At 34.7% G+C, this 144,179-nt stretch overlaps 1 protein-coding gene across 1 annotated transcript; it reads left to right on the top strand.

The window, feature by feature from the left end:
* Positions 1-52,575: 52,575 nt before the first annotated feature.
* On the top strand, positions 52,576-126,728 carry LOC139854411 (uncharacterized). The gene is made up of 12 exons (XM_071843716.1): positions 52,576-52,645; positions 106,796-107,019; positions 107,111-107,136; positions 116,790-116,842; positions 117,079-117,173; positions 122,955-123,056; positions 125,482-125,564; positions 125,636-125,726; positions 125,818-125,925; positions 126,014-126,100; positions 126,420-126,488; positions 126,579-126,728. Exons 1-12 carry the CDS (start codon positions 52,576-52,578, stop codon positions 126,726-126,728), a joined length of 1,158 nt encoding a protein of 385 aa, XP_071699817.1.
* Positions 126,729-144,179: the final 17,451 nt, after the last annotated feature.

Below are 144,179 nucleotides of genomic sequence, written 5' to 3'. Positions count from 1 at the left end.
CAAAGGATTCAAACGATTCAGTGCTTGCTGAAACCATTAGTAAAAAAAAAAAAACCTACCCCTTATCCTAAACCTTTCCCGATGATATTCTTCATCATCATCTTATCTTAGATATTATAAGATATCTTCATATCTTTTGTTATACATATCCTCCATATTTCTGGAGATATTCTCACAACTGTTCTTATCCAAAATCATGTATTTCTCCGTAATATCTGCGTTACAATATAAAAGAAACTGTGTTAGTTTCTAAGTTCTAAAACCTTCAAGTTTAAAATAGGAATGTTTTGAAGTAGTGTTGGGAACTGATACATGAATTAGTATAATATAATGAAACTTGATCAACTTCATTATATTACAGTAAGTCATGTTAAGTTTCTAATGGAATGTGATGATTCACAGTACCGTCATCATGTGCCATGTTACACGGCTCTTACATTCTATCAAGTCTCCAAACATATTAGAACGTATCACCTTGATAGTTCTATTTTTCCGGAATATTCGAGTAATTTAACGAATCAAGATCGTGCCATTACAATTTTATTCTAAAACCAATAGCTAGGTTCATTCCAAATTTTATACCTACGAATTCCGAACTATTGATCGCTTGACTCAAGGACGGGAAGAAGAAACGAAGGGACAAAGTCCCAAAATAGAAATTGGGGTATAGATCACAGCAAATAGGAGAGAATATTAACTATGGATGACAATGATTATGGAAAACAGAAGCAGGAGCATCGAAGTATAAGGAAAGATATCAAACCCAACAACCACCCAGAAACTACAAACCATGTATATCAATACGTATGGCGACGTAAAGACACGGGAGAATTAGAAACATTATAATTCCAAGAAAATCATAAAAGTGAATAGATTCTTCTGGCGGTAGATGGAAGAGAAGAATGAAAGATATAAAAGTTAGAAGTATAACAAAAATCAGAACGGGATGAAGCATTTCAAAGGATACCTTAAAGTAGGAATTAAGGAGAAAGAGTAGAAGATGCGAGTTGTGAAAAATAAGGAAACGAAGGGGTGGATTTATAGTGAAATATCCGACAAAGAAATCGAAACAGATTACCGCATTAAATCAAAGAAGATTCTGATCGCCGAATAACCAAATCTTATTACGTAAGATTTTTCCTAAATCCCTTAAATCCCGGAAATCAATTCTAAACCACGTCATCGATTAAAAACGATTCCATATTTACTCATTTCATTTTTTTTTTTGTGATAGCTTCGCTCGTGCGTCTCACATAACCAAATCGTTTTATCTAAATCTTTCAATAATGATAAAATTTCATTATTACCTCATATTCGTCATGAAAACATTCCTATGGTTATTTATGACAACCTCTACCAAATTTCGAGGACGAAATTTCTTTAACGGATGGGTACTGTAACGACCCGGAAATTTCCGACCAAATTTAAACTCTAATCTCTATATGGTTCCGACACGATAAGCAAAAACCCTAAAGTTGACCCGCATTTTTTTTCGATCGTTCTATACTTATAAGATTAATATTTACATAAATTAAAACTTACCAACATGATAAGTAATCCAAATTGTCGAGATTTATATTTCCGAAAAGAGTTTTACACAACGTTTGACCGTCTAGTTTGACCGACGATATCACGAACTATACAATATATGATAATTATACGTTTGCGTATATATATATGTATATATACATATTTAACATGATTAATGAATGTTTTAATATCTTATTTTGTATCAAAAACTATAAGTTATAAGTATATTTTGAAACTACTAACTTAAGTTTTCAAAACGATAACTATACGTAACGTTATTTGACATAAATACTTAAGACTTATAATGTTTATACATATATCGTATAAGTAATGTATTTACTCACTTTTAAGACTTAAATACATAAAATCATATAAGTGTATTCACAAAAGATAGCTATATTTGAATCCTCATTCCATTTTTCACAAAATTTCTATACGTATATCTAGAGTATTTGTACTCGTATCATACCTAGCTTCTATACGTATTTACTATTGGTATATACACATCAAATCACCACCTAACCAGCCCTTGTTACTACCCTAGGTATAAGGTAATTGCTTTTGTATTATTGTTTGACAAATACATAAGATTACAAACTAAAATTTTGTCATGTTATCCTTAAAGATCACATTTTTAGGAGTATATATGTATCATCATTTTGATTCATTTACTACTTCAATCTCCTAGCTAAAACACACACACTTATAACCCTTAAACACCTTCAACAATTCAGTAAAGTTCTAAGAAGATCTAGCTTCAAAAACCTTACATAAACACCATAAGAAAACCATACAAAAACACTTCAAGAAAACCTTCCAAGAACACCAACTTACTTCCAATCTTTCATCCACTTCTATCACCCTTTTGATTCTAGCTTCTTACTCCTCTTTTACAGCAAACTTATCCAAGGAACTTGAGGTAGAATCTATGTTCATAACCCTGTTCGATTCATATATATATAGCTATCTTATTTTGTGGTACAAAAGTTTAACAACAAGAACATAGTTTGAATGTTTTCAAACTTGTTTGCAAACTAAATAGATCCTTCTAACTTAACTTTTAAAATACTTCAAGACCTGTAATATAACTTAAATATATGCTAATTTAATAAGGTAAAACTTGGTTTTTCAAAGTATAAGTATTTTTAGAAAAATGGTCATTAAATGATTTTTTTTTTGTAACAAAATGTTTAACTTCATATGTTTCACTAATGTTTCACTTATGCCGTATGATTTTGAATACAAACCAAGGTATTTACAGTTCATAGTCTTAAAGAAGAACTCGATCCAAGAAGATGGCAATTTGAATCAACGAAAACGGACTTGTAACGAAGAAACTATGACCGAAACAAAATTGGTTATCCTAGATCATTTCAACTACGGGATCAATTGGAAAAAAAGATATAAATCACATATTTCTAAGATAACATGATATTTTATATATATGTACTCATAATTCAATTTCATATGGTTCAGGATCACCCGTAAACAACACGAGAAGATTAATCATAAGATCCCATGATTGTACGCAACACGTCATTTGACAACACCGGTACTTTATGTACGCAACACGTCATTTGACAACACCGGTACCATGGGTCAAGATTAATCTCGACCAACACATATACGATGGGGTTTTATGGGAGTTTTATTTATTTCGTTGGGGGTTTATTTATTGCGGGTATATTAAACATCTAAAAATGAACCATTAAAATTGAATTACTAACATCGAAACGCTAACTACGGACTAAGGAATTATTCAAAGTATTAAAAGTATTATAAATATATATACGAGATGTTTGTTTAAAATGAAAATATATTGATATATTATATATGGATAGGTTCGTGATATCAACCGGAAGACCAAGTCAAAAATATATATATCTTCGAGACAACAGTGAGTATATAGTCCCACTTTTAAACTCTAAATATTTCGGGATGAGAATACATGTATTTTATGTTTTACATTATGGACACAAGTAACTGAAAAATATATTCTACGTTGAGTTGTACCACTGGCATACTTCCCTGTAGCTTGGTAACTAATATTTACAGCGGTATTGTAAACGCGAATCCTGTTGATAGATCTATCGGGCCTGACAACCCCAACCGGACTGGACGACCAGTATTCAACGGTTGCACAGTACTTCGTTTCGTGACTACACCTTGGTACGGTGTAGTAAGATTTCATAATAAAGGGAATATGCGACGTGATTAAATGTTAAGTATGGTTACCAAGTGCTCAACCACTTAGAATATTTTTATTAAAATGTTTATATATGAAATCTTGTGTTCCATTGTTATAACGCTGCTAGCATCAAACCTATATATCTCACCAACTTTATGTTGACATTTTAAAGCATGTTATTCTCAGGTATGAATTAAGTCTTCCGCTGTGCATTAGCTCATGTTAAGGATACTACTTGGGACCTTTTAAGCCATGATACAAAGACGTTGCATTCGAGTCATTGGAGTTCAATAGAGAATATAAATAAGTAAATGACAGATTAGGTCATTTGGATATTATGAAATGTTAGACGAAAATGTCAAATATTGATGTAATGATAGTTTGCCTTTTAAGAATAAATGCAACGTTTGTAAAATGTATCATATAGAGGTCAAGTACCTCGCAATGTTATCATATGTTATTGTATTCGTCCCTATGGATTGGGTCGGGTCGTCTCAATATAAGAATATCCCCATCATTCCGGGATCCTCCTTCGGACATGATATAAATTTCGAAGTACTAAAGCATCCGGTACTTTGGATGGGGCTTGTTGGACCTGATAGATCTATCTTTAGGATTCGCGTCAATTAGGGTGTCTGTTCCCTAATTCTTAGATTACCAGACTAAAAAGGGGCATATTCGATTCGATAATCCAACCATAGAATGTAGTTTCGATTACTTGTGTCTATTTCGTAAAACATTTATAAAAGCATTTCATGTATTCGCAGTTCAAAATGTATTTCAAAAGCATTTAATAAAGCAGTTGTAAAAGTAGCGCATGTATTCTCAGTCCCAAAAATGTAAAGAGTAAAAGGGAATCAAATGAACTCACCATACTGTATTTTGTAGTAAAAATACATATAACAATATTGAACAACTGAACAATGCAAGGTTGGCCTCGGATTCACGAACCTATATCATTTATATATATATTAACACATATAATTTGTAATCGAACAAAATTATTATATCTTATATATATTTAATTTGTATGTATCTTTAAAAATGACTAATATTTATATAGTTATATTAATATTTATATATGATTAATATTATATTAAAATACATCATTTTTTATATATGAATGTTTATAAAAAAATATGTTTATTATATGTATTATTATTATAAGTATAATTTTATATGCATAATATTTATTTGTTGTAAAAATAATAGTAATGATAATACTAGTAATAAAAATAATGATAATAATAATAATGATAATAATTTTTAATAATAATAATACTTATAAATATAATAATATTGAAAACTACCTTTAAAGCTTTTCTAAAAATAAATGCCCGTGCCCGGGCTCGAACCCGTGACCTCCCGAATAAGCACCAACACCCCTAACCATTGAACCGTCAGTTATTTTCTGTTTGTAACTCTCATGATTATATACTTAACATGTAAAACGTTGTTTAATCATCTTCATCACATCATAACTATATCATCTATCATCATCACCATATACATCATATATAGCATCATCTTAATCAATGGATCGTCATCATCATTATCGTCAATATTATTATCACAGTACATCATCGACTTATGATCCTATGATCTAACTAAGTTGGGCTTCGGTCCAATAACAATATATCCATATTGTAACCACTTAAATGGCCCAACAACAAACTTACAGTCCAATAACCCATATGAATTGTTGGTCCAGTGTAACGTTTTTAGATTTATACAGAAAATAATAAGCCATCTATATCATCTTATATTATTCCTTTTATAAAAACAAGTGGTTACCTTTATAGTGTTTGTTGTCCAAAAGAAGAAAGGGAACACGCCTTAGTGGTACAGCTCATCAACTTTATTATCTATTAGTTCAAAGTAACAAACAAAAGTTTCAGGGTTGCAGGTGGGTATTGATGTGTTCAAGAAAAGAAAAAAAAAACAAGTTCCATGGTGGGTTTTATTGAATCTCGGACATAACAGAAAGAAGAACATAAATATATAGTAGGTAGAGGTGAATGGGTTCTTGGGCGGTTCAAAAAGAAATAGATGAAGATCATGAGCCGGTGGTTAAATGGGTTTTGTTGGTTCTCGTCAAACAACAACGTAAGTAGTAAGATGATGTGGGTTGTCGGGTAGAAGAATAAGTCTAGTAGTAATACCAGTGAGCATCAATAGTGTGATAGGTTTGGTTGATGGTTTGAACTCAAATCGAAACAGAAATAGAAGCTTGGTTTGATGGTGATGAAGTGGTGATGATGAATTCCCAAAGAAGAATAGAGAGAGAGGAGAGAGAGAGGAAAAATGACTGTATCAAAAATGGAGTTGCAGATTGCAGCACTAAAATAATGATTTTTAATGGATGGTGTGGTGTCGGTTTGAGCAGTTTTTGGGTTGGTTTAACGTAAAGGATTATCAACAGCAGTAGCAGTCCTTGTGACGTGTTGTAGTGGTGGTGACAGTTCATCATTGATGGTGATAGTAGGTGACAGATCAAGATGGTGGTCGATTTGAGATGGTGGTTGTTTGAAACGGAAACATACTCACAATGATGGGGTTCGATGATGTTGGAGATGGGGGTGTGATGTTCTTCGCTTATGTTCTGTTTAAACTTCGAATTTGAGATAATGTATAATAGTAATTGGTGATAAGTTGAGTGATTTTTATAATAGCATTCAAAAAACGTTGGTCGTATGTCTCAATTGTATCAACAGTATCAATCAGTAATAGTATGAAATAAGGAAAACTTAAAAAAAAACTGTTATTGATTTGTACTGGGTTTGATATTTGTTGAGATTCGATCGATCTTGTCATTAGTCTTAGAGACACAAAACAAAAATATGATGGTAACATGAAACTGCTTTCTGAATTTTTTTTTTTCTGTATTTTATATATAAATGATAATAATTAATATTAATAATAATTAACTAATATTAATAAATATCAATAAATATTAATAATCAATAAATAATATTAATGATATTAACTAAAAATATGATAATACTAATATTATTATTTATAACATTAAGTATAATAAATTATATATTACAAATAAAAATTACAAATAATAATTTTTAATAATATTGATATTAATATTAATATTAATATTAATATTAATATTAATATTAATATTAATATTAATAATAATACTTATTATAATAATACTAATATTATTAAAGATAATAATAACAATATTTTTATAACAATAATAATTATGTTTGTATTATATACATGTATTATCTTATGTAATATTCATTATTCCTATAATATATCATATAATAACTTTCATTGATTATTTATTATTTTTAAGAGTTATATATATTTTACAATATATTTAAAATTATATATATTTATATATAGGTTCATTTTAAATTATAATTAATTATTTTGTATCTTGTTTTCATATTTTATTCTAATATTTAAATTATATTTTTAAAATTTCAAGTTATTATATGTATTGCATTTATATATATATATATATATATACACACACACAATATGTATTTACAAACAATTGTTCGTGAATCGTCGGGAATAGTCAAAGGTTAGTTTAATATATGAAAACAGTTTCGAAGTTTTGAGACTCAACATTACAGACTTTGTTTATCGTGTCCGATCCATGTAAAGATTAAGTTTAAATTTGGTCAGAAATTGTCGGGTCGTCACAGTACCTACCCGTTAAAGAAATTTCGTCCCGAAATTTAAGTGAGGTCGTCATGGCTAACAATAAATATGTTTTTTTTTTCTTGACGAATATGAGCTGATAAATAGAGTTTTCATCATTACAGAATAATACAGATAAAATAATTCGATTATTCGAAGAGCACAAATGAAATTATTATGAGAGAGGTCCCAATGGGCATCGTCCACCTTCGTCCAAAAACTTGCCCAAATTTTTAGCTGTTAGTAAAAAAAATTCCAACGGCTATCCCAACGGTCACTTTTACACTATAAAAACACCAACCATATACTTCATTTTATACACTCAAACATATATTTCTTTTATATTTCCACCTTTCTCAAAATCTAAATCAAACACTCCCCAAACTGCAAAATGTTAACACTTCCCTCAATGATTGTTTCATTCGATGTTCATTACGGAGGTGATTTCCCTAATCAAATGAAGGAATATGAGTGGGGCGACAGTATTTCGTTTGAAGATATCGACATTCATGATGTTGATTTACAAGATTTGCTATCCCTTCTGAAGGAAAAAGTTCCGTGTGAATTCACGTCTGTGTTCTTTTATAAAGACGATTATGATGCGGATTGTAGGGCAAGTTTTCTGTGTACCGATGATCAATGGTACTTTATAAAAGATACCATTGAAGATCGCGGTAAACGCATTTCTTTGTATGTGGTTCTTGAAGATGAAGAGACATTGGGTTATCGTTACCTCGATGAATCAGCTGAAGCAGCAGTTGAGGCATCAAGAGAAATACCGATGTCTCCAGAGTACCTCACGGATGGTGAAATGACTGGTGAACGCTACTTTGCAGATGACAATTGACGACGACGAGTAGTTTGATTGTAATCTTTTAATTTTTAATTATCGTGATGTTTTAATTTTAATTATTGTAATTTCAGTGTTGTTGTCGAGTTTTATATCTTCCTTTATGTTTCGGAGTTCTTCGTCTTTTTAATCTCCTCTCAATCTCTAGTAAAACGAGTAATGGTCTAGAATTCGTAAGTATGGAGTTTTGAATGAATTTAATATTATAATCAAGAAAGAATGTAATAGCACGATTTGATTTGTCAAATTACCAAAATCACTTATAATAGAACTATCAAGAATATGTTTTCTTGATATGTTTAGAGGTTAATTAGAGTAAAAGAGTTATGTAACATGGTACATGGTGACGTTATGATCTGTTAATCATCACGTTCTATTTAGAAACTCAGCATGACTTACTGTAATATAATCACGTTGATCAAGTGTCATTAAATTATACTAACTCATGCATCAGTTCCTAACATTACTTCAATAACATTTATATTTTAAGCTCGAAAGTTTATAGAATATAGAAACTAACAGTTTCTATATGATGTAACACTAATAGCACGAAGAGATAAATAATTTCGGATGAGAATATTTATGAAAATATCCTCAGAAATATCGAAGATATTGATGATGATATTTTGGAATTTCTAAGTTTGAGGGTTGATGAAGAAAAATTTTCCGTAAGATTTTATCATGACTTCGGAGCAAGATATTCTCTAAAGATTTCAACGGATCCAGAATTACCCGGATTCTTTGAATATATGGTATGGTCCTTGTATTTGTCTTTGGTCTCCTTTGTGGTTAGCTCAATCCGTTGTTCAGTTTTAATTTTTCTGAGCTTTTCCATCATACTATTCTTTATCATCAAACTTTCAATGATTAAAGTCGTTTACGGTTGTCTATGGTTTCTGCTGCTTCATTCAACTCTTTCAACATTCAGGGTACTGGTTTGTGACGGAGTGCTTTTCAGAATTTCAGAATGAGAGGTCATAATTATAAGAGATAAATGTCATACATATAATTGTTGATGTAGATATGCTGTGAGTTTTCAAAGTACTGATTGCTGATTCCCGGTAATTGGTATGGCAGTTCCCGTTATAAGATGCGGATGAGTATATGATAGGGTTTCAATGAATAAATATAATGATTTGTCAGAGAGATTTAAGCCAAGAAGTAACGAGGTTGCTGGTACGTCTGCTGGTAATATGGTGGAATATAAAAAAATTTCTTCGGTCAAAAGGGTAATCGTATATATCAGGATTATAGTAAGGCTACTTCGAATGAAAAGTTGAAGTTGACTTGCTGGAGCTGTGACAAAATTGGCTACTTTGAAAAGGGATCGCAAAGTTATTTTCGGTAATAACAACGCCAAAGGAATTAGCACAGCTATGTTTTAAACGTTTACTCAGGTTCCTAGATTTTTCAGGTGCATAACTATATGTTTCAATCTTTTCTTCCGTAGATGAAGTGCGGTTGTTTCAGCCTATCGATTGAGGTGTTTTCAAGAATCATGAAAGGTTTGAACGCAGATTGTAATTGTGATGATACGAATGGGGTTTAAAATGAAATCAAGTGGCAACTAGAAGAATTGTTTAGTTTCATATGTTATAATCAATATTTTAATTCATTTTAATTGTCCAGTGTTGGTATTCCACAGTTGATAGTGTACAAATAATAATTCATATATAGTTTACTATATAATACTCGAATTAATTAATACGTTTCGTGACCCGTATACGTCTCAGACTCGATCACAACTCAAAGTATATATATTATTATAGAATCAACCTCAACCCTGTATAGAGAACTCGATCATTACTGCATATAGAGTGTCTATGGTTATTCCAAACAATATATATAGATGAGTCGATATGATATGTCAAAACCTTGTACAAGTGTCCCGATATTTAAAGTGCATAAAATAAATAACAGAATTTAAATAACGATAAATAAAGTGCGTAAAGTAAATAACAGAAATTAAATGACGATAAATAAAATTACGAGAATGTAAATTGTGATAATTAAATTGCGATAAATAAAATGTAATCAGTTAGCTAGGAACAATTAGTTAGGAACAGTTAGCTTGGATTCTTAACAAAATTTCTCATAGTTAATTCGTTTGTTTCTAACAAATTTTATCTTGTCCAATGTTTTCTTCATTATGCCACTTGTTGGATTCTGATAGGTAAAAATCCAATTATGAATTTGAATGAAAATAGTTATTCTGCGGTGAACGGATACGTATATCTGTGGATGTAAGTAGGATAGTAAATGACTGTTGGATTAGATTCGAAGAACGTACAATGTAACTTATTAATGTAAAATCTGAATATTCCTCGGGTATTACCTACCCGTTAAAATATTTTCACCATTAACCGTTTGTACAATAAAAATTTTAATTACAATCTTTATGAAAACATATATACATATATATTTTCTTCAGACGTAATTATGGATTTAATGAGTCAATGTGATATTAAACTCATCAGATTTACGGCTAGAACTAGAGTACATAATCTCTAAAATATTAGAGATTACATAATAACCATGAAGGACGAAGATAGTTTATGTAGAACGATTCGTAAAACGATTCGTAGAACGATGATTATGCTTGAGGTATAGATTGCGAGGTTGAGACGTGTGATGATGTTGTTATTGTTGGTACTGGTGTTGCAGGTGATGTTGCTGAAGCTGGTACGTTTTGCACCATACTTTCCAGGGCTACAACTCGAGCGCGAAGCTCATTGACTTCTTTTATTATACCGGGATGATTGTCGATCGGAACAAGCGAATGAATAAGGTTTAGAATTTTGAGATATTATATAATCATGGCGAGATATTCGGGAAATGATGGTGAAATTGGTGTTTCGGACTGGTTCGCCAGTAAGTGTTTCAGGTTCTTCGCCAATAGGTGAATTCGGTTGGTGGAAGAGATCGCCTTCTTCGCATCTCTATTGATTAAGTTGACTACGAACCCATTAGATGAATTGGGGATGGATGATTGGTTGATTCATTCTGGTTATACTGCTTTCGGAGTTCGAGTGGAAATCCATATCGGAATAGCTGTCGGAATAACTATCGGAATAACTATCGGAATCTGAGGGACTCGAACTGGTTGAGGGATTCATCTCGTACGATCAGATGAAAGATTTTCGATAAGAATTAGATTACAGTATGTAGATTAGTACCCTGTAATACATAATTTACATATGCATATATAATACTAAACCCCATAAGTTACGGAGGAATCTACGGAATACAACAGGCAAGGTTACAGTAACAGATATGCTAAAATATGAAGTAGCAGATACGCTAAGATATGAATTTTGTCTATACACTATTCATGCAGTCAATGCAGTAAAACGTGTCTAGACTAAGAATGATAAGCAAGTGATTTCCTAAGGATGATAATCGAATGATTTCCGACTAGAAATGATAAGCAAAAGTTTTGACATGCAGACACGGTCGAAGTCCAGACTCACTGATGCATCCTAACGACTTATCATTTAGACACACTAATGCAGACCTGGTTCGCTAAGACCTCTGCTCTGATACCAACTGTAAAGACCCGTCCTAATCCATCCGGACGAAGTCCGTATCGATTATAAATGATTCACAACAGTTGATTACATGGCGAGGTACTTGACCTCTATATGATACATTTTACAAACATTGCATCCTTTTTTTGAAAACACAATCTTTCATTACATCGAAAGTTGACAGACAAGCATAACATTTCATAAAATATCCAACTATAATTGACTTATTAATAATCTTGATGAACTCGATGACTCGAATGCAACGTCTTTTGAAATATGCCATGAATGAATCCAAGTAATATCTATAAAATGAGCAAATGCACAGCGGAAGATTTCTTTCATACCTGAGAATAAACATGCTTTCAAGTGTCAACCAAAAGGTTGGTGAGTTCATTATTTTAGCATAAATAATCATTTCATAATTTTAATAGACCACAAGATTTCATATTTCCAATTCTCATAAACATACGTCCCATACATAGAGACAAAAATATCATTCATATGGATTGAACACCTGGTAACCGACATTAACAATATGCATATAAGAATATCCCCATCATTCCGGGATCCTCCTTCGGACATGATATAAATTTCGAAGTACTAAAGCATTCGGTACTTTGGATGGGGCTTGTTGGACCCGATAGATCTATCTTTAGGATTCGCGTCAATTAGGGTGTCTGTTCCCTAATTCTTAGATTACCAGACTAAAAAGGGGCATATTCGATTCGATAATCCAACCATAGAATGTAGTTTCGATTACTTGTGTCTATTTCGTAAAACATTTATAAAAGCATTTCATGTATTCGCAGTTCAAAATGTATTTCAAAAGCATTTAATAAAGCAGTTGTAAAAGTAGCGCATGTATTCTCAGTCCCAAAAATGTAAAGAGTAAAAGGGAATCAAATGAACTCACCATACTGTATTTTGTAGTAAAAATACATATAACAATATTGAACAACTGAACAATGCAAGGTTGGCCTCGGATTCACGAACCTATATCATTTATATATATATTAACACATATAATTTGTAATCGAACAAAATTATTATATCTTATATATATTTAATTTGTATGTATCTTTAAAAATGACTAATATTTATATAGTTATATTAATATTTATATATGATTAATATTTTATTAAAATACATCATTTTTTATATATGAATGTTTATAAAAAAATATGTTTATTATATGTATTATTATTATAAGTATAATTTTATATGCATAATATTTATTTGTTGTAAAAATAATAGTAATGATAATACTAGTAATAAAAATAATGATAATAATAATAATGATAATAATTTTTAATAATAATAATACTTATAAATATAATAATATTGAAAACTACCTTTAAAGCTTTTCTAAAAATAAATGCCCGTGCCCGGGCTCGAACCCGTGACCTCCCGAATAAGCACCAACACCCCTAACCATTGAACCGTCAGTTATTTTCTGTTTGTAACTCTCATGATTATATACTTAACATGTAAAACGTTGTTTAATCATCTTCATCACATCATAACTATATCATCTATCATCATCACCATATACATCATGTATAGCATCATCTTAATCAATGGATCGTCATCATCATTATCGTCAATATTATTATCACAGTACATCATCGACTTATGATCCTATGATCTAACTAAGTTGGGCTTCAATCCAATAACAATATATCCATATTGTAACCACTTAAATGTCCCAACAACAAACTTACAGTCCAATAACCCATATGAATTGTTGGTCCAGTGTAACGTTTTTAGATTTATACAGAAAATAATAAGCCATCTATATCATCTTATATTATTCCTTTTATAAAAACAAGTGGTTACCTTTATAGTGTTTGTTGTCCAAAAGAAGAAAGGGAACACGCCTTAGTGGTACAGCTCATCAACTTTATTATCTATTAGTTCAAAGTAACAAACAAAAGTTTCAGGGTTGCAGGTGGGTATTGATGTGTTCAAGAAAAGAAAAAAAAAACAAGTTCCATGGTGGGTTTTATTGAATCTCGGACATAACAGAAAGAAGAACATAAATATATAGTAGGTAGAGGTGAATGGGTTCTTGGGCGGTTCAAAAAGAAATAGATGAAGATCATGAGCCGGTGGTTAAATGGGTTTTGTTGGTTCTCGTCAAACAACAACGTAAGTAGTAAGATGATGTGGGTTGTCGGGTAGAAGAATAAGTCTAGTAGTAATACCAGTGAGCATCAATAGTGTGATAGGTTTGGTTGATGGTTTGAACTCAAATCGAAACAGAAATAGAAGCTTGGTTTGATGGTGATGAAGTGGTGATGATGAATTCCCAAAGAAGAATAGAGAGAGAGGAGAGATAGAGGAAAAATGACTGTATCAAAAATGGAGTTGCAGATTGCAGCACTAAAATAATGATTTTTAATGGATGGTGTGGTGTCGGTTTGAGCAGTTTTTGGGTTGGTTTAACGTAAAGGATTATCAACAGCAGTAGCAGTCCTTGTGACGTGTTGTAGTGGTGGTGACAGTTCATCATTGATGGTGATAGTAGGTGACAGATCAAGATGGTGGTCGATTTGAGATGGTGGTTGTTTGAAACGGAAACATACTCACAATGATGGGGTTCGATGATGTTGGAGATGGGGGTGTGATGTTCTTCGCTTATGTTCTGTTTAAACTTCGAATTTGAGATAATGTATAATAGTAATTGGTGATAAGTTGAGTGATTTTGATAATAGCATTCAGAAAACGTTGGTCGTATGTCTCAATTGTATCAACAGTATCAATCAGTAATAGTATGAAATAAGGAAAACTTAAAAAAAAACTGTTATTGATTTGTACTGGGTTTGATATTTGTTGAGATTCGATCGATCTTTTCATTAGTCTTAGAGACACAAAACAAAAATATGATGGTAACATGAAACTGCTTTCTGAATTTTTTTTTTCCTGTATTTTATATATAAATGATAATAATTAATATTAATAATAATTAACTAATATTAATAAATATCAATAAATATTAATAATCAATAAATAATATTAATGATATTAACTAAAAATATGATAATACTAATATTATTATTTATAACATTAAGTATAATAAATTATATATTACAAATAATAATTTTTAATAATATTGATATTAATATTAATATTAATATTAATATTAATATTAATATTAATATTAATATTAATATTAATATTAATAATAATACTTATTATAATAATACTAATATTATTAAAGATAATAATAAGAATATTTTTATAACAATAATAATTATGTTTGTATTATATACATGTATTATCTTATGTAATATTCATTATTCCTATAATATATCATATAATAACTTTCATTGATTATTTATTATTTTTAAGAGTTATATATATTTTACAATATATTTAAAATTATATATATTTATATATAGGTTCATTTTAAATTATAATTAATTATTTTGTATCTTGTTTTCATATTTTATTCTAATATTTAAATTATATTTTTAAAATTTCAAGTTATTATATGTATTGCATTTATATATATATATATATATATATATATATATATATATATATATATATATATATATATATATAATATATATATATATATATATATATATATATGTATATATATATATATATATATATATATATATATATATATATATATATATATATATATACACAATATGTATTTACAAACAATTGTTCGTGAATCGTCGGGAATAGTCAAAGGTTAGTTTAATATATGAAAACAGTTTCGAAGTTTTGAGACTCAACATTACAGACTTTGTTTATCGTGTCCGATCCATGTAAAGATTAAGTTTAAATTTGGTCAGAAATTGCCGCGTCGTCACAGAACATAACCGTTGTGACCGATAGTAAGATAATGTGTTGTAACGTCGTCAAAAGAATGAAGGTTACGTAATGACCAACAGTCTCGTAATAACCTAAAAACCTCATTTCTTACCCCAATTACCGACTCCGTCACTTGTGGGAACGTTTTGTTTAATAGTTGTAGCCCGATGTTCTTATTCTCACTTTGGTGAGAAGCGAACATTACTAAACCGTAAGCATAACATGCTTCTTTATGTTGCATGTTAGCCGCTTTTTCTAAATCACGAAGTCCTATATACGGATATATTGAGTCAAAATAATTTCTTAACACGTTGCGTAAAATAGCATTTGGGTTCCCCGCAATATATGCGTCAAAGTAAACACATCGTAACTTATGGATTTCCCAATGTGATATCCCCCATCTTTCGAACTAAAGCCTTTTATAAATCAAGGCATTCTTGGAACGTTCTTCGAATATCTTACAAACTGATCTCGCCTTAAATAGTGGTGCCGAGGAATTCTGACCGACTCTAGACAAGATTTCATCAATCATGTCTCCGGGTAGGTGATAATGCTAAAAACGAACATATATTTCATAGCATTATTCCTCAAGAAAGACAAGCTTTTAGTTGCAATTGTTCTATTTACAAGTGATATTCGTTTAAATAATAAAAGGTGAAGACAAAAGACAGATTCGACGATTTGAAGACGCAAACGACCAAAAAGCTCAAAAGAACAAAAGACAATCAAAAAGGTTCCAATTATTGATAAGAAACGTCTCGAAATCACAAGAGTACAAGATTCAAAACGCAAAGTACAAGATATTAAATTGTACGCGAGGACGTTCGAAAATCCGGAACCGGGACTAGAGCCAACTCTTAACGCTCGACGCAACGGACTAAAAATTACAAGTTAACTATGTATATAAATATAATATAATATATAATTAATTATATTAATTATATATATATTATATATATATATTTAAAACCGTCGGCAGCAGGAAACTCCAAGGGTGTAAACTGAAAATACCTCTCCGCGACTCGCGGAGTTTGAAGGCTATTTGGCCGCGAGTCGCGGAGCCCCAAAAATCATTCCTGGCTATAAATCAACCCGAATTCTGATCAAAATCATCATCATTTTTTCTTCTCATTCATACGAAGTAATATATTTATATTTATAATTTATATTTTAATTTTAATTATAATTCTAATAATAAGGGTATGTTAGCGAATGTTGTAAGGGTGTAAGTCGAAATTCTGTCCGTGTAACGCTACGCTATTTTTAATCATTGTAAGTTATGTTCAACCTTTTTATATTAATGTCTCGTAGCTAAGTTATTATTATGCTTGTTTAAAACGAAGTAATCATGATGTTGGGCTAATTACTAAAATTGGGTAATTGGGCTTTGTACCATAATTGGGGTTTGGACAAAAGAACGACACTTGTGGAAACTAGACTATGGGCTATTAATGGGCTTTATATTTGTTTAACTAAATGAAAGTTTGTTAATGTTAATATAAAGATTTACAATTGGGCGTCCCTATAAATTACCATATACACTCGATCGGACACGATGGGCGGGGTATTTATATGTACGAATAATCGTTCATTTAACCGGACACGGGAATGGATTAATAGCCACTAGAATAATTAAAACAGGGGTGAAATTACATTCAAGGGTAATTGGTGTAATTGTTAACAAAGTAGTAAAACCTTGGTTTACACGCAGTCGATAACCTGGTGTATTCATTAAACAAAGTATTAAAACCTTGTTACAATTCGAATCCCCAATTAGTTGGAATATTTATCTTCGGGTATAATAATAATTTGACAAGGACACTTGCAATTTATATTTATGACTGATGGACTGTTATGGACAAAAACCAGACGGACATATTGAATAATCCAGGACAAAGGACAATTAACCCATGGGCATAAAACTAAAATCAACACGTCAAACATCATGATTACGGAAGTTTAAATAAGCATAATTCTTTTATTTTATATTTAATTTCCTTTATTTTATATTTAATTGCACTTCTAATTATCGCACTTTTATTTATTGTTATTTTATTTAATCGCACTTTTAATTATCGCACTTTTAATTATCGTACTTTTAATTATCGCAATTTAATTTTATCGCATTTTTATTATTCACAATTTCATTATCATTATTTACTTTACGCTTTAATTTAAAGTCTTGTATTTATTTTATATTTTACATTAGGTTTTAACTGCGACTAAAGTTTTAAAATCGACAAACCGGTCATTAAACGGTAAAAAACCCCCTTTATAATAATAATATTACTTATATATATATTTGTATTTTTATAAAAGTAAACTAATATAGCGTTGAGCTTTGCTTAAAGATCTCCCTGTGGAACGAACCGGACTTACTAAAAACTACACTACTGTACGATTAGGTACACTGCCTATAAGTGTTGTAGCAAGGTTTAAGTATATCCATTCTATAAATAAATAAATATCTTGTGTAAAATTGTATCGTATTTAATAGTATTTTCTGCTAAAATTTAATAGTATTTTATACCCCTCTGCTTTGACATCAAGTATTTTTGGCGCCGCTGCCGGGGACAACTCTTAAAAGCCGGAAGCGCAACGCTAATATAAAAAAAAAAAAAAAAAAGATTTTTATCTACTTTTATTAAAAGTCGTTTTTGTAAAAATTACGTTTTAATTATTCAAAAATATAAAAAGAAAAACAAAAATATAAGTATTTTTAGGATTTTGTTAAATATTTAAGTTTTATAAGTTTCTTTATCTTTATTTTAATTTATAAAAATATAAATTTTATTAAAAATCGTTTATTTAAACTAAAAACAGAAAAAATAAAAAAAAAAAAAAATAAAGAAAAACGCGTAAAAACAAAACCTGTCAACTGAATTCCTGAACCCCGCGACTCGCGGGGTTTTCCTCTTTAATTGCCGCGACTCGCGGAGGTCTTCTGACACACGGACAAAACCCTAAAGTTGCATTAATTACGGAGTTTTAATTTATTATTATTATTATTTAAACATTATTATTATTATTATTATTATTAGTTTTAAGTTTTATTTTTATTTATATTTATGTATTTAGTTTTAATAAGTTTTTATTAAATTGTAAAATTAATAGTTTAGTAAAATAATAATATAAAAATAATATTTTTATAAAAATTGTACTTTTTACAACTTTTTGTATATTTTTATATTTTGTACCTTTTTAATCGTTGTAGCGTAACTTTTGTATTTTTAGCTCATAATTAATTTTAAACTTAGTTTTTGCTATAGTTATTTTTACTCCTAGATTTTTAGGCTTTGCCGTAGAATTCCTTAAGTGCTTTTTCTTTAGACTAAGATTTAGGTGCTTTAGAATTTTGCAACGCCTTTTTAAGTTTTAGTTTCTTTTTAAGTTATTTTCATTTGAGATTTAGTTTTTCCTGTAAGCTTTAATATTTTTAGACCTTTTACTATGTATCAATTATCATTCCAATTAGTAATTTCAATTTGCGATTATAATTTTAAGTTAGTTGTAGTAATAAGGTTAAATTAGTTAAGTATTTTTAAGTTTTGATAAGTTTCTTTTATTTCCGTCACCTTTTATTTTTCAACCATTTTTCTTTTTCGACATTTTTCGACGCGCAATCTTTTTCTCTCTTATTTCTCGCCATTCTAGTTTTTAGGACTTAGAATTTTATTCTACTTCTTATCTAAATTTCTTAAAATTACGAAAATTTATTTTGAGTGGTTAAATTGATAGACATCAAAATTTTCTGGTTCGTAGTAATAGTTGGATTTGTACGTGGACCGGGTTATTGGAGCCAAACAGTCCTCAATTATATTGAGACCAAACGAATCCTGCCCCTCTGCTGCATCTTTTGGCTATTCGAAACGTGGGCAAAATCAGAAAAGTCTATTGATTGGATAACTTATTATAATTTTTCTTTCCTTTTAAAAACTAATAGGATATTCTGTGAATGCACCGAGCAAGACGTTCATCACCTTTTGTACGTTCACCACCTGTAACTCGATCAAGACATCGTTTAACAAATATAACCGCCGTTGATTTTTCTTTAGAATCGTCATCCAGTCGACCAAGTACTTCAGTTCAAATTTCCGATAATCCATTTTTTGAAACAAACCTCACAATTGAGAATCCAGAAAATATTCAGGAACGGTTCATAGATCCTGAACCATTAAACTTTCCTCCGGAACCACCAATCATTCAAACAGAGATTGTTGAGGAACGAACTATTAAATCAGAATCATCTAGTGATACCGATTCAACAAATTCAATTATGGAGAATCTGGAACCTTTAAGTATGGAAGACCGAATGAGAGCTAAACGCACTGGCCAAGGTCACGCAATTACTCATCCAGACATTAATGCGCCAGATTATGAAATCAAAGGACAAATTCTACACATGGTGACTAATCAATGCCAATTTAGTGGTGCGCCGAAGGAAGATCCAAATGAACATCTACGTACCTTTAATAGGATCTGCACACTATTTAAAATCCGAGAAGTGGAGGATGAACAGATATATCTCATGTTATTTCCCTGGACTTTAAAGGGAGAAGCCAAAGATTGGTTGGAATCGTTACCCGAAGGGGCGATTGATACATGGGATGTTTTAATTGACAAATTTCTTAAACAATTCTTTCCTGCATCTAAAGCCGTAAGACTTCAAGCAGAAATTGTTACGTTCACACAGAAGCCAAATGAAACTCTATATGAGGCGTGGACAAGATATGGGAAGTTATTAAGAGGATGTCCGCAACATGGTTTAGACACCTGTCAAATAGTACAAATATTCTACCAAGGATGCGACATCACTACAAGGAAAGATATAGATATAGCAGCTGGTGGTTCTATTATGAAGAAAACCGAAACTGATGCTTACAAAATTATTGATAACACTGCTTCCCACTCACATGAGTGGCACCAAGAAAAAGACATCATTAGATCATCTAAAGCAGCTAGAGCCGATTCTAGCCATGACTTAGATTCCATATCGGCAAAGATAGATGCTTTCGAGAGACGAATGGAAAAGATGACTAAGGATATTCATGCTATACGAATTAGTTGTGAGCAGTGTGGAGGACCACATTTGACAAAAGATTGTCTCAATATTGAATTAACAATGGAACAAAGAGAGAATATTTCATACATAAACCAAAGGCCTGGAAATAATTATCAGAATAATTATCAACCGCCAAGACCGATTTACAATCAAAACCAGAATTATAACCGAAATATTCCATACAATAACCAACAAGGTCCTAGCAATCAACAAGTATCCAATAATACTTACAATCAGCAAAGACCGAATTTTCAAAACAAACCACCACAACAAACCGATGATAAAAAGCCGAATTTAGAAGATATGATGACGAAGCTAGTTGAAACTCAAACGCAGTTTTTCACATCTCAAAAACAAACCAATGAACAAAATGCTCAAGCATTTAGAAATCAACAAGCTTCTATTCAAAATCTGGAACAAGAAGTAAGTAACCTAGCAAGGTTAATAGGTGAAAGAAAACCGGGAAGTTTACCTAGTGATACAAATGCTAACCCCCGGAATGAAACAGCTAAAGCTATTACCACAAGAAGTGGTACAACACTTAAACCACCTGAAATACCTGTAACTTCTGATGAAACTATTCCTACTTCACAAGAACCACAACCTGATCAAGATAAGGAAAAAGAACCGGTAGTTGAAAAGGTTAATGAAGATAACACAGTTAAGGCTAAACCTTATGTTAAACCATACCAACCACCACTTCCTTACCCGAGTAAAATGAAGAAGGAAAAACTTGAAGCCGAGCAATCCAAATTCTTGGATATGTTTAAACAGATAAATGTAAATCTTCCTTTCATTGATGTGATTTCAGGAATGCCAAGATATGCTAAATTCTTGAAAGATCTAATCACGAATAGAAAGAAAATGGAAGAACTCTCGGCTGTTACTATGAATGCTAATTGTTCAGCAGTGCTGTTGAATAAGATACCAGAAAAACTATCTGATCCAGGAAGTTTCACAATTCCATGTTTTCTGGGTAGTCTTAGTTCAATAGAAGCATTGGCAGACTTAGGTGCTAGTATAAATCTAATGCCGTATTCACTATACGCTAAACTAGACCTTGGAGAATTGAAACCAACCAGAATAAGCATACAACTAGCCGATAGATCAATAAAATATCCTAGAGGGATAATGGAGAACATGCTAGTTAAAGTTGGTACTTTAGTATTTCCAGTAGATTTTGTTGTTTTGGACATGGAAGAAGATTCTCAAGTTCCTCTCATATTAGGAAGACCATTCTTAAACACGGCTAAAGCAATGATAGACGTGTTCGGTAAGAAACTGACCCTAAGTATAGAGGATGAGAGTGTTACCTTTTCAGTTGATAGAGCAATGCAACAACCACAATCTGCAGATGATACATGTTATTATATTCAAACTATAGATGCACATGCAGAATTATTAGAAGAATTTCCAGAATTACAAGGAACAGGAGAATGTTCTTTAGGAGAAGGAAATGAACCAATTGATGAAGCTGAAATGTTAGCTACACTTATAGCTAATGGATATGAACCAACAACAGAAGAAATTCAAATGCTAAAAGAAGAAGACAGATATCGATATAAATCATCGATAGAAGAACCTCCGAAATTAGAGTTAAAGCCACTTCCAAACCATTTGGAATACGCTTATTTACATGGTGAATCTGAATTACCTGTAATAATATCGTCTTCTCTTACTGAAAATGAGAAATCACAACTCATTTCTGTGTTGAAAGCTCATAAACCAGCCATTGCATGGAAGATTCATGATATTAAAGGAATAAGTCCTTCGTATTGCACACATAAAATCCTTATGGAAGAAGGTCATAAAACGTATGTGCAACGCCAACGAAGACTAAATCCTAATATGCAAGATGTAGTTAAGAAAGAGATTATTAAACTGCTAGATGCAGGTTTGATATATCCAATCTCTGATAGTCCATGGGTAAGCCCAGTTCAATGCGTGCCTAAGAAGGGTGGCATGACTGTCATTACAAATGAGAAAAATGAGCTTATTCCTACTAGGACTGTAACAGGATGGCGTGTATGTATTGATTATAGAAAATTAAATGACGCCACCAGAAAAGATCACTTTCCCTTACCTTTCATAGATCAAATGTTGGAAAGATTAGCCGGAAATAGTTACTATTGTTTTCTAGATGGATTTTCCGGATATTTTCAAATTCCAATAGCACCCGAGGACCAAGAGAAAACAACATTCACGTGCCCTTATGGTACTTTTGCTTACAAAAGAATGCCATTTGGACTTTGCAACGCCCCTGTAACCTTTCAAAGGTGTATGATGGCGATTTTTCATGACATGATAGAAGAATGCATGGAAGTATTCATGGATGACTTTTCAGTCTTCGGTGATACATTTAAATCATGTCTAGTAAATCTGGAACGAATGCTAATTAGATGCGAAAAATCAAATCTAGTGCTTAATTGGGAGAAATGCCATTTTATGGTTAAAGAAGGCATCGTTCTTGGACATAAAATTTCAAAAGAAGGAATTGAAGTGGATAGAGCTAAAGTAGATGTAATTGCTAAACTTCCACATCCCACCAATGTTAGAGGAGTTAGGAGTTTTCTAGGGCATGCCGGTTTTTACCGACGTTTCATAAAAGATTTTTCTAAAATTGCCACTCCTATGAATAAACTCCTAGAAAAGGATGCGCCATTCATCTTTTCAGATGAATGTATCAAATCTTTTAATATTCTTAAAGAAAAACTCACTAATGCACCGATCATGATAACACCAAATTGGAGTCTACCATTTGAACTAATGTGCGATGCAAGTGATTTTGCAATGGGAGCCGTTTTAGGACAAAGGATTGAAAAACGATTTCAACCTATATATTATGCTAGTAAGACATTACAAGGAGCACAAACGAACTATACAACTACTGAAAAAGAACTCCTTGCTATTGTCTTTGCTTTTGACAAATTTTGATCATATCTCGTTCTAGCAAAAACGGTGGTCTATACCGACCATTCTGCTCTTAGATACCTATTTTCAAAACAAGATGCTAAACCAAGATTAATCCGTTGGATCTTACTCTTACAAGAGTTTGATATTGAAATCCGAGATAAAAAAGGAGCAGAAAATCTCGCCGCTGATCATCTTTCTCGTCTTGAAAATCCCGAATTAGAAGTTCTGAATGAATCAGCCATACAAGACAACTTTCCTGATGAATATCTATTGAAGATAGATTATAAAGAAATCCCATGGTTTGCAGACTATGCAAACTACTTAGTTTGTGGATTCCTTGAAAAAGGATTATCGTACCAAAGACGAAAGAAATTCTTCAGTGATATAAAACACTATTTCTGGGAAGATCCACATCTGTTTAAAAGTTGTCCCGATGGAATAATACGCCGATGTGTATTTGGAGATGAAGCTAGTAAAATATTAAACCATTGTCACACAGGACCAACAGGAGGGCATTATGGGCCTCAACTAACAGCAAGAAAAGTTTATGAAGCTGGATTCTATTGGCCTACAATTTACAAAGACGCACACCTTCTTTGCAAATCCTGTGATGCATGTCAAAGGGCCGGAAAAATAAGTCAACGTGATGAAATGCCACAAAATGTCATCCAAGTATGTGAAGTATTTGACATTTGGGGTATTGACTTTATGGGTCCATTTCCAAAATCTCATAATAATCTATATATACTCGTATCCATTGACTATGTATCTAAATGGGCGGAAGCACAAGCTCTCCCAACTAACGATGCACGAGTTGTAGTAAACTTTTTGAAACGTCTTTTTGCAAGGTTTGGAACACCGAAAGCTTTAATAAGTGATCGGGGTACTCATTTCTGTAATAATCAACTTGAGAAAGTTCTTAAAAGATATGGAGTAACTCATAAAATCTCCACCGCATATCATCCACAAACAAGTGGACAAGTTGAAAATACAAACCGAGCTTTAAAACGTATTCTAGAGAAAACCGTAGGATCAAATCCGAAGGAATGGTCCATTAAATTGGAGGATGCACTCTGGGCTTTTAGAACAGCCTACAAAACTCCAATTGGAACCACACCTTTTAGACTTGTGTATGGAAAAGCATGTCATCTTCCAGTAGAAATTGAACACAAAGCATTTTGGGCTTTGAAGACATGTAATCTTGATTTACATGAAGCCGGACGTCTACGATTAAGTCAACTAAACGAATTAGAAGAATTAAGACATGAAGCATACGAAAATTCGTTAATCTACAAAGAAAGAACGAAGAAATGGCATGATAAAAGAATCAGAAGTTCAAAAGAATTTAAAGAAGGAGACAGAGTTCTTCTTTTCAATTCACGATTCAAGCTATTTCCTGGAAAATTGAAATCAAGATGGTCTGGACCATTCATAGTCAAAAGAGTTTTCCCATACGGAACGATAGAATTGATAAATTCAAATGGGATTGAATTTAAAGTTAATGGTCACAGAGTTAAACATTACATACATGGTCCGATGGAGGTCAACAACGAAGTTAATCACAATTTCGACACCACAGCTAACTAAGTGTGGGGAGAATCAAGTCTTTAAAGGATAATATATATTTCTGTTAGAGTTAGATTGTCTGTTTTCGTATAGTTCTCGAAAATGGAACACGTATGGTCTTTCCCTAGCAGACCCTAAAGAACTAGTCTTCTCCCCCCATTCTGAATTTTTATTTTTTTAGGTTTTTACAAAATGAAGACTGCCTGTGAATTAAACCATGGTCTAATGCTACACGCTTTGATCACTAAACGTAATAATGACATACTCCCGAGTGAATTAGTATCAGTAATCAGAGAAAGAATGGACGGAGTTAGAAAAGGATCCAGATGCGAAGATAATAAGTTACAATTTGGTAAAGGAAAATCAAAATCCGCAGCGAAAAGAAGAGCACGACACCTAGAAAAATGTCACAAATGCGGAAAATGGTCACATGGAGGTAAATGTTCAAATAATCAAACCTATTCAAATACCGAATTTGTTACTTTATGCAGAGACGGACCGTTCATATGTTTAGAAGAAAAGACAATGAATGCTCGAGGTTACGCCTATGCAGCCATGGAAGACCAATTAAACCGACTATCTTATGAATATAATAGATCATATAACTAAGAAATCTATTTCACAGGTATGTCTGTACAGTTTTTATTTTTATTTTTATTTTTAACCTTTTGATAATAAACGCTAATTTGTTCGCTAAAAAGTATTAAATTGGTATTAAATAAAATTAGGTTTGGCGACCGAAATTATTGATATCGTTCAAAAATTTATTACATCACTGCGAAATTTAACGTTTATTCTTAAGGTATAAATATCTTTAAACAATCAACCCAAAATATTTCAAAAATTCGTCATGAGTTAAATTAGGTCTTGGAACCGAAATTACTTTACCGAAAAGAGGGGCGCATATTTTTGATAATATTTGATTGATTAAAGTGGGATAAAAAGACAAAAAGATTTTTAATTTTACCATGTTTTTAATCTTAATATTTAAATCTTAAATTAATATTGTAAACTTTGTAAAAACAATATATTTAAAATTGTAAATATTTGAATTTTTAAATTAAGTTTGGTGTGAATTTTTAATTTTTAAAATATGAAATTTTAATTTTATGCATTTCAAATTTTGAGTTTGGTGTGAATTTTTAATATTAATTTTGAATTTTATATTTAAGTTGTGTGAATTTAAAAACAAAAATTTACTTTATCTCATTAAGTTAAGAATATGATTTTTAAAATTCGTCGTAAGTTGAAGACTAGGTCTTTGAACCGAAATTGCTTTACCCGAGGGAGGGACGAGAACTTTTATTATCATTATTTTTAATCTTATTGATTTAAAGTATGCCAAAAACATTAAAAAACCCAAAAATCTTAGCTTTTAAAACAATCGCTACAAAAAGACAAATTTTAAAAATTTTGTCGAGGGACGGACTAGGACATCGATCCGAAACGACCTCGTCCTAAATAACAAGGGAAACAAAATTTTAAAATTAATTTCTTAATTGTTTTATAAGTTAAAGATTATAAAAAAAAAAAAAAAAAAAAAAAAAAAAAAAAATAACTCCGCGACTCGCGGAGTTTTCAGTGAAAACCTCCGCGACTCGCGGAGGGACAAAATTACAGAAAAAAAAATAAAACTAGCTGCTCGATCAGATAACTCACACACACACATAAACACCCGAAATAGCTGCGAAAAAACCCGAGAAAACCCACGAAAATCATCCCAAAAACTCGATTTTTCACCGTTAATCTTCAAATTTTTCACTACAATCATGTTGAGAAGGATGATATCTAGGAACTACTCAAGAAAACAGGTACAATTACACCCCAAATCACCTTTAAATCCGAATTTTAGTGTGTTCTTGAGCATATTTTCATAATTTGAATTTTGTTAATTTTTAGTGTAATTAGTGTTAAATTGTTAGTATATTATGCATGTATAACCTAGATTGATGCTTGTTAACATGATTTGAAGCCAAAAACTTCAAAATCTTTAGAATCTAGGGTTTGTGTTCTTGAGCAAATTTGGGGCTTTTTGATATAAACAGGTTATGGCCGATTTTTGTCATGAATTGTTGCTAAATTGAGTAGTGTAACATGTCTAGGTAGTTAAATGATCCAAACTTTGAGCCTAAACATGATTTTGAGAATTAAAGTGGACTTTTTCAAGTCCAAAATTCATGAACTTGATTTTTGAAAGATAATGCCATTTGAGACTTGTTTATTTGCTAATAATGATTATTTTGACATGTTATTTGAGTTGAATGCTTATGAACTTGGCGAAAATTTTCGTATATGCTTATTTGAAAAAGTGTAGATTTGATAAAAATGTGAAAATAAGCTTAAGTTTGATGTAAATTGATAATGTCATTGTAATTATTTTGATTGATGATTTAGCTGACACTAATGCATATTTGGATGCACAAAATTTGTGTTTGATGTGTTTTGCAGAATGAAAGGGGTGAATCTTCATCCCAAGCCCGCCATGCTCCTACTGAGAACTTGGAACAACAGGAGGTAGATAACTACTACAGGCAGGATGTACCTCATCCAGTCATGACCTTTTCAGATATGCATTTGGAACAGTTGCACCCGAACCTGCGATTTGACAGACTTTGGATAGATTATCCAAAATATCAACGGGGTTTGCATACTCTTCACTCAAAGGTTGTTGAGGTACCAAGGGTCATAGAATGGGGACCCTTGGAAGCTGTAGAATTGGCCGGGCCAATTAGGGAATTACTGGTACAGAGGTATGGTAATTCTTCTTTTAATGACTGGATATGTTTATTCACCATACGCAGACCTGTATATAAAGTATGGTGTGAAGAGTTGTTATGTAGTATAGAGTTGAATGATCGGGTAGCTAGTTTAACCGATCGTTCTTTTATTAGATTTTTGTTAGGCGGTTCGATGCGCCACATGTCTTTACTGGACATGGCTCAGGCTTTACGTATATATACGCCTGAGGAGTTAGCGTCTACCGATTGTAGAGGATTGATACTAAACGGTAGGAAAATAGATGAAAATTTTGATACACACGGTGTGTGGAGTCAAATGACAAGCCATCACCGTTTTAAAGGGGGAAACTACTCTTATTTGGATATAGATAGAGCCGAATTAAGAGTAATACATAGGTTTTTAGCTAATTCGATTACACAAAGGGGTAAAAACAAAGAAAAGGTAAATGAACAAGATTTGTTTTACCATATGTGTATTCGAGACCCACACAGCGCTGTAAGTATACCATATTGTGTGGGTTATTATTTATCAGCTATGGTTCGAGGGATGCGTCCACATAGCATAATAGGAGGTGGTATTTTTATTACTTTGATTGGTGAATATCTCGGTGTGGATATAAGTCGGGGGGGATTATTAGTAGAAGAGCCGGAACCCCGCGACACTATAGGTTTAAATGTATACCATGGTGCGAAAGTGTTGAAGCGGCGAAATAACGCCGCAGTACGATACAATGGTAGACATCCACAGGTAGAGAGAAACCAGGAACAAGGTAATGTAGGAGGGGGGCAAGAAATTCATAGGTTTATAGCTTCTCAGGAATACGAAAATGCTAGACAGAGAGCATTCGAAGATTGGCAAGTTCATCAGAACCAGATCATAGCGCATTGCCAACATATAGGTAGAAACTATATTCCTACACCGAAGCCCGTCTTCCCTCCTTGGTCGATAGAGATGCAGCCACCATATCCTACGTATGACCCTGCCGAGGCATTCTATAGCACTTATGGTTATGCGTGGAACCCCTATTGGTACCAATATCATCCTTAGTTTACTTATTTTTATTTTTATTTTGTAATTTGTAATTATTGATATGTTTAATATTTTTGTTAATATTGTAATCATTTTTATAATTATCTAACTTTTATTCTTAGATTTTAATAATTTTTGAATGTGGGGTAATATTCCAAACTTCAAAAATATGTATATATGTTTGCAGTTTATCTTATGTACACAACAGGGTAAAACAACGCATTTTCAAAGACTGGCATTAAGTTCAGCAAAAGCAACTAATTTTGACGACAATGATGCAAAATATATGTGAAATAACAACAAGACGGAATGAACAAATGACGTGCACCATTTATCATTCAGCAAACAAACGCCAATATATTTGGAAACTTTGGTAAAAATTTAATCATTTTCACACAAATCACCCTCAATAATTTAAATTGTTACTGATTTCTTGCAAATGAGGGCATTGCAAGATCTTAAGTGTGGGAAGGGGTTAAATTCTTTCGGATTTTAAAAATTTTTATTAAACACTTGGTTACCATTAAAAATACTAGTAAAGCAGTAGTTGTATTAGAATCTAGTGCTCTCTGATAAAAAAAGAACAGCCCTAGTCTTATATACTGACTACCCAATTCTAGTAAAATTTTTCAAAATTTTCAATTAAATGAATTCAAATCATGTTTATACATATTTATGAACGATAAAACTAGGTTTTAACACCGAAATTATTGTTACCTCGGAAAGGACATAAATTGAGAAACAAACTAAAATGTTAAAATTCATTTAAAATGGAATAGAGGACGATAAAAAGAAAAATAAAAAGCCAAGTGTGGGAAAATTTACCAAGTTATTTTAAACATATGTCACATATATTTGTAACAAATAACTGAAAATACTTTTGCTTTGGACTAAACTAAACTGTTTTACCCGATGAAAGAAAAGAAGAGATGGATCTACACGATGAATCAATTCCATCATTAAAAGGAAGTAAAGTCTTCCGAAAAAGACACGCGCTTCTTGATTTAGGTCATGAAGTTGTCGTTCAGACCAGCTGTAGGTTGACGAAAAATCTAGAAAAGTCATCACTAAAATCAGCTGGAAATCCACGGACCTCAGCATTAAACAGGGTCGCCAAGTGGTCAGATTTATCCTAACCATGAGAAGGATTTATCAAGTACAATGGGGGGGCACCGTGCAAATTAGCTGGATAAGACTAATGAATCAGATCCCCAGAAAGGATAATCTCCTTAAAGATTAAAAATCAGCTTTTAAGACTGATATTACTCAATCCTTGAGATTGACCTTAAAGATTGAGAATTACAAACTCATGGAATTCAATGATATCTAAACTCGAGCTTAAACGAGAAAATATTTTGATCAAAATTACAAACCGATTTGTTTTCTGAAAACCCTATTTTCAATGCGTTCATTACCATTGAACGTAAAATCCTAGGAATTCACCTGGAATTCATTAGGTCACCTGAACTAAATCGGGTGTCAACCGTAAGAACGGTGGTTGCATAACATGGTCAAAGACAGGACTTTGTGCCAGACCGAAAAATTATAAGGGTGAGCTTTACTATTGCTCCTACCAAGAATAGTAATTGCGTCCGACACGTTATAGACCATAATCAAAAGCATGTCACGGGACATTGTGTAGTGACCCGAAATTTTCCATGTTTATATATATTAATTGAGATTGATGTTTACATGATTAAATGTTTCCAACATGTTAAGCAATCAAACTTGTTAAGACTTGATTAATTGAAATAGGTTTCATATAGACAATTGACCACCCAAGTTGACCGGTGATTCACGAACGTTAAAACTTGTAAAAACGACATGATGACATATATATGGTTATATATATAGTTAACATGATATTATGATAAGTAAACATATCATTAATTATATTAACAATGAACTACATATGTAAAAACAAGACTACTAACTTAATGATTTTGAAACGAGACATATATGTAACGTTTATCGTTGTAACGACATTTAATGTATATATATCATATTAAGAGATATTCGTACATCATAATATCATGATAATATAATAATTTAAAATCTCTTTTGATATTATTAACATTGGGTTAACAACATTTAACAAGATCGTTAACCTAAAGGTTTCAAAACAACACTTACATGTAACGACTAACGATGACTTAACGACTCAGTTAAAATGTATATACATGTAGTGTTTTAATATGTATTTATACACTTTTGAAAGACTTCAATACACTTATCAAAATACTTCTACTTAACAAAAATGCTTACAATTACATTCTCGTTCAGTTTCATCAACAATTCTACTCGTATGCACCCGTATTCGTACTCGTACAATACACAGCTTTTAGATGTATGTACTATTGGTATATACACTCCAATGATCAGCTCTTAGCAGCCCATGTGAGTCACCTAACACATGTGGGAACCATCATTTGGCAACTAGCATGAAATATCTCATAAGATTACAAAAATATGAGTAATCATTCATGACTTATTTACATGAAAACAAAATTACATATCCTTTATATCTAATCCATACACCAACGACCAAAAACACCTACAAACACTTTCATTCTTCAATTTTCTTCATCTAATTGAACTCTCTCAAGTTCTATCTTCAAGTTCTAAGTGTTCTTCATAAATTCCAAAAGTTCTAGTTTCATAAAATCAAGAATACTTTCAAGTTTGCTAGCTCACTTCCAATCTTGTAAGGTGATCATCCAACCTCAATAAATCTTTGTTTCTTACAGTAGGTTATCATTCTAATACAAGGTAATAATCATATTCAAACTTTGGTTCAATTTCTATAACTATAACAATCTTATTTCAAGTGATGATCTTACTTGAACTTGTTTTCGTGTCATGATTTTGCTTCAAGAACTTTGAGCCATCCAAGGATCCATTGAAGCTAGATCCATTTTTCTCTTTTCCAGTAGGTTCATCCAAGGAACTTAAGGTAGTAATGATGTTCATAACATCATTCGATTCATACATATAAAGCTATCTTATTCGAAGGTTTAAACTTGTAATCACTAGAACATAGTTTAGTTAATTCTAAACTTGTTCGCAAACAAAAGTTAATCCTTCTAACTTGACTTTTAAAATCAACTAAACACATGTTCTATATCTATATGATATGCTAACTTAATGATTTAAAACCTGGAAACACGAAAAACACCGTAAAACCGGATTTACGCCGTCGTAGTAACACCGCGGGCTGTTTTGGGTTAGTTAATTAAAAACTATGATAAACTTTGATTTAAAAGTTGTTATTCTGAGAAAATGATTTTTATTATGAACATGAAACTATATCCAAAAATTATGGTTAAACTCAAAGTGGAAGTATGTTTTCTAAAATGGTCATCTAGACGTCGTTCTTTCGACTGAAATGACTACCTTTACAAAAACGACTTGTAACTTATTTTTCCGACTAGAAACCTATAATTTTTTTGTTTAGATTCATAAAATAGAGTTCAATATGAAACCATAGCAATTTGATTCACTCAAAACGGATTTAAAATGAAGAAGTTATGGGTAAAGCAAGATTGGATAATTTTTCTCATTTTAGCTACGTGAAAATTGGTAACAAATCTATTCCAACCATAACTTAATCAACTTGTATTATATATTATGTAATCTTGAGATACCATAGACACGTATACAATGTTTCGACCTATCATGTCGACACATCTATATATATTTCGGAACAACCATAGACACTCTATATGTAAATGTTGGAGTTAGCTATACAGGGTTGAGGTTGATTCCAAAATATATATAGTTTGAGTTGTGATCAATACTGAGATACGTATACACTGGGTCGTGGATTGATTCAAGATAATATTTATCGATTTATTTCTGTACATCTAACTGTGGACAACTAGTTGTAGGTTACTAACGAGGACAGCTGACTTAATAAACTTAAAACATCAAAATATATTAAAAGTGTTGTAAATATATTTTGAACATACTTTGATATATATGTATATATTGTTATAGGTTCGTGAATCAACCAGTGGCCAAGTCTTACTTCCCGACGAAGTAAAAATCTGTGAAAGTGAGTTATAGTCCCACTTTTAAAATCTAATATTTTGGGATGAGAATACATGCAGGTTTTATAAATGATTTACAAAATAGACACAAGTACGTGAAACTACATTCTATGGTTGAATTATCGAAATCGAATATGCCCCTTTTTATTAAGTCTGGTAATCTAAGAATTAGGGAACAGACACCCTAATTGACGCGAATCCTAAAGATAGATCTATTGGGCCTAACAAACCCCATCCAAAGTACCGGATGCTTTAGTACTTCGAAATTTATATCATATCCGAAGGGTGTCCCGGAGTGATGGGGATATTCTTATATATGCATCTTGTTATTGTCGGTTACCAGGTGTTCACCATATGAATGATTTTTATCTCTATGTATGGGATGTGTATTGAAATATGAAATCTTGTGGTCTATTGTTACGATTTGATATATATAGGTTAAACCTATAACTCACCAACATTTTTGTTGACGTTTTAAGCATGTTTATTCTCAGGTGATTATTAAGAGCTTCCGCTGTCGCATACTTAAATAAGGACAAGATTTGGAGTCCATGCTTGTATGTTATTGTGTAAAAACTGCATTCAAGAAACTTATTTTGTTGTAACATATTTGTATTGTAAACCATTATGTAATGGTCGTGTGTAAACAGGATATTTTAGATTATCATTATTTGATAATCTACGTAAAGCTTTTTAAACCTTCATTGATGAAATAAAGGTTATGGTTTGTTTAAAAATGAATGCAGTCTTTGAAAAACGTCTCATATAGAGGTCAAAACCTCGCAACGAAATCAATTAATATGGAACGTTTTTAATCAATAAGAACGGGACATTTCAGTTGGTATCAGAGCGTTGGTCTTAGAGAACCAGAATTTTGCATTAGTGTGTCTTATCTAGTTTGTTAGGATGCATTAGTGAGTCTGGACTTCGACCGTGTTTACTTGAAAAATGATTGCTTAACAAATTTTGTTGGAAACTATATATTTTTAACATGTGAATATTATGTGATATATTAATCTCTTAACGCGTTTGATATTATGTGATAGATGTCTACCTCTAGAACAAGTCTCATTGACTCACCTAATAATAATGAAGAGTCAAATGTAAATTGGAATGATTCGTGGACTGATTCACAAGTTCCCGAAGAGGAACCGGAAGAAGAGTCGGTACCAGAAGAAGAATCGGAACCGGAAGAAGAATCGGAACCGGATGAAGAAATAGAACCGGTGGGGGAAATAATAAAACGGTTAAGTAAAAGAAAATCCTCAACCAACCGACCAAGGTTAATTATGGTCAATGGTGTTTCCGCTAAGGAAGCAAAATATTGGGAGGATTACCAATTCTCCGATGAATCGGATTCCGACGAGAATTCCGATGATGTTATAGAAATTACCCCAACTGAATTTAAAAAGGCAAAAGAAAATAATAAGGGAAAGGGCATAAAAATAGAGAAATCTAATTCCAACCCCGATGAACTTTATATGTATCGTCAACCCCCGAAGTCCTTAAGTTGTAACAATGACCCGGGAACCTCTAAACCACCAGGTTTTTCTAAACCAATGTGGACAACGACGGCTCGTATTAGGGGAACATCATATATCCCTAGAAACTTGGCAAAACGAACCAAAACCGAAGAAGAAGAAACGAGCGAGTCGGAATAAGATAGTTGTATTCGTGTGGTGTAATATATGGAATATAGTGTTCTTATGCTTTATGATATATGTAAAAATTGCTTGTATTAATAAGTATTTTTTTTTATGAATCTAACTCTTGTCTATTTTACAGTTTAAAAACACAAAATGGATAGACAACCCAATATTTTAAGAGACCTACCCGGAGACATGATTGATGAAATCTTGTCTAGAGTCGGCCAGAATTCTTCGGCACAACTATTTAAGGCGAGATCAGTTTGTAAGACATTCGAAGAACGTTCCAAGAATGTCTTGGTTTATAAGAGACTTTCGTTTGAAAGATGGGGGATATCACATTGGGAAACCCATAAGTTACGATGTGTTTACTTTGACGCATATATTGCGGGGAACCCAAATGCTATTTTACGCAACGGGTTAAGAAATTATTTTGACTCAATATATCCGAATATTGGACTTCGTGATTTAGAAAAAGCGGCTAACATGCAACATAAAGAAGCATGTTATGCTTACGGATTAGTAATGTTCGCTTCTCACCAAAGTGAGAACAAGAACATCGGGCTACAACTATTAAACAAAACGTTTCCACAAGTGACGGAGTCGGTAATTGGGGTAAGAAATGAGGTTTTTAGATTATTACGGGACTGTTGGACATTACGTAACCCTCGTCCCTTTGATGACGTTACAACACGCTGTCTTATCAACGGCCATAACGGTTATGTTGCACAAGACCAAGGATGGGAAGTAGTCCTAGTAAAACCAGAATGCATGACTTGTTTCTGGACGTATGAATTACGTGTCTTTATTGCCTTTACCGAACGACTTGTGTACTAGCTAGAATTGTCTTCACAACTATCTTGTATCAAAGTTATTGTGTGCTATATTTCATGCTTTATGTAAAATAAGCGGTATTGTAAGTTTGTAAAATATTGTATAAAAGTTTGAACGCGAAATATTATTACAATCAGTTTTTCATATAGAATTGTAGTAGTTGAATTGTATATTAGCTACTAAGTATGAACTTAACGGGTAGGTACTACCCGAATTTAAACTTATAAAACGCTAATATGAAGAAAAAGCTTTTATAAATGAGTTCATATTATGCTACGAAATACTATTAACTACTCTTAATATTCTGTATGATTAACTTGTTCCATTTAACTATTTTGAAGGAAATGGCACCGACTACTCGACACACCGTAAATATGAATGAAGAGGAATTCCGTACTTTTCTAGCTTCAAACATAGCCGCAGTACAGGCTGCGCTACATACCAACAATAACCTTGGATCTAGCAGTACAGGAAATCGTGTAGGATGCACCTACAAAGAATTCACTGCCTGCAAACCTTTGGAATTTGATGGAACCGAAGGACCGATCGGATTGAAACGGTGGACCGAGAAGGTTGAATCGGTGTTTGCCATAAGTAAGTGTACTGAAGAGGACAAAGTGAAGTACGCTACGCATACCTTCACAGGTTCTGCGTTAACATGGTGGAATACCTATCTAGAGCAAGTGGGACAAGATGATGCGTACGCACTACCGTGGTCAGCATTCAAGCACTTGATGAACGAGAAGTACCGTCCCAGAACCGAGGTCAATAAGCTCAAGACAGAACTTAGAGGGTTACGAACCCAAGGATTTGATATTACCACGTACGAAAGACGATTCACAGAATTGTGCCTATTGTGTCCGGGAGCATTCGAAGATGAGGAAGAGAAGATCGACGCGTTTGTGAAAGGATTACCGGAAAGAATCCAAGAAGATATAAGTTCACACGAGCCCGCCTCCATACAACAGGCATGTAGAATGGCTCACAAACTAGTGAACCAGATTGAAGAAAGAATTAAAGAACAGACTGCTGAAGAGGCCAATGTGAAGCAAGTCAAAAGAAAGTGGGAGGAAAACGGTGATAAGAATCACCAATACAACAACAACAGCAATTACAACAATAATCGCAACAATTATCCCAACAATCGCAACATCAATCGCAACTACAACAAACGGCCCAACAACAACAAAAACAACAACAACAACAACAGCAACTACAACAATCATCCCAACAACAATAATAACCGCAACAACAACAACAATCAGAAGCAACTATGCCAAAGGTGTGAAAAGAATCACTCGGGGTTCTGCACCAAATTTTGCAACAAGTGTAAAAGAAATGGTCATAGCGCGGCGAAGTGTGAGGTCTACGGACCAGGGGTTAATAGAACGAAAGGAACAAATGGTGTCGGAACGAGTAATGGCGGAGCAAGTAGTGTCGGAGCAAGTTATGCCAATGTAGTTTGTTATAAATGTGGAAAACCAGGCCACATTATTAGAAATTGCCCGAACCAGGAGAACACGAATGGACAAGGCCGTGGAAGAGTTTTCAATATTAATGCGGTAGAGGCACAGGAAGACCCGGAGCTTGTTACGGGTACGTTTCTTATTGACAATAAATCTGCTTACGTTTTATTTGATTCGGGTGCGGATAGAAGCTATATGAGTAGAGATTTTTGTGCTAAATTAAGTTGTCCATTGACGCCTTTGGATAGTAAATTTTTACTCGAATTAGCAAATGGTAAATTAATTTCAGCAGATAATATATGTCGGAATCGAGAAATTAAACTGGTTAGCGAAACATTTAAGATTGATTTGATACCAGTAGAGTTAGGGAGTTTTGATGTGATAATCGGTATGGACTGGTTGAAAGAAGTGAAAGCGGAGATCGTTTGTTACAAAAATGCAATTCGCATTATACGAGAAAAAGGAAAACCCTTAATGGTGTACGGAGAAAAGGGCAACACGAAGCTACATCTTATTAGTAATTTGAAGGCACAAAAACTAATAAGAAAAGGTTGCTATGCTGTTCTAGCACACGTCGAGAAAGTACAAACTGAAGAAAAGAGCATCAATGATGTTCCCATTGCAAAAGAATTTCCCGATGTATTTCCGAAAGAATTACCGGGATTACCCCCACATCGATCTGTTGAATTTCAAATAGATCTTGTACCAGGAGCTGCACCAATAGCTCGTGCTCCTTACAGACTCGCACCCAGCGAGATGAAAGAACTGCAAAGCCAATTACAAGAACTTTTAGAGCGTGGTTTCATTCGACCAAGCACATCACCGTGGGGAGCTCCTGTTTTGTTTGTCAAGAAGAAAGATGGTACATTCAGGTTGTGTATCGACTACCGAGAGTTGAACAAACTTACCATCAAGAACCGCTACCCACTACCGAGAATCGACGACTTATTTGATCAACTACAAGGCTCGTCTGTTTATTCAAAGATTGACTTACGTTCCGGGTATCATCAAATGCGGGTGAAAGAAGATGATATTCCAAAGACTGCTTTCAGAACACGTTACGGTCATTACGAGTTTATGGTCATGCCGTTTGGTTTAACTAATGCACCAGCTGTGTTCATGGACCTTATGAACCGAGTGTGTGGACCATACCTTGACAAGTTTGTCATTGTTTTCATTGATGACATACTTATTTACTCAAAGAATGACCAAGAACACGGTGAACATTTGAGAAAGGTGTTAGAAGTATTGAGGAAGGAAGAATTGTACGCTAAGTTTTCAAAGTGTGCATTTTGGTTGGAAGAAGTTCAATTCCTCGGTCACATAGTGAACAAAGAAGGTATTAAGGTGGATCCGGCAAAGATAGAAACTGTTGAAAAGTGGGAAACCCCGAAAACTCCGAAACACATACGCCAGTTTTTAGGACTAGCTGGTTACTACAGAAGGTTCATCCAAGACTTTTCCAGAATAGCAAAACCCTTGACTGCATTAACGCATAAAGGGAAGAAATTTGAATGGAATGATGAACAAGAGAAAGCGTTTCAGTTATTGAAGAAAAAGCTAACTACGGCACCTATATTGTCATTGCCTGAAGGGAATGATGATTTTGTGATTTATTGTGACGCATCAAAGCAAGGTCTCGGTTGTGTATTAATGCAACGAACGAAGGTGATTGCTTATGCGTCTAGACAATTGAAGATTCACGAACAAAATTATACGACGCATGATTTGGAATTAGGCGCGGTTGTTTTTGCATTAAAGACTTGGAGGCACTACTTATATGGGGTCAAAAGTATTATATATACCGACCACAAAAGTCTTCAACACATATTTAATCAGAAACAACTGAATATGAGGCAGCGTAGGTGGATTGAATTATTGAATGATTACGATTTTGAGATTCGTTACCACCCGGGGAAGGCAAATGTGGTAGCCGATGCCTTGAGCAGGAAGGATAGAGAACCCATTCGAGTAAAATCTATGAATATAATGATTCATAATAACATTACTACTCAAATAAAGGAGGCGCAACAAGGAGTTTTAAAAGAGGGAAATTTAAAGGATGAAATACCCAAAGGATCGGAGAAGCATCTTAATATTCAGGAAGACGGAACCCGGTATAGGGCTGAAAGGATTTGGGTACCAAAATTTGGAGATATGAGAGAAATGGTACTTAGAGAAGCTCATAAAACCAGATACTCAATACATCCTGGAACGGGGAAGATGTACAAGGATCTCAAGAAACATTTTTGGTGGCCGGGTATGAAAGCCGATGTTGCTAAATACGTAGGAGAATGTTTGACGTGTTCTAAGGTCAAAGCTGAGCATCAGAAACCATCAGGTCTACTTCAACAACCCGAAATCCCGGAATGGAAATGGGAAAACATTACCATGGATTTCATCACTAAATTGCCAAGGACTGCAAGTGGTTTTGATACTATTTGGGTAATAGTTGATCGTCTCACCAAATCAGCACACTTCCTACCAATAAGAGAAGATGACAAGATGGAGAAGTTAGCACGACTGTATTTGAAGGAAGTCGTCTCTAGACATGGAATACCAATCTCTATTATCTCTGATAGGGATGGCAGATTTATTTCAAGATTCTGGCAGACATTACAGCAAGCATTAGGAACTCGTCTAGACATGAGTACTTCCTATCATCCACAAACTGATGGGCAGAGCGAAAGGACGATACAAACGCTTGAAGACATGCTACGAGCATGTGTTATTGATTTCGGAAACAGTTGGGATCGACATCTACCGTTAGCAGAATTTTCCTACAACAACAGCTACCATTCAAGCATTGAGATGGCGCCGTTTGAAGCACTTTATGGTAGAAAGTGCAGGTCTCCGATTTGTTGGAGTGAGGTGGGGGATAGACAGATTACGGGTCCGGAGATTATACAAGAAACTACCGAGAAGATCATCCAAATTCAACAACGGTTGAAAATCGCCCAAAGTCGACAAAAGAGCTACGCTGACATTAAAAGAAAAGATATAGAATTTGAAATTGGAGAGATGGTCATGCTTAAAGTTTCACCTTGGAAAGGCATTGTTCGATTTGGTAAACGAGGGAAATTAAATCCAAGGTATATTGGACCATTCAAGATTATTGATCGTGTCGGACCAGTAGCTTACCGACTTGAGTTACCTCAACAACTCGCGGCTGTACATAACACTTTCCACGTCTCAAATTTGAAGAAATGTTTTGCTAAAGAAGATCTCACTATTCCGTTAGATGAAATCCAAATCAACGAAAAACTTCAATTCATCGAAGAACCCGTCGAAATAATGGATCGTGAGGTTAAAAGACTTAAGCAAAACAAAATACCAATTGTTAAGGTTCGATGGAATGCTCGTAGAGGACCCGAGTTCACCTGGGAGCGTGAAGATCAGATGAAGAAGAAATACCCGCATCTATTTCCAGAAGATTCGTCAACACCTTCAACAGCTTAAAATTTCGGGACGAAATTTATTTAACGGGTAGGTACTGTAGTGACCCGAAATTTTCCATGTTTATATATATTAATTGAGATTGATGTTTACATGATTAAATGTTTCCAACATGTTAAGCAATCAAACTTGTTAAGACTTGATTAATTGAAATAGGTTTCATATAGACAATTGACCACCCAAGTTGACCGGTGATTCACGAACGTTAAAACTTGTAAAAACGACATGATGACATATATATGGTTATATATATAGTTAACATGATATTATGATAAGTAAACATATCATTAATTATATTAACAATGAACTACATATGTAAAAACAAGACTACTAACTTAATGATTTTGAAACGAGACATATATGTAACGTTTATCGTTGTAACGACATTTAATGTATATATATCATATTAAGAGATATTCGTACATCATAATATCATGATAATATAATAATTTAAAATCTCTTTTGATATTATTAACATTGGGTTAACAACATTTAACAAGATCGTTAACCTAAAGGTTTCAAAACAACACTTACATGTAACGACTAACGATGACTTAACGACTCAGTTAAAATGTATATACATGTAGTGTTTTAATATGTATTTATACACTTTTGAAAGACTTCAATACACTTATCAAAATACTTCTACTTAACAAAAATGCTTACAATTACATTCTCGTTCAGTTTCATCAACAATTCTACTCGTATGCACCCGTATTCGTACTCGTACAATACACAGCTTTTAGATGTATGTACTATTGGTATATACACTCCAATGATCAGCTCTTAGCAGCCCATGTGAGTCACCTAACACATGTGGGAACCATCATTTGGCAACTAGCATGAAATATCTCATAAGATTACAAAAATATGAGTAATCATTCATGACTTATTTACATGAAAACAAAATTACATATCCTTTATATCTAATCCATACACCAACGACCAAAAACACCTACAAACACTTTCATTCTTCAATTTTCTTCATCTAATTGAACTCTCTCAAGTTCTATCTTCAAGTTCTAAGTGTTCTTCATAAATTCCAAAAGTTCTAGTTTCATAAAATCAAGAATACTTTCAAGTTTGCTAGCTCACTTCCAATCTTGTAAGGTGATCATCCAACCTCAAGAAATCTTTGTTTCTTACAGTAGGTTATCATTCTAATACAAGGTAATAATCATATTCAAACTTTGGTTCAATTTCTATAACTATAACAATCTTATTTCAAGTGATGATCTTACTTGAACTTGTTTTCGTGTCATGATTTTGCTTCAAGAACTTTGAGCCATCCAAGGATCCATTGAAGCTAGATCCATTTTTCTCTTTTCCAGTAGGTTCATCCAAGGAACTTAAGGTAGTAATGATGTTCATAACATCATTCGATTCATACATATAAAGCTATCTTATTCGAAGGTTTAAACTTGTAATCACTAGAACATAGTTTAGTTAATTCTAAACTTGTTCGCAAACAAAAGTTAATCCTTCTAACTTGACTTTTAAAATCAACTAAACACATGTTCTATATCTATATGATATGCTAACTTAATGATTTAAAACCTGGAAACACGAAAAACACCGTAAAACCGGATTTACGCCGTCGTAGTAACACCGCGGGCTGTTTTGGGTTAGTTAATTAAAAACTATGATAAACTTTGATTTAAAAGTTGTTATTCTGAGAAAATGATTTTTATTATGAACATGAAACTATATCCAAAAATTATGGTTAAACTCAAAGTGGAAGTATGTTTTCTAAAATGGTCATCTAGACGTCGTTCTTTCGACTGAAATGACTACCTTTACAAAAACGACTTGTAACTTATTTTTCCGACTAGAAACCTATAATTTTTTTGTTTAGATTCATAAAATAGAGTTCAATATGAAACCATAGCAATTTGATTCACTCAAAACGGATTTAAAATAAAGAAGTTATGGGTAAAGCAAGATTGGATAATTTTTCTCATTTTAGCTACGTGAAAATTGGTAACAAATCTATTCCAACCATAACTTAATCAACTTGTATTATATATTATGTAATCTTGAGATACCATAGACACGTATACAATGTTTCGACCTATCATGTCGACACATCTATATATATTTCGGAACAACCATAGACACTCTATATGTAAATGTTGGAGTTAGCTATACAGGGTTGAGGTTGATTCCAAAATATATATAGTTTGAGTTGTGATCAATACTGAGATACGTATACACTGGGTCGTGGATTGATTCAAGATAATATTTATCGATTTATTTCTGTACATCTAACTGTGGACAACTAGTTGTAGGTTACTAACGAGGACAGCTGACTTAATAAACTTAAAACATCAAAATATATTAAAAGTGTTGTAAATATATTTTGAACATACTTTGATATATATGTATATATTGTTATAGGTTCGTGAATCAACCAGTGGCCAAGTCTTACTTCCCGACGAAGTAAAAATCTGTGAAAGTGAGTTATAGTCCCACTTTTAAAATCTAATATTTTGGGATGAGAATACATGCAGGTTTTATAAATGATTTACAAAATAGACACAAGTACGTGAAACTACATTCTATGGTTGAATTATCGAAATCGAATATGCCCCTTTTTATTAAGTCTGGTAATCTAAGAATTAGGGAACAGACACCCTAATTGACGCGAATCCTAAAGATAGATCTATTGGGCCTAACAAACCCCATCCAAAGTACCGGATGCTTTAGTACTTCGAAATTTATATCATATCCGAAGGGTGTCCCGGAGTGATGGGGATATTCTTATATATGCATCTTGTTATTGTCGGTTACCAGGTGTTCACCATATGAATGATTTTTATCTCTATGTATGGGATGTGTATTGAAATATGAAATCTTGTGGTCTATTGTTACGATTTGATATATATAGGTTAAACCTATAACTCACCAACATTTTTGTTGACGTTTTAAGCATGTTTATTCTCAGGTGATTATTAAGAGCTTCCGCTGTCGCATACTTAAATAAGGACAAGATTTGGAGTCCATGCTTGTATGTTATTGTGTAAAAACTGCATTCAAGAAACTTATTTTGTTGTAACATATTTGTATTGTAAACCATTATGTAATGGTCGTGTGTAAACAGGATATTTTAGATTATCATTATTTGATAATCTACGTAAAGCTTTTTAAACCTTCATTGATGAAATAAAGGTTATGGTTTGTTTAAAAATGAATGCAGTCTTTGAAAAACGTCTCATATAGAGGTCAAAACCTCGCAACGAAATCAATTAATATGGAACGTTTTTAATCAATAAGAACGGGACATTTCACATTGCCTTAACAGTTGCTTGTTCAACGCTTTCCTTTACAACCGGACGGTAGTTTGCCGAAAGGTAATATACGGAACAAGTAAACTGGACGTGTTGCTTTCCAAATACAAGGTTAGCAAGTGGGTGACACAAAACCGCAAGTTTTGAGCTAAAATTTTCAAATCTGAAACCCACCAAACCCACAAAAATATTTTGCAAACACCGGTAAAGGGTTATTCCGGAAAACTTATCTAGGGTAAAAACTAGATTTAATTTTCAAAAGATCAAATGTTTTCATAAAGATCCAATTTCCTTAATGGATCTAAATTTTTATAGTCATGTGGGACTGTAAACCATATCGTTACTACCATTGTTTATACCGCCGTATAGAAATCACTGATGTACAAAGTGTGAAGAATAAAGAAGTGATTCTAGTATTTCAAGACAATATTGCTTGAGGACAAGCAACGCTCAAGTGTGGGAATATTTATTAATGCTAAAAACGAACATATATTTCATAGCATTATTCCTCAAGAAAGACAAGCTTTTAGTTGCAATTGTTCTATTTACAAGTGATATTCGTTTAAATAATAAAAGGTGAAGACAAAAGACAGATTCGACGATTTGAAGACGCAAACGACCAAAAAGCTCAAAAGAACAAAAGACAATCAAAAAGGTTCCAATTATTGATAAGAAACGTCTCGAAATCACAAGAGTACAAGATTCAAAACGCAAAGTACAAGATATTAAATTGTACGCGAGGACGTTCGAAAATCCGGAACCGGGACTAGAGCCAACTCTTAACGCTCGACGCAACGGACTAAAAATTACAAGTTAACTATGTATATAAATATAATATAATATATAATTAATTATATTAATTATATATATATTATATATATATATTTAAAACCGTCGGCAGCAGGAAACTCCAAGGGTGTAAACTGAAAATACCTCTCCGCGACTCGCGGAGTTTGAAGGCTATTTGGCCGCGAGTCGCGGAGCCCCAAAAATCATTCCTGGCTATAAATCAACCCGAATTCTGATCAAAATCATCATCATTTTTTCTTCTCATTCATACGAAGTAATATATTTATATTTATAATTTATATTTTAATTTTAATTATAATTCTAATAATAAGGGTATGTTAGCGAATGTTGTAAGGGTGTAAGTCGAAATTCTGTCCGTGTAACGCTACGCTATTTTTAATCATTGTAAGTTATGTTCAACCTTTTTATATTAATGTCTCGTAGCTAAGTTATTATTATGCTTGTTTAAAACGAAGTAATCATGATGTTGGGCTAATTACTAAAATTGGGTAATTGGGCTTTGTACCATAATTGGGGTTTGGACAAAAGAACGACACTTGTGGAAACTAGACTATGGGCTATTAATGGGCTTTATATTTGTTTAACTAAATGAAAGTTTGTTAATGTTAATATAAAGATTTACAATTGGGCGTCCCTATAAATTACCATATACACTCGATCGGACACGATGGGCGGGGTATTTATATGTACGAATAATCGTTCATTTAACCGGACACGGGAATGGATTAATAGCCACTAGAATAATTAAAACAGGGGTGAAATTACATTCAAGGGTAATTGGTGTAATTGTTAACAAAGTAGTAAAACCTTGGTTTACACGCAGTCGATAACCTGGTGTATTCATTAAACAAAGTATTAAAACCTTGTTACAATTCGAATCCCCAATTAGTTGGAATATTTATCTTCGGGTATAATAATAATTTGACAAGGACACTTGCAATTTATATTTATGACTGATGGACTGTTATGGACAAAAACCAGACGGACATATTGAATAATCCAGGACAAAGGACAATTAACCCATGGGCATAAAACTAAAATCAACACGTCAAACATCATGATTACGGAAGTTTAAATAAGCATAATTCTTTTATTTTATATTTAATTTCCTTTATTTTATATTTAATTGCACTTCTAATTATCGCACTTTTATTTATTGTTATTTTATTTAATCGCACTTTTAATTATCGCACTTTTAATTATCGTACTTTTAATTATCGCAATTTAATTTTATCGCATTTTTATTATTCACAATTTCATTATCATTATTTACTTTACGCTTTAATTTAAAGTCTTGTATTTATTTTATATTTTACATTAGGTTTTAACTGCGACTAAAGTTTTAAAATCGACAAACCGGTCATTAAACGGTAAAAAACCCCCTTTATAATAATAATATTACTTATATATATATTTGTATTTTTATAAAAGTAAACTAATATAGCGTTGAGCTTTGCTTAAAGATCTCCCTGTGGAACGAACCGGACTTACTAAAAACTACACTACTGTACGATTAGGTACACTGCCTATAAGTGTTGTAGCAAGGTTTAAGTATATCCATTCTATAAATAAATAAATATCTTGTGTAAAATTGTATCGTATTTAATAGTATTTTCTGCTAAAATTTAATAGTATTTTATACCCCTCTGCTTTGACATCAGTAGGTCTTTTAAAATATTGGGTTGTCTATCCATTTTGTGTTTTTATACTGTAAAATAGACAAGAGTTAGATTCATAAAAAAAAATACTTATTAATACAAGCAATTTTTACATATATCATAAAGCATAAGCACACTATATTACATATATTACACCACACGAATACAACTATCTTATTCTGACTCGCTCGTGTCTTCGTCTTCGGTTTTGGTTCATTTTGCCAAGTTTCTAGGGATATATGATGTTCCCCTAATACAAGCCGTCGTTTTCCACCTTGGTTTAGAAAAACCTGGTGGTTTAGAGGTTCCCGGGTTATTGTCACAACTTAAGAAATACGGGTGTTGATGATACATATAAAGTTCATCGGGTTTGGAATCAAATTTCTCTATTTTTATGCCCTTTCCCTTATTGTTCTCTTTTGCCTTATTAAATTGTGTTGGGGTAATTTCTATAACATCATCGGAATCCTTGTCGGGATCCGATTCATCGGAGAATTGGTAATCCTCCCAATACTTTGCTTCCTTGGCGGAAACACCATTGACCATAATTAACTTTGGTCGGTTGATTGAGGATTTTCTTCTACTTAACCGTTTTATTATTTCCCCCACTGGTTCTATTTCTTCTTCCGGTTCCGATTCTTCTTCCGGTTCCGATTCTTTTTCCGGTTCCGACTCTTCTTCCAGTTCCTCTTCGGGAACTTGTGAATCAGTCCACGAATCATTCCAATTTACATTTGACTCTTCATTATTATTAGGTGAGTCAATGGAACTTGTTCTAGAGGTAGACATCTATCACATAATATCAAACGCGTTAAGAGATTAATATATCACATAATATTCACATGTTAAAAATATATAGTTTCCAACAAAATTTGTTAAGCAATCATTTTTCAAGTAAACACGGTCGAAGTCCAGACTCACTAATGCATCCTAACAAACTCGATAAGACACACTAATGCAAAATTCTGGTTCTCTAAGACCAACGCTCGGATACCAACTGAAATGTCCCGTTCTTATTGATTAACAACGTTCTATATTAATTGATTTCGTTGCGAGGTTTTGACCTCTATATGAGACGTTTTTCAAAGACTGCATTCATTTTAAAACAAACCATAACCTTTATTTCATCAATAAAGGTTTAAAAAGCTTTACGTAGATTATCAAATAATGATAATCTAAAATATCCTGTTTACACACGACCATTACATAATGGTTTACAATACAAATATGTTACAACAAAATAAGTTTCTTGAATGCAGTTTTTACACAATATCATACAAGCATGGACTCTAAATCTCGTCCTTATTTAAGTATGCGACAGCAGAAGCTCTTAATAATCACCTGAGAATAAACATGCTTAAAACGTCAACAAAAATGTTGGTCAGTTATAGGTTTAACCTATATATATCAAATCATAATAATAGACCACAAGATGCATATATAAGAATATCCCCATCATTCCGGGACACCCTTCGGATATGATATAAATTTCGAAGTACTAAAGTATTCGGTACTTTGGATGGGGTTTGTTAGGCCCAATAGATCTATCTTTAGGATTCGCGTCAATTAGGGTGTCTGTTCCCTAATTCTTAGATTACCAGACTTAATAAAAAGGAGCATATTCGATTTCAATAATTCAACCATAGAATGTAGTTTCACGTACTTGTGTCTATTTTGTAAATCATTTATAAAACCTGCATGTATTCTCATCCCAGATTTTTACTTTCACAGATTTTTACTTCGTCGGGAAGTAAGACTTGGCCACTGGTTGATTCACGAACCTATAACAATATATACATATATATCAAAGTATGTTCAAAATATATTTACAACACTTTTAATATATTTTGATGTTTTAAGTTTATTAAGTCAGCTGTCCTCGTAAGTAACCTACAACTAGTTGTCCACAGTTAGATGTACAGAAATAAATCGATAAATATTATCTTGAATCAATCCACGACCCAGTGTATACGTATCTCAGTATTGATCACAACTCAAACTATATATTTTTTGGAATCAACCTCAACCCTGTATAGCTAACTCCAGCATTCACATATAGAGTGTCTATGTTTGTTCCGAAATATATATAGATGTATCGACATGATAGGTCGAAACATTGTATACGTGTCTATGGTATCTCAAGATTACATAATATACAATACAAGTTGATTAAGTTATGGTTGGAATAGATTTGTTACCAATTTTCACGTAACTAAAATGAGAAAAATTATCCAATCTTGTTTTACCCATAACTTCTTCATTTTAAATCCGTTTTGAGTGAATCAAATTGCTATGATTTCATATTGAACTATATTTTATGAATCTAAACAGAAAAAGTATAGGTTTATAGTCGGAAAAATAAGTTACAAGTCATTTTTGTAAAGGTAGTCATTTCAGTCGAAAGAACGACGTCTAGATGACCATTTTAGAAAACATACTTCCACTTTGAGTTTAACCATAATTTTTGGATATAGTTTCATGTTCATAATAAAAATCATTTTCTCATAATAACAACTTTTAAATCAAAGTTTATCATAGTTTTTAATTAACTAACCCAAAACAGCCCGCGGTGTTACTACGACGGCGTAAATCCGGTTTTACGGTGTGTTTCGTGTTTCCAGGTTTTAAATCATTAAGTTAGCATATCATATAGATATAGAACATGTGTTTAGTTGATTTTAAAAGTCAATTTAGAAGGATTAACTTTTGTTTGCGAACAAGTTTAGAATTAACTAAACTATGTTCTAGTGATTACAAGTTTAAACCTTCGAATAAGATAGCTTTATATGTATGAATCGAATGATGTTATGAACATCATTACTACTTTAAGTTCCTTGGATAAACCTACTGGAAAAGAGAAAAATGGATCTAGATTCAACGGATCCTTGGATGGCTCGAAGTTCTTGAAGCAGAATCATGACACGCAAACAAGTTCAAGTAAGATCATCACTTGAAATAAGATTGTTATAGTTATAGAAATTGAACCAAAGTTTGAATATGATTATTACCTTGTATTAGAATGATAACCTACTGTAAGAAACAAAGATTTCTTAAGGTTGGATGATCACCTTACAAGATTGGAAGTGAGCTAGCAAACTTGAAAGTATTTTTGATTTTATGTAACTAGAACTTGTAGAATTTATGAAGAACACTTAGAACTTGAAGATAGAACTTGAGAGAGATCAATTAGAAGAAGAAAATTGAAGAATGAAAGTATTTGTAGGTGTTTTTGGTCGTTGGTGTATGGATTAGATATAAAGGATATGTAAGTTTGTTTTCATGTAAATAAGTCATGAATGATTACTCATATTTTTGTAATTTTATGAGATATTTCATGCTAGTTGCCAAATGATGGTTCCCACATGTGTTAGGTAACTTACATGGGCTGCTAAGAGCTGATCATTGGAGTGTATATACCAATAGTACATACATCTAAAAGCTGTGTAATGTACGAGTACGAATATGGGTGCATACGAGTAGAATTGTTGATGAAACTGAACGAGGATGTAATTGTAAGCATTTTTGTTAATTAGAAGTATTTTGATAAGTGTATTGAAGTCTTTCAAAAGTGTATAAATACATATTAAAACATTACATGTATATACATTTTAACTGAGTCATTAAGTCATCGTTAGTCGTTACATGTAAATGTTGTTTTGAAACCTTTAGGTTAACGATCTTGTTAAATGTTGTTAACCCAATATTTATAATATCAAATGAGATTTTAAATTATTATATTATCATGATATTATCATGTATGAATATCTCTTAATATGATATATATACATTAAATGTCTTTACAACGATAATCGTTACATATATGTCTCGTTTAAAAATCATTAAGTTAGTAGTCTTGTTTTTACATATGTAGTTCATTGTTAATATACTTAATGATATGTTTACTTATCATAGTATCATGTTAACTATATATATATCCATATATATGTCATCATATAGTTTTTACAAGTTTTAACGTTCATGAATCACCGGTCAACTTGGGTGGTCAATTGTCTATATGAAACATATTTCAATTAATCAAGTCTTAACAAGTTTGATTGCTTAACATGTTGGAAACATTTAATCATGTAAATATCAATCTCAATTAATATATATAAACATGGAAAAGTTCGAGTCACTACAGTTATCCTTCACAAAAGACTTTGAGGTGAGTGGAATAATTATATGCGTAGGTATATAATGTATTTATTTGTTGTAGCATGAGATGTGAAGTGTCGATGTGCTAAGACACCACATTTCACGTGACAAGTGAAGTGTCGATGTACTAAGACACCACTCAAAGTAATATGTCGGGTGAAGTGTCGATGTGTTACGACGCCATCCGGGGTGAAGTGTCGATGTGTTAAGACACCACCCGGAGTGAAGTATCGATGTGCTAAGATGCCACTTCAAGAGATTAACGGGTGAAGTGCAGATGTGTTAAGGCGCCACTCGAGGTGAAGTATCGACGTGTTAAGATGCCACCTCAAATAAAATGAAGAGTGAAGTGTCGAAGTGTTAAGACACCACACGGGGTGAAGTGTCGACGTGTTAAGATGCCACCTAGGGTGAAGTATCGATATGTTAAGATGCCACCCGTGGGGTTAGTGTATGACGTGTTAAGTGCACTAATGGTTGTTATGAACTCCGACGGTCTTTAAACACCGTTCCCTTATTCAATTGGTTAACCATGGTTAATGTGTTGTAGTGTAACATATATGCCTTTGTTGTTGTTAGCTTACGGTATTGGAGGTTACTAGCTTTATACTTGAAATTGTAAGCTAATTGTGTTGCTAGCATGTATGCGGTATGTGTGTAAGTGGTTGCAAGTAGGTATATTATATATGTATGTGTATAATTATTGCATTCACTAAGCGTTTTGCTTACCCTCTCGCTGTTTATCTTTTTATAGGCTCCGGCATTGATAAGGGTAAGGGAATTCGATTGGATTACAGATACCACTTGTTGTTTAGGGGACGCTTTTGGGATTTGATAGCTTTTGGAGTTTGACCGAGACTTGGGTAGTTTAACCCCCAAACACCATGCTCATAGTGTCGTTTGGTAATTAAACTAATGTGGTCGAAACTCATGATTTGTACGAAACTCGTAAAACGGTCGTTGTGGGCCCCATTTTGTAAAACTCGTTTTGATGATGGAAATCTATTAGCTTTACTTATTTTGATATGTTGTGATAATTGGGTTCGTTGGAAATTGTCGGGAAACGGGTTTTTCGTTCAAGCGTAAGGTAAAACTGAACAGAACTTTTTAGCCTAATTGGACGCCGTCCAAAAAGGCTGGACGCCGTCCAGGTCTTCAGTACTGGACGCCGTCCAGTTGTACAGGCCCAGAATTTTTTTTGGGTCGTGTTTTTGTTATAACGAGGGTTGGGTCGTTACAAGTGGTATCAAAGCATGGTCTAAGGGATTTAGGTGACTTGAGATATGTGCCTAGACTTAGATTTAATTGTGTATGCGTTGTTATGCGGGACTTGTAGGAGACAGGTCAGACCGGGTGTGGATTAGTGATTAGGTTTATGTGAACTAACCTTGCGCTAATTGTTTTGTGTTGTGTTAACAATCATCAAGTGAGGTAGGAGTTGTACTAGCAAGTTCGTGCGACATGCTCGCGTAACAATGATTAGCTACCATTGTTACGGGTTCAAATCGTGTCAAACGAGCGATGTACGACGAATGTTAAGCAAGATGGGGTAGTGTGGTGTATATGTATATACATATGTGTTAAGTCCTTTCGTTTCATTGTTTAATCTTTTCCGTTTTATAGAATGAAGATGAGAAATGGACACGACACCAATGACGAAAGTACGAGTGAGGACGTTGAGTTCATGACCAAAGTTGAGGCCATCTTTAAACGTCAAAAGGCGGAGTTCCTCGAGGATGTTAAGAAAATGTTTTTAGATACGATTGACGAACAATTAGTCAATGTAGTAAAGGAGCAAGTTAAGGCCGTTCTTCACGATGATAATGTGAGAAGACGGGACTTTCTCTATAAGAACTTCAAGGATTCTCAACCTCCCACCTTTGAAGGTGAACGAGACCCTCTAAAGAGTGCCCGTTGGATCTCCGACATAGAGGGGGCCTTCCGTACTTGTGAATGTCCTCCAGAGAAGAAGACAAGATACGGGTGTGGTATGTTGAGGGGCGATACTAAGTTGTGGTGGGACGCAAAGCTCCAAGTTTATGGTGAAGAGCAATGCGTGGAATTCACTTGGGATGAATTCAAGTCCGAATTTTTTAAAGAATACTGAACTTCGGCCGATCTTACTAGGCTTAAGGACGAGTTACGTTCCTTGAGGCAAGGGTCGATGTATTTGAACACTCTCAAATTCGTGTTTTTGTCCAAGACCCAACGTGCAACAATAAAATGTTGAAGGAAGACTTCTATCGAATTTTAAATGACAACTATTAAGAGAAGATTAGTGTAACGACGGTAAAGACTTTTGATGAGTTGCTTGATATGGCCAAAGGCTTCGAGGCACTCGTGTTAAGGAAGAGTGGCTTTACTTTTGGCAAGAAAAAGAATGGAGGTTCGAGCCATTCGAACTTTTCAAACAAAAAGAACAAGAAGGGTTCCGGTAATGTTAGTAGTGGGAAGAAGGGTGCTTCTGGGGATTTTTCTTACTCGTGCTACAATTGTGGACAAAAGGGTCACATGGCTCGTGAATGTCCGATTCTATCATCCGCAAATAAAATCACTTGTTTTAATTGTGGTAAAGAAGGGCACAAGAGGCCGGAATGTCCCGATTTACGCAATGATAATGTTAAGAGGTTGGAGAAGGTGGCGGGTACGGCTAGGGGTCCCAATTATTTGATGACCAATGATGAAGCCAAACTATCCAACGAAGTTGTCTTAGGTACTTTCATGGTTAATTCTAATCCGATAAGGATTCTATTTGATAGCGGTGCAAATCTGTCATTTGTGTCTCCAAAATTTGTGCCTAAACTTAATAGACCGTTAGCTAAGTTAAGTCGTCCGGTAGAAGTCAAAATAGCGGACGGCAAGACGGTGCTAGTGGTTGATGTGTGTAAAAATTGTGATGTCGTTTTTGGTGCCGAAAACTTTAAGATTGATCTTATCCCGATGACTTTGGGTGATTTTGATATCGTGGTTGGTATGGATTGGATCGATCGTAATAGAGCCGATATTGCATGCCATGAAAAATATATTCGAGTGAAGACCCCTAGTGGGGGAGAGTTAATTATTCACGGTGATAAACGAAGAAGATTTGTGCCGATATGCACATTTGCGCGGGCACATCGTTTTCTTGTTAGTGGTGGCATGGCTTTTCTTGCCCATGTTGTTGATACTCATGATGAGCCACCACCCATTCGTGAAATTCCTGTGGTTAGTGAATTCGAAGACGTTTTTCCGGATGAATTACCGGGTGTTCTGGGGGAAAGACAAGTTGAATTTCGCATTGAGTTGGTTCCGGGGGCTACCCCCATTGCTAAAACTCCTTATCATTTAGCGCCAACGGAAATGCAAGAGTTGTTAAATCAAACCCAAGAGTTGCTTGAGAAGGGTTTCATTCGACCGAGTGCTCCGCCATGGGGCGCTCCGGTTTTATTTGTGAAGAAGAAGGATGGTAGTATGCGGATGTGCATCGATTATCGGGAGTTGAACAAAGTGACGATCAAGAATCATTATCCATTGCCTAGGATTAACGATTTGTTTAACCAACTCCAAGGTGTAACGTATTTCTCTAAAATCGTCCTAATGTCCGGCTATCACCAAATGCGGGTCCGCGAGGAAGATATTGAGAAAATGGCTTTTCGAACTCGTTACGGGAATTTTGAATTCGTAGTAATGCCTTTTGGTCTTACGAATGCACTGGCGGCATTCATTCATCTTATGAACCGAGCGTGCCAACCTATGTTGGACAAGTTGGTAATTGTGTTCATTGACGACATACTTGTCTATTCAAAGAGTATGAAAGAACATGAACTTCATATGCGGTGTGTGTTAAAGACGTTGCAGAAGGAGAAGTTGTATGCTAAATTCTCCAAATGTGAATTTTGGCTAAGGGAAGTTCAATTCCTTGGCCATATTGTAAACGAAAATGGTATTCAAGTAGATCCGGGGAAGATAGAGACGGTGAAGAGTTGGAGACGACCGACTACGCCTACGGAAATCCGAAGTTTTCTCGAATTGGCCTATTATTATCGTCGGTTTATTCAAGACTTTTCTAAGATCGCTTCTTCGTTGACAAAATTGACGAGGAAGAACGCGAGGTTTATTTGGGAGAACGAGCAAGAAATTGCTTTTCAATTGCTAAAATAGAAATTGTGTCAAGCTCCGGTGTTAGTGTTTCCGGAAGGTTTGGAAGACATGACGGTGTATTGTGATGCCTCTCTAAATGGGCTCAGGTGTGTTCTAATGCAAAGAGGTAAAGTCATTTCTTACGCCTCTCGACAATTAAAGGAGCACGAAACGAGATATCTGACTCATGATCTTGAGTTGGCGGCGGTTATGCATGAGTTGAAAATTTGGCGCCATTACTTGTATGGTGTCAAGAGTACGATTTATTCGGATCATAAGAGTTTGAAAAATCTCTTTAATCAACGAGATTTGAATTATCATCAACGTAGGTGGATGGATGTAGTAAAAGACTATGATTGTGAGATACTTTATCATCCAGGCAAGGCGAATATGGTCACGGATGCGTTAAGTCGAAAGAGTCATCACCCGGCGTTACGATTGGGATTGTTACATATGATTAGTACTAACAATTTTCTTGAAAAACTTGGTGTGATCCAAATAGAGGCTTACGTTCACAACAAGCATGCGGAACGAATTGTGGGGCAATTGAAATTCATTACTATGGGTTCGCGTTTTTTGTTGTCTTTTCAAGGAAGGGTGTGGGTGCCTAAGATGGGTGATTATCGACAAGTGCTACTTGATGAAGCACATAAGTCAAAGTATTCCATTCATCCGGGCGCGACGAAAATGTATCTTGATTTAAGAAAAGAGTATTGGTGGCCGGGCATGAAACGTGATGTTGTAAAGTATGTTGAGAAATGCGTCACGTGCTTGCAAGTTAAAGTCGGGCATCAAAAGCCGTATGGTAAGTTGCAACCGTTAAAAATCCTGAAGTGGAAATGGGAGCACATTACCATGGATTTCATCACAAAGTTACCTAAAACGGCGAGAACCCAATTTGATTCAATTTGGGTGATAGTTGACCGATTGACAAAAAGTTTGTTTCTTCCCATTCGGGAAACGATATCGTCGGAGACCTTGGCTAAATTGTTTATCAAGGAAGTAGTCGCTCGATATGGGGTTCCTATATCTATTATTCAGATCGAGATACCCGTTTTACATCTCGGTTTTGGGAAAAGTTTCATGACGATATGGGTACACAATTAAAATTGAGCACGGCGTATCATCCTCAAACAGACTGTCAAACCAAACGTACGAATCAAACATTAGAGGATATGTTACGGGCGTGTATTATTAATTTCGGTGGTAGTTGGGACGAGCACTTACCTTTGGTGGAATTCTCGTACAATAATAGTTATCATACTAGTATCAGTATGCCACCGTATGAGATGCTTTATGGGCGAAGATGTCGAACTCCAATTTGTTGGGGTGAAGTGGGACAAAAGGAAATCGGGAGTACCGATTTGGTTTTAGAGACGAATAGCAAGATTGATGTGATTCGGGATCATTTGAAAAAGGCGCAAGATAGACAAAAGTCGTATGCCGATAAACGTAGGTGAATGATCGAATTCCAAGAGGGCAACATGGTGATGCTTAAGGATTCGCCATGGAAAGGTATTATTCGGTTTCAAAAACGGGGAAAGTTAGCTCCTCGGTTTATTGGCCCATTTAAAGTTTTTGCTCGGGTTGGTGAAGTTGCGTATCGTTTGGAATTACCCGAAGAACTTGCGGGGATCCATAATACATTCCATGTTTCCCATCTCCGTAAGTGTCTTGCAGATGATTCATCATGGGTACCATTAGATGAGATTGAGCTAAATAAAAAGACGGAGTATGTTGAGGAGCCGATTGCTATACTCGACGAGAAGTTCAAAAGATTGAGAAATAAAGTGGTTCGGACTTTTAAAGTTCAATGGCGTCATAGTAAAGGTTCCGAGTTTACTTGGGAGCCCGAAGCGTTTGTTCTTGTGTATCTTCCTGCTTGTCTTGCGGCTTGGATTGCGAGGTCGCAATCCGGTTCAAGTGGGGGAGAGTTGTAAGAACCAGTTTTTCCCTGTTATGTTGGACGACGTCCAATAGGGTGGGACGCCATCCCAGATTGAAGGGCTGGACGCCGTCCAGAATTCCGAACGCCGTTCAGATTGCCTGGCAAGCCTGCTTTTGTGTTTTTAAATATTTAAAGTGGGTATTTTGGTAATTTCACTTGGGGGCCAAATTTAAAGCCCTATATCAGTTTTTGGAGCTTCATTTACTCCATTTACAACCACCAAACTTCATCCACTTCAATTCTAGAGAGAGGGAGTGTGTTTCAAGTGTGATAAAGCTCAAATAGAAGAGGAAGAAGCTTGTTTCGGGTTAGAGCTCGAGCATTAAAGTTGTTCATCTCCTCACTAGCTACGTTTTGATTGTGGTGGTAAGTCCTAAACTTGATTTCCTTAGTTTAATGTGTTTAAGGGTTAGGGTTTGGGCTAGTGATGAACATAAAACCCATTTGTTAGTGATTTGGGGATTTTTAGGCGAGTTTGGGTCTTGAAGGCTCAAAGGATGACTAACCTAGGGTTTTGAAATGTTAAATGTGTTTATGAGTCTTGAATTGGGTAGTTAACCACTAGCATGCCTAGATGTTATGTAAATGGGTGCTATTTGAGCATGTGGTGACCCGAATGGGTGTGGAAACCTCGAATGGGTAAAACGGGTCTTTGATGACCTAAGTTGTCTTGTTAGTGTGAAAATGAGTTAACATCGTGATTATATGTGTGTTAAGATCATAAATGGCTAGGGTTAGGGTTTTTGGCGAAGTTAACCCAATATTAGGGTTAAGTGTGCAAATGGGTCGAAATTGCACCATGGGCCAAAACGACACTAGAATGGTAAGTGAGTTGGTTGACCAACTTGATCTTGTGATTGATTATGTGCATAATGTAATAGGTACGTTACATTGAAGTTTGCAAGCTCGGTTATCCTTCACAAAAGACTTTGAGGTGAGTGGAATAATTATATGCTTAGGTATATAATGTATTTATTTATTGTAGCGTGAGATGTGAAGTGTCGATGTGCTAAGACACCACATTTCACATGATGAGTGAAGTGTCGATGTGCTAAGACGCCACTCAAAGTAATATGACGGGTGAAGTGTCGATGTGTTAAGACGCCATCCGGGGTGAAGTGTCGATGTGTTAAGACACCACCCGAAGTGAAGTATCGATGTGCTAAGATGCCACTCCAAGAGATTAATGGGTGAAGTGCCGATGTGTTAAGGCGCCACTCGAGGTGAAGTATCAACGTGTTAAGATGCCACCTCAAATAAAATGAAGAGTGAAGTGTCGAAGTGTTAAGACACCACTCGGGGTGAAGTGTCGACGTGTTAAGACTCCACCTAGGGTGAAGTATCGATGTGTTAAGATGCCATCCGTGGGGTTATTGTACGACGTGTTAAGTGCATTAATGGTTGTTATGAACTCCGACAGTCTTTAAACACCGTTCCCTTGTTCAATTGGTTAACCATGGTTAATGTGTTGTAGTGTAGCATATATATATATATATATATATATATATATATATATATATATATATATTCCTTTGTTGTTGTTAGCTTGCGGTATTGGTGGTTACTAGCTTTATACTTGAAATTGTAAGCTAATTGTGTTGCTAGCATGTATGCGGTATGTGTGTAAGTGGTTGCAAGTAGGTATATTATATATGTATGTGTATAATTATTGCATTCACTAAGCGTTTTGCTTACCCTCTCGTTGTTTATCTTTTCATAGGCTCCGGTGTTGATAAGGGTAAGGGCATTCGATTGGATTAGAGATCTCGCTTGTTGTTTAGGGGACGCTTTTGGGATTTGATAGCTTTTGGAGTTTGACCGAGACTTGGGTAGTTTAACCCCCAAACACCATGCTCATAGTGTCCTTTGGTAATTAAACTAATGTGGTCGAAACTCATGATTTGTACAAAACTCGTAAAATGGCCGTTTGTGGGCCCCATTTTGTAAAACTCGTTTTCGATGTTGGAAATATATTAGCTTTACTTATTTTGATATGTTGTGATAATTGGGTTCGTTGGAAATTGTCGGGAAACGGGTTTTTCATTCAAGCGTAAGGTAAAACTGATCAGAACTTTTTAGCCTAATTGGCGCCGTCCAAAAAGGCTGGACGCCGTCCAGGTCTTCAGTACTGGACGCCGTCCAGAAATCTGGACGCCGTCCAGTTGTACAGGCCCATAATTTTTTTTGGGTTGTGTTTTTGTTATAACGAGGGTTGGGTCGTTACATGGAAAATGAAACTTAACATGATATGTGACTTATTGTTAGTTTATGTCAATCTCTGAAACCTTATGCATTGGGCACAATAGAGCCATACTTTATGTGAAATTTTGATTTGAGCTGAAAACTGAACGTTCAACTTGCACGAATAAACTGTACAAATTGGCTAAACAAAAGTTGCTAGATTTTTTATATGTGTTACTTTGATTTGTCTTTGAACTATGGCTACTGGTCTTGTATCAATTGCATGTTCCTAACTCCGGTTATAACCAAAATGAAATCAGTGCGCGGTCAGAAACTGACTTGGAAAACCCCAAATGTATCCCTTCTGATTCCTGACTTTTAATTGTCGTATGAGTCCCTGGCCAGACTTTTTGGAATCTATTTTAAGTATATTTATGATCTGGAGTTTTTCATATTTACTTGAATTTTGTACTATGAGATAATGTGCTAAGTATGCTACGTGTTCATGAACTTTGTGCATAACGATAAACTGAAATTGTGAAAATGATCATTCATGACCTGAAGCGTATTGTTTGACTTAGGTTTGACATGTTGACCAACATTTGACATGAACCTACTGATGTTGACTTTAGTTGACCATATTGACCAAGTTTGACTTTCGGTTTGACTTCGGTTGACTTTGTTTAACTTGCATGATATAGTTGACTTTTACTTTGAAACGCGTCGAGTCGAGCAATAAGACAACGAACACTATGAAATCACACTTATTTAAGATACATATATTGACTAACCTAAATATGTATACTTAGGTTGCATTACTCGGCTATAAACCGTACAAGTTAATTGTTCACTTTTCAATCCGAGCTTATTTCAAAGGTGAGTCTACAGTCTCGCTTTTTACATGTTTTCAGGGATGAGAATACACGCTGTTATATTTACAATTTCAAATACCTTTATATTGACATGAGTACTACACATATGCATAATGAGTTTGTTCAAAAAGCCTCTAGCTTGAATACTTTTAATACCATTGGTGTAAGCACAATTTAGATGGACGGATCCGTTAGGTTGACAACCTCACCCGCTATAAAAACTGTGGTGCATTTACTTTGAACATTAAATACATTTGAACAAGTGTATAACATTTTACGAGGTAAGGTCGGGTATAGTGGCTTCTATACTCGGGTCATTGCTAGTATTCAGGTGCTCGGTTTATGCAAACAATAGAATCTCGTGGTCAAGGAAACTAAACTATTTTTCTGATAACTGTTTTTCAGATACTGTTACATTATTTTAAACCTGTAGATTCACCAACATTATTTGTTGACCTGTTTTTGCGTGTTGTTATTCTCAGGTATTAATTGCTTCCGCTGTAGAATATTGTTGTTACGTAGAAGTCAAGCCAAGCACTGGGACCAGAGTTAACATTCCGTTAAAGGGATTTTTGACGGGGTGTTACATTTGGTATCAGAGTTGTGGCTATAGGGAACTAGGATACATTAGTGTGTCTAACCGTAGGGCGCATTAGTGAAGTCTAGTCTATAGCCGTGTGTCTTGGACGACTTTTATACACCATACCTGCACTATTTGCTTCACAATGCTACATGTAGGGCTACACATTACACCACATATATATACGCCTTATACCATGCAACATGGACTTGGACTAAATATACTATATCACAAAACACATACGTACACCCGAAGCCATATTTAACTAAATTAAGTTGACTACGCCATCTTGAACTTATGGAGTGATGTCGAATGGAAATGTGAGCTAGCGTAATGTAATGACCGGGATTACATTACAATAACTCATATAGAAGTTCTGACATCACGAAATAAGGAATTGAGGCTGAGTCAAGTAGGTTACCTGGATAGACAACGTTTAAAACACAAACCGTATAACCCCGAATGTGAGAAGAAACTTACCATGTGAAAATTAATTATTAATATAGCTTGTAAGTAACTTGTGATCTTGACCCAACTCATCACTGCTCGACACTATCTGTCACCACCAATCACTACTTGTCACTACTAAGACACTACTTGAACACACTCGTCATCTCATACCACTACTCAGTACTATTTATCACTGATAACTACTACTCAACGCCGCCTCTCACTGCTAGTCACAACTGAACACTACTTCTCACTGCTTGTCATTACTAAATACTACTTACTACTACCCCTTGCTACTTGCTACTACACAATACTACTCATTACTGCTTACCACTACTATGTAATACTCGACACTACCAACACCTCCGCGTTTTACTACTCGCTAATGTGCATCACAAATCATTTCTGATACGTCTTTAGAGGAGCAATTCCTGATAACCGCCCGCACAATACGTAGTAGATATTGTCCACTCGATTACCAACTTACCTATCATTCAACCATCCGCCGTCCATGATTTTGTTTTCCAACACGAGCCTACCGACTGAAGACCATTATGCCTTATTGGGTGCATTAGAGTACATGTGCATATACTTATGATGTGAGCATGCTATCTAACAACTTATACGTCATTACTATTATCACTGCTTATCACAAACCATCGCTACTTATCGCTAACGCCACCACTCATTGCTACTAGTAATACTACCCTTTACCATATCCCTCATCATTTTGTTCCAACATACTATTCTTAAGCGACAATCATTTTCATTATACCCACAAACATTACCAACCAACTTTGAACACATCGACGTGAACTACACTTCATTTGTTCCTGTGAGACACACCCGTCTGGGAGTTTGTACCAACCCTTTTCGATTAAATATCAGATTTTGTTTGAGTTGCCATTATACATTGTTCATTTTCGTTTTCCATGAAAATCATCACGTTCTCGCTCATCAACCATAATGTTTATATATGCTGTCAACACCGGTGCTGAGAGAAGCTTTAACGCTAGAGAAATTGGTCACGACGTTTATAAACATATACCTTATTTAGACAACGTGTACTCTATAAAACTATTAAACTGGGAAGTTTTAACTTAGTGGTTGAAACAAACTGGTTATCTGACGATACAACCAAGGCAGCTACGACCAGAAGACTATTCAAATTTCTTTCACCGACAATAATAGTGTACGAAGAAGAGATCAGTACACCATCATGTTACACTAATTACTCGAAGGTCCAGAAGTACAGGAGATGAGAATGTCTCGCAATTCTGGCACATGTGAGTAAAGATGAGCCGACATTTAAGAGACCCGAATGTTTCTCAACTATTAGAGATTTTCCTGAGGTTACACGTCCACCCCACCGTGAAGTCAAATTTCGGATTGATTTGGTGCCAGCAACTGCACCCGTTACGCGTACAATATACTCAATTGCACCTTTAGAACTACAAGAGCTTCCCATAGTGAAGAACATGAGGGTTGTAATGCCCTAAATTGTGACATGTACTAGAAGGTGTGTCACATAACCACGAATTCCCAAGTTGGAGCTCCGGTCTTGTTTGTTAAGAAGAAGGATGGGTCGATGAGATTGTGTATCGGCTACAGAGAATTGAACAAGTTGACAATCAAGAATCTGTATCCGCTACCGAGGATTGATGACTTATTTGATCAGCTACAGGGATCCAGTTGTTATTCGAAGATTGAATTGAGATCCGGGTATCATCAATTGAGAGTCAAAGAAGCTGATGACCTGAAGACAGCGTTTAGAACACGTTATGGACATTATGAGTTTACAGTGATGTCATCTGGTTTGACGAACGCACCAGCAGTGTTCATGGACCTCATGAGCCGTGTGTGTAAGCCATACCTAGATAAATTCGTCATTGTGTTTATTGATGATACATTGGTGTACTCCAAGAACATAGCAGAGCACGAGCAGCATCTACGTTCGATATTGACTATGCTTAGAGTAGAGCAGTTATATGCAAAGTTCTCTAAGTGTGACTTTTGGTTACCAGAAGTACAATTTCTTGGCCATGTTGTAGGGGCCAATGGAATACAGGTCGATCCAGCAAAGATTGAGTCGGTTAAGATTTGGGAAACTCCAAAGACGCCAACGCAGATTAGGCAATTTTTGGGTCTAGCTGGTTACTACCGGGGATTCATTGAAGGATTCTCTAAGATCGCCCGACCATTAACTGCGTTGACTCATAAGGGCAAGAAGTTTGAGTGGTCAGAACCGCAAGAGACTGCCTTTAAGTTGTTGAAAGAGAAGTTAACAACTGCACCAGTATTGTCTCTACCCGAAGGAAGTGAAGATTTTGTTATTTATTGTGATGCCTCACGTCAAGGAATGGGTTGCGTGCTTATGCAACAAAATAAAGTTATTGCTTATGGATTGCGTTAGTTAAAGATACACGAGCAGAACTACACTACGCACGATCTTGAGTTAGGAGTTGTTGTCTTTGCACTTAAAATGTGGAGACACTACCTGTTTGGAACCAAGTTCACTATCTTCACTGACCATAAGAGTTTACAGTACATATTCGATCAGAAATAGCTTAACATGAGACAACGACGTTGGATGGAACTACTTAACGATTATAACTGCGAACTTCAATACCATCCGGGCAAGGCGAATGTTGTGGCAGATGCCTTAAGCAGAAAGGAGCGAGAGAAACCTCTTAGGGTTAAAGCGCTTAACATAGTTGTCCGTATGAATCTCACATCACAAATCCGCGAAGCACAACAAGAAGCCATGAAATAAGAGAATGTTGATGTTAAATTTCTCAAAGGGATGGATAAGAAGTTTGACATCAAGGAGGATGGAACATGGTATTTTGCTAACCGAATTTGGGTACCAAAGTTTGGTGGATTGAGAGAACTAGTGTTTGAAGAAACACACAAGTCGAGGTACTCAATTCATCCAAGAGCAGATAAGATATACCAGGATTTGAAGGTGTTTTATTGGTGGCCAAATTTGAAAGCTGACATTGCTACCTATGTCGGGAAGTGCTTGACTTGCGCTAAAGTCAAGGCTGAGCATCAGAAGCCATTAGGATTATTAACTCAACCAGAGATTCCCCAGTGGAAGTGGGAAGGAATTTCCATGGACTTCATTACGAAACTGCCGAGAACGGCGGGAGGTCACGATACTATTTGGGTTATCGTGGATCGTCTCACTAAGTCCGCACACTTCTTACCGATAAGGGAAACTGATAAAATGGAGAAGTTGGCTAAGATCTACATTAAGGAAGTCGTCTCTAGGCATGGAGTGCCTATATCTATTATATCCGACCGCGACAGGAGATTTACTTCCAGGTTTTGGCAATCATTACAGAAAGCAATGGGGACCCATTTAGATATGAGTACAGCATATCACCCCAGACGGATGGCCAGAGCGAACGAACTATTCAGACTTTTGAGGACATGTTGAGTGTGTCATTGATTTCAGAAACGGATGGGATAAGTATTTACCACTGACTGAGTTCTCATACAATAACAGCTACCATGCGAGCATTAAAGCTGCACCTTTCGAAGCGTTGTATAGAAGGAAATGTAGATCTCCCGTTGGTTGGACCGGATTGGGAGATAGTGTGACGACCCGGAAATTTCCGACTAAATTTAAACTTTATCTTTATATTATTCTGACACGATAAGCAATGTTTGTTAAGTTAAATCTCAAGGATTTTAAACTATGTTTATACATTCATTTAAACCTCGATCAAATTCCAATGATTCACGAACCATTAAATGAACATATATGAATATGTATGTATATGTGTATATGTTATAAATTGAAAATATCAACAAAGTATTTAAACGTATAATGCTTTATATGAACGTATTTGTTTCAATATGATTATCGACGAAATTAAAAAAAATATATTAAATGATTAAATTATCAGAAACTTTGAATTATGATTACAAGTCTCTGTTGAGAGGTCCACTATGATTTGAGAAAATCTATTCCTCTTAACGATATTCGGAATAATTTGTAAAGCTATTTATAAATAAAAATAAAAAGTGTCATTTACGAAAGTTAGACAAAAGCTAGTGGAGAATTGGTTTTCATAATATTCTATTAATCTATTTTCAAACGTACAAAAACGTTTTCAGTTTAAAAAGAACATTATTATTAAAACGTATATAACTTTTATAAATATCTAGAATCACTTTTGACAACTCATTACTTAACCAGTATAATAAATATAACGATATTTATATTTTATTTCATTAAATATATATAACGATTTAAATTAATATTATATATATACGCGTATTATACATACATAGTTTTTATACTTTTACTATACTTTAACTTTACCTTTACTTTACTTTTACTTTACTTTAACTTTAATAATTCACTTTAATAATTCATACTTTAATAATTCACTTTAATAATTCATACTTTAATAATTCACTTTAATAATTCATACTTTAATAATTCACTTTAATAATTCAAACTTTAATAATTCACTTTAATAATTCAAACTTTAATAATTCACTTTAATAATTCATACTTTAATAATTCACTTTAATAATTTATACTTTAATAATTCACTTTAATAATTCAAAAATCTATTATAAATAGAATTCAATAGGTTTCATTATTTCATAGAAACTTGAAAATATATTTCTCTAAACTCTCTCAATCGAATTACATATATATATTTACTTAGTATTATTTCAAGATATTATTAGTATACATAAAATACTACGACGGAGTTATATTCAGACGATTTCAAAATAAGTTTTCAAACGGGATAGAGCTAAGGAAATTATGGGTTATAGCTATGGAGGTTATGGGTATTGTTCGAGGGTATTGCTCGTGAGGTCAACCTAACGTTTATCATTTTCGTTGCGTCTACGTACTTTCCTGCAATATTGAATCACAATATTGATACGTGAGCATTCATATCTTATTTTTTTTATATTCATAGTGTATCCCTGACTAGTGCTCGAGTATATATGATTATGCATGTTTGTATGCTTAGTTTCGTCGTTAAATAGTTTATGATAAATCACGAATTTGATACATATGCTACTGAGATAAGGTATATGATATGCATGTCGTTAAAAAGCTAAAGAAAAATTAATAACTTTTCATTTAGAAATCGTGTGGGTTCGATGAACGGATTAAAAGATATGGCCAACTGAATTATTATTAATTTTAATATTATTATTAAAACTATTATTATAATTGTTATCAGTTGATGTTATTACTAAAATTATCTTTATTACTAAAAATTAATATTTTTATTGAAACTATCATTTTATTATTTGTATCATTATTATTATTATCAATATTATTTAATCAAATAAATATGCGTACAAAGATATTTTTACCACACGTAATATAATTACATTAATAATACATACCACTATATTTTTATGATATCAAGTGAATTTTATAAATTTTATTACTTGAGATATATAAAAGTATATTTTTATCATATATGAATTTAAATATAAATTTTTATTTATTGATAAATGACTTGTATTATTTAGTATAATAAGATCTGATAAATATATTTAAATATATAAAACGACTATACATAAGTTATATAATAAACATGTATAGATTTTGGAAGTCATTTTGGGCCAAGTTGACTTTTGTTGACTTTTGCATGTCGGTCTCGAGCATTAGGATTGTGATACACTACGACTTGACCTAAATTGTTAGACAGATATTGACCAACATATAAATATATATACTTAATATAGGTTCGTGAATCCGAAACAAACCCTGCACTTGTTCAGTTCCGTCATATACATAATTGCTACGAAATACAGTATTGTGAGTTTCATTTGTTCCCTTTTTAATTGCTTTTGCAATATATATTTTTGGGCTGAGAATACATGCGTTGTTTTATAAATGTTTTACGAAATAGACACAAGTACTAAAACTAATTCTACGTGGGTTTAAACCAGAAATATACCCTTAGCTTGGTAACATTAAACTACTTGTCTATGTACGGTAGGCGCGAATCCTAAAGATAGATCTATTGGGCATGACAAACCCCATCCTGACTATGGGATGCTTTAGTACTTCGAGGTTATATTAAACACACCTGATCTGGTGTACTTCAGAGGGTAAAACATGAACGTTAAGGCTTGTTACCGGGTGCCTACAACTTATAGAATACTTTTATACACTTGCGAGTGTACATATATTTATAAACAGAAATCTTGTGGTCTATTACTATTACGAAAATGATTGATTATGATAAACTAATGAACTCACCAACCTTTTGGTTGACACTTTAAAGCATGTTTATTCTCAGGTATTAAAGAAATCTTCCGCTGTGCATTAGCTCATTTTAAGGATATTACTTGGAGTCATTCATGACATACTTTGAAAGACGTTGCATTCGAGTCGTTGAGTTCATCAAGATTAATATTAAGTCAATTATAGTTGGATGTAATATGAAATGGTATGCATGCCGTCAATTTTAGATGTAAATAAAGTTTGTCTTTTAAAAACGAATGCAATGTTTGTAAAACGTATCATATAGAGGTCAAATACCTCGCGATGTAATCAACTATTGTGAATCGTTTATAATGTATATGAACGGGTCCTTTCAGTTGGTATCAGAGCAGTGGTCTTAGCGAACCAGGTCTGCATTAGTGTGTCTAACTGATAGTCGTTAGGATGCATTAGTGAGTCTGGACTTCGACCGTGTCTGCATGTCAAAAGTTTTGCTCATCATTTTTGTCGGAAATTACCTGCTTATCATTCTTAGTCTAGACACATCTTATTGCATTGATTGCATGAATAGTGTATAGACAAAATTCATATCTTAGCGTATCTGCTAATTCATATCTTAGCGTATCTGTTACTGTAAACTTTGCCTGACATATTCCGTAAATATCTCCGTAATCTACGAAACCTTTTGCTCTATATAATTAGAATACCACCCGATAGCCAGAAAATCATTTCATATCGAAAAATTCTTTATTCAATCGTACGAAATGGAATTCGTCATTAGTTCAAGTACCTCGGATTCCGAAATGGAATCCCACTCAAGTTCCGAAAGCAGTGTGACCGGAATGGATCAACCAATTAGTCATCATCTATTCTGGATGAATTGGGGATGGGTTCGTAGCCTCCTTAATCATTGGAGACAAGAAGAAGGTGATCCCTTCCATCCACCACATTGCCCTCTTGGCGAAGAACCTGAAGCACTTACCGGCGAACCTATCCGAAACACCATTTTCTCTCTTATTTCTAGAGTATCTCGTCACGATAACATACTACACCAAATTCTAGATTTTATTTATCCGCTCGTTCGAACCGACAATCACCCCGGTGTAATAGAAGAAGTCAACGAGCTTTGCGCTCGGGTAGTGGCTTTGGAGAATATGGTGCAAAGGTTACAAACACCAGCAGCAGCACCAGCATCATAACCAGTACCACCATCAAAAACATCAACAGTACCATTACCACCACCAACAACAACCGCATCACAAACCTCAACTTCACAATCTGTCCCACAAGCATCGACGTCATACGCCATGTAGATACCAAGGAATACCACAACGATGAAGTATTGATTCATAACTTCATTGGGGAAACATTCTACGACGATTATGTAATTTCTAAAGTTTAGAAATTATCTATCCTAGCCTTAACCATAAATCAAATGAGTTTAATTTAATATTAACTCATTAAAACTATATTACATCTGAAGAAATATACACATATATATTTCCATAAAGACTGTAATAAAATTCTTTTGTACAAAATATTAATTGTGAAATTTTTTTAACGGGTAGGTAATACCCGAGAGATATATAAATTCACAATTAATATGTTACATTCTTCGAATCTGATTCAGCCAATCATCCATTATACTCCCTACTTTCAAAACGATATACATTCTTTTATAGAAATCAAAACAACCATACTCATTCAAAATCTAATTACATATTCTGATTTTGAAATCTAAGAATTCGATTCAAGATATAACCGAAATCATCACTCTTAGATTCCTACATCTTTCAAACTATACTTTGACTTCAAAACTGTCCTAGAACCTCATTTCTATTCATGGAACTCACAAAAATATTTGTATCATTCAAAATCTTAGAACATCATATGTATATTAACAATTACAATATATGTTCAAACACTTCGAAATTCTTAAAGACATGCGAGATGATGATCCAACCACACATTACCCACTGTCATGCACCTGAAAAGCTTTCGAAACCAAAGTTATAGTTTAACACGTATCCGTGTCAGATCCTTTGATATTTATTACCAAATATAATTTTTCAATCTCTTTCCAAAATAGACAGTTTTGTCACAGCTTCAGCAAATCACCTTCATTTGTTTATACGAATAAACCTTATTATAACAATTACCCCTTCATCATTGTTACCGGAGAACCTTTCATATCTCGCCACATTAGCAGTAAACTTATCAACAACTTCATTAACCTTCGACTTAAGCCTCTCCGAAAAGCCACTATACTTATTCATTAAAACCTCATCATGTACTCACCTACATCATGTAACAATAATCGTCACACCAACTATTGGGAATTAGCAATCAGTATTTTGAATTTCGCGACAATTTTACGTCAAAAGTTATATGTATACATATAACGTCTATCTCCTAAACTTACACACTTCGAATGTGAAGTTTCTGAAAAACATCTCAAACTGTGAATTAGTTCTCGAAATGCTAATGAAGCAGCAGAAACTGTAAACGACTTTAACAGTCAAAAGTTTGATGACAAAGAATAATGTGTTGGTAATGCCCAGAAAAAGAGAAGAGTTGGTACTGAACAATGGATTGAGCAGACCGTAAAGGAGACCAAGGACAAATACAAGGACCAAAGTCTGTATTTAAAGAATCTTGAAGATTCTGTTTCTGACGAAGTCATTAACGAATACTTTGCTCCCGACTCTAAACCTTTGCGGACCTTATTCTTCATCATCATCTTATCTTAAATATTATAAGATATCTTCGTATCTCTCATTATACATATTCTCCATATTTCTGGAGATATTTTCACAACTATTCTTATCTGAGATCATTTATCTCTCCATAATATCTGCAACATAAAAGAAACTGTGTTGGTTTCTAAATTCTGAAAAAAATTCAAATATGAATGTTTTGAAGTAGTGTTGGGAACTGAAGCATGAGTTAGTATAATATAATGACACTTGATCAACGTGATTATATTACAGTAAGTCATACTGAGTTTCTAATGGAACGTGATGATTCACAGAACATACCGTCATCATGTACTATTTACACGACTCTTACATTCTACCCAATTTCCAAACATATTAAGAACATATCATCTTGAGAGCTCTATAGTTTTGGATATTCTGGTAATTAGTCAAATCAAGATCGTGCCATTACCATTTTCTTCTTAGAACATTAACTATGTTCATTCTAAAATTCATATCTGCGAATACTGGACCATTACAAACGTTGCTTAATCGCAAGAAGAAGAAACGAAAGGACAAAACTCCAAAATAGAAATTGGAGTATAAATTGCAGCAACTAGGAGGGAGCATTAACTGTGGATGTCAATGATTATAGAAGACAAAAGCAGGGGCTTTGAAATATAAGGGAAGATATAAAACCCAACAACCACCCAAAAATTATAAACCGTATATATCGATGCATATAGCAATATAAAGACACGAAAGAACTAAAAACACTATAAAATCGAGAGTATAGTAGAAGTAAATAGATTCTTCCGGAGGCAGATGAAAAAGAAGAACGACAGATATGAAAGTGAGGAGTATATCGAGAATCAGTACTGGATGAAGCATATTGACAAATACTTTAAAATATGAGTTGAGGGAGAAAGAATAGAAGGTGTGAGTTGTAAGGAAATGAAGGAGGTGGATTTATAGTGAAATACCCGACAGAGAAATCAAGATGGATTATCGTATTAATTCGAAGAGAATCATAATCTCCTTAATCACCGAAGCATCAAATCCAACATAGATTACAAAGATTTTCTTTAAATTCGAAGATTAATTGTGATGACGTCAAAAGATATGACGAATCACTATAATCTTATTTCCTTCATTTACGATAACTTCCCTCATACGCTTCGAGTAATCGAATTATTTTATCCATACTTCTTAGACATGATAAAACTTCATAATCGTCATAATAACATTCTCATTGTTTGCCATAACGACCTCTATCAAATTTCGAGGACGAAATTTCTTTAACGGGTAGGTACTGTGACGACCCAGAAATTTCCGACTAAATTTAAACTTTATCTTTATATTATTCTGACACGATAAGCAATGTTTGTTAAGTTAAATCTCAAGGATTTTAAACTATGTTTATACATTCATTTAAACCTCGATCAAATTCCAATGATTCACGAACCATTAAATGAACATATATGAATATGTATGTATATGTGTATATGTTATAAATTGAAAATGTCAACAAAGTATTTAAACGTATAATGCTTTATATGAACGTATTTGTTTCAATATGATTATCGACGAAATTAAAAAAAATATATTAAATGATTAAATTATCAGAAACTTTGAATTATGATTACAAGTCTCTGTTGAGAGGTCCACTATGATTTGAGAAAATCTATTCCTCTTAACGATATTCGGAATAATTTGTAAAGCTATTTATAAATAAAAATAAAAAGTGTCATTTACGAAAGTTAGACAAAAGCTAGTGGAGAATTGGTTTTCATAATATTCTATTAATCTATTTTCAAACGTACAAAAACGTTTTCAGTTTAAAAAGAACATTATTATTAAAACGTATATAACTTTTATAAATATCTAGAATCACTTTTGACAACTCATTACTTAACCAGTATAATAAATATAACGATATTTATATTTTATTTCATTAAATATATATAACGATTTAAATTAATATTATATATATACGCGTATTATACATACATAGTTTTTATACTTTTACTATACTTTAACTTTACCTTTACTTTACTTTTACTTTACTTTAACTTTAATAATTCACTTTAATAATTCATACTTTAATAATTCACTTTAATAATTCATACTTTAATAATTCACTTTAATAATTCATACTTTAATAATTCACTTTAATAATTCAAACTTTAATAATTCACTTTAATAATTCAAACTTTAATAATTCACTTTAATAATTCATACTTTAATAATTCACTTTAATAATTTATACTTTAATAATTCACTTTAATAATTCAAAAATCTATTATAAATAGAATTCAATAGGTTTCATTATTTCATAGAAACTTGAAAATATATTTCTCTAAACTCTCTCAATCGAATTACATATATATATTTACTTAGTATTATTTCAAGATATTATTAGTATACATAAAATACTACGACGGAGTTATATTCAGACGATTTCAAAATAAGTTTTCAAACGGGATAGAGCTAAGGAAATTATGGGTTATAGCTATGGAGGTTATGGGTATTGTTCGAGGGTATTGCTCGTGAGGTCAACCTAACGTTTATCATTTTCGTTGCGTCTACGTACTTTCCTGCAATATTGAATCACAATATTGATACGTGAGCATTCATATCTTATTTTTTTTTATATTCATAGTGTATCCCTGACTAGTGCTCGAGTATATATGATTATGCATGTTTGTATGCTTAGTTTCGTCGTTAAATAGTTTATGATAAATCACGAATTTGATACATATGCTACTGAGATAAGGTATATGATATGCATGTCGTTAAAAAGCTAAAGAAAAATTAATAACTTTTCATTTAGAAATCGTGTGGGTTCGATGAACGGATTAAAAGATATGGCCAACTGAATTATTATTAATTTTAATATTATTATTAAAACTATTATTATAATTGTTATCAGTTGATGTTATTACTAAAATTATCTTTATTACTAAAAATTAATATTTTTATTGAAACTATCATTTTATTATTTGTATCATTATTATTATTATCAATATTATTTAATCAAATAAATATGCGTACAAAGATATTTTTACCACACGTAATATAATTACATTAATAATACATACCACTATATTTTTATGATATCAAGTGAATTTTATAAATTTTATTACTTGAGATATATAAAAGTATATTTTTATCATATATGAATTTAAATATAAATTTTTATTTATTGATAAATGACTTGTATTATTTAGTATAATAAGATCTGATAAATATATTTAAATATATAAAACGACTATACATAAGTTATATAATAAACATGTATAGATTTTGGAAGTCATTTTGGGCCAAGTTGACTTTTGTTGACTTTTGCATGTCGGTCTCGAGCATTAGGATTGTGATACACTACGACTTGACCTAAATTGTTAGACAGATATTGACCAACATATAAATATATATACTTAATATAGGTTCGTGAATCCGAGACAAACCCTGCACTTGTTCAGTTCCGTCATATACATAATTGCTACGAAATACAGTATTGTGAGTTTCATTTGCTCCCTTTTTAATTGCTTTTGCAATATATATTTTTGGGCTGAGAATACATGCGTTGTTTTATAAATGTTTTACGAAATAGACACAAGTACTAAAACTAATTCTACGTGGGTTTAAACCAGAAATATACCCTTAGCTTGGTAACATTAAACTACTTGTCTATGTACGGTAGGCGCGAATCCTAAAGATAGATCTATTGGGCATGACAAACCCCATCCTGACTATGGGATGCTTTAGTACTTCGAGGTTATATTAAACACACCTGATCTGGTGTACTTCAGAGGGTAAAACATGAACGTTAAGGCTTGTTACCGGGTGCCTACAACTTATAGAATACTTTTATACACTTGCGAGTGTACATATATTTATAAACAGAAATCTTGTGGTCTATTACTATTACGAAAATGATTGATTATGATAAACTAATGAACTCACCAACCTTTTGGTTGACACTTTAAAGCATGTTTATTCTCAGGTATTAAAGAAATCTTCCGCTGTGCATTAGCTCATTTTAAGGATATTACTTGGAGTCATTCATGACATACTTTGAAAGACGTTGCATTCGAGTCGTTGAGTTCATCAAGATTAATATTAAGTCAATTATAGTTGGATGTAATATGAAATGGTATGCATGCCGTCAATTTTAGATGTAAAGAAAGTTTGTCTTTTAAAAACGAATGCAATGTTTGTAAAACGTATCATATAGAGGTCAAATACCTCGCGATGTAATCAACTATTGTGAATCGTTTATAATGTATATGAACGGGTCCTTTCAGATAGTCAGTTGACAGGTCCTGAGATTATTCAGGAGACAACTGAGAAAGTTCTACAGATTCAGGAATTTTTGAGAACGGCTCGAAGTCGTCAAAAGAGTTATTTCGATGTTAGACGGAAAGACATAGAGTTCCAAGTTGGTGATAAGGTTATACTTAAGGTATCACCTTGAAAGGGCGTTGTACGATTTGGGAAACGAGGTAAACTGAGTCCTAGATATGTTGGACCATTTGAGATAACTGAAAGAGTTGGACTGATAGCTTACAGATTGGAACTGTCACAAGCACTCAACGGTATTCATGACGTTTTCCATGTATCCAATCTAAAGAAGTGCCTAGCCGATGATAATTTGATAATTCCTTTAGAGGAACTACGTATCGATGACAAACTTCATTTCATTGAGGAACGTGTTGAAATCTTGGGTCGTGAGGTCAAACAGTTGAAGCAAAGCAGAATTCCTATCGTTAAAGTTCGGTGGAACGCGAGAAGAGGACTAGAGTTCACGTGGCAGCGTGAAGACCAGATGAGGCTGAAATATCCGCAACTGTTTTCCAAGGAAACTACTTCAGCGGACGATCACTAAAATTTCAGGATGAAATTTTCAATAACAGGTGGGTAATGTAACAACCCTGATCTTTCCGTTACTTCCGTTAACCTTCCGTTAGTTTATTTAACAGCGATTATTTAACTTTTATACGTTTGCGTGTATTAAATGCATACTTGATCTTTGGAGGGTGATAGTAATTAATATGGGTTGATATTAATTCAAATAAATATTTCGGATAATGAAATACGATAAAAACGATACAATTTTGATAATAGCTTTTTGAGCAACGAAACTCTCGGGTTTATTTTAATAATTAATTTTATTAATTATTAACTTTTTAAAATATTTAATTTATTGGGTTTTTAATAAATTAAGCGATTGGTTGCGTTTAACGATCGGGTTAGCATTCCGGGCCTTCGGTACGACTAAATGACACTTAAAACGGACCACGATTACACGGAATTGCAAAACGAGAGCCCGGGAGACACCCCATGGGCCCATTCGGCCGACCCCTATGCTTCCCCTTTTATTTTTAGTCTTGGGCTTAATTGTTACTAGTGAGGAGATTAAGTTTAGGCCCTAAGTTAAATTAAAGTAGCATGCAATTACTGGAAACCCTCACAAACACATACCAGTCGACTTTTTGGCTCCTCCCTCTCCCTTCTTGGCCATCGAATTTCACCACCAATACCACCATCAAAAATTCAATTTTTGCTCAAGCCTTGAACATCAAACTTGCAATTCTCGATCTCCTCTACGCGTTGATATAAATCTTTTAGGGATCTAAGGTATAATTACATGAACCCTAATTCATAAAATCTGATTTTTATAAGAGTTTCATAGTTATGTTGTCAATTGCTCAAATCTATACGCGTGCGTGTTAATCGTTATCGTTATTTTGATTGTTTGATGCGCTAGGGTTTAAAAACGAATTTGCTATTGCTTGATCAGAAAAAGTAAGTTTTTCAAATGTTAATTATTATATTATAATCAGATTCCTTACGAAAAACTATTGAGTTTAGGCTTTGGATTCTCTTGATTTCGTTTCCGTATGATTAAGTTATGTCAATTTGAATTATCGTTGTGTTTTTGTTGCTTGATCAGAAATCTGGTATTGATAGACAACGAATTGGCATGTGAGACTTATACCAATGGAAATATAATTTAAAAACACTCAAGTTAGACTAGGATATCATGTCATTTGCTTATGTATAGCCCGAGATATGCTAGAATTAATGTAAATGTAGTTTTATACAGCACTTGCATGAAAATAACCTTGTATGATAAAATGTGTTAACTTCTATGATTAAACCTTTGCATATTTGAAAAGTAGACAAAAATTAATTCATCTTTCATGTGGATATCATAGGCTAATTGTATCTAGATCTTCGGATAATCGCGTGCGAATGTGACTAACTAAATGAGAATTGAATCTGTAAATTGCACACGGTTTTATACTCTGTGGATTGTGTTTATTGATTGAGTATGTATGCTTCTGGAAAATGAAACTTAACATGATATGAGACTTATTGTTAGTTTATTTCAATCTCTGAAATGTAGTGACCCGAACTTTTCCATGTTTATATATATTAATTGAGATTGATGTTTACATGATTAAATGTTTCCAACATGTTAAGCAATCAAACTTGTTAAGACTTGATTAATTGAAATAGGTTTCATATAGACAATTGACCACCCAAGTTGACCGGTGATTCACGAACGTTAAAACTTGTAAAAAAAAAACTATATGATGACATATATATGGTTATATATATATAGTTAACATGATATTATGATAAGTAAACATATCATTAATTATATTAACAATGAACTACATATGTAAAAACAAGACTACTAACTTAATGATTTTGAAACGAGACATATATGTAACGTTTATCGTTGTAACGACATTTAATGTATATATATCATATTAAGAGATATTCGTACATCATAATATCATGATAATATAATAATTTAAAATCTCTTTTGATATTATAAACATTGGGTTAACAACATTTAACAAGATCGTTAACCTAAAGGTTTCAAAACAACACTTACATGTAACGACTAACGATGACTTAACGACTCAGTTAAAATGTATATACATGTAGTGTTTTAATATGTATTTATACACTTTTGAAAGACTTCAATACACTTATCAAAATACTTCTACTTAACAAAAATGCTTACAATTACATTCTCGTTCAGTTTCATCAACAATTCTACTCGTATGCACCCGTATTCGTACTCGTACAATACACAGCTTTTAGATGTATGTACTATTGGTATATACACTCCAATGATCAGCTCTTAGCAGCCCATGTGAGTCACCTAACACATGTGGGAACCATCATTTGGCAACTAGCATGAAATATCTCATAAGATTACAAAAATATGAGTAATCATTCATGACTTATTTACATGAAAACAAAATTACATATCCTTTATATCTAATCCATACACCAACGACCAAAAACACCTACAAACACTTTAATTCTTCAATTTTCTTCATCTAATTGAACTCTCTCAAGTTCTATCTTCAAGTTCTAAGTGTTCTTCATAAATTCCAAAAGTTCTAGTTTCATAAAATCAAGAATACTTTCAAGTTTGCTAGCTCACTTCCAATCTTGTAAGGTGATCATCCAACCTCAAGAAATCTTTGTTTCTTACAGTAGGTTATCATTCTAATACAAGGTAATAATCATATTCAAACTTTGGTTCAATTTCTATAACTATAACAATCTTATTTCAAGTGATGATCTTACTTGAACTTGTTTTCGTGTCATGATTCTGCTTCAAGAACTTCGAGCCATCCAAGGATCCATTGAAGCTAGATCCATTTTTCTCTTTTCCAGTAGGTTTATCCAAGGAAATTAAGGTAGTAATGATGTTCATAACATCATTCGATTCATACATATAAAGCTATCTTATTCGAATGTTTAAACTTGTACTCACTAGAACATAGTTTAGTTAATTCTAAACTTGTTCGCAAACAAAAGTTAATCCTTCTAAATTGACTTTTAAAATCAACTAAACACATGTTCTATATCTATATGATATGCTAACTTAATGATTTAAAACCTGGAAACACGAAAAACACCGTAAAACCGGATTTACGCCGTCGTAGTAACACATCGGGCTGTTTTGGGTTAGTTAATTAAAAACTATGATAAACTTTGATTTAAAAGTTGTTATTCTGAGAAAATGATTTTTATTATGAACATGAAACTATATCCAAAAATTATGGTTAAACTCAAAGTGGAAGTATGTTTTCTAAAATGGTCATCTAGACGTCGTTCTTTCGACTGAAATGACTACCTTTACAAAAACGACTTGTAACTTATTTTTCCGACTATAAACCTGTACTTTTTCTGTTTAGATTCATAAAATAGAGTTCAATATGAAACCATAGCAATTTGATTCACTCAAAACGGATTTAAAATGAAGAAGTTATGGGTAAAACAAGATTGGATAATTTTTCTCATTTTAGCTACGTGAAAATTGGTAACAAATCTATTCCAACCATAACTTAATCAACTTGTATTGTATATTATGTAATCTTGAGATACCATAGACACGTATACAATGTTTCGACCTATCATGTCGACACATCTATATATATTTCGGAACAACCATAGACACTCTATATGTGAATGTTGGAGTTAGCTATACAGGGTTGAGGTTGATTCCAAAATATATATAGTTTGAGTTGTGATCAATACTGAGATACGTATACACTGGGTCGTGGATTGATTCAAGATAATATTTATCGATTTATTTCTGTACATCTAACTGTGGACAACTAGTTGTAGGTCACTAACGAGGACAGCTGACTTAATAAACTTAAAACATCAAAATATATTAAAAGTGTTGTAAATATATTTTGAACATACTTTGATATATATGTATATATTGTTATAGGTTCGTGAATCAACCAGTGGCCAAGTCTTACTTCCCGACGAAGTAAAAATCTGTGAAAGTGAGTTATAGTCCCACTTTTAAAATCTAATATTTTTGGGATGAGAATACATGCAGGTTTTATAAATGATTTACAAAATAGACACAAGTACGTGAAACTACATTCTATGGTTGAATTATCGAAATCGAATATGCCCCTTTTTATTAAGTCTGGTAATCTAAGAATTAGGGAACAGACACCCTAATTGACGCGAATCCTAAAGATAGATCTATTGGGCCTAACAAACCCCATCCAAAGTACCGGATGCTTTAGTACTTCGAAATTTATATCATATCCGAAGGGTGTCCCGGAATGATGGGGATATTCTTATATATGCATCTTGTTATTGTCGGTTACCAGGTGTTCACCATATGAATGATTTTTATCTCTATGTATGGGATGTGTATTGAAATATGAAATCTTGTGGTCTATTGTCATGATTTGATATATATAGGTTAAACCTATAACTCACCAACATTTTTGTTGACGTTTAAAGCATGTTTATTCTCAGGTGAATATTAAGAGCTTCCGCTGTTGCATACTAAAATAAGGACAAGATTTGGAGTCCATGTTTGTATGATATTGTGTAAAAACTGCATTCAAGAAACTGATTTCGATGTAACATATTTGTATTGTAAACCATTATGTAATGGTCGTGTGTAAACAGGATATTTTAGATTATCATTATTTGATAATCTACGTAAAGCTTTTTAAACCTTTATTTATGAAATAAAGGTTATGGTTTGTTTTAAAAATGAATGCAGTCTTTGAAAAACGTCTCATATAGAGGTCAAAACCTCGCAACGAAATCAATTAATATGGAACGTTTTTAATCAATAAGAACGGGACATTTCAGTTGGTATCCGAGCGTTGGTCTTAGAGAACCAGAAAATTTGCATTAGTGTATCTTATCGAGTTTGTTAGGATGCATTAGTGAGTCTGGACTTCGACCGTGTTTTCTTTAAAAATGATTGCTTAACATTTTTGTTGGAAACTATATATTTTTAACATATGAATATTATGTGATATATTAATCTCTTAACGTGTTTGATATTATGTGATAGATGTCTACCTCTAGAACAAGTCCCATTGACTCACCTAATAATAATGAAGAGTCAAATGTAAATTGGAATGATTTGTGGACTGATTCACAAGTTCCCGAAGAGGAACCAGAAGAAGAGTCGGAACCGGAAGAAGAATCGGAACCGGAAGAAGAATCGGAACCGGATGAAGAAATAGAACCGGTGGGGGAAATAATAAAACGGTTAAGTAAAAGAAAATCCTCAACCAACCGACCAAAGTTAATTATGGTCAATGGTGTTTCCGCCAAGGAAGCAAAATATTGGGAGGATTACCAATTCTCCGATGAATCGGATTCCGACGAGAATTCCGAGGATGTTATAGAAATTACCCCAACTGAATTTAAAAAGGCAAAAGAAAATAATAAGGGAAAGGGCATAAAAATAGAGAAATCTAATTCCAACCCCGATGAACTTTATATGTATCGTCAACCCCCGAAGTCCTTAAGTTGTAACAATGACCCGGGAACCTCTAAACCACCAGGTTTTTCTAAACCAATGTGGACAACGACGGCTCGTATTAGGGGAACATCATATATCTCTAGAAACTTGGCAAAACGAACCAAAACTGAAGAAGAAGAAACGAGCGAGTCGGAATAAGATAGTTGTATTCGTGTGGTGTAATATATGTAATATAGTGTTCTTATGCTTTATGATATATGTAAAAATTGCTTGTATTAATAAGTATTTTTTTTATGAATCTAACTCTTGTCTATTTTACAGTTTAAAAACACAAAATGGATAGACAACCCAATATTTTAAGAGACCTACCCGGAGACATGATTGATGAAATCTTGTCTAGAGTCGGCCAGAATTCTTCGGCACAACTATTTAAGGCGAGATCAGTTTGTAAGACATTCGAAGAACGTTCCAAGAATGTCTTGGTTTATAAGAGACTTTCGTTTGAAAGATGGGGGATATCACATTGGGAAACCCATAAGTTACGATGTGTTTACTTTGACGCATATATTGCGGGGAACCCAAATGCTATTTTACGCAACGGGTTAAGAAATTATTTTGACTCAATATATCCGAATATTGGACTTCGTGATTTAGAAAAAGTGGCTAACATGCAACATAAAGAAGCATGTTATGCTTACGGATTAGTAATGTTCGCTTCTCACCAAAGTGAGAACAAGAACATCGGGCTACAACTATTAAACAAAACGTTTCCACAAGTGACGGAGTCGGTAATTGGGGTAAGAAATGAGGTTTTTAGATTATTACGGGACTGTTGGACATTACGTAACCCTCGTCCCTTTGATGACGTTACAACACGCTGTCTTATCAACGGCCATAACGGTTATGTTGCACAAGACCAAGGATGGGAAGTAGTCCTAGTAAAACCAGAATGCATGACTTGTTTCTGGACGTATGAATTACGTGTCTTTATTGCCTTTGCTGAACGACTTGTGTACTAGCTAGAATTGTCTTCACAACTATCTTGTATCAAAGTTATTGTGTGCTATATTTCATGCTTTATGTAAAATAAGCGGTATTGTAAGTTTGTAAAATATTGTATAAAAGTTTGAACGCGAAATCTTATTATAATCAGTTTTTCATATAGAATTGTAGTAGTTGAATTGTATATTAGCTACTAAGTATGAACTTAACGGGTAGGTACTACCCGAATTTAAACTTATAAAACGCTAATATGAAGAAAAAGCTTTTATAAATGAGTTCATATTATGCTACGAAATACTATTAACTACTCTTAATATTCTGTATGATTAACTTGTTCCATTTAACTATTTTGAAGGAAATGGCACCGACTACTCGACACACCGTGAATATGAATGAAGAGGAATTCTGTACTTTTCTAGCTTCAAACATAGCCGCAGTACAGGCTGCGCTACATACCAACAATAACCTTGGATCTAGCAGTACAGGAAATCGTGTAGGATGCACCTACAAAGAATTCACTGCCTGCAAACCTTTGGAATTTGATGGAACCGAAGGACCGATCGGATTGAAACGGTGGACCGAGAAGGTTGAATCGGTGTTTGCCATAAGTAAGTGTACTGAAGAGGACAAAGTGAAGTACGCTACGCATACCTTCACAGGTTCTGCGTTAACATGGTGGAATACCTATCTAGAGCAAGTGGGACAAGACGATGCGTACGCACTACCGTGGTCAGCATTCAAGCACTTGATGAACGAGAAGTACCGTCCCAGGACCGAGGTCAATAAGCTCAAGACAGAACTTAGAGGGTTACGAACCCAAGGATTTGATATTACCACGTACGAAAGACGATTCACAGAATTGTGCCTATTGTGTCCGGGAGCATTCGAAGATGAGGAAGAGAAGATCGACGCATTTGTGAAAGGATTACCGGAAAGAATCCAAGAAGATATAAGTTCACACGAGCCCGCCTCCATACAACAGGCATGTAGAATGGCTCACAAACTAGTGAACCAAATTGAAGAAAGAATTAAAGAACAGATTGCTGAAGAGACCAATGTGAAGCAAGTCAAAAAAAAGTGGGAGGAAAATGGTGATAAGAATCACCAATACAACAACAACAGCAATTACAACAATAATCGCAACAATTACCCCAACAATCGCAACATCAATCGCAACTACAACAAACGGCCCAACAACAACAACAACAACAACAACAACAACAGCAACTACAACAATCATCCCAACAACAATAATAACCGCAACAACAACAACAATCAGAAGCAGCTATGCCAAAGGTGTGAAAAGTATCACTCGGGGTTCTGCACCAAATTTTGCAACAAGTGTAAAAGAAATGGTCATAGCGCGGCGAAGTGTGAGGTCTACGGACCAGGGGTTAATAGAACGAAAGGAACAAATGGTGTCAGAACGAGTAATGGCGGAGCAAGTAGTGTCGGAGCAAGTTATGCCAATGTAGTTTGTTATAAATGTGGAAAACCAGGCCACATTATTAGAAATTGCCCGAACCAGGAGAACACGAATGGACAAGGCCGTGGAAGAGTTTTCAATATTAATGCGGTAGAGGCACAGGAAGACCCGGAGCTTGTTACGGGTACGTTTCTTATTGACAATAAATCTGCTTACGTTTTATTTGATTCGGGTGCGGATAGAAGCTATATGAGTAGAGATTTTTGTGCTAAATTAAGTTGTCCATTGACGCCTTTGGATAGTAAATTTTTACTCGAATTAGCAAATGGTAAATTAATTTCAGCAGATAATATATGTCGGAATCGAGAAATTAAACTGGTTAGCAAAACATTTAAGATTGATTTGATACCAGTAGAGTTAGGGAGTTTTGATGTGATAATCGGTATGGACTGGTTGAAAGAAGTGAAAGCGGAGATCGTTTGTTACAAAAATGCAATTCGCATTATACGAGAAAAAGGAAAACCCTTAATGGTGTACGGAGAAAAGGGCAACACGAAGCTACATCTTATTAGTAATTTGAAGGCACAAAAACTAATAAGAAAAGGTTGCTATGCTGTTCTAGCACACGTCGAGAAAGTACAAACTGAAGAAAAGAGCATCAATGATGTTCCCATTGCAAAAGAATTTCCCGATGTATTTCCGAAAGAATTACAGGGATTACCCCCACATCGATCCGTTGAATTTCAAATAGATCTTGTACCAGGAGCTGCACCAATAGCTCGTGCTCCTTACAGACTCGCACCCAGCGAGATGAAAGAACTGCAAAGCCAATTACAAGAACTTTTAGAGCGTGGTTTCATTCGACCAAGCACATCACCGTGGGGAGCTCCTGTTTTGTTTGTCAAGAAGAAAGATGGTACATTCAGGTTGTGTATCGACTACCGAGAGTTGAACAAACTTACCATCAAGAACCGCTACCCACTACCGAGAATCGACGACTTATTTGATCAACTACAAGGCTCGTCTGTTTATTCAAAGATTGACTTACGTTCCGGGTATCATCAAATGCGGGTGAAAGAAGATGATATTCCAAAGACTGCTTTCAGAACACGTTACGGTCATTACGAGTTTATGGTCATGCCGTTTGGTTTAACTAATGCACCAGCGGTGTTCATGGACCTTATGAACCGAGTGTGTGGACCATACCTTGACAAGTTTATCATTGTTTTCATTGATGACATACTTATTTACTCAAAGAATGACCAAGAACACGGTGAACATTTGAGAAAGGTGTTAGAAGTATTGAGGAAGGAAGAATTGTACGCTAAGTTTTCAAAGTGTGCATTTTGGTTGGAAGAAGTTCAATTCCTCGGTCACATAGTGAACAAAGAAGGTATTAAGGTGGATCCGGCAAAGATAGAAACTGTTGAAAAGTGGGAAACCCCAAAAACTCCGAAACACATACGCCAGTTTTTAGGACTAGCTGGTTACTACAGAAGGTTCATCCAAGACTTTTCCAGAATAGCAAAACCCTTGACTGCATTAACGCATAAAGGGAAGAAATTTGAATGGAATGATGAACAAGAGAAAGCGTTTCAGTTATTGAAGAAAAAGCTAACTACGGCACCTATATTGTCATTGCCTGAAGGGAATGATGATTTTGTGATTTATTGTGATGCATCAAAGCAAGGTCTCGGTTGTGTATTAATGCAACGAACGAAGGTGATTGCTTATGCGTCTAGACAATTGAAGATTCACGAACAAAATTATACGACGCATGATTTGGAATTAGGTGCGGTTGTTTTTGCATTAAAGACTTGGAGGCACTACTTATATGGGGTCAAAAGTATTATATATACCGACCACAAAAGTCTTCAACACATATTTAATCAGAAACAACTGAATATGAGGCAGCGTAGGTGGATTGAATTATTGAATGATTACGACTTTGAGATTCGTTACCACCCGGGGAAGGCAAATGTGGTAGCCGATGCCTTGAGCAGGAAGGACAGAGAACCCATTCGAGTAAAATCTATGAATATAATGATTCATAATAACCTTACTACTCAAATAAAGGAGGCGCAACACGGAGTTTTAAAAGAGGGAAATTTAAAGGATGAAATACCCAAAGGATCGGAGAAGCATCTTAATATTCAGGAAGACGGAACCCGGTATAGGGCTGAAAGGATTTGGGTACCAAAATTTGGAGATATGAGAGAAATGGTACTTAGAGAAGCTCATAAAACCAGATACTCAATACATCCTGGAACGGGGAAGATGTACAAGGATCTCAAGAAACATTTTTGGTGGCCGGGTATGAAAGTCGACGTTGCTAAATACGTAGGAGAATGTTTGACGTGTTCTAAGGTCAAAGCTGAGCATCAGAAACCATCAGGTCTACTTCAACAACCCGAAATCCCGGAATGGAAATGGGAAAACATTACAATGGATTTCATCACTAAATTGCCAAGGACTGCAAGTGGTTTTGATACTATTTGGGTAATAGTTGATCGTCTCACCAAATCAGCACACTTCCTACCAATAAGAGAAGATGACAAGATGGAGAAGTTAGCACGACTGTATTTGAAGGAAGTCGTCTCCAGACATGGAATACCAATCTCTATTATCTCTGATAGGGATGGCAGATTTATTTCAAGATTCTGGCAGACATTACAGCAAGCATTAGGAACTCGTCTAGACATGAGTACTGCCTATCATCCACAAACTGATGGACAGAGCGAAAGGACGATACAAACGCTTGAAGACATGCTACGAGCATGTGTTATTGATTTCGGAAACAGTTGGGATCGACATCTACCGTTAGCAGAATTTTCCTACAACAACAGCTACCATTCAAGCATTGAGATGGCGCCGTTTGAAGCACTTTATGGTAGAAAGTGCAGGTCTCCGATTTGTTGGAGTGAAGTGGGGGATAGACAGATTACGGGTCCGGAGATTATACAAGAAACTACCGAGAAGATCATCCAAATTCAACAACGGTTGAAAACCGCCCAAAGTCGACAAAAGAGCTACGCTGACATTAAAAGAAAAGATATAGAATTTGAAATTGGAGAGATGGTCATGCTTAAAGTTTCACCTTGGAAAGGCGTTGTTCGATTTGGTAAACGAGGGAAATTAAATCCAAGGTATATTGGACCATTCAAGATTATTGATCGTGTCGGACCAGTAGCTTACCGACTTGAGTTACCTCAACAACTCGCGGCTGTACATAACACTTTCCACGTCTCAAATTTGAAGAAATGTTTTGCTAAAGAAGATCTCACTATTCCGTTAGATGAAATCCAAATCAACGAAAAACTCCAATTCATCGAAGAACCCGTCGAAATAATGGATCGTGAGGTTAAAAGACTTAAGCAAAACAAGATACCAATTGTTAAGGTTCGATGGAATGCTCGTAGAGGACCCGAGTTCACCTTGGAGCGTGAAGATCAGATGAAGAAGAAATACCCGCATCTATTTCCAGAAGATTCGTCAACACCTTCAACAGCTTAAAATTTCGGGACGAAATTTATTTAACGGGTAGGTACTGTAGTGACCCGAACTTTTCCATGTTTATATATATTAATTGAGATTGATGTTTACATGATTAAATGTTTCCAACATGTTAAGCAATCAAACTTGTTAAGACTTGATTAATTGAAATAGGTTTCATATAGACAATTGACCACCCAAGTTGACCGGTGATTCACGAACGTTAAAACTTGTAAAAAAAAAACTATATGATGACATATATATGGTTATATATATAGTTAACATGATATTATGATAAGTAAACATATCATTAATTATATTAACAATGAACTACATATGTAAAAACAAGACTACTAACTTAATGATTTTGAAACGAGACATATATGTAACGTTTATCGTTGTAACGACATTTAATGTATATATATCATATTAAGAGATATTCGTACATCATAATATCATGATAATATAATAATTTAAAATCTCTTTTGATATTATAAACATTGGGTTAACAACATTTAACAAGATCGTTAACCTAAAGGTTTCAAAACAACACTTACATGTAACGACTAACGATGACTTAACGACTCAGTTAAAATGTATATACATGTAGTGTTTTAATATGTATTTATACACTTTTGAAAGACTTCAATACACTTATCAAAATACTTCTACTTAACAAAAATGCTTACAATTACATTCTCGTTCAGTTTCATCAACAATTCTACTCGTATGCACCCGTATTCGTACTCGTACAATACACAGCTTTTAGATGTATGTACTATTGGTATATACACTCCAATGATCAGCTCTTAGCAGCCCATGTGAGTCACCTAACACATGTGGGAACCATCATTTGGCAACTAGCATGAAATATCTCATAAGATTACAAAAATATGAGTAATCATTCATGACTTATTTACATGAAAACAAAATTACATATCCTTTATATCTAATCCATACACCAACGACCAAAAACACCTACAAACACTTTAATTCTTCAATTTTCTTCATCTAATTGAACTCTCTCAAGTTCTATCTTCAAGTTCTAAGTGTTCTTCATAAATTCCAAAAGTTCTAGTTTCATAAAATCAAGAATACTTTCAAGTTTGCTAGCTCACTTCCAATCTTGTAAGGTGATCATCCAACCTCAAGAAATCTTTATTTCTTACAGTAGGTTATCATTCTAATACAAGGTAATAATCATATTCAAACTTTGGTTCAATTTCTATAACTATAACAATCTTATTTCAAGTGATGATCTTACTTGAACTTGTTTTCGTGTCATGATTCTGCTTCAAGAACTTCGAGCCATCCAAGGATCCATTGAAGCTAGATCCATTTTTCTCTTTTCCAGTAGGTTTATCCAAGGAAATTAAGGTAGTAATGATGTTCATAACATCATTCGATTCATACATATAAAGCTATCTTATTCGAATGTTTAAACTTGTAATCACTAGAACATAGTTTAGTTAATTCTAAACTTGTTCGCAAACAAAAGTTAATCCTTCTAACTTGACTTTTAAAATCAACTAAACACATGTTCTATATCTATATGATATGCTAACTTAATGATTTAAAACCTGGAAACACGAAAAACACCGTAAAACCGGATTTACGCCGTCGTAGTAACACATCGGGCTGTTTTGGGTTAGTTAATTAAAAACTATGATAAACTTTGATTTAAAAGTTGTTATTCTGAGAAAATGATTTTTATTATGAACATGAAACTATATCCAAAAATTATGGTTAAACTCAAAGTGGAAGTATGTTTTCTAAAATGGTCATCTAGACGTCGTTCTTTCGACTGAAATGACTACCTTTACAAAAACGACTTGTAACTTATTTTTCCGACTATAAACCTGTACTTTTTCTGTTTAGATTCATAAAATAGAGTTCAATATGAAACCATAGCAATTTGATTCACTCAAAACGGATTTAAAATGAAGAAGTTATGGGTAAAACAAGATTGGATAATTTTTCTCATTTTAGCTACGTGAAAATTGGTAACAAATCTATTCCAACCATAACTTAATCAACTTGTATTGTATATTATGTAATCTTGAGATACCATAGACACGTATACAATGTTTCGACCTATCATGTCGACACATCTATATATATTTCGGAACAACCATAGACACTCTATATGTGAATGTTGGAGTTAGCTATACAGGGTTGAGGTTGATTCCAAAATATATATAGTTTGAGTTGTGATCAATACTGAGATACGTATACACTGGGTCGTGGATTGATTCAAGATAATATTTATCGATTTATTTCTGTACATCTAACTGTGGACAACTAGTTGTAGGTCACTAACGAGGACAGCTGACTTAATAAACTTAAAACATCAAAATATATTAAAAGTGTTGTAAATATATTTTGAACATACTTTGATATATATGTATATATTGTTATAGGTTCGTGAATCAGCCAGTGGCCAAGTCTTACTTCCCGACGAAGTAAAAATCTGTGAAAGTGAGTTATAGTCCCACTTTTAAAATCTAATATTTTTGGGATGAGAATACATGCAGGTTTTATAAATGATTTACAAAATAGACACAAGTACGTGAAACTACATTCTATGGTTGAATTATCGAAATCGAATATGCCCCTTTTTATTAAGTCTGGTAATCTAAGAATTAGGGAACAGACACCCTAATTGACGCGAATCCTAAAGATAGATCTATTGGGCCTAACAAACCCCATCCAAAGTACCGGATGCTTTAGTACTTCGAAATTTATATCATATCCGAAGGGTGTCCCGGAATGATGGGGATATTCTTATATATGCATCTTGTTATTGTCGGTTACCAGGTGTTCACCATATGAATGATTTTTATCTCTATGTATGGGATGTGTATTGAAATATGAAATCTTGTGGTCTATTGTCATGATTTGATATATATAGGTTAAACCTATAACTCACCAACATTTTTGTTGACGTTTAAAGCATGTTTATTCTCAGGTGAATATTAAGAGCTTCCGCTGTTGCATACTAAAATAAGGACAAGATTTGGAGTCCATGTTTGTATGATATTGTGTAAAAACTGCATTCAAGAAACTGATTTCGATGTAACATATTTGTATTGTAAACCATTATGTAATGGTCGTGTGTAAACAGGATATTTTAGATTATCATTATTTGATAATCTACGTAAAGCTTTTTAAACCTTTATTTATGAAATAAAGGTTATGGTTTGTTTTAAAAATGAATGCAGTCTTTGAAAAACGTCTCATATAGAGGTCAAAACCTCGCAACGAAATCAATTAATATGGAACGTTTTTAATCAATAAGAACGGGACATTTCATGAAACCTTATGCATTGGGCACAATAGAGCCATACTTTATGTGAAATTCTGATTTGAGCTGAAAACTGAACGTTCAACTTGCACGAATAAACTGTACAAATTGGCTAAACAAAAGTTGCTAGATTTTTTATATGTGTTACTTTGATTTGTCTTTGAACTATGGCCACTAGTCTTATTTCAATTTCATGTTCCTAACTCCGGTTATAGCCAAAATGAAATCAGTGCGCGGTCAGAAACTGACTTGCCAAACCCCAAATGTATCCCTTCTGATTCCTGACTTTTTATTGTCGTATGACTCCCTGGCCGGACTTTTTGGAATCAATTTTAAGTATATTTTCGATCTGGAGTTTTTCATATTTACTTAAATTTTGTACTATGAGATAATGTGCTAAGTATGCTACGTGTTCATGAACTTTATGCATAACGATAAACTGAAATTGTGAAAATGATCATTCATGACCTGAAACGTATTGTTTGACATAGGTTTGACATGTTGACCAACATTTGACATGAACCTACTGATGTTGACTTTAGTTGACCACATTGACCAAGTTTGACTTTCGGTTTGACTTCGGTTGACTTTGTTTGACTTGCATGATATAGTTGACTTTTACTTTGAAACGCGTCGAGTCGAGCAATAAGACAACGTACACCATGAAACTACACTTATTTAAGATACATATATTGACCAACCTAAATACGTATACTTAGGTTGCATTACTCGACTATAAACCGTGCAAGTTAATTGTTCACTTTTCAATCCGAGCTTATTTCAAACGTGAGTCTACAGTCCCGCTTTTTACATGTTTTAAGGGATGAGAATACACGCTGTTATATTTATATTTTCAAATACTTTTATATTGACATGAGTACTACACATATGCATAATGAGTTTGTTCAAAAAGCCTCTAGCTTGAATACTTTTAATACCATCGGTGTAAGCACAATTTAGATGGACGGATCCGTTAGGTTGGCAACCTCACCCGCTATAAAAACTGTGGTGCATTTACTTTGAACATTAAATACATTTGAACAAGTGTATAACATTTTACGAGGTAAGGTCGGGTATAGTGGCTTCTATACTCGGGTCATTGCTAGTATTCAGGTGCTCGGTTTTTGCAAATGATAGAATCTCGTGGTCAAGGAAACTAAACTATTTTTCTGATAACTGTTCTTCAGATACTGTTACATTACTTTAAACCTGTAGATTCACCAACATTATTTGCTGACCTGTTTTTGCGTGTTGTTATTCTCAGGTATTAATTGCTTCCGCTGTAGAATATTGCTGTTACGTAGAAGTCAAGCCAAGCACTGGGACCAGCGTTAACATTCCGTTAAAGGAATTTTTGACGGGGTGTTACATAGATATACTCGTATTTTCGTTTAATTTCCTTAAGAATTCTACTCGCATTCATGCGGCATTTTTACCCGTATTATACACAACTTCTAGAAGTATTTACTATTGGTATATACCAATAGAAATCTGCAATTATTTGTGTAATATGTCATCCATGACCTAATCAATTTAATATGTCATCCATGACTTAATACATTTTAACTTATCTTAGATATTTTCACTAAAAACCAAATTTTCAAGTCTATAAATAAGCACCATTTCTAACTCATTTTTACACATTCATTTTCCAAATTTTACTTCCAATTTTCACACACACTTGCAAGAACTCTCTCAAGTTTTGTTCTACTACTTCTTTCCAGCAACTTTATATTCTAAACTTGAGGTAAAAACTCTACTTCAACTCTTGTTCAATTCATATGTTTATAACTATCTATATAAGAGTTTATAAATTAGAACATAGTTTAGTTAATTATAAACTTTTTCGCAAACAAAGTTAATCCTTCTAACTTGACTTTTAAAAAACAACTTAACACATGTTTTATATCTATATGATATACTAACTTAATGAGTTAAAAATTGGAAACACGAAGAACACCGTAAAACCGGACATACGCCGTCGTAGTAAAACCGAGGGCTATTTTGGGTTGGATAATTAAAAACTATCATAATATTTGATTTAAAAGTTGTTCTTCTGGGAAAATGATATTGCATATAAACATGATACTATATCCAAAAATCATGGTTAAACTCAAAATTGAAGTATGTTTTTCAAAATGGTCATCAAGATGTCGTTCTTTCGACGGAAATGACTACCTCTTTCAAATATGGATTATAACTTGTAAATCTGACTATAAACCACCACTTTTTCAGTTTAGTTTCACAAATTACTGTTCGTTATGAAACCATGGCAATTTGATTCACTCAAAACGGATTTATAACGAAGAAATTATGGGCAAAACAATATTGGTTAGAAATGAATAATTTGATTACGGGATTAATTCATTTAAATCTATACTAACCATATCCTAGCTACCTTTTCTTGTATTATACATGTATTCTAACATGTCATGGTTACACAATACGTCGGATAAATCAAAAGACACCACATACACAATACGTGTAACTACAATAGCGGTATTGTGAGTCATGATTGAGTCTTATACAACACGTGTATACTATGTACTACTAACTGTGGACTACTAACTATGGACTACTAATTGTGGACTACTAACGTTGGACTGCTAACTTGACAACTTAAACAATCACACGTGATTAAAAATATAAACTTAAACAATCACACGTGTTTGAAAATATGAACTTAAACAATCACATGTGATTGAAGATATGATATGAATAATAGTTGTATTACATTTTGATATATATATATATATATATATATATATATATATATATTTGTTACAGGTTCGTGAATCCAAGGACGACGGCCATATTTTTAATAAGTTGAAAACTTATTATTAATATACTTTTACTACCGTGAGTATATAGTCCCATTTTTAAACTTTAAAAATATTTTGGGATGAGAATACATGCATATTATGTTTTACGCCATGGACACAAGTACTTAAAATATATTCAACATTGAGTTGTTGTAACACCCTAGGCAAATTCCACATCGCCCACGGACACGAGTGATCATGGGATTATAAGGTAATACTCACGTTTAAATGACACAACGCGTTTTGGGACCACAAGCAGAGCAGGTGTGCGAGTACCTTGTGGTTAAGCGTGCTCGGGCGAGATCACTACCAGGATGGGTGACCTCCTGGGAAAGTACTCCTCGTGTGTGGTTGCCAAGAAAAAGTCGTGCGCCTGCGGGTAAAGTGGACAATATTGTGGTCATGTTAAGCTGGGGTGTTACAGAATGGTATCAGAGCCACTCATGTGCCGTTGGGGGTGGTGGGGCAAACCTCATTGAGGACGATGAGTCCCTGAGGGGGGTGAATGTAACACCCTAGGCAAATCCCACATCGCCCACGGACACGAGTGATCATGGGATTATAAGGTAATACTCACACTTAAATGACACAACGCGTTTTGGGACCACAGGCAGAGCAGGTGTGCGAGTACCTTGTGGTTAAGCGTGCTCGGGCGTGATCACTACCAGGATGGGTGACCTCCTGGGAAAGTGCTCCTCGTGTGTGGTTGCCAAGAAAAAGACGTGCGCCTGCAGGCAAAGCGGACAATATTGTGGTCATGTTAAGCTGGGGTGTTACAGTTGTACCACCTTGCATATCTTCCCTAATAGCTTGATAACTAATATTTACATGTTGTAAGAACATGTAAGCGCGAATCCTATTGATAGATCTATCGGGTTTGACAACCCCAACCGGGCTAGTCGCTCTAGTATCGTAAATGGTTGCATAGTACTTCGTTTTTACTATACTTGATACAGTGTAGGGAGATTTCATAATAAAGGGAATATGCCACATTAATGGTTAAGTATGGTTACCGAAGCGCTCAACAACTTATAGAATATCTTTATTGAAATGTTTGTAACTATGAAATCTTGTGGTCTATATTTATATCGATGCTAGCTTTAAACCTATATATCTCACCAACCTTTGTGTTGACTGTTAAACATGTTTATTCTCAGGTCCTTAAGAAAGTCTTCCGCTGTTGCATTATCTGAGCAAGCTGTGCATGGAGTCTCATGCTTTTGTTTAAATGAAGTGTTGCATTCAATAAAACCTTTGTCATGTATTATATTCGACTATCATGTCACGTGTGTAGTATTTGAAAACCGATGTATCATGGGGATTATTTCTTAAATAATCACCCACTTGTTTAAAATATGCATTATGTATAATAATGGTGTGCTTTTCATGAAACGAATGCAATATTTTCTAAAACGTATCATATACAGGTCAAATACCTCGCTATGTGACCAATGAATAACGTACTGCGTTTATAGTAATATTGACGGGTCGTTTCACCTGCTGACTATGAAAGAATTAAAAAAAATTTACACTCGCCCCACCTGTATCTGAGTTCAAGTTCCGCCACTGGGGACTTGGTATGTTAAAATGAGATAATGAAATAATGCTGTTAGACAAAAAATCGAAGGAACGGAGTTAGCTTTTTGGTGTATAATGGAGCGATTAAAGAGACTATAAAGGCAAAAAAAAAAGTCTATAAATAAATATAAATAAAAAGTGAACGTATTAATTTGCTTAGCAGTTCCAACGTAAAATCCAACTATAAAAATCAACACAAGCCATTTATTTTCTCGATCAATCGATCATATTGTGGCTTGTGTGTTTTACATTCGCCACCCTTCGCCGCCGTTTCCTTACCGGAAAATGCCCAATCCGTTACTTCACATCTCCATTCATTATTTCCTCATACAACCCAACCCATAAATACATACACATATACATAATATATACATTCAATTACTTCATTAACTAATTCATAATATGGGTGATTCTACCGCCACCGTGAGGGTTGGCGACGGTGATAATGAAATGTCCCGTTCTTATTGATTAAAAACGTTCCATATTAATTGATTTCGTTGCGAGGTTTTGACCTCTATATGAGACGTTTTTCAAAGACTGCATTCATTTTTAAAACAAACTATAACCTTTATTTCATAGATAAAGGTTTTAAAAAGCTTTACGTAGATTATCAAATAATGATAATCTAAAATATCCTGTTTACACACGACCATTACATAATGGTTTACAATACAAATATGTTACAACAAAATAAGTTTCTTGAATGCAGTTTTTACACAATATCATACAAGCATGGACTCCAAATCTCGTCCTTATTTAAGTATGCGACAGCGGAAGCTCTTAATAATCACCTGAGAATAAACATGCTTAAAACGTCAACAAAATGTTGGTGAGTTATAGGTTTAACCTATATATATCAAATCATAATAATAGACCACAAGATTTCATATTTCAATACACATCCCATACATAGAGATAAAAATCATTCATATGGTGAACACCTGGTAACCGACATTAACAAGATGCATATATAAGAATATCCCCATCATTCCGGGACACCCTTCGGATATGATATAAATTTCGAAGTACTAAAGCATCCGGTACTTTGGATGGGGCTTGTTGGGCCCGATAGATCTATCTTTAGGATTCGCGTCAATTAGGGTGTCTGTTCCCTAATTCTTAGATTACCAGACTTAATAAAAAGGGGCATATTCGATTTCGACAATTCAACCATAGAATGTAGTTTCACGTACTTGTGTCTATTTTGTAAATCATTTATAAAACCTGCATGTATTCTCATCCCAAAAATATTAGATTTTAAAAGTGGGACTATAACTCACTTTCACAGATTTTTACTTCGTCGGGAAGTAAGACTTGACCACTGGTTGATTCACGAACCTATAACAATATATACATATATATATCAAAGTATGTTCAAAATATATTTACAACACTTTTAATATATTTTGATGTTTTAAGTTTATTAAGTCAGTTGTCCTCGTTAGTAACCTACAACTAGTTGTCCACAGTTAGATGTACAGAAATAAATCGATAAATATTATCTTGAATCAATCCACGACCCAGTGTATACGTATCTCAGTATTGATCACAACTCAAACTATATATATTTTGGAATCAACCTCAACCCTGTATAGCTAACTCCAACATTCACATATAGAGTGTCTATGGTTGTTCCGAAATATATATAGATGTGTCGACATGATAGGTCGAAACATTGTATACGTGTCTATGGTATCTCAAGATTACATAATATACAATACAAGTTGATTAAGTTATGGTTGGAATAGATTTGTTACCAATTTTCACGTAGCTAAAATGAGAAAAATTATCCAATCTTGTTTTACCCATAACTTCTTCATTTTAAATCCGTTTTGAGTGAATCAAATTGCTATGGTTTCATATTGAACTCTATTTTATGAATCTAAACAGAAAAGTATAGGTTTATAGTCAGAAACATAAGTTACAAGTCGTTTTTGTAAAGGTAGTCATTTCAGTCGAAAGAACGACGTCTAGATGACCATTTTAGAAAACATACTTCCACTTTGAGTTTAACCATAATTTTTGGATATAGTTTCATGTTCATAATAAAAATCATTTTCTCAGAATAACAACTTTTAAATCAAAGTTTATCATAGTTTTTAATTAACTAACCCAAAACAGCCCGCGGTGTTACTACGACAGCGTAAATCCGGTTTTACGTTGTTTTTCGTGTTTCCAGGTTTTAAATCATTAAGTTAGCATATCATATAGATATAGAACATGTGTTTAGTTGATTTTAAAAGTCAAGTTAGAAGGATTAACTTTTGTTTGCGAACAAGTTTAGAATTAACTAAACTATGTTCTAGTGATTACAAGTTTAAACCTTCGAATAAGATAGCTTTATATGTATGAATCGAATGATGTTATGAACATCATTACTACCTTAAGTTCCTTGGATGAACCTACTGGAAAAGAGAAAAAATGGATCTAGCTTCAATGGATCCTTGGATGGCTCAAAGTTCTTGAAGCAAAATCATGACACGAAAACAAGTTCAAGTAAGATCATCACTTGAAATAAGATTGTTATAGTTATAGAAATTGAACCAAAGTTTGAATATGATTATTACCTTGTATTAGAATGATAACCTACTGTAAGAAACAAAGATTTCTTGAGGTTGGATGATCACCTTACAAGATTGGAAGTGAGCTAGCAAACTTGAAAGTATTCTTGATTTTATGAAACTAGAACTTTTGGAATTTATGAAGAACACTTAGAACTTGAAGATAGAACTTGAGAGAGTTCAATTAGATGAAGAAAATTGAAGAATGAAAGTGTTTGTAGGTGTTTTTGGTCGTTGGTGTATGGATTAGATATAAAGGATATGTAATTTTGTTTTCATGTAAATAAGTCATGAATGATTACTCATATTTTTGTAATCTTATGAGATATTTCATGCTAGTTGCCAAATGATGGTTCCCACATGTGTTAGGTGACTCACATGGGCTGCTAAGAGCTGATCATTGGAGTGTATATACCAATAGTACATACATCTAAAAGCTGTGTATTGTACGAGTACGAATACGGGTGCATACGAGTAGAATTGTTGATGAAACTGAACGAGAATGTAATTGTAAGCATTTTTGTTAAGTAGAAGTATTTTGATAAGTGTATTGAAGTCTTTCAAAAGTGTATAAATACATATTAAAACACTACATGTATATACATTTTAACTGAGTCGTTAAGTCATCGTTAGTCGTTACATGTAAGTGTTGTTTTGAAACCTTTAGGTTAACGATCTTGTTAAATGTTGTTAACCCAATGTTTATAATAACAAAAGAGATTTTAAATTATTATATTATCATGATATTATGATGTACGAATATCTCTTAATATGATATATATACATTAAATGTCGTTACAACGATAAACGTTACATATATGTCTCGTTTCAAAATCATTAAGTTAGTAGTCTTGTTTTTACATATGTAGTTCATTGTTAATATAATTAATGATATGTTTACTTATCATAATATCATGTTAACTATATATATAACCATATATATGTCATCATATAGTTTTTTTTTACAAGTTTTAACGTTCGTGAATCACCGGTCAACTTGGGTGGTCAATTGTCTATATGAAACCTATTTCAATTAATCAAGTCTTAACAAGTTTGATTGCTTAACATGTTGGAAACATTTAATCATGTAAACATCAATCTCAATTAATATATATAAACATGGAAAAGTTCGGGTCACTACAGTACCTACCCGTTAAATAAATTTCGTCCCGAAATTTTAAGCTGTTGAAGGTGTTGACGAATCTTCTGGAAATAGATGCGGGTATTTCTTCTTCATCTGATCTTCACGCTCCCAGGTGAACTCGGGTCCTCTACGAGCATTCCATCGAACCTTAACAATTGGTATCTTGTTTTGCTTAAGTCTTTTAACCTCACGATCCATTATTTCGACGGGTTCTTCGATGAATTGGAGTTTTTCGTTGATTTGGATTTCATCTAACGGAATAGTGAGATCTTCTTTAGCAAAACATTTCTTCAAATTCGAGACGTGGAAAGTGTTATGTACAGCCGCGAGTTGTTGAGGTAACTCAAGTCGGTAAGCTACTGGTCCGACACGATCAATAATCTTGAATGGTCCAATATACCTTGGATTTAATTTCCCTCGTTTACCAAATCGAACAACGCCTTTCCAAGGTGAAACTTTAAGCATGACCATCTCTCCAATTTCAAATTCTATATCTTTTCTTTTAATGTCAGCGTAGCTCTTTTGTCGACTTTGGGCGGTTTTCAACCGTTGTTGAATTTGGATGATCTTCTCGGTAGTTTTTTGTATAATCTCCGGACCCGTAATCTGTCTATCCCCCACCTCACTCCAACAAATCGGAGACCTGCACTTTCTACCATAAAGTGCTTCAAACGGCGCCATCTCAATGCTTGAATGGTAGCTGTTGTTGTAGGAAAATTCTGCTAACGGTAGATGTCGATCCCAACTGTTTCCGAAATCAATAACACATGCTCGTAGCATGTCTTCAAGCGTTTGTATCGTCCTTTCGCTCTGCCCATCAGTTTGTGGATGATAGGCAGTACTCATGTCTAGACGAGTTCCTAATGCTTGCTGTAATGTCTGCCAGAATCTTGAAATAAATCTGCCATCCCTATCAGAGATAATAGAGATTGGTATTCCATGTCTGGAGACGACTTCCTTCAAATACAGTCGTGCTAACTTCTCCATCTTGTCATCTTCTCTTATTGGTAGGAAGTGTGCTGATTTGGTGAGACGATCAACTATTACCCAAATAGTATCAAAACCACTTGCAGTCCTTGGCAATTTAGTGATGAAATCCATGGTAATATTTTCCCATTTCCATTCCGGGATTTCGGGTTGCTGAAGTAGACCTGATGGTTTCTGATGCTCAACTTTGACCTTAGAACACGTCAAACATTCTCCTACGTATTTAGCAACATCGGCTTTCATACCCGGCCACCAAAAATGTTTCTTGAGATCCTTGTACATCTTCCCCGTTCCAGGATGTATTGAGTATCTGGTTTTATGAGCTTCTCTAAGTACCATTTCTCTCATATCTCCAAATTTTGGTACCCAAATCCTTTCAGCCCTATACCGGGTTCCGTCTTCCCGAATATTAAGATGCTTCTCCGATCCTTTGGGTATTTCATCCTTTAAATTTCCCTCTTTTAAAACTCCTTGTTGCGCCTCCTTTATTTGAGTAGTAATGTTATTATGAATCATTATATTCATAGATTTTACTCGAATGGGTTCTCTATCCTTCCTGCTCAAGGCATCGGCTACCACATTTGCCTTCCCCGGGTGGTAACGAATCTCAAAATCGTAATCATTCAATAATTCAATCCACCTACGCTGCCTCATATTCAGTTGTTTCTGATTAAATATGTGTTGAAGACTTTTGTGGTCGGTATATATAATACTTTTGACCCCATATAAGTAGTGCCTCCAAGTCTTTAATGCAAAAACAACCGCGCCTAATTCCAAATCATGCGTCGTATAATTTTGTTCGTGAATCTTCAATTGTCTAGACGCATAAGCAATCACCTTCGTTCGTTGCATTAATACACAACCGAGACCTTGCTTTGATGCGTCACAATAAATCACAAAATCATCATTCCCTTCAGGCAATGACAATATAGGTGCCGTAGTTAGCTTTTTCTTCAATAACTGAAACGCTTTCTCTTGTTCATCATTCCATTCAAATTTCTTCCCTTTATGCGTTAATGCAGTCAAGGGTTTTGCTATTCTGGAAAAGTCTTGGATGAACCTTCTGTAGTAACCAGCTAGTCCTAAAAACTGGCGTATGTGTTTCGGAGTTTTCGGGGTTTCCCACTTTTCAACAGTTTCTATCTTTGCCGGATCCACCTTAATACCTTCTTTGTTCACTATGTGACCGAGGAATTGAACTTCTTCCAACCAAAATGCACACTTTGAAAACTTAGCGTACAATTCTTCCTTCCTCAATACTTCTAACACCTTTCTCAAATGTTCACCGTGTTCTTGGTCATTCTTTGAGTAAATAAGTATGTCATCAATGAAAACAATGACAAACTTGTCAAGGTATGGTCCACACACTCGGTTCATAAGGTCCATGAACACAGCTGGTGCATTAGTTAAACCAAACGGCATGACCATAAACTCGTAATGACCGTAACGTGTTCTGAAAGCAGTCTTTAGAATATCATCTTCTTTCACCCGCATTTGATGATACCCGGAACGTAAGTCAATCTTTGAATAAACAGACGAGCCTTGTAGTTGATCAAATAAGTCGTCGATTCTCGGTAGTGGGTAGCGGTTCTTGATGGTAAGTTTGTTCAACTCTCGGTAGTCGATACACAACCTGAATGTACCATCTTTCTTCTTGACAAACAAAACAGGAGCTCCCCACGGTGATGTGCTTGGTCGAATGAAACCACGCTCTAAAAGTTCTTGTAATTGGCTTTGCAGTTCTTTCATCTCGCTGGGTGCGAGTCTGTAAGGAGCACGAGCTATTGGTGCAGCTCCTGGTACAAGATCTATTTGAAATTCAACGGATCGATGTGGGGGTAATCCCGGTAATTCTTTCGGAAATACATCGGGAAATTCTTTTGCAATGGGAACATCATTGATGCTCTTTTCTTCAGTTTGTACTTTCTCGACGTGTGCTAGAACAGCATAGCAACCTTTTCTTATTAGTTTTTGTGCCTTCAAATTACTAATAAGATGTAGCTTCGTGTTGCCCTTTTCTCCGTACACCATTAAGGGTTTTCCTTTTTCTCGTATAATGCGAATTGCATTTTTGTAACAAACGATCTCCGCTTTCACTTCTTTCAACCAGTCCATACCGATTATCACATCAAAACTCCCTAACTCTACTGGTATCAAATCAATCTTAAATGTTTCGCTAACCAGTTTAATTTCTCGATTCCGACATATATTATCTGCTGAAATTAATTTACCATTTGCTAATTCGAGTAAAAATTTACTATCCAAAGGCGTCAATGGACAACTTAATTTAGCACAAAAATCTCTACTCATATAGCTTCTATCCGCACCCGAATCAAATAAAACGTAAGCAGATTTATTGTCAATAAGAAACGTACCCGTAACAAGCTCCGGGTCTTCCTGTGCCTCTGCCGCATTAATATTGAAAACTCTTCCACGGCCTTGTCCATTCGTGTTCTCCTGGTTCGGGCAATTTCTAATAATGTGGCCCGGTTTTCCACATTTATAACAAACTACATTGGCATAACTTGCTCCGACACTACTTGCTCCGCCGTTACTCGTTCCGACACCATTTGTTCCTTTCGTTCTATTAACCCCTGGTCCGTAGACCTCACACTTCGCCGCGCTATGACCATTTCTTTTACACTTGTTGCAAAACTTGGTGCAGAACCCCGAGTGATACTTTTCACACCTTTGGCATAGCTGCTTCTGATTGTTGTTGTTGTTACGGTTATTATTGTTGTTGGGATGATTGTTGTAGTTGCTGTTATTGTTGTTGTTATTGTTGTTGGGCCGTTTGTTGTAGTTGCGATTGATGTTGCGATTGTTGGGATAATTATTGCGATTATTGTTGTAATTGCTGTTGTTGTTGTATTGGTGATTCTTATCACCGTTTTCCTCCCACTTTCTTTTTACTTGCTTCACATTGGCCTCTTCAGCAGTCTGTTCTTTAATTCTTTCTTCAATCTGGTTCACTAGTTTGTGAGCCATTCTACATGCCTGTTGTATGGAGGAAGGCTCGTGTGAACTTATATCTTCTTGGATTCTTTCCGGTAATCCTTTCACAAACGCGTCGATCTTCTCTTCCTCATCTTCGAATGCTCCCGGACACAATAGGCACAATTCTGTGAATCGTCTTTCGTACGTGGTAATATCAAATCCTTGGGTTCGTAACCCTCTAAGTTCTGTCTTGAGCTTATTGACCTCGGTTCTGGGACGGTACTTCTCGTTCATCAAGTGCTTGAATGCTGACCACGGTAGTGCGTACGCATCGTCTTGTCCCACTTGCTCTAGATAGGTATTCCACCATGTTAACGCAGAACTTGTGAAGGTATGCGTAGCGTACTTTACTTTGTCCTCTTCAGTACACTTACTTATGGCAAACACCGATTCGACCTTCTCGGTCCACCGTTTCAATCCAATCGGTCCTTCGGTTCCATCAAATTCCAAAGGTTTGCAGGCAGTGAATTCTTTGTAGGTGCATCCTACACGATTTCCTGTACTGCTAGATCCAAGGTTATTGTTGGTATGTAGCGCAGCCTGTACTGCGGCTATGTTTGAAGCTAGAAAAGTACGGAATTCCTCTTCATTCATATTCACGGTGTGTCGAGTAGTCGGTGCCATTTCCTTCAAAATAGTCAAATGGAACAAGTTAATCATACAGAATATTAAGAGTAGTTAATAGTATTTCGTAGCATAATATGAACTCATTTATAAAAGCTTTTTCTTCATATTAGCGTTTTATAAGTTTAAATTCGGGTAGTACCTACCCGTTAAGTTCATACTTAGTAGCTAATATACAATTCAACTACTACAATTCTATATGAAAAACTGATTATAATAATATTTCGCGTTCAAACTTTTATACAATATTTTACAAACTTACAATACCGCTTATTTTACATAAAGCATGAAATATAGCACACAATAACTTTGATACAAGATAATTGTGAAGATAATTCTAGCTAGTACACAAGTCGTTCAGCAAAGGCAATAAAGACACGTAATTCATACGTCCAGAAACAAGTCATGCATTCTGGTTTTACTAGGACTACTTCCCATCCTTGGTCTTGTGCAACATAACCGTTATGGCTGTTGATAAGACAGCGTGTTGTAACGTCGTCAAAGGGACGAGGGTTACGTAATGTCCAACAGTCCCGTAATAATCTAAAAACCTCATTTCTTACCCCAATTACCGACTCCGTCACTTGTGGAAACGTTTTGTTTAATAGTTGTAGCCCGATGTTCTTGTTCTCACTTTGGTGAGAAGCGAACATTACTAATCCGTAAGCATAACATGCTTCTTTATGTTGCATGTTAGCCGCTTTTTCTAAATCACGAAGTCCAATATTCGGATATATTGAGTCAAAATAATTTCTTAACCCGTTGCGTAAAATAGCATTTGGGTTCCCCGCAATATATGCGTCAAAGTAAACACATCGTAACTTATGGGTTTCCCAATGTGATATCCCCCATCTTTCAAACGAAAGTCTCTTATAAACCAAGACATTCTTGGAACGTTCTTCGAATGTCTTACAAACTGATCTCGCCTTAAATAGTTGTGCCGAAGAATTCTGGCCGACTCTAGACAAGATTTCATCAATCATGTCTCCGGGTAGGTCTCTTAAAATATTGGGTTGTCTATCCATTTTGTGTTTTTAAACTGTAAAATAGACAAGAGTTAGATTCATAAAAAAAAATACTTATTAATACAAGCAATTTTTACATATATCATAAAGCATAAGAACACTATATTAAATATATTACACCACACGAATACAACTATCTTATTCCGACTCGCTCGTTTCTTCTTCTTCGGTTTTGGTTCGTTTTGCCAAGTTTCTAGGGATATATGATGTTCCCCTAATACGAGCCGTCGTTGTCCACATTGGTTTAGAAAAACCTGGTGGTTTAGAGGTTCCCGGGTCATTGTTACAACTTAAGGACTTCGGGGGTTGACGATACATATAAAGTTCATCGGGGTTGGAATTAGATTTCTCTATTTTTATGCCCTTTCCCTTATTATTTTCTTTTGCCTTTTTAAATTCAGTTGGGTTAATTTCTATAACATCATCGGAATTCTCGTCGGAATCCGATTCATCGGAGAATTGGTAATCCTCCCAATATTTTGCTTCCTTGGCGGAAACACCATTGACCATAATTAACTTTGGTCGGTTGGTTGAGGATTTTCTTTTACTTAACCGTTTTATTATTTCCCCCACCGGTTCTATTTCTTCATCCGGTTCCGATTCTTCTTCCGGTTCCGATTCTTCTTCCGGTTCCGACTCTTCTTCCGGTTCCTCTTCGGGAACTTGTGAATCAGTCCACAAATCATTCCAATTTACATTTGACTCTTCATTATTATTAGGTGAGTCAATGGGACTTGTTCTAGAGGTAGACATCTATCACATAATATCAAACACGTTAAGAGATTAATATATCACATAATATTCATATGTTAAAAATATATAGTTTCCAACAAAAATGTTAAGCAATCATTTTTAAAGAAAACACGGTCGAAGTCCAGACTCACTAATGCATCCTAACAAACTCGATAAGACACACTAATGCAAATTTTCTGGTTCTCTAAGACCAACGCTCTGATACCAACTGAAATGTCCCGTTCTTATTGATTAAAAACGTTCCATATTAATTGATTTCGTTGCGAGGTTTTGACCTCTATATGAGACGTTTTTCAAAGACTGCATTCATTTTTAAAACAAACTATAACCTTTATTTCATAGATAAAGGTTTTAAAAAGCTTTACGTAGATTATCAAATAATGATAATCTAAAATATCCTGTTTACACACGACCATTACATAATGGTTTACAATACAAATATGTTACAACAAAATAAGTTTCTTGAATGCAGTTTTTACACAATATCATACAAGCATGGACTCCAAATCTCGTCCTTATTTAAGTATGCGACAGCGGAAGCTCTTAATAATCACCTGAGAATAAACATGCTTAAAACGTCAACAAAATGTTGGTGAGTTATAGGTTTAACCTATATATATCAAATCATAATAATAGACCACAAGATTTCATATTTCAATACACATCCCATACATAGAGATAAAAATCATTCATATGGTGAACACCTGGTAACCGACATTAACAAGATGCATATATAAGAATATCCCCATCATTCCGGGACACCCTTCGGATATGATATAAATTTCGAAGTACTAAAGCATCCGGTACTTTGGATGGGGCTTGTTGGGCCCGATAGATCTATCTTTAGGATTCGCGTCAATTAGGGTGTCTGTTCCCTAATTCTTAGATTACCAGACTTAATAAAAAGGGGCATATTCGATTTCGACAATTCAACCATAGAATGTAGTTTCACGTACTTGTGTCTATTTTGTAAATCATTTATAAAACCTGCATGTATTCTCATCCCAAAAATATTAGATTTTAAAAGTGGGACTATAACTCACTTTCACAGATTTTTACTTCGTCGGGAAGTAAGACTTGACCACTGGTTGATTCACGAACCTATAACAATATATACATATATATATCAAAGTATGTTCAAAATATATTTACAACACTTTTAATATATTTTGATGTTTTAAGTTTATTAAGTCAGTTGTCCTCGTTAGTAACCTACAACTAGTTGTCCACAGTTAGATGTACAGAAATAAATCGATAAATATTATCTTGAATCAATCCACGACCCAGTGTATACGTATCTCAGTATTGATCACAACTCAAACTATATATATTTTGGAATCAACCTCAACCCTGTATAGCTAACTCCAACATTCACATATAGAGTGTCTATGGTTGTTCCGAAATATATATAGATGTGTCGACATGATAGGTCGAAACATTGTATACGTGTCTATGGTATCTCAAGATTACATAATATACAATACAAGTTGATTAAGTTATGGTTGGAATAGATTTGTTACCAATTTTCACGTAGCTAAAATGAGAAAAATTATCCAATCTTGTTTTACCCATAACTTCTTCATTTTAAATCCGTTTTGAGTGAATCAAATTGCTATGGTTTCATATTGAACTCTATTTTATGAATCTAAACAGAAAAGTATAGGTTTATAGTCAGAAACATAAGTTACAAGTCGTTTTTGTAAAGGTAGTCATTTCAGTCGAAAGAACGACGTCTAGATGACCATTTTAGAAAACATACTTCCACTTTGAGTTTAACCATAATTTTTGGATATAGTTTCATGTTCATAATAAAAATCATTTTCTCAGAATAACAACTTTTAAATCAAAGTTTATCATAGTTTTTAATTAACTAACCCAAAACAGCCCGCGGTGTTACTACGACAGCGTAAATCCGGTTTTACGTTGTTTTTCGTGTTTCCAGGTTTTAAATCATTAAGTTAGCATATCATATAGATATAGAACATGTGTTTAGTTGATTTTAAAAGTCAAGTTAGAAGGATTAACTTTTGTTTGCGAACAAGTTTAGAATTAACTAAACTATGTTCTAGTGATTACAAGTTTAAACCTTCGAATAAGATAGCTTTATATGTATGAATCGAATGATGTTATGAACATCATTACTACCTTAAGTTCCTTGGATGAACCTACTGGAAAAGAGAAAAAATGGATCTAGCTTCAATGGATCCTTGGATGGCTCAAAGTTCTTGAAGCAAAATCATGACACGAAAACAAGTTCAAGTAAGATCATCACTTGAAATAAGATTGTTATAGTTATAGAAATTGAACCAAAGTTTGAATATGATTATTACCTTGTATTAGAATGATAACCTACTGTAAGAAACAAAGATTTCTTGAGGTTGGATGATCACCTTACAAGATTGGAAGTGAGCTAGCAAACTTGAAAGTATTCTTGATTTTATGAAACTAGAACTTTTGGAATTTATGAAGAACACTTAGAACTTGAAGATAGAACTTGAGAGAGTTCAATTAGATGAAGAAAATTGAAGAATGAAAGTGTTTGTAGGTGTTTTTGGTCGTTGGTGTATGGATTAGATATAAAGGATATGTAATTTTGTTTTCATGTAAATAAGTCATGAATGATTACTCATATTTTTGTAATCTTATGAGATATTTCATGCTAGTTGCCAAATGATGGTTCCCACATGTGTTAGGTGACTCACATGGGCTGCTAAGAGCTGATCATTGGAGTGTATATACCAATAGTACATACATCTAAAAGCTGTGTATTGTACGAGTACGAATACGGGTGCATACGAGTAGAATTGTTGATGAAACTGAACGAGAATGTAATTGTAAGCATTTTTGTTAAGTAGAAGTATTTTGATAAGTGTATTGAAGTCTTTCAAAAGTGTATAAATACATATTAAAACACTACATGTATATACATTTTAACTGAGTCGTTAAGTCATCGTTAGTCGTTACATGTAAGTGTTGTTTTGAAACCTTTAGGTTAACGATCTTGTTAAATGTTGTTAACCCAATGTTTATAATAACAAAAGAGATTTTAAATTATTATATTATCATGATATTATGATGTACGAATATCTCTTAATATGATATATATACATTAAATGTCGTTACAACGATAAACGTTACATATATGTCTCGTTTCAAAATCATTAAGTTAGTAGTCTTGTTTTTACATATGTAGTTCATTGTTAATATAATTAATGATATGTTTACTTATCATAATATCATGTTAACTATATATATAACCATATATATGTCATCATATAGTTTTTTTTTACAAGTTTTAACGTTCGTGAATCACCGGTCAACTTGGGTGGTCAATTGTCTATATGAAACCTATTTCAATTAATCAAGTCTTAACAAGTTTGATTGCTTAACATGTTGGAAACATTTAATCATGTAAACATCAATCTCAATTAATATATATAAACATGGAAAAGTTCGGGTCACTACAGATAATAACAACAGTAACAATTCATCGGCCGATGAAGTTTCTAGAATCGTGGAACAGACTAAAGAATTACAAGAATCAGCTGCTACTTTACTATCTCGTAATGCACAAGATGAAGCATCTTTGAGACGACGAGCATTAGCTCTCGATTCTAATATTAAAAGGGTTCATTCTTTTATTGCTTCTTCTGTTAAAAATGGAAACTTGGATCCAAAAGATGCTGAAAAAGTAAGGCTATTGTCGTTTATTTGATATGGGTATTAGTGTTTTTTGTATTTTAATTATAAAAAATGTGTGCTTTTGTTGTGTATATGTACAGTTAGTCGAAGAGTTAAGTAGAGCAAGATATACTGTAACATCCCGCCTTTTTCCGTCAACTTTTCCGTTTAACTATTTTAAACTCCGTTATATGTTTATAACATCTCCCGTTAATACGCGTTTCGATTTATCTTGTTTAGGTAATTTAACGCACCCGATTGGAAGTAGAGGGACTTGTTTTGCCAAAACACTAAAGTGGTGACTAGCCACTTGACTAGTCAACACTTCCACCTCATTTCTTCATTTTCATTTTCCTTTTCATCTAACACTTCCATATTTTTCTCAAATTCTTCATAAAGCAATTCATCATCCATATTCAAACGATCAAGCTTCGGGCCAAACAAATTACATATTCGAACTCCTCGTGATCTCCTCTTCGATTCCATACCAATCTCATTTCATTTGGGTAACTTTCTAAAATCACTAATTTTATGTGTTCTTGAGATTTTTGAGTTAAAAGGTTGTTGATTAGTGTCTATGGCTCAAGTCTAGTATGATTATGTGATTTGTATGCTTGTTCTTGTTATTTTGATGTAACTAGTTCATATTGAAAGATAACATGCTTAACCTTGAGATTTGAGTGTTTATATGTTGTTAGATGCTAAGACTTCATGTTTTAATTATGCTCCTAGTGTTACTAGCTTTATTTTGATGTAAAGTTTGATTAAGGAAACCTCCTAAACTTGATTATGAAATTTGGTGAATTTAGTTTAGGGTTTGATGAACTTGAAATGAATCTTAGATGCATTGAATGATTGCCATGTTGTTTTGTTTGCGTTTAGTTGTATTGTATGTTTGATTATCTTCAAAATGGCGTATTACACATGAGCATTAATTTCCCGAATCATAATATGGCATTTATGAACATGGAGTAATAAATGATGAGCATTAATGGTGATTTTGATATGAGTTTGTTTGGTTTTGATTGAGTAAATGCGTTTAGTTATTCTCCTTGTCAAATTACCTTTCTAATGATATATGATATGCGTTTTAAGTGTTTTCGGTGCATGAGATGTGTTAAATTGTATTTTGGTTCGTGACTTGGACCATTTTTCTGCAAACTGCATGTTTCCCAGGTATTGCGCGCCGCGCATATACCCGCGTGCCGCGCAGAATTAGAAATCCCAGATGTTTGCCTTCGTGGTTAAGTTCTGACCAGGATTTACACTTGGGTGCGCGCCGCGCAACCCATAGCGCGCCGCGCATACTGCCCAGCTCATTTTGTCTTTGTTTTTCATGTCACAAAAATGTTTCCCGCTTTACTATAACCCCGTTTACCATGAAACTTGACTATTATGCTCGTATATGACTTCTCATCATGAGAAAATTGTCGGACACCCGACCCGACCCCGTTGACTTTGACTTTGACCAAGTTTGACCTTTAGTCAAACTTAACCAAACGATTATACAATCGTTCTAACATGCTTAACTACTTGTGTCGTGTATGAAACTTGACAAATTGATCCACGTGCTATATTAATCGAGTCGTAACGAGCCATAGGACTAATTGAACATCTTTGACCCTTCGTGACTATCGTTATTGATACAACCTATTTGTTTAGGTCAAGACTAGCATTGTTTCTTGCACGTTTACTTGTCGAAGTTCTTTTTGGTTCGTGCATACAAGGTGAGATCATAGTCCCACTTTTACTCTTTTAAACTTACTTTTGGGATGAGAAAACATAAACGATTCTTTTAAACTAAGTGAACACAAGAACGGGAAAACAAACATTCTACATACGAGTTTAGAACGAAAATCCTCAATCCGATTATCATTAGTTACATCAGATGGTGTAAGCGAGAACTTATGTTATATGGCCATATGGGTTGACAACCCTCATCTTTGACGGTTCGCTACCGTCTACGGATGAAATATATTTTCGGGAAACAGTGTTGTTCTAGCACTAATTTATGGGGTATTCAACGGACGGAATGTTAAGCTTTGATAATTGGGTGCTCGTGAATATTAACTTTTAGAATGTACTATGACTTTATCAATATTGCAACTCTTGTGGTTCAGCTTGCTTTTACTCATTTACTTATTTAAACCTATGATTTCACTAACGTTTTCGTTGACAGATTCTCTATGTTTTTCTCAGGTCCTTGAACTTAGGTGATACATGCTTCCGCACATACTTTTTGATACTTGCATTGGATGTCGAGTATACTTGCATACGTGGAGCGTCTTTTTGACTATTTTAAACTATGTCGCACGTGTTTCATATGAACAATAACTTTTGTTATGTACTTGTCTTGGGAATTACTTTTGTAAACATTGAAACATCCTTTATGAAATGTATGCGACATATTTTCGGTCAAACTTTGTTATAAATACTTATAACCATGTAATGGGACCATACGTAGACGACGCCGTCACTTGACGATTTGTCGGGGTCGCTACAAGTGGTATCAGAGCCTTGGTTGTAGGGATTTAGAGTTCATTTGTGTCCACCCCGAGTCATAGGGTACATAGGTGAATCTAGACTACAACCGGCATATAGACTGAAGTAGGAATTACTTGACTATTTGTGCATTTATACTCGAACTCTTCTATCATATCTAACTCGTATTCGATCTTGATCTTACGTTGATAAATTTTGTTGACGCGCCACCTTGACTTTATAAAGTAATGTTAAATGCACATGTAAATCAGGGTAATATAATTTCCGGGATTATATTACGGTGATTCACATGGACGTTCTGACATTATGACGTAAAGAATTTAAGGCGAGTCAAGGAAAAATTTCCTCTCTATCCTTATTCCATACTCCGGTTAGTATTGTTGAAAATACTAACCAACGATATTCTTGTGTCATGAAGGAACAATGGCTCACCAAGGTCAACACAATACTCCTCTAGAAACCCTAGAACAAGCTCTTCAACGAATGATAACCACCGCCGTGGGTACGGCCGTGGCCGATCACTTTCCTAACAACAACAATCATGGAACCGGTAATTCAAACGAAGGTTGCTCCTACAAGAACTTCATGAAGTACAATCCTTCCACTTTCGATGGAACCGGAGGACCGGTTACTCTCACCCGATGGTTTGAACAAATGGAGACCATTTTTAGCATAAGCGGTTGTCGGGACCAAGACAAGGTCAAATACTCCACCCACACTTTCTCCGGTGTCGCTCTTACTTGGTGGAACACCTACGTTCAATCGGTGGGAACCGATGAAGCTCATGCCCTTTCTTGGGCCGATTTGAAGGAAAAGATGATTGTTGAATATTTTCCGCGCGAAGAAACCCGCAAGCTTGAGCAAGAGCTAAGAGCTTTGAAGGCGGTCGGAAACGACCTCAAGGCTTGCAATCTACGCTTCGCCGAACTATCTTTGATGTGTCCTAGTCTCGTTAGCCCCGAATCTCAAAGGATTGAGCTCTACATGCACGGTCTCCCAAAAAGCATCAAACAAGGGGTGATGTCATCCAAACCCACTACTCATCAAGCCGCTATGAACATGGCCCGTCAATTAATCAAAACGGTTGACGAAATCGTAGTGCCGGATCCTAAGGCCGAGGACAAGTCGGGTGGCAACAAAAGGAAATGGGAAGCCACTCCATCAACCAACTACAACAACAACACCTTCACCAAAAAGCCTTTCAACAACGACGGCAAGAAGGGTTATGTCGGAAACTTACCTTTTTGCAACAAATGCCACAAGCATCATCACGGCGAATGTAACAAGCTAGTTTGTCACCGTTGCCAAGGTGTTGGTCATAGGGCCAACAATTGCACAAGTGCCGCCCCCGTTGCTCGAAAGGGGCCCAATCCTCCAAAAACGGTCACTTGTTACGAATGTGGCCAAACGGGCCATTATAAGAACGAATGCCCGAAAAAGAAAACCAACCCCAACAACCGAGGCCGAGCCTTTAACATCAACACCGAGGAAGCCCGAGATGACAATGAACTAGTCACGGGTACGTTTCTTCTCAACAACACTTATGTTACTTGCTTATTCGATTCGGGTGCCGATAAATGTTTTGTGTCTAAGACTTTGGCTCCTACTCTTTGCACTCCACCACACCCCTTAGATACTACTTATTCTATCGAAGTGGCCGACGGAAAACTCTTAAGTGCCGACACATATTACCGGGGGTGTACTTTAAACATTTTGGGTAATGAATTTGAAATTGACTTGATACCCATGGAACTAGGGAGTTTTGATGTAATAATCGGTATGAATTGGATGGTCAAAAATAAATCTCACATTCTTTGCGATCTTCACGCAATCCGAATTCCTATCGAGAACGGTGAACCATTGATTGTCTATGGCGACAAAAATTGCACCGGACTCAATCTCGTTTCGTGCCTTAAAGTTCGAAAGCTACTTCGCAAGGGTTGTTTCGCGATTCTTGCTCATGTTAAGAAAGTCGAGGCCGACGAAAAGCGCATCGATGATGTGCCAATCGTTAATGACTTTTCCGATGTATTTCCCGACGAATTACCGGGCCTTCCACCTCATCGACCGGTTGAATTTCAAATCGATCTTATTCCGGGAGCCGCACCCGTAGCACGTGTGCCATATAGACTCGCTCCATCCGAATTACAAGAATTGCAAAGTCAAATCCAAGAGTTACTCGACCGTGGTTTCATTCAACCTAGCCATTCACCATGGGGCGCTCCGATTTTGTTCGTCAAGAAGAAAGACGGATCCCTACGAATGTGCATTGATTATCGTGAACTAAACAAATTGACGGTTAAGAACCGATATCCTCTTCCTCGCATCGATGATCTTTTTGATCAACTACAAGGTTCTCGTGTATATTCAAAAATCGATCTCCGTTCGGGTTATCATCAACTAAGGGTTAAGGGGGAAGATGTCTCCAAAACCGCTTTCTGGACTCGTTACGGTAGTTACGAGTTTCTTGTCATGCCTTTCGGTCTCACTAACGCACCGGCGGTGTTCATGGATCTCATGAACCGCGTGTGCAAACCTTACCTCGACAAATTCGTTATCGTGTTCATTGACGATATTTTGGTCTATTCTAAAAGCGAAGAGGAACACAAAGAACATCTCCGACTCGTGCTTGAACTCTTGAGAAAAGAACAACTCTATGCCAAGTTCTCCAAGTGTGAATTTTGGTTGAAGGAAGTTCAATTCCTCGGTCACGTTGTAAGTGATCAAGGCATTAAAGTCGATCCCGCAAAAATCGAAGCCATTAGTAAATGGGAGACTCCTACTACTCCTACTCAAATTCGTCAATTCTTAGGTCTCGCCGGATACTATCGTAAATTCATCAAGGATTTCTCCTTAATCGCTCGCCCTCTAACCGCGTTAACTCACAAGGAACGAAAATTCATTTGGACATCCGAACAAGAAACCGCTTTCCAAATCTTGAAAACTAAGCTAACCACCGCTCCTATCTTGTCACTTCCCGAAGGCAATGATGATTTTGTTGTATATTGTGATGCCTCGAAAAACGGTTATGGGTGTGTACTAATGCAACGAAAGAAAGTCATTGCTTATGCCTCTCGACAACTCAAAGTCCACGAACGAAACTACACGACACATGATCTTGAACTCGGTGCCGTCATCTTTGCACTTAAGTTATGGAGACATCATCTTCTTGGTACCAAAAGTACTATCTTTACCGATCACAAAAGTCTCCAACACATCTTCGATCAAAAGCAACTAAACATGAGACAACGAAGGTGGATTGAAACCTTGAACGATTATAATTGCGAGCTTCGTTACCACCCCGGGAAGGCAAATGTAGTGGCCGATGCCTTAAGTAGAAAGGAAAGAACGGTACCTCTTCGCGTCCGAGCATTAAACATCACCATCCACTCCAACCTTAATAGCCAAATTCGGGTAGCTCAAGAGGAGGCTCTTAAAGACAACCACATCGGGCGTGAACTTTTAAACATTCTCGTCTCTCGATTCGAAGTTAAGAAGAACGGACTTCGATATTACGCCGGAAGAATTTGGGTGCCTAGATACGGCGATTTACGAAACCTCATCCTAGACGAAGCCCACAAATCACGATACTCGATTCATCCCGGCGCCAATAAGATGTACCATGACCTTAAAGAATAATATTGGTGGCCGAACATCAAAACAGAAGTTGCTAGATACGTTGCCAAATGTTTGACTTGCGCTAAAGTCAAAGCCGAACACCAAAGACTGTCTGGGTTACTTCAACAACCCGAGATCCCGCAATGGAAGTGGGAAAGGATCACGATGGATTTTATCAGCAAATTACCGAAAACGTCGGGCGGTTATGATACTATTTGGGTCATTGTCGATCGCCTCACCAAATCCGCGCACTTTCTCGCCATGAAAGAAACCGACAAAATGGAGAAACTTGTACAACTTTACATCAAGGAGATCGTAGCCCGTCACGGTGTACCTTTATCGATTATCTCCGATCGAGATGGTCGTTTCATTTCTAGATTTTGGCGCACTTTACAAGAAGCGTTGGGAACGCGTTTAGACATGAGCACCGCATATCATCCTCAAACCGATGGACAAAGTGAACGTACGATACAAACCTTGGAGGACATGCTACGAGCTTGTGTTGTTGATTTTGGAAAAGCTTGGGACAAGCACTTACCTCTCGCCGAATTCTCTTACAACAATAGTTATCATGCGAGTATCCAGGCCGCACCTTTTGAAGCGTTATATGGTCGAAAATGTCGCTCTCCTCTTTGTTGGGCCGAAGTGGGTGACGTGCAAATTTCCGGGCCCGAACTCATTCACGAAACAACCGAGAAGATTCTTCAAATCCGAGATAAGCTTCGGACGGCCCGGAGTCGTCAAAAATGCTATACCGACAAAAGACGCAAGGACCTCGAATTTCAAGTCGGTGACCGCGTCATGTTAAAAGTCGCACCTTGGAAAGGCGTCATCCGTTTTGGGAAACGTGGGAAACTAAATCCACGGTATGTTGGTCCTTTCGAAATCTTAGAGCGTGTTGGGACCTTTGCGTATCGTTTGGATCTTCCGCCTCAACTAAGCTCCGTCCATCCTACCTTTCATGTATCTAACTTGAAGAAATGTCTTGCCGAGCCCGATATCGTCGTCCCTCTCGAGGAACTCACTATTAATGACAAACTCCACTTTGTGGAGGAACCGGTTGAAATTGTGGACTACGTCGAGAAGGAATTAAAACAAAGCCGGATCCCGATTGTTAAGGTCCGATGGAACGCCAAAAGAGGACCCGAGTTTACTTGGGAAAGGGAAGATCAAATGCGAAAGAAACACCCTCATCTATTTCCGGTTCCGGAAACGTCAGATTCTGAGGAAGAAACAACGACTACTACGCCTACCTAAATTTCGGGACGAAATTTCTTTTAAGGTGTAGGTAATGTAACATCCCGCCTTTTTCCGTCAACTTTTCCGTTTAACTATTTTAAACTCCGTTATATGTTTATAACATCTCCCGTTAATACGCGTTTCGATTTATCTTGTTTAGGTAATTTAACGCACCCGATTGGAAGTAGAGGGACTTGTTTTGCCAAAACACTAAAGTGGTGACTAGCCACTTGACTAGTCAACACTTCCACCTCATTTCTTCATTTTCATTTTCCTTTTCATCTAACACTTTCATATTTTTCTCAAATTCTTCATAAAGCAATTCATCATCCATATTCAAACGATCAAGCTTCGGGCCAAACAAATTACATATTCGAACTCCTCGTGATCTCCTCTTCGATTCCATACCAATCTCATTTCATTTGGGTAACTTTCTAAAATCACTAATTTTATGTGTTCTTGAGATTTTTGAGTTAAAAGGTTGTTGATTAGTGTCTATGGCTCAAGTCTAGTATGATTATGTGATTTGTATGCTTGTTCTTGTTATTTTGATGTAACTAGTTCATATTGAAAGATAACATGCTTAACTTTGAGATTTGAGTGTTTATATGTTGTTAGATGCTAAGACTTCATGTTTTAATTATGCTCCTAGTGTTACTAGCTTTATTTTGATGTAAAGTTTGATTAAGGAAACCTCCTAAACTTGATTATGAAATTTGGTGAATTTAGTTTAGGGTTTGATGAACTTGAAATGAATCTTAGATGCATTGAATGATTGCCATGTTGTTTTGTTTGCGTTTAGTTGTATTGTATGTTTGATTATCTTCAAAACGGCGTATTACACATGTGCATTAATTTCCCGAATCATAATATGGCATTTATGAACATGGAGTAATAAATGATGAGCATTAATGGTGATTTTGATATGAGTTTGTTTGGTTTTGATTGAGTAAATGCGTTTAGTTATTCTCCTTGTCAAATTACCTTTCTAATGATATATGATATGCGTTTTAAGTGTTTTCGGTGCATGAGATGTGTTAAATTGTATTTTGGTTCGTGACTTGGACCATTTTTCTGCAAACTGCATGTTTCCCAGGTATTGCGCGACGCGCATATACCCGTGCGCCGCGCAGAATTAGAAATCCCAGATGTTTGCCTTCGTGGTTAAGTTCTGACCAGGATTTACACTTGGGTGCGCGCCGCGCAACCCATAGCGCGCCGCGCATACTGCCCAGCTCATTTTGTCTTTGTTTTTCATGTCACAAAAATGTTTCCCGCTTTACTATAACCCCGTTTACCATGAAACTTGACTATTATGCTCGTATATGACTTCTCATCATGAGAAAATTGTCGGACACCCGACCCGACCCCGTTGACTTTGACTTTGACCAAGTTTGACTTTTAGTCAAACTTAACCAAACGATTATACAATCGTTCTAACATGCTTAACTACTTGTGTCGTGTATGAAACTTGACAAATTGATCCACGTGCTATATTAATCGAGTCGTAACGAGCCATAGGACTAATTGAACATCTTTGACCCTTCGTGACTATCGTTATTGATACAACCTATTTGTTTAGGTCAAGACTAGCATTGTTTCTTGCACGTTTACTTGTCGAAGTTCTTTTTGGTTCGTGCATACAAGGTGAGATCATAGTCCCACTTTTACTCTTTTAAACTTACTTTTGGGATGAGAAAACATAAACGATTCTTTTGAACTAAGTGAACACAAGAACGGGAAAACAAACATTCTACATACGAGTTTAGAACGAAAATCCTCAATCCGATTATCATTAGTTACATCAGATGGTGTAAGCGAGAACTTATGTTATATGGCCATATGGGTTGACAACCCTCATCTTTGACGGTTCGCTACCGTCTACGGATGAAATATATTTTCGGGAAACAGTGTTGTTCTAGCACTAATTTATGGGGTATTCAACGGACGGAATGTTAAGCTTTGATAATTGGGTGCTCGTGAATATTAACTTTTAGAATGTACTATGACTTTATCAATATTGCAACTCTTGTGGTTCAGCTTGCTTTTACTCATTTACTTATTTAAACCTATGATTTCACCAACGTTTTCGTTGACAGATTCTCTATGTTTTTCTCAGGTCCTTGAACTTAGGTGATACATGCTTCCGCACATACTTTTTGATACTTGCATTGGATGTCGAGTATACTTGCATACGTGGAGCGTCTTTTTGGCTATTTTAAACTATGTCGCACGTGTTTCATATGAACAATAACTTTTGTTATGTACTTGTCTTGGGAATTACTTTTGTAAACATTGAAACATCCTTTATGAAATGTATGCGACATATTTTCGGTCAAACTTTGTTATAAATACTTATAACCATGTAATGGGACCATACGTAGACGACGCCGTCACTTGACGATTTGTCGGGGTCGCTACATATACATTGAGTGAAGGAGATGCTGCTGCATTTCTTCCTACTAAATCTTATGGTAATTTATTATTTACTTGGGAGTAATTTTTCTTAATAAAGTTAACGCCTTTCATTAGTGCATTTAATAGTATCTTTTATTTAATCCTCACCTTATGCAATAGGAACCTAGTTTATCATAAATAAATAAAAAAATATATGGATCCATAAGCTTTTGAATTACATAAGAAGTTACCGATTTTAGATCAAAAAGTTAGATTTTTTAATTATTTTTAAGTTGATGTTGTTGGATTACAGGTAGATTTTTGAGGATGTTTCTTGGTCCAATAAATGTTTATGCTACAAGGAAGGATGTTCAATTGAAATTAAAAGAGGAATACAATGATTTCAGGGTATGTTTGTTTTGGAGTATTATGTTTTGCATTCGTTTTTAAGTTATTACTGGTACAGTTTTCCTCTCCTAATACTAGGCTTTGTGACAGCCTGCATACATGTTCTACTTTTTAAATTAACTAAAATTGAAACAGCGAACAACTTATAATTTCAAAATATGAACATTTTATTTGACCCGATTACTGATTCTATGACCATTATCAATGCTGCAAACTTTAAGAAGCTTGAGTAGGGTCTCATTGATGGGAAAATAATCACAACGGGCAATCTACAAAGCGGAAACAAACCCGTTTGACAAGCATTTCCCGACCCGTATGAACCCGTGAGGAAACTAACAAAAAGCTATATCAAAACCAACCTAAATCAGTCCCAATTTAGTACCAAATCAGCTAATAACAATAATCGAGCACACACAATACACACGAGAATTTTTACGTGGAAAACCTCTCAAAATCGAGAGTAAAAACCACGGGACTCGTAAGCCACTTAAATTCCACTATCATCAACAAAGAGAACAATACAATAGGTCTTCTCTAGATCATATAGAGGTATACAACATCATCATACTCTTGAACTACAACAATCAACAAGTATATGAACAACCTAAAAAGACAAAAGAGGAATTATCTCACCCAAAAATCTGCTCTCTGTTCCAGCAGCAAGAACACGACCTACAGACCTTATTAGACGAATTCAACGGTTGAAAATGTTGGAACTGATGTCAGGAAGACACAGTCCAAAAATTGTGAAGATTCAACGGTCGGATCTCCGGGGATCGAAGGTTTTCTGGCCTGCTGTCACTGTAGACGGGAATTGGGGTTTTGACTCTTTTTCTTGATCTCTCTTGCACTCTTGATAATGAAAACAGCTGCAACTTGATGTTTTAAGATGCCCTCCTATGCTTGACCAAGTCAACCAAGCAATGGGCCTAATTTTGTTGGGCTTGGGCTTGTTAATACTTACTCATATTTGAAAACCCAATAACAAAACCCAACAAATCTCCCCCTTTCCAATTATGAGGAAGGAATCGCCATCCCGGCGATCGAGCAACATACCTTGAGCTTCTCACTTGCTAAAGCCTTTGTGAACATGTCGGAACCATTATCATCGGTGTGAACTTTATCAAGTTCAAACGAACCATCTTCAAGACGTTCTCTAATCCAATGATACCGCACATCTATATGTTTTGTCCGCTTATGATACATAGAATTTCTAGCCAAATGAATCGCACTCTCATTATCACAAAGAACCACATATCGTGATTGCTTAAACCCAAGGTCTTGTAGAAACCTTTTCATCCACAATAGTTCTTTGCACGCTTCTGTTGCTGCCATATATTCAGCCTCGGTCGTAGACAATGCAACACACTTTTGTAACCTTGATTGCCATGAAACTGCTCCCCCTGCGAAAGTCATCAAATATCCAGAAGTGGATTTCATGTTATCTTTGTTTCCTGCCATATCTGAGTCTGTATAACCAACAAGCATCGGCTCTCCATTTCCGAATGTGATACCTAACTTTGAAGTACCTCGTAAGTATCTCATAATCCATTTAACCGCTTCCCAATGCTTCTTACCCGGATTTGACATAAACCGACTAACAACACCTACCGCATGAGCTATATCAGGCCTAGTACACACCATAGCATACATCAAGCTACCAACTGCTGACGCATATGGAACTATATCCATCTCCTCAACATCCTCCTTTGAAGTAGGACAATCTCTTTCTGTTAGCTTAAAGTTGTTTGTAAGAGGGGAACTAACCACTTTAGCATTCTTCATGTTGAATCTACTTAGCACCTTTTCAATGTATTGCTCTTGTGATATATGTAACGTCTTAGCACCTCTATCTCTAGAAATCCGAATGCCAAGAATTTGTTTTGCTGGCCCCAAGTCTTTCATAGCAAAAGACTTGCTCAATTCTCGCTTCAACTGCGCAATTCTTTTAATATTTTTACCAACAATCAACATATCATCAACGTATAACAACAATATGATGAAATCATCATCACCAAACCTCTGAAAGAAAACACAATGATCTGAAGTTGTCTTTCGGTAGCCTTGCTTTCCTATAACCGACTCAAACTTCTTATACCACTGTCTCGGTGCTTGCTTCAACCCATATAAACTTTTCTGAAGTCTACAAACATAATTTTCTTTACCCTTAACCCGAAAACCTTCAGGTTGCATCATGTAGATTTCCTTATCCAAATCACCGTGAAGAAAAGCAGTCTTGACATCCATCTGTTCAACCTCAAGATCAAGACTAGCAGCTAATCCAAGAACCACTCGAATAGATCCCATCTTCACAACCGGTGAGAAAATCTCATCAAAATCAATACCCTTTTTCTGGCTGAATCCTTTAACGACTAACCTAGCTTTGTACCTTGGTTGTGAAGTAAGCTCATCTGTCTTCACTTTGAATACCCATTTGTTTCTCAAAGCTCTCTTGCCTTTAGGTAACTTCACCAGCTCATAAGTATTGTTCTCATGCAAGGAATTCATCTCATCTTGCATAGCTTCACCCCACTCTTTCTTATGCTCATCTTTCATTGCTTCTGAATAACATTCTGGCTCTCCCCCATCAGTAACTAATACATACTCATTAGCAGAATATCTAACAGAAGGATGACGGTCTCGGGTAGACCGCCTAAGTGGGACAAATGGGGGCACATCTGGTACTGGAATCTCTACCTGCTCCGGAGCATAATCATCATCAGTACCATGTTCATCATTATGAACATCATCTCCAACATGTTGTGGAGTAACTGGATCCAAATCAACAAGATCAGCACTAGGTTGAGGAACTGAATCTGCCTTATCAACATCTTTTAACATCTGATCTTCTGTAAATACAACATCTCGGCTTCGTACGAGTTTCTTCTGAACTGGATCATATAACCTGTACCCAAAATCATCTTCACCATAGCCGAGGAATACACATGGCTTAGTCTTCATATCAAGCTTTGACCTCTCATCTTTGGGAACATGAACAAAAGCTTTACATCCAAAAACTCGTAAATGGCGGTAAGAAACATCTTTGCCGCTCCAAACCCTGTTAGGAACATCAAAACGCAAAGGAACACAAGGGGTTAGATTAATAATATGAACTGCCGTATTTAAAGCCTCGCCCCAAAAGGAATCGGACAACCCTGCATGTGAAAGCAAACATCTAACTCTCTCAACCAAAGTTCTGTTCATCCTCTCTGCTAAGCCATTCAACTGAGGTGTCTTTGGTGGAGTCTTTTGATGCCGAATACCATTCTCCTTACAGTAAGCATCAAATCTGCCAATGTATTCACCGCCATTATCAGTCCGAATACACTTGAGTTTCTTCCCCGTTTGCCTTTAAGGTATAAACCCACACCTTCCTGGAATGATCATCGATGAATGTAACAAAGTAGAAACATCCACCAAGTGTCCTAGTCTTCATAGGCCCACAAACATCTGAATGCACTAGATCAAGTATGTTCTCCATTCGAAAAGGAGAATGACTCTTAAACGCAACTCTGGTCTGTTTACCTGCCAAACAGTGAGAACACTTACTCAAATTAATATCACTAACACCTGACAACACATTCTTCTTAAACAAGATAGACATCCCCTTTTCACTCATGTGGCCAAGTCTTTTATGCCACAACTCAGTAGAATCAACATTGTCCATTGCGTTAACAATGTTCTGGATGATCTTCGGACGCGTGATGTATAATCTGGAGTCTTTCTTTCCTCTTCCCACTATCATAGAACCAAGAGTTAGTTTCCAAATACCATTACCAAAACTGTTATAATAACCATCATCATCAAGAATGCCTGTTGAAATAACATTAAGTCTCATATCCGGAACATGTTTTACATTATGCAAAACTAACTCCATTCCCGTGTCAAATTTCAAACAAACATCTCCAATACCAACAATCTTTGATAACCCGGCATTACCCATCCTAGCAAATCCATAGTCACCTGGAGTGTAAGATGAGAAGTGATCTCTACAAATTGCAACATGACATGTAGCACCACTATCAACAATCCAACTCGTGTCATCATGAGTAAGATTAATCATATCATAATCAATACAAACAAAGAATTCATCCGTAATAGTGTTAACTTCAACCTTATCATCATCACCACCATCACTTTTCTTTTGTTTATTCTTGTCATATGCCTTTTTCTTCTCATTCTTCAACTTTGGACAATACCACTTTGTGTGCCCCTTTTCATGACAATTATAACACTCAACGTTAGCAAATTTGCCTTTGCGTGAGCTGCTACGATGATTGCCTCTTTTACCCTGACCTCTACTATGACTTCTCCCCCGCGTTTCTGTGACCAAGATATCTGACTGTGAAGAGGAACCTTGTGACTTTCTTCTCATCTCTTCATTCAAAATACTACCCTTAGCCAATTCCATGGTGATAGTAACATTCGGTGCAGAGTTGGACAAAGATGTCCTAAAAGTCTCCCGAGAGTCCGGTAATGTACCAAGTAACCAGAGACCCTGAATCTCATCCTCAAACTTGATACCCATACCTGCAAGCTGATTTATAATACCCTGATATGCATTTAGGTGATCTGTAATAGGAGTCCCATCATGATACTTCAAAGCCATCATCTGCTTAATTAAGAACAACTTGTTATTCCCAGTCTTTCGTTCATATAACTGCTCAAGCTTTTTCCATAAGGCTTTAGCATCAGTCTCCCCAGTAATATGATTCACAACATTATCATCAACCCACTGCCGAATATACCCACATACTTGTCTATGCAAAATTTTCCATTGAGCATCAGATTTTTCCTCAGGTTTATCCTCAGTAAAAACAGGCAAATAATAATCTTTCACATAAAGAAGATCCTCCATTTTACCTTTCCAAACATGATAATTTGAACCATTTAAACTAATCATTTTACTTGTATTAGCTTCCATCTTTCACACAAGTCAAATCAAATAACCTAGCTCTAGATACCAATTTGATGGGAAAATAATCACAACGGGCAATCTACAAAGCGGAAACAAACCCGTTTGACAAGCATTTCCCGACCCGTATGAACCCGTGAGGAAACTAACAAACAAGCTATATCAAAACCAACCTAAATCAGTCCCAATTTAGTACCAAATCAGCTAATAACAATAATCGAGCACACACAATACACACGAGAATTTTTACGTGGAAAACCTCTCAAAATCGAGAGTAAAAACCACGGGACTCGTAAGCCACTTAAATTCCACTATCATCAACAAAGAGAACAATACAATAGGTCTTCTCTAGATCATATAGAGGTATACAACATCATCATACTCTTGAACTACAACAATCAACAAGTATATGAACAACCTAAAAAGACAAAAGAGGAATTATCTCACCCAAAAATCTGCTCTCTGTTCCAGCAGCAAGAACACGACCTACAGACCTTATTAGACGAATTCAACGATTGAAAATGTTGGCACTGATGTCAGGAAGACACAGTCCAAAAATTGTGAAGATTCAACGGTCGGATCTCCGGGGATCGAAGGTTTTCTGGCCTGCTGTCACTGTAGACGGGAATTGGGGTTTTGACTCTTTTTCTTGATCTCTCTTGCACTCTTGATAATGAAAACAGCTGCAACTTGATGTTTTAAGATGCCCTCCTATGCTTGACCAAGTCAACCAAGCAATGGGCCTAATTTTGTTGGGCTTGGGCTTGTTAATACTTACTCATATTTGAAAACCCAATAACAAAACCCAACAGTCATTACTAATAAGACAAGTATATTTTCTTTTCTCTTTTGGTTTATGTGAGCAGGATTGGACCGCTTATTTGTTTCACCTTTTCCCATCTTTGCTATTGCTAAGGTCATGCTTTTGGGATGGATGTATTTCTGCATTGCTTGTCCAGCTTTACCAGGTAATATATATATATATATATATATATATATATATATATATATATATATATATATATATATATATATATATATATATATATATATATATATATATGGGCAAGATCAATGGGGAAGTAACCAATCGGGGGAAGCGGGGGAAGCAAAAAAAAAAAAAAATCGTTTTTTGAAAAAACTTTGTTCACGAATATTATAGATTGGATGAAAATAAGAACATTTAAAAAAGACACTTCGTGATGAATGTTATTATTTTGGCGGGAAAACGATCGACAAAAATAACATTCAAGATAATATTGTTCGTGAAGAATGTTAACGTTTTTTTTTTCATGTTTTGTGAAGTAAAATTTAGCTCGATTTAGAATTTAGGGTTTAGGGTTTAGAGTTTAGTGTTTTGGGTTTATTACATAAACTCAAAACACCAAACCCTAAACCCTAAACCGTTCGTGTTAAAAACTCAATCTAAATCCTAAATCTAAACCCTAAATTTCTAAACCCTAATATCTAAACCCTATAAACCCAATAGCTAAAACCTCAACATACGCTCGAAAAACACGATAATTGTTATATATTATTTTTCGAGCGTTTTCCCGCCAAAATAAAAACATTCATCACAAAGTGTCTCTACTAAATGTTCATATTTTCATCTCATCTATAATGTTCGTGAACAAAGTTTTTTCAAAAAAAGAAAAAAAAAAGTTGTTGCTTCCCCCCGATTGGTTACTTCCCTCTTGATCCTACCACTATATATATATATATATATATATATATATATATATATATATATATATATATATATATATATATATATATAATCAAGAGGGAAGTAATTTTTGGGAGAAAATGGGGGGAAGTAAACTTTTTTCATTTTTTTCGAAATTTTTTTTTTCAGACATCAATATATATATATATATATATATATATATATATATATATATATATATATATATATATATATATATATATATATATATATATATATATATATATATATAATCAAGAGGGAAGCACTTTTTTGGGGGAAAATGGGGGAAGTAAACTTTTTTCATTTTTTTCGGAATTTTTTTTTCCAAACAACAAGATCACATGAAAATATGAACATTTAAAAAAGATACTTTGTGATGAATGTTATTATTTTGGCGGAAAAACGCTCGAAGAGAAAAATGAAAACATGCATCATGTGTAATATTATGCTTCTGAGTTTTTTTAAGGGTTTAAAAATTAGGGTTTAGAAAATTAGGGTTTAGAAATTAGGGGGTTAAAAATTAGGGTTTAGCTATTAGGGTTTAGTATTTAGGGTTTAGATTGAATTTTTAACACGAACGGTTTAGAGTTTAGGGTTTAGGATTTAGGGTTTTGGGTTTTGGGTTTAGGGTTTAGGGAACGTTTTAGAGTTTAGAGTTTAGGTTTTAGGTTTTGGGTTTAGGGACTAAACCCTAAATCCTAAACTCTAAATCGGGCTAAATTTCGAAAAAAACACTTCACATAAGATGAAAACAAAACGATGCAAATAAACTCTAATTAAATCATTACTCATGATGAATGTTATCATTTATTTCTTCGAGCAATTTCCCGCCAAATAATAACATTCGTCACAAAGTGTCTTTTTTAAATGTTCATATTTTCATGTGATCTTAATGTTTGAAGGAAAAAATTAAAAAAAAAAACAAAAAAAAAATTACTTGCCCCTAAAAAAGTGATTCCCTCTTGATGATGACCCTGTATATACATATATAGTGCTAAGGTCATGCTTTTGGGATGGATGTATTTGATGTTTGAAGTTTCAGATAGATAATCAGTTATTTGAGTGTTAGTGAAATTTCTGCTACTTTGTGTTGTAATAGGTAAAATAACTGAAAAGGACCTTCTTATATAATGTTGAATCAATAAAGGTTCAGTGTCACAAAATAGTTACTTAACAAATTTCTGATTTAAAGGAATTTTATTTTCATGGGAAGCATCGCGGCACATAAACGTTTTTGGACAGTAGTGGTACTGCAATTTTCTATTTTTTACCATCAAATGATACACACACACATCCCATTTAGAAGAAGCACTAAAAAAATCCTTCTTTAACATCCAAAGAGATTTACGTTATAGCTGCATTTTAACGTCAAAAAGAAGCTTTAGTTGGCGAGGAATTTATACTGAATATCTTATGTTATTCAAATTACCACAAATGTGAAATTTGGTAAACTGAGATACCTATAGTTTTCCATTTATCCTAATTAATATTTTTGATTCAATATCTGTTTATAGTCAGCTATACTAATGTGTCTAAACAAATTATCATAAGAATTATTTTATCAAACACATCAGAATTAGAATCAGTTGACTTATACCTAAATCGCTACTGATAATTTGCTACTTGAAAAGACAATAGTTAGATAACCAAGTAAAGTGCCTAATAAGTGTTTGTCAACTTTTCAGGCATGGTTGCTCTTCTTCTATACAGGATTGGCTTTACTAGAGAATATTTTAAGAATTAACGGAAGCGACATACGCCATGGTTTGTGTTGCGTATATATGCTGATAAAGCCAGCCTTTCATAAGTTTAGAATACTAAAAAAATGTAAATTGTCAGGTGGATATATCATCACTATTGTGCAATGCTCATGTCACTCATCAGTCTTACATGGGAGATTGAAAGGGTACCTGATTGCACCCAGAAGAAGGTTTGGTTCTTCTCTTTTGTGTCCCATGTTAGTAAATATATGTTATAACCTTAAATGGTTTTACCTTATTGTGTGCTTCCGCGTGTTGCAGGAAGGTATACAATATTTTCTGATATGGGCAATTGTGCAAGCAATTGTAATGTTTCTACAGAACAAATACCAACGGAATAGGCTCTATGCACGTATCGCACTCGGAAAGGTATAATAATCTTATTAAGGAGTGAAAAAAACTTGACTCTGAAAGTTGAATACGAGATCGTAAATTTGACTTTTAATATTGATATCAGGCTAAAAGAATGGATGTTGTTGGGGGAGAAACTGCTGGAGTTGAAGGTCAAATATGGTGGTTATTCCCCGTACTCTTCGGCTTGCAGGTACTTTTGGAAAAGTAATTCTACGTTTTGCAAGCTATATTGTTACTTATAATTAGCTTGTGAAGGTCATGCCGTATTATAGCAGCGTTGAATGCTACCTTAAAAACTTTTCGTGACAAAATATTGTCCCGCTTATGGGTAATAAGAGTCAAACAAATTAGTTTTAAAATTTTCAAATCAGTGAGATGCTTTAATTATTTCAAGGATTCAAACTACGTGTAGTCGACTACTCTAATATAAGTGTTTTGATTGAGCAATCTGATTAGTAAACAAATAAGAATAGTTAATCCCTGCCTGCCTGCATGATCTGTTTTTGTAGGCTTCTGAAGCATATCTAGGTCTGCTATTGTTGAAAACCGCAGTATTGGGTGTCATTTCAGAATGGCAGGTAAGATTTCTAAACATAGAGAATTCAGCATCGTTTGAAATTGGAAGTTTATGCTGTTAGGTTATTATATCGAAATTTATGGTTCTCCAGGTGGTTGCATGTGGAATCCTTCTTGTAATAATGGCTGCCGGCAATTTTATGACCACAGTAGAAACTCTTGTTTCAAAGTCGCGGGTTAAAGTTAAGGCCAAAATGAAAAGAGAGAAAAGCAAGAGTGATATGCTCCAGGGTTCCTCATGATCTAAAGAATCGATCATACATACCGAGGATATCGTCATATCATGTTAGGTTTGGTTAAGTTAGATGAAACATGAGCCAACCTTTTTTTGGATAAAAACAGGCGGCAACTTGACCCAAATGCCCCAAGGATCCTCCCTCTTGGTATTTTTTGATGTCTGTATAACATCTTTTGAAATGGTGAAGGTTTTTGATTTTATTAAACCTGGGCTAGCTTTATAGTTGGGCTTTAATTAAAGTTATATAACTATGTTAAGGTTGTTATTCTACATTATTTAATTGTGTATATACGTAGTTCTCAATGTAATCATTGCTTGTATGATGTACAAGTTATTATCCCTAAATGATAGACAACTTTGTTTGCTGAAATACGGTCGCAACAAACATTCATATGCATGCGTATATTACACAGACGCAATGTCATTTTTGTGCAGTTCTATTAAGAGCCAACGCACGTAGTAGTGATAATATAAAAACAGTATTAAGATTTAAATATCATGGGCAAAGATGGAATTTCTACTTGCACATTTCATATTTAAAGTTCAGTGGGGGAAAATGTTCACAAACTCATTTGGGATTGACAAAGATACACTATGGTGCTGACATCGAACGAATATAAACGATTATCAGTGAAGCTGCATTCTAAAATTTCACTAGAAACTAAGGGCGCCAGAATTTGAATCATTCCCTGAAGTTCCTTGAGGTTGGATAGAAATTTCGGAATGCATTAGGGTTTAGTGTGTGTTTTCAATGTGTTATTGAAAGTATAAGTCTTGTATCTTCTTGATTTTTGCATACGCATCTTGACAGTCTCTAGGTTCTTGATGTATCTTCAAAATCTCTCTTTAATTTAGTGCTGGTAAGTCCTGATAGTCTTCATGAGTTCCAAAAATGAGTTTTGATAACGCGCAAAAAAACTTGTTTTTAACTTCGTTATCTCTCTCATTTTATGGACTTTATTGAATAAATACTCCAACAATCCCTTTTATTAGCTTATATAGATATTGAAAAAAGCAAAGACAATGGCGTAAGAATCGTCGAAAACAGACTTATAACGAAGAAAACAGAGTAAAAACAACGAACGATCGAAAAACGAGCTCTAGTCCGGCACCTACCCGCATCCGGCAGAAGCCACAATATTAGGAGTCCGGTAGAGTGCTCCCGGACCGTGGACCGGCGGGTCCGGTGATCCGGCACCACAATCTTGGGAACGGCTAGGGATGCACCCTCGGATCCGGCACCACAAGTTGGGGTCCGACGTGACCACACCTGGATTCGGGACCCATCTCTTGGAGACCTACTGGATGTTTCCCAAGCAAGCATTTTTCTTCTCAGTTGGGCACCAAAATCAGTCCGGCCCATTCTTTGAAGATTTCAGTTGGGTGAGATAGAGGGACCAATTTTGCCAAGCTACCAGAACTTGTTCCTTTAAATAGGGATTCATTCCTAACATTTCAACATACCTTACATACTTGACACACTCTCCACTTCTCAATTACTTCAAGTTTCAGAGTCAGTTAGCGATTTACAGTCTGACATTTTCTCACCTTAAGGTAGCGAATAAATTAGTTGAATAACATCTAAAGGCGAACGTAAAGATTTGTACAGTAATAGCTAGGAGTGTTAAAAAAAAATTCAAAAAGCAAATTATATTATAAACATGAAAGGGCTCATCCTGAGAGCCCAACCCACATTACAACTCGAAAATCCAATCAGACTAGCAGAAGCAGAATACTCACAATAGCAGGAATTAAGTTATTGAGTATGCAACTGTAGAACTTAAAACAAATTAAAACAGAATTGCAGTAGCTAGTCTAACTATGCAACATAAGAGTAAGGGTTAGAGAGCCATTCTACGCACTCGATCTTCAAGTTCTTGACCCGATTAGATATCATTCGAACGCTTAAAGTTGAATTTCCATTAGAGCCGTCGGTCCACTCCAACTTATGTTTGAGAATATTTTCAAGTTGCGATTACGCCACATTAGTACAAGTCCATTCCGTAGCTTGTCAAATTTTCCATCCCAAAGGTGTCATAGCTCGATTACTCCTTCCACGAAAAGCTTCATTAATACTTAAATTTGTTACAGGATCCAATCCCCACCATTTGTATAGTCATTCCCCAATATCTAACGAATGACGACTAAGAAACATATAGTGATCAATTGCTTCCAAATCATCGTCGCATAGCGGGCATCTTACGGAATCAAGGTCTATCCCTCTTTTGTCTAGATTAACACGAGTTTGAATACGTCTCTTTAAAATCCTCCACATGAAAACTTCAACTTTACCCGGAACCAAATTATTTTTGAGATTTTCTTTCCTTGTTCTATTATCTAACAAAGCCAATCGTCGATGAGTCTCGCTAACTTTGGTGTCGTGAATAAGCTATTTGATGTCAGCTTCCAAATCCACGTGTCTCGATTCTTGTCATATTTAACATATGAATTCAATAAGTTAGTTTTTGAAGGTCGTCTCACGCCGGTCCTATCAGTTCCCGATTCCATCTCCAAGTCGAAAGCCATGACCGATCAACCCACTGTATCATGTCGGGAATCGTTGCATTTTGATATGCTTCTAGATTATGCAATCACTTGTATTTAACGTTTAAAGGAATGTCAAGCAACAATGGATCATCCTAGAATCTGGTCTCACTTCCAGCGCCAATTTGTCTTGTGAATGATGTGCTAAAGCTCAGTCATGTTTTGTCAGTTTCAAAACCTGCACGAACAATGTTTAACCAAACACCGCCTTTCCCTTGTGGCCTGTTATGACCGTAAGGAATAAGCATGCCATTTGGCCAACGTGTATTTTTTAAAACCGAAACCCAGAGTGAGTTTTTACAGTTTTAAGCCCCCCAAAACCATTGCCCCAAGAGAGCAAGATTTAACCCTAAGGGATCCAATATAGGGCAAAAGAGAATCCTCTCATTTGATTCAAGTCATTTTTGAACACTCACCCGACCCGCCCCAAATAAAATTATGTCTAATATTCTCTAAACATTTAATAACACTTGTGGGAGCACAAAAAAGGGATAAATAGTATAGCGATAAACTATTAAGGACCGATTTAACAAGCGTTAACCTTCCACAAAAAGAAACCGTTTTAGCTTTCAAATTCGGGAGTCTTGAGTTGAATTTGTCAACCACGGGTATGTAACTTTTCTAGTTGAAATGTCCCGTTCATATTGATTATAAACATTCCATATTAATTGATTTCGTCGCGAGGTTTTGACCTCTATATGAGACGTTTTTCAAAGACTGCATTCATTTTTAAAACAACCATAACCTTTATTTTATCGATAAAGGTTTAAAAGCATTACGTAGATTAGCAAATAATGATAATCTAAAATATACCGTTTACACACGACCATTACATAATGGTTTACAATAAGAATATATTACATCAAAAATAAGTTTCTTGAATGCAGTTTTTACATAATATCATAAAAGCATGGACTCCAAATCTTGTCCTTATTTTAGTATGCAACAGCGGAAGTTCTTAATAATCACCTGAGAATAAACATGCTTAAAACGTCAACAAAAATGTTGGTGAGTTATAGGTTTAACCTATATATTATCAAATCATAATAATAGACCACAAGATTTCATATTTCAATATACATCTCATACATAGAGATAAAAATCATTCATATGGTGAACCGACATTAACAAGATGCATATATAAGAATATCCCCATCAATCCGGGACACCCTTCGGATATGATATAAATTTCGAAGTACTAAAGCATCCGGTACTTTGGATGGGGTTTGTTAGGCCCAATAGATCTATCTTTAGGATTCACGTCAATTAGGGTGTCTGTTCCCTAATTCTTAGATTACCAGACTTAATAAAAAGGGGCATATTCGATTTCGATAATTCAACCATAGAATGTAGTTTCACGTACTTGTGTCTATTTTGTAAATCATTTATAAAACCTGCATGTATTCTCATCCCAAAATATTAGATTTTAAAAGTGGAACTATAAATCACTTTCACAGATTTTTACTTCGTCGGGAAGTAAGACTTGGCCACTGGTCGATTCACGAACCTATAACAAATATGTACATATATATCAAAGTATGTTCAAAATATATTTACAACATTTTTAATACGTTTTACTGTTTTAAGTTTATTAAGTCAGCTGTCCTTGTTAGTAACTTACAACTAGTTGTCCATAATTAGATGTACAGAATAAATCGATATATATTATCTTGAATCAATCCACGACCCAGTGTATACACGTCTCAGGCTAGATCACAACTCAAACTATATATATTTTTGGAATCAACCTCAACCCTGTATAGCTAACTCCAACATTACTGCATATAGAGTGTCTATGGTTGTTCCAAATAATATATATAGATGGGTCGATATGATATGTCAAAATATTTGCATACGTGTCTATGGTATCCCAAGATTACATAATATATTAGAATACATGTATAATACAATATAAGTTATCTAGGATATGATTAATATAGATTTGTTACCAATTTTCACGTAGCTACAACAAGCAAAAATAACCAATCTTGTTTTAAACATAACTTCTTCATTTTAAATCCGTTTTGAGTGAATCAAATTGCTATGGTTTAATATTGAACTTAACTTTATGAATCTATACAGAAAAAGTATAAGTTTATAGTCTGAATTACAGGTTACAAGTCGTTTTTGTAAAGGTAGTCATTTCAGTCGAAAGAACGACGTCTAGATGACCATTTTGGAAAACATACTTCCACTTTGATTTTAACCATGATTTTTGGATATAGTTTCATGTTCATAAGAAAAATCATTTTCCCAGAAGAACAACTTTTAAATCAAAGTTATCATAGTTTTTAATTATCCAAACCAAAACAGCCCCCGGTTTCACTACGACGGCGTATATCCGATTTTATGGTGTTCATCGTGTTTCCAGGTTTTAAATCATTAAGTTAGCATATCATAAAGATATAGAACATGTGTTTAGTTGATTTTAAAAGTCAAGTTAGAAGGATTAACTTTTGTTTGCGAACAACTTTAGAATTAACTAAACTATGTTCTAGTGATTACAAGTTTAAACCTTCGAATAAGATAGCTTTATATGTATGAATCGAATGATGTTATGAACATCATTACTACCTCAAGTTTTCTGGATAAAATCACTGGAAATGAGAAAAATGGATCTAGCTTCAAAGGATCCTTGGATGGCTTGAAAGTTCTTGAAACAGAATCATGACACGAAAACAATTCAAGTAAGATTTTCACTCGAAATAAGATTGTTATAGTTGTAGAAATTGAATCAAAGTTTGAATATGAATATTACCTAGAATTAGAAAGATAGCCTACTATAAATAACAAAGGTTCCTTGATCTTAGATGATTACTTGGAATGGATTAGAAAGCTTGGAAGTAGACTTGCAAGCTTGGAAGTAGACTTGCAAACTTGGAAGTATTCATGATTTTTATGAAACTATACTTATGAAATTTATGAAGAACACTTAGAACTTGAAGATAGAACTTGAGAGATATCACTCAGATGAAGAAAATTGAAGAATGAAAGTGTTTGTAGGTGTTTTTGGTCATTGGTATATGGATTAGATATAAAGGATGTGTAATTTTGTTTTCATGTAAATAAGTCATGAATGATTACTCATATTTTTATAATTTTATGAGATATTTCATGCTAGTTGCCAAATGATGGTTCCCACATGTGTTAGGTGACTCACATGGGCTGCTAAGAGCTGATCATTGGAGTGTATATACCAATAGTACATACATCTAAAAGCTGTGTATTGTACGAGTACGAATAAGAGTGCATACGAGTAGAATTGTTGATGAAACTGAACGAGGATGTAATTGTAAGCATTTTTGTTAAGTAGAAGTATTTTGATGTCTCTTGAAGTCTTTCAAAAGTGTAAGAATACATATAAAAACACAACATGTATATACATTCTAATGGAGTCATTAAGTCTTCGTTAGTCGTTACATGTAAGTGTTGTTTTGTAACCTTTAAGTTAACGATCTCAATTAATGTTGTTAACCCAATGTTTATTATATCAAATGAGATGTTAAATTATTATATTATCATGATATTATGACGTATGAATATCTATTAATATGATATATACATTAAAATATCGTTACAACGATAATCGTTACATATAAGACTCGTTTCGTAATTCTTGGGTTAGTAGTCTTGTTTTTACATATGTAGTTCATTGTTAACACACTTAATGATATATTTAAATATCATTTTATCATGTTAAATATAGTGTATTAATATCTTAATATGATACATATGTATTTAGTAGACGTTATCATAACGATAATCGTTATATATATCATTTCGAGTTTCTTAACTTAGTAATCTCATTTCTTATGTATATCACACATTGTTAATATACTTAGTGCGATACTTACTCATCATAATCTTATGTCAACCATATATATATGTCTATATATATACCACAACATGTAGTTTTTACAATTTTGTAACGTTCGTGAATCGCCGGTCAACATGGGTGATCAATTGTCTATATGAAACTTATTTCATTTAATTAAGTCTTAACAAGTTTGATTGCTTAACACGTTGGAAACATTTAGTCATGTAAATATCAATCTCAATTAATATATATAAACATGGAAAAGTTCGGGTCACTACACTAGTCGACTCATATTACGCCCAATAAGTAACCCTAAGTAAGTAAAAGGGAACTCGCCAACTTTACATCCAACACGAAGGGCCATTCGATCAACTTCTTTCTTTATCACACCTAAGCCAAAGATAAGACTTTCATGAAAATCGATTTTAAGGCCCGACACCTTTTCAAAGCAATTAAGTAACTTAATGAGATTGCAAAAGTTTTGTCTACTCAAATTTTGTAATATAAAGACTTAGGTGTCGTTTGTTTTTCGTCTGCCGATCTTATTATGTCTTATGTTTGCGCGCTCGGATATATTTTTCACTACAGACTATTTGTTTATCTGAAAATATAAGATAAAATATCTTATTATTTCTGCAAACTCGCAGACTTATAAATGCATCTAAATGTTGCAGACATGATTAAGCTATTTTGTAGACATTAAAACAAACGGTCTTTACTATTCAAGCATACAGACCTTCAAGTCACATTTTCTCTACAGACATGGTCCGCAGATCTTAAAACAAAAATATCTTAAAAAATAAACAGCACCTTTTTGGTGATTTCTTTCCGCCATCTACCTTTTATTATCACTACTTTTATGCTTACGATATTATTGTACTCCAATTACATATCTCTTCAGTTTTAATATAACTCACCGGGTGGATGTAGTGACCCGAACATTTCCATGTTTATATATATTAATTGAGATTGATATTTACATGATTAAATGTTTCCAACATGTTAAGCAATCAAACTTGTTAAGATTTGATTAATTGAAATATGTTTCATATAGACAATTGACCACCCAAGTTGACCGGTGATTCACGAACGTTAAAACTTGTAAAAACTATATGATGACATATATATGGATATATATATAGTTAACATGATACTATGATAAGTAAACATATCATTAAGTATATTAACAATGAACTACATATGTAAAAACAAGACTACTAACTTAATGATTTTTAAACGAGACATATATGTAACGATTATCGTTGTAAAGACATTTAATGTATATATATCATATTAAGAGATATTCATACATGATAATATCATGATAATATAATAATTTAAAATCTCATTTGATATTATAAACATTGGGTTAACAACATTTAACAAGATCGTTAACCTAAAGGTTTCAAAACAACACTTACATGTAACAACTAACGATGACTTAACGACTCAGTTAAAATGTATATACATGTAGTGTTTTAATATGTATTTATACACTTTTGAAAGACTTCAATACACTTATCAAAATACTTCTACTTAACAAAAATGCTTACAATTACATCCTCGTTCAGTTTTATCAACAATTCTACTCGTATGCACCCGTATTCGTACTCGTACAATACACAGCTTTTAGATGTATGTACTATTGGTATATACACTCCAATGATCAGCTCTTAGCAGCCCATGTGAGTCACCTAACACATGTGGGAACCATCATTTGACAACTAGCATGAAATATCTCATAAAATTACAAAAATATGAGTAATCATTCATGACTTATTTACATGAAAACAAAATTACATATCCTTTATATCTAATCCATACACCAACGACCAAAAACACCTACAAAAACTTTCATTCTTCAATTTTATTCATCTAATTGATCTCTCTCAAGTTCTATCTTCAAGTTCTAAGTGTTCTTCATAAATTCCAAAAGTTCTAGTTTCATAAAATCAAGAATACTTTCAAGTTTGCTAGCTCACTTCCAATCTTGTAAGGTGATCATCCAACCTCAAGAAATATTTGTTTCTTACAGTAGGTTATCATTCTAATACAAGGTAATAATCATATTCAAACTTTGGTTCAATTTCTATAACTATAACAATCTTATTTCAAGTGATGATCTTACTTGAACTTGTTTTCGTGTCATGATTCTGCTTCAAGAACTTCGAGCCATCCAAGGATCCATTGAAGCTAGATCCACTTTTCCCTTTTCCAGTAGGTTTATCCAAGGAACTTAAGGTAGTAATGATGTTCATAACATCATTCGATTCATACATATAAAGCTATCTTATTCGAAGGTTTAAACTTGTAATCACTAGAACATAGTTTAGTTAATTCTAAACTTGTTCGCAAACAAAAGTTAATCCTTCTAACTTGACTTTTAAAATCAACTAAACACATGTTATATATCTATATGATAAGCTAACTTAATGATTTAAAACCTGGAAACACGAAAAACACCGTAAAACCGGATTTACGCCGTCGTAGTAACACCGCGGGCTGTTTTGGGTTAGTTAATTAAAAACTATGATAAACTTTGATTTTAAAGTTGTTATTCTGAGAAAATGATTTTTATTATGAACATGAAACTATATCCAAAAATTATGATTAAACTCAAAGTGGAAGTATGTTTTCTAAAATGGTCATCTAGACGTCGTTCTTTCGACTGAAATGACTACCTTTACAAAAATGACTTGTAACTTATTTTTCCGACTATAAAACTATACTTTTTCTGTTTAGGTTCATAAAATAGAGTTCAATATGAAACCATAGCAATTTGATTCACTCAAAACGGATTTAAAATGAAGAAGTTATGGGTAAAACAAGATTGGATAATTTTTCTCATTTTAACTACGTGAAAATTGTTAACAAATCTATTCCAACCATAACTTAATCAACTTGTATTGTATATTATGTAATCTTGAGATACCATAGACACGTATACAATGTTTCGACCTATCATGTCGACACATCTATATATATTTCGGAACAACCATAGACACTCTATATGTGAATGTTGGAGTTAGCTATACAGGGTTGAGGTTGATTCCAAAATATATATAGTTTGAGTTGTGATCAATACTGAGATACGTATACAGTGGGTCGTGGATTGATTCAATATAATATTTATCGATTTATTTCTGTACATCTAACTGTGGACAACTAGTTGTAGGTTACTAACGAGGACAGCTGACTTAATAAACTTAAAACATCAAAATATATTAAAAGTGTTGTAAATATATTTTGAACATACTTTGATATATATGTATATATTGTTATAGGTTCGTGAATCAACCAGTGGCCAAGTCTTACTTCCCGACGAAGTAAAAATCTGTGAAAGTGAGTTATAGTCCCACTTTTAAAATCTAATATTTTTGGGATGAGAATACATGCAGGTTTTATAAATGATTTACAAAATAGACACAAGTACGTGAAACTACATTCTATGGTTGAATTATCGAAATCGAATATGCCCCTTTTTATTAAGTCTGGTAATCTAAGAATTAGGGAACAGACACCCTAATTGACGCGAATCCTAAAGATAGATCTATTGGGCCTAACAAACCCCATCCAAAGTACCGGATGCTTTAGTACTTCGAAATTTATATCATATCCGAAGGGTGTCCCGGAATGATGGGGATATTCTTATATATGCATCTTGTTAATGTCGGTTACCAGGTGTTCACCATATGAATGATTTTTATCTCTATGTATGGGATGTGTATTGAAATATGAAATCTTGTGGTCTATTGTTACGATTTGATATATATAGGTTAAACCTATAACTCACCAACATTTTTGTTGACGTTTAAAGCATGTTTATTCTCAGGTGAATATTAAGATCTTCCGCTGTTGCATACTAAAATAAGGACAAGATTTGGAGTCCATGTTTGTATGATATTGTGTAAAAACTGCATTCAAGAAAACTGATTTCGATGTAACATATTTGTATTGTAAACCATTATGTAATGGTCGTGTGTAAACAGGATATTTTAGATTATCATTATTTGATAATCTACGTAAAGCTTTTTAAACCTTTATTTATGAAATAAAGGTTATGGTTTGTTTTAAAAATGAATGCAGTCTTTGAAAAACGTCTCATATAGAGGTCAAAACCTCGCAACGAAATCAATTAATATGGAACGTTTTTAATCAATAAGAACGGGACATTTCAGTTGGTATCAGAGCGTTGGTCTTAGAGAACCAGAATTTTGCATTAGTGTGTCTTATCGAGTTTGTTAGGATGCATTAGTGAGTCCGGACTTCGACCGTGTTTACTTGAAAAATGATTGCTTAACAAATTTTGTTGGAAACTATATATTTTTAACATGTGAATATTATGTGATATATTAATCTCTTAATGCGTTTGATATTATGTGATAGATGTCTACCTCTAGAACAAGTCCCATTGACTCACCTAATAATAATGAAGAGTCAAATGTAAATTGGAATGATTCGTGGACTGATTCACAAGTTCCCGAAGAGGAACCGGAAGAAGAGTCGGAACCGGAAGAAGAATTGGAACCGGAAGAAGAATCGGAACCGGATGAAGAAATAGAACCGGTGGGGGAAATAATAAAACGGTTAAGTAAAAGAAAATCCTCAACCAACCGACCAAGGTTAATTATGGTCAATGGTGTTTCCGCCAAGGAAGCAAAATATTGGGAGGATTACCAATTCTCCGATGAATCGGATTCCGACGAGAATTCCGATGATGTTATAGAAATTACCCCAACTGAATTTAAAAAGGCAAAAGAAAATAATAAGGGAAAGGGCATAAAAATAGAGAAATCTAATTCCAACCCCGATGAACTTTATATGTATCGTCAACCCCCGAAGTCCTTAAGTTGTAACAATGACCCGGGAACCTCGAAACCACCAGGTTTTTCTAAACCAATGTGGAAAATAACGGCTCGTATTAGGGGAACATCATATATCCCTAGAAACTTGGCAAAACGAACCAAAACCGAAGAAGAAGAAACAAGCGAGTCGGAATAAGATAGTTGTATTCGTGTGGTGTAATATATGTAATATAGTGTGCTTATGCTTTATGATATATGTAAAAATTGCTTGTATTAATAAGTATTTTTTTTTATGAATCTAACTCTTGTCTATTTTACAGTATAAAAACACAAAATGGATAGACAACCCAATATTTTAAGAGACCTACATGGAGACATGATTGATGAAATCTTGTCTAGAGTCGGTCAGAATTCTTCGGCACAACTATTTAAGGCGAGATCAGTTTGTAAGACATTCGAAGAACGTTCCAAGAATGCCTTGGTTTATAAAAGGCTTTCGTTCGAAAGATGGGGGATATCAAATTTAGAAATCCATAAGTTACGATGTGTTTACTTTGACGCATATATTGCGGGGAACCCAAATGCTATTTTACGCAATGGGTTAAGAAATTATTTTGACTCAATATATCCGAATATTGGACTTCATGATTTAGAAAAAGCGGCTAACATGCAACATAAAGAAGCATGTTATGCTTACGGATTAGTAATGTTCGCTTCTCACCAAAGTGAGAACAAGAACATCGGGCTACAACTATTAAACAAAACGTTCCCACAAGTGACGGAGTCGGTAATTGGGGTAAGAAATGAGGTTTTTAGATTGTTACGGGACTGTTGGACATTACGTAACCATCGTCCCTTTGACAACGTTACAACACGTTGTCTTATCAACGGCCATAACGGTTATGTTCCACAAGACCAAGGATGGGAAGTAATCCTAGTAAAACCAGAATGCATGACTTGTTTCTGGACGTATGAATTACGTGTCTTTATTGCCTTTGCTGAACGACTTGTGTACTAGCTAGAATTATCTTCACAACCATCTTGTATCAAATTTATTGTGTGATATATTTCATGCTATATGTAAAATAAGCGGTATTGTAAGTTTGTAAAATATTGTGTAAAAGTTTGAACGCGAAATATTATTATAATCAGTTTTTCATATAGAATTGTAGTAGTTGAATTGTATATTAGCTACTAAGTATGAACTTAACGGGTAGGTACTACCCGAATTTAAACTTATAAAACGCTAATATGAAGAAAAAGCTTTTATAAATGAGTTCATATTATGCTACGAAATACTATTAACTACTCTTAATATTCTGTATGATTAACTTGTTCCATTTAACTATTTTGAAGGAAATGGCACCGACTACTCGACACACCGTGAATATGAATGAAGAGGAATTCCGTACTTTTCTAGCTTCAAACATAGCTGCAGTACAGGCTGCGCTACATACCAACAATAACCTTGGATCTAGCAGTACAGGAAATCGTGTAGGATGCACCTACAAAGAATTCACTGCCTGCAAACCTTTGGAATTTGATGGAACCGAAGGACCGATCGGATTGAAACGGTGGACCGAGAAGGTCGAATCGGTGTTTGCCATAAGTAAGTGTACTGAAGAGGACAAAGTAAAGTACGCTACGCATACCTTCACAGGTTCTGCGTTAACATGGTGGAATACCTATCTAGAGCAAGTGGGACAAGACGATGCGTACGCACTACCGTGGTCAGCATTCAAGCACTTGATGAACGAGAAGTACCGTCCCAGAACCGAGGTCAATAAGCTCAAGACAGAACTTAGAGGGTTACGAACCCAAGGATTTGATATTACCACGTACGAAAGACGATTCACAGAATTGTGCCTATTGTGTCCGGGAGCATTCGAAGATGAGGAAGAGAAGATCGACGCGTTTGTGAAAGGATTACCGGAAAGAATCCAAGAAGATATAAGTTCACACGAGCCCGCCTCCATACAACAGGCATGTAGAATGGCTCACAAACTCGTTAACCAAATTGAAGAAAGAATTAAAGAACAGACTGCTGAAGAGGCCAATGTGAAGCAAGTCAAAAGAAAGTGGGAGGAAAATGGTGATAAGAATCACCAATACAACAACAACAGCAATTACAACAATAATCGCAACAATTATCCCAGCAATCGCAACATCAATCGCAACTACAACAAACGGCCCAACAACAACAACAACAACAACAACAACTACAACAATCATCCTAACAATAATAATAACCGCAACAACAACAACAATCAGAAGCAGCTATGCCAAAGGTGTGAAAAGAATCACTCGGGGTTCTGCACCAAATTTTGCAACAAGTGTAAAAGAAATGGTCATAGCGCGGCGAAGTGTGAGGTCTACGGACCAGGGGTTAATAGAACGAAAGGAACAAATGGTGTCGGAATGAGTAATGGCGGAGCAAGTAGTGTCGGAGCAAGTTATGCCAATGTAGTTTGTTATAAATGTGGAAAACTGGGCCACATTATTAGAAATTGCCCGAACCAGGAGAACACGAATGGACAAGGCCGTGGAAGAGTTTTCAATATTAATGCGGCAGAGGCACAGGAAGACCCGGAGCTTGTTACGGGTACGTTTCTTATTGACAATAAATCTGCTTATGTTTTATTTGATTCGGGTGCGGATAGAAGCTATATGAGTAGAGATTTTTGTGCTAAATTAAGTTGTCCATTGACGCCTTTGGATAGTAAATTTTTACTCGAATTAGCAAATGGTAAATTAATTTCAGCAGATAATATATGTCGGAATCAAGAAATTAAACTGGTTAGCGAAACATTTAAGATTGATTTGATACCAGTAGAGTTAGGGAGTTTTGATGTGATAATCGGTATGGACTGGTTGAAAGAAGTGAAAGCGGAGATCGTTTGTTACAAAAATGCAATTCGCATTATACGAGAAAAAGGAAAACCCTTAATGGTGTACGGAGAAAAGGGAAACACGAAGCTACATCTTATTAGTAATTTGAAGGCACAAAAACTAATAAGAAAAGGTTGCTATGCTGTTCTAGCACACGTCGAGAAAGTACAAACTGAAGAAAAGAGCATCAATGATATTCCCGTCGCAAAAGAATTTCCTGATGTATTTCCGAAAGAATTACCGGGATTACCGCCACATCGATCTGTTGAATTTCAAATAGATCTTGTACCAGGAGCTGCACCAATAGCTCGTGCTCCTTACAGACTCGCACTCAGCGAGATGAAAGAACTACAAAGCCAATTACAAGAACTTTTAGAGCGTGGTTTCATTCGACCAAGCACATCACCGTGGAGAGCTCCTGTTTTGTTTGTCAAGAAGAAAGATGGTACATTCAGGTTGTGTATCGACTACCGAGAGTTGAACAAACTTACCATCAAGAACCGCTACCCACTACCGAGAATCGATGACTTATTTGATCAACTACAAGGCTTGTCTGTTTATTCAAAGATTGACTTACGTTCCGGGTATCATCAAATGCGGGTGAAAGAAGATGATATTCCAAAGACTGCTTTCAAAACACGTTACGGTCATTACGAGTTTATGGTCATGCCGTTTGGTTTAACTAATGCACCAGCTGTGTTCATGGACCTTATGAACCGAGTGTGTGGACCATATCTTGACAAGTTTGTCATTGTTTTCATTGATGACATACTTATTTACTCAAAGAATGACCAAGAACACGGTGAACATTTGAGAAAGGTGTTAGAAGTATTGAGGAAGGAAGAATTGTACGCTAAGTTTTCAAAGTGTGCATTTTGGTTGGAAGAAGTTCAATTCCTCGGTCACATAGTGAACAAAGAAGGTATTAAGGTGGATCCGGCAAAGATAGAAACTGTTGAAAAGTGGGAAACCCCGAAAACTCCGAAACACATACGCCAGTTTTTAGGACTAGCTGGTTACTACAGAAGGTTCATCCAAGACTTTTCCAGAATAGCAAAACCCTTGACTGCATTAACGCATAAAGGGAAGAAATTTGAATGGAATGATGAACAAGAGAAAGCGTTTCAGTTATTGAAGAAAAAGCTAACTACGGCACCTATATTGTCATTGCCTGAAGGGAATGATGATTTTGTGATTTATTGTGATGCATCAAAGCAAGGTCTCGGTTGTGTATTAATGCAACGAACGAAGGTGATTGCTTATGCGTCTAGACAATTGAAGATTCACGAACAAAATTATACGACGCATGATTTGGAATTAGGCGCGGTTGTTTTTGCATTAAAGACTTGGAGGCACTACTTATATGGGGTCAAAAGTATTATATATACCGACCACAAAAGTCTTCAACACATATTTAATCAGAAACAACTGAATATGAGGCAGCGTAGGTGGATTGAATTGTTGAATGATTACGACTTTGAGATTCGTTACCACCCGGGGAAGGCAAATGTGGTAGCCGATGCCTTGAGCAGGAAGGACAGAGAACCCATTCGAGTAAAATCTATGAATATAATGATTCATAATAACCTTACTACTCAAATAAAGGAGGCGCAACAAGGAGTTTTAAAAGAGGGAAATTTAAAGTATGAAATACCCAAAGGATCTGAGCAGCACCTTAATATTCGGGAAGACGGAACCAGGTATAGGGCTGAAAGGATTTGGGTACCAAAATTTGGAGATATGAGAGAAATGGTACTTAGAGAAGCTCATAAAACCAGATACTCAATACATCCTGGAACGGGGAAGATGTACAAGGATCTCAAGAAACATTTTTGGTGGCCGGGTATGAAAGCCGATGTTGCTAAATACGTAGGAGAATGTTTGACGTGTTCTAAGGTCAAAGCTGAGCATCAGAAACCATCAGGTCTACTTCAACAACCCGAAATCCCAGAATGGAAATGGGAAAACATTACCATGGATTTCATCACTAAATTGCCAAGGACTGCAAGTGGTTTTGATACTATTTGGGTAATAGTTGACCGTCTCACCAAATCAGCACACTTCTTGCCAATAAGAGAAGATGACAAGATGGAGAAGTTAGCACGACTGTATTTGAAGGAAGTCATCTCCAGACATGGAATACCAATCTCTATTATCTCTGATAGGGATGGCAGATTTATTTCAAGATTCTGGCAGACATTACAGCAAGCATTAGGAACTCGTCTAGACATGAGTACTGCCTATCATCCACAAACTGATGGGCAGAGCGAAAGGACGATACAAACGCTTGAAGACATGCTACGAGCATGTGTTGTTGATTTCGGAAACAGTTGGGATCGACATCTACCGTTAGCAGAATTTTCCTACAACAACAGCTACCATTCAAGCATTGAGATGGCGCCATTTGAAGCACTTTATGGTAGAAAGTGCAGGTCTCCGATTTGTTGGAGTGAAGTGGGGGATAGACAGATTACGGGTCCGGAGATTATACAAGAAACTACCGAGAAGATCATCCAAATTCAACAACGGTTGAAAACCGCCCAAAGTCGACAAAAGAGCTACGCTGACATTAAAAGAAAAGATATAGAATTTGAAATTGGAGAGATGGTCATGCTTAAAGTTGCACCTTGGAAAGGCGTTGTTCGATTTGGTAAACGAGGGAAATTAAATCCAAGGTATATTGGACCATTCAAGATTATTGATCGTATCGGACCAGTAGTTTACCGACTAGAGTTACCTCAACAACTCGCGGCTGTACATAACACTTTCCAAGTCTCGAATTTAAAGAAATGTTTTGCTAAAGAAGATCTCACTATTCCGTTAGATGAAATCCAAATCAACGAAAAACTTCAATTCATCGAAGAACCCGTCGAAATAATGGATCGTGAGGTTAAAAGACTTAAGCAAAACAAGATACCAATTGTTAAGGTTCGATGGAATGCTCGTAGAGGACCCGAGTTCACCTGGGAGCGTGAAGATCAGATGAAGAAGAAATACCCGCATCTATTTCCAGAAGATTCGTCAACACCTTCAACAGCTTAAAATTTCGGGACGAAATTTATTTAACGGGTAGGTACTGTAGTGACCCGAACTTTTCCATGTTTATATATATTAATTGAGATTGATATTTACATGATTAAAAGTTTCCAACATGTTAAGCAATCAAACTTGTTAAGATTTGATTAATTGAAATATGTTTCATATAGACAATTGACCACCCAAGTTGACCGGTGATTCACGAACGTTAAAACTTGTAAAAACTATATGATGACATATATATGGATATATATATAGTTAACATGATACTATGATAAGTAAACATATCATTAAGTATATTAACAATGAACTACATATGTAAAAACAAGACTACTAACTTAATGATTTTTAAACGAGACATATA

This window comes from Rutidosis leptorrhynchoides, chromosome 6 (assembly GCF_046630445.1).
Source record: "Rutidosis leptorrhynchoides isolate AG116_Rl617_1_P2 chromosome 6, CSIRO_AGI_Rlap_v1, whole genome shotgun sequence".
Taxonomy (NCBI): Eukaryota; Viridiplantae; Streptophyta; class Magnoliopsida; order Asterales; family Asteraceae; genus Rutidosis; species Rutidosis leptorrhynchoides.
Note: the sequence above shows the minus strand (reverse complement) of the source record. Positions and strands in the feature narration are given on the sequence as shown.

Excerpts from the sequence above, each read along its gene's own strand:
- LOC139854411 (XM_071843716.1), top strand. The coding sequence starts at position 52,576 with ATGGCCAAAGGCTTCGAGGCACTCGTGTTAAGGAAGAGTGGCTTTACT. Across the intron at positions 116,843-117,078 it reads TCTTCCTACTAAATCTTATG|GTAGATTTTTGAGGATGTTT; the intron begins GTAATTTATTAT and ends GTTGGATTACAG. Across the intron at positions 123,057-125,481 it reads TGCTTGTCCAGCTTTACCAG|GCATGGTTGCTCTTCTTCTA; the intron begins GTAATATATATA and ends TCAACTTTTCAG.